This window comes from Hemitrygon akajei, chromosome 1, assembly GCF_048418815.1.
Source record: "Hemitrygon akajei chromosome 1, sHemAka1.3, whole genome shotgun sequence".
NCBI classification, from domain to species: Eukaryota; Metazoa; Chordata; class Chondrichthyes; order Myliobatiformes; family Dasyatidae; genus Hemitrygon; species Hemitrygon akajei.
In genome coordinates, this window is record NC_133124.1 from 158514952 (window position 1) to 158659130 (window position 144179).

At 44.4% G+C, this 144179-nt stretch overlaps 1 protein-coding gene and 1 long non-coding RNA gene across 11 annotated transcripts; one reads left to right on the forward strand and one right to left on the reverse strand.

The window, feature by feature from the left end:
- Window positions 1–24291: 24291 nt before the first annotated feature.
- Window positions 24292–73367, reverse strand: LOC140731760 (uncharacterized). Of its 10 annotated transcripts, XR_012099916.1 has the most exons (6): window positions 73282–73312; window positions 72484–72526; window positions 69841–69987; window positions 61986–62303; window positions 49664–49778; window positions 35661–37634 (listed from the first exon to the last, which is right to left on the reverse strand). XR_012099916.1 is itself a non-coding variant. In XM_073053561.1 (4 exons), the coding sequence occupies exons 1-4, from the start codon at window positions 62542–62544 to the stop codon at window positions 28651–28653; spliced, it is 555 nt and encodes a 184-aa protein (XP_072909662.1). In that variant the 5' UTR covers window positions 62545–63102; the 3' UTR covers window positions 24292–28650. The 10 variants fall into 10 exon arrangements, 5 of the variants coding, with proteins under 5 accessions (XP_072909662.1, XP_072909652.1, XP_072909637.1 ...); XR_012099917.1 differs by lacking the exon at window positions 72484–72526 and having other exon boundaries at window positions 73282–73353; XR_012099918.1 differs by lacking the exons at window positions 69841–69987; window positions 72484–72526 and adding an exon at window positions 70048–70158 and having other exon boundaries at window positions 73282–73340.
- Window positions 73368–81448, forward strand: LOC140731793 (uncharacterized). The gene is made up of 3 exons (XR_012099920.1): window positions 73368–73758; window positions 79492–79693; window positions 81266–81448. It is a non-coding gene; the product is annotated as an uncharacterized lncRNA (long non-coding RNA).
- Window positions 81449–144179: the final 62731 nt, after the last annotated feature.

Here is a 144179-nt window from a genome sequence, read left to right on the forward strand (position 1 = left end):
AGTCCATCTCGACAATGAAGCATCGAGCTGCAGATTTGCAGGCCCCGTCCCAGAAATAGATGGGATCCTTCCGGCAATAAAGCACCGGGTAATTAACAGAAGCACACACACACACACACACACACCAAAGCTACATGATAAGAGACCAACGGACTGAAGACAGTAAACGTAGAAAATGCCAAGAGAAACGAGAAACATTCTAACACCTTGCAGGATCCTGTCGTCGTTTAACACAATTGGGTTACTTACACCGGCACACATCAATCGAGTGGCAGACATCATTCACTAAAATTTTGCTCTAAAAAGCAAACACAGAAAACAAACCATACATACAACGGTCATTCAATTGTTGAGTCAGTCTCACAAATTCTATTACGATCGATCTGTTATTTCAAATGGGACAATTGATATTCACCGATCGAATATAATAACATATTATTATAATATTATAATGTCATAAATGGTTGTACGCCGGGAAAACACTGGGTTGGACAGAAAACTGCGATGTTCGCCTGCAGAGTTCGATAGTTTCTTATGATGAAACGGTGTCGCATTGCATTGCTTCCATTGTTGAAAAGCTTAATTGAAAATATTGTTTTGGCTGGTTTACGTGCTTAGAGGACAAAATCAGTTCAGCTGGAAGCGTCTGGACCACATCGGTAGGCATTAGAATGGAGGCTGACTTAGTTGAGTTACACACAATAAAACAAATATTGAGAGATAAGCACGACTTGGAAGAACAGTCGGGACAGCTTTAGCGAAACGAGAAACAGATGGAAAAGCAACGTAGAAAGGAAATTGAGCTGCTTACTTGGAAAGAAGAAATTGCAGCCTGAATGGACAAAGTTATAGTCTTAAGGGTTGTAACTGCCAGGGTTGCGGAACATGTTCCAGTAGAGCAGTTCTCTGGTAAGAGCTCCTCTATTGACGTATTTCCGTAACTTGCAGCCAATGAGGCTGCACCCTAATCCCATTAACCTACCCTTAATGCACTCACGGCTGCATGTCCAGTTTCTGCTCTACCTTCATTTATACATCAGTAAACTGGACTTCCTCGTTATGCAGTATCGCACTAAGGACCTGGATACAGGAAAGATACAGGATTGCAAGTGACGAAATTGGTCCAAATGATTTTCTGTGCGAGGAGGCAAGAGAGATGGCGGAGATCTTAAATATATATATTTTTTGCAGCTGTATTTAGTCGTGAGACGACTACAAGTTCTAAGAAGGGAGACAAAGCAGCAGCGAGGTCACGGTCCCTATGCAGATTTTAGAGAATGAGCTGTTTTGCAGTCTTCTGTCAAATAACGGTGGAAGAATTCCCAGGACCTGACAACGTGTTCCCTCGGACCCTGTGTGATGCAAATGGAGAAAATTGCCGCAGTTTTAGCAGTGATATTTTATTGATTCTTAGCGTCAATTGAGGAACTGGAGGGGAGCAAGTGTTTTTCCCTGGTTACGAAAGCCTCTAAGTATCATATTAGTCAATGAAATGGATGATAATGTGGTTCAGTGGATCAGCGAATTTGCGGATGACTCCAAGATTGTGAAGGATTGGATAGCGAGGAATATTGGCAAAGCTTGAAGCGCGAACTGAAAAATGGTCACAACGTAGCAGGTGGAATTTAATGCAGAAATCTCTGAGGTGTTGCAATTTGCGTTGACCACCAGGTTAGGACATACACAGTGAGCGTAAGAGCACTGAGAAGTATGAAAGAGCTAAATGTTCTGAGAATACTTCTCCATCGTTCATTGAAAACAGCTTCTAAGGTAGATGGCATCTTTTTGCGTACTGGCATTCATCAGCACTGAGTACAGGACTTTGGATGCTATGTTGAACTTGCAGAAGACTATGTTGTGATCTAACTTGTAGTGTTCTCTGAGGTGTTTAGTCGCCTACCTGCAGGGAAGATGTAAATAAGATTGAAAGGGTACAAGCAAAATTTACAGGGATGTTCCAGGCACTGGAGGACATGAGTTATAACACAATTTTCGATAGATTAGAATGTTGTTCCCTAGAAGACAGAAGATTTGAGGGCATTTGGCAAGATTGTATTTCATGAATCAAACCAAGCGCTATTGATTTCGAATTTCCTTGATGGGTCTTAAAACCGCTCTCTGGACTTCTTTATGGAGAGAGCTCAGGCAGGCATATTGGCGGAAACATCTCCAGATTATTCACGCTCAGCAGCGATATCCCCTACGGTTGCTGGCTCAGGCTTTGTTGTTTGCACTGCTGATGCATGAGTCTACTGCTGTAGCCCGCAGTTCGCTGTTTTAACCAACAGTCGACCTCATCAGTAACAAAGATAAGACGGCATGGAGAAAGGAGGCACTGTGTCTCTAGGACTAGTGTGAACACAACAAGCTTCAGTCTCAACGTGAACTAAGCAAAAAAAAGACGGTTGTTAAGTTCCAGGATGACCACTCCTTTCCCCAGATCAACGGCTTCTCCCTGCATAAAGTCAGGAACGCCGAGTTTCCTGCAGTGCACATCACAAATGATCTCACATGGTCCATCAATACCACGTGTTTAGTCACGAGGGCACAGAACAGCCTCCAGTTCTAGAGGAGATGGAGGCAGGAGAATCTCCTCCCCTCCACTCCAACCAGATTTTAGTGGAACGCTATGGACAGTGCCATCTCATATGGGAATTTGAAGGCATCTGGAAACAAAATTCTGCAGCGGATTGTGAGAACTGCTGAGAGAATCATACGGGGTTTTCTGTCCATATCCCAGAAGTGCTGCGTTCGCAGAAATCTCAACATTATGAAAGGCTACTCCCATTAGTCCTGCTGTTCCACAATGTCTCCTATCTCATACCGTCAGACAGAACGTACCACGGGTTAAGAACAAGGATTGTTCGGCTGGGTAACATCTTCCTCATCCTGTCAGACTTCTGAACACCCAGTTGGCATGCATTAAACATTATTTGTGGCAGACAAAATAAATCAGGGACGATAACAGTCCTTGAAGCCATCACCCGCAGAAAAGAACAGCGACCTAAGTCTGGAACTGGAGAAGTTGATTGGAAAGGGGCAGTAGGAAGGATGATGACAGATCCAACATGGCTGGTGTTTCTGGGAGAAATTGGAAAGGCACTGGATAGATGCATCCCAAATTAGAATAAATATTCGATAGAGAGGAAGAGACAGTCGTGGTTGATATTTGAAAGTAAAGACAGCATAAAGGCAAAAGAGGGCTTATAATATAGCAAGCATTAGTGGAAAGCTGGAGTTTTGGGACGTTTTTAAAAACAAAACAAGGCAACGAAAATTTATGAGAAGGAATGTGAAATGGCTAATAATAGAGAAGAAAGTATCAACTTTTCAGACATATGAAGAATAAAAGAAGGCGAAAGTGGATATTAAAAAGTTGGAAAATGACGTGCAAGACAGACGAACTGAATAAATATTTTGGGTCAGTCTGCGGTGTTAAATACAGCAGCGTAATGGCACCGGTAAGCGTGTGTCAGAGGGCATAACTAGACTCTGGAGAAGGTACCTGTGAAGGTGAAAGTTCTGAAGATAGATGTCATCTGGACCAGTTGGACTACACCCCAAGGTTCTGAAAGAGGTACATTAAGAGATGCTGAAGGCACTATAGTACTCTTTCACGTACTGACACCTTCTGGAATAGTTCCTGATGACTGGAAAATTACAATTGTGACTCCACTCTGAAAGAAAGAGAATTGTATGCCCGGTAGCCCGACTTCAAGGTATTCCAAAATTTAAAAGATTCAGAGCACTTTTAAAATCAAAGACAGTTGAGGGGAATGGGCGAAGCCTTGTCAAAAAGATTATCGTGCAGTGTAATGATGCACCTTGGAAGAGAGGATTAAAAATGTCTTTAAATTATGATAGTTTTTCAGAAATCAGATGTGCAAAGAGACCTCGTGCAGTATTCCCTAAATGTCTAATTCTATGCTTAGTCAGTGGTAAAGGAAGACAAATGCAATTTTAGCATTCAGTTCAATAGGAGTAGAATATAAAGCAACAACGGAATATTGACAGATATAAGATATTGGTTAGGAGACACTTGGAGGGTCCAGAGGAGGTTCACGAGATTGGTGCTGAGAACACATGGTTTAAATTGTTCAAACGAGGGGCGCTTGAAAGCTCCGTGCCTGTGCTCACTGCAGGGGTATCTCAATGAGATCTATCGAATGTTGAAATGCCTACTTAGAGTAGAAGTACGGAGGGTGTTTCCTATAGCTCGGCAGTCCAGGATTAGAGAGGAAAGCAATGATGGTTTAGAACAGGGATGAGGCGGATTATCTTTACCCGGAGGGTGGTGCATCTGAGGGAATAGTTGTAATAGTTGTCACAGGTGGCTATGGAAGCCAAGTCACTGGGTGTATAAGAAGCAGAAGTTGACAATTTCTTGATTGTTAAGGACGTTGATATCCATGCCCAGTAGAATGGGGTTGAGGGGGATTATAAATCAGCTCTGCTACAATGGAGGAACGGACTCGTTGAGGCAAATGGCCTGTTTGTGTTCCTTTGTCTTATGGACCTTTGACCTTATATTGTGGTTCTATATGTGTCACGTGATACAGCTGGCATAAAACAAAAAAGACGTATGTCCGTCATAACAAACCTGATTCTGATCCTAACCTTTAAACCCAACAGAGAAAATCTCCTTCATTTACTATACTGACGGCAATGTTATTCATCCACACGCTAGTTCTGACCTAATAGTAGAAAAGCAAATTCAAAAAATGTTCAATCATACAACTTGCATCAGAACGATGATACTCCATCTCCTTCACTGAAATCAAATCAAGCACAACCTTCACTTCAGGTGTTGTGCCAGGGTGTGAGATTAACGCAAATGGGGCTGCGATGGCCGAGTGGTTAAGGCGTTCGACTTTGAAATCCTATGGATATTCCCCACGTAGGTTCTAACCCTGATCGCAGCGCTCACTCTACAGTCACGCGAGACAGAAATCCAACTGCCTGCCAATAAAATGTAACACCCCTGCAGAATCCTCCTGTTGACAACTGCGAAGTGTGGCAAATTTTAAGAATTTTACAGTACAATGCACTTCTACTCATTAAGTTGAGTTCATTTCTATTCCGACTCTCATCAATCTCCTTCAGGCAGCTTAAAATTCCTTCAGTTTGGAGCTTTACCGTCTCGTAAAACTATATGAAATAAACACAGAAGGGATCCAGCTTGGCGAAGTGGACTCCATCCTTTCGCTCTACCATACACATGGTGACGTCTTTTCATCCTTTGTCAGACTGTAACCTCAATCAATTCCTGTGTTACTGCGGTTCTGGCAGAGTCCACCCAGGAGCATTAGCGTCTCCCTCAGCTGTAGCTGGAGTTTCCCCTGATAAAATCTCCGGTACGTCTCTGCACCTGGAGATGTTTCGGATTACGGGCAGCAAATGGTAGAAGCAGGCAATGTATGGCGAATGACCCACAGTATCATTGACTACAGATGCCCCAATCCCTGAGATTTAAACATAGTACAGTTCCCGACAGATACTATTCGTCAGACCGACGTTATCTAGTTAATAATCGGCTCCTGGCATTTTAAGTCGCCGTTCTGTACGCCCGTCAGCAAGGGACTCCAGTTCGCTTATTTCAGTGTCGCAGTTCGATAGAATAGTGAAAAGCCGTTTTTCCACAGCGCCATTTCTGATTCAGGGCAACAGGAAGGACCGTGAGTTAGGACATTATGATGCAGTTGTATAAGTCGTTGTCGAGTTTGCGGTTGGAAAGCGATGCACAATTTCAAACGCTCTATTATAGAACTACGCCGTTAAACTGGAAAGAGTTCATGAGGGTATACAATGACGTTGTCAGTGGTAGAAGAACCGGGTTATATAAAGAGTTTGTCCAGGCTTGGCATTTACTCATTACAAGATGAGAAGAATGGGATTTAAATTATGAAAGGCAGAGAGAGGTTAATGATAACAGTCTTTCCTGTGCAGGAGAAACCAAAACTAGGGAAATAGATTTAGAATGAGAGGGGAATATTTGAAAAGAACATGAGCAGCAACGTTTTCAAAAACAGATTCGTGAATATGTGGAATGCGCTGCTAGAAGAGGTAGATCTGACAGGTACACCTGTTTCCTGAAAGGACGGGGCTTAGATGAATATGGGCTGCACGCAGGAAATTGGGACTTACTGGTGGTCATAGTGGTCCGAATGGATTTTGGGTGTATCATTTTATAATTTCTTCCCGACTCATATCAGTGGGATGCGTCAGAATATCTTTTGTCAGGCACAATATGGAAGATAACGGTAAAGGAGAATGCTTGGCTACGAAGCAAACTGCTGCTCTGATTAGGAGATGGAGATACTGTCATATTGCTGAGCAATCATATTGTCTCTGACTCATTTTGTGCTTCTTATGAGCCAAGCAAAACAATGGAAATACGTGATGCTTTCACCACCGGGACGAATGTGTAAACAAGACTTTGATCAACTACCAATAGTCGGTATCAGAATGGACATTGGAATATTCACAGACTTTCTTTCAAATTAAACGTGTCCTGCTGGTGCACATGTAGACAGATTGCAAATGGATTACAGGAAGAAACTTTCACGGGCGCTAAATGGACACAGAATACAGGCATCAAGATGTTTTTGATCTCACCGGAGAAACATTCCAGCAGTTCCAGTGCAGGCACCAGGAACGGTCGAATCACTCCACTCAGCATACACAGATTCTTCAGAGCGAAAGCAGCAAGACATCCATGAGGATGTAGACAGACCACAGAAGGATTTAGATTCGGAAAATGGGCGGAGGTGGCAGATGGAATGCAGTGATGCAGTGCGGGGAAATGTGTGGTCATGCACTCTGATAGAAGAAATAAAAGAGTAGACTATTTACTAAATAGAGTTGAAATGCAAAAAAAAAAGGTTTAAAGGGCATTGGGAGTCCTTCTGCAGGATTCTCTAAAGGTTAACTTGCAAGTTGAATCTGTGGTGAAGAAGACAAATGCGGTGTCAGCATTCATTTCAAGAGGATTAGAATATGAAGGCAAGGATAAATTTCTCATACGTTATAATGCACTGGTGAGGCCTCACTTGGGGTATTGTGAGCAGATTTGTGTCCCTTATTTTAGACAGTATGTGCTGTAACTGGAGAGCTTTCAAGGGAGGTTTACGAACATGATTCCAGTATTGAATGGCCTGTCACATGCAGAGTGTTGGATGGCTCTGGGCCTGTATTCACTGGAATTCAAAGAGGCGACCTCACTGAAGCTTCATCGAATAGTGAAAGACCTTGACATAGTGGATGTGGATAAGATGTTTCCTGTTGTGGGAGAGTCTAAGACCAGAGGACGCAGCCTCAGAATAAAGGGGCATCCTTTTGGAACGGAGATGAGGAGAAACGTCTTTAAACAAAGTGGTGACTCTATGGAATTCTTTGCCACAGGCAGCTGCGGAAACCAAATCTATACATAAACTTAAGGAAGCTGCTGATAGATTCTTCATTGATCACGGCATAAGGGGATGCAGGGAGAATGGGATGAAATTAAAATGGATCATCCATCATGAAATGGCGAAGCAAACCTGATGGGACAAACGGCCTAATTCTACTACATATTTTGTTCTTATGATCCTCAATCAAGTGGGTGTAGGTGATACATAGACAGGAATGCTGTGTTGTGACAGTATGTTGATGAAAACGATAAGTTACAATAAGAACAATAAATTACAGTAAGAAAAAATAATTCCCAGACTGGGAATCGAACTCGGGGCCCGGCGGTGAATCCTCACCGCTAGATCTCCAGGGAAGTTATTAAAATGCTGCGCTTGACGATAGACAGCTAAAGTATATATATAATTATAATGAATAAATAAGTCAGCTGCAACGTCATTGAAAGTTTGTTAATGGCTTGGATGGTCTGGATGGTCGGGGCCTTAACTGATTGATGCTATTTCCTGCATCAGCGCTCCTGGTAGATGTACTGGTGATTGTGATGAAATAGGACTCATAAACTACTTTATGGACCCTTTTACGTTCAGAGGCGTTGGTGATTCTATATCTGACCATGACGCAACTGTAAAAACACTCTCCATAGCACATAGCTAGAAGGCTGTCAAACCATGCGATGAACTGCCTGAACTTCGTAGGCATCTGAGAAAGTAGAGGAGCTGCCGTGCCTTCTTTTCAATGACACTTACGTGCGAGACCCAGGACAGATCCTCTCATACTGTAACTCCTTGGAATTCAACGTTATTAAATACCTTCTCTACTTCTGATACCCTCCCTATTTCAGATACCCGAATGAGGAGTAGTTTATGGACTATTCCATAAAGTAGTTAAGGAGTAGTTCCCCCTCCCCCCACCACCACTCCTGTAGTCAGTAATCAGTTCTTTACTTTTGCTGACAGTGAATGTGAGGTTTCCCTCCTTGCATGATTCAAGCAGACTTCAAATTTCACTGTTATAGACCGATTCACGGTGCTCTTTCATACAAGAAACAACAGAGGTACCGTCGGCAAACTTACATGTGGTATTGGGGCTGCACTGAGCATCCGTCATATTTACAAAGCAAGTAGAGCATGGGCTAAGCATGCATCCTTTTGGTGCACCTGTGCTGATGGTGATGGTCGAGGAGATGTTACCACCAATCAGAACAGACTGACTTCTGCAAGTGAGGAAATCGTGGACTATTTGTGCAAGGAGTTATTGAAATATAAATCTTGGGGATGATTGATTAGTTTTGAGGGAATGATAGTGTTCAATCCAGAGTTTTAGTCAATGAAGTGCATCATGATGTATGGATCGTCATTGTCTAGATATACCCTGGATGAGTGTATGGTCAATAAAATGGCATCTGTCTTTGACTTACTTAGAACGCCGACAATTTGCAGCAGATCCATGTTGTTCCTCAGCGTGGAGCTGATACGTTTCGTTACAAGCCGCTCAAGACAGTTCATTGTGATTGAAGCCCTCTTGACGCTGGTAAGTACCTCAGACTGTGAGGCGAGCGGTTAAAGATATCGGTAAAACCTCCACCCAGATGACTCGCAGAGGTCTTTGGTATTAGGCCAGGTACACTGTCTCGGCTAGATGTTTTCTGTAGGAAAGCGCTTGTGTAAGGTTCAGCGGCCTGAAAAATGTTTCCACGTCGGCGTCACAGACAGAAATCGTGGGGACATTGGTGACTGTAGTAATTTAAGAAGATGCCAACATGGTCTGTCGGTCACAATGATCACAAAGTGCATTGAGCTCATCTGGCAGCGTAACCTGGTTGTCGGACTTGTCGCTTCATTTTTCTTGTAGGATGTGATAGCATTCAAGCCCTGACACAGCTTTCGGACATCTTTCAGTGATTCAAGCTTTATGCGGAATTGCCAATTCACGTGTGAGACAGTTTTCTGGAGATCTTCTCGGACCTCTCGAACTTTCCATGCTCGCCAGAGCTGAACTTTAGCGATCCATTGCTCAGAAGTTTTCAGATCTCTTGGTTAATTCAGTGTTTCTGGTTGGGGAAGACGAAATTCTGAATGAATCTGTGCTGCGCCCTCGCAGACGAGTGTCTTTAGAAAGACGATGATCACCGTTGAAACCATAAGACCATAAGACTATAAGATAGAGGAGCAGTAGTAGGTCATTCGGTCCATCGAGTCTGTTCCGTTGTGTATTCCTTCTGGATCTTAGATGGGTTCTTGAATGTTGTCCAATCTACTGCATCGATTTTCGCGACAACATCTTTGACGCCGTTGCATCTAGTGTCTTTCTCCTCATCCTCTGCTGGTATTGAGGTAGGGGAAATGCTGCCAGACGTTCAGAATTACCGATAAGTTATTTCGAAATGGAACTGTAGGCATTCTTGATTGTACTGTAACAGTGGTCGAATGTTCTGGGGCCCCTGGTATCGCTGAGTCGAGGTTTCTTTAAGTAGAAATCGCGGCAATGATTTCGAAGTCCTCAGGGTAGACTGCATGTTGTTTGCCAATCGCGGCACACTATATATTGATTGCTTGCTCAGTGGCTGTTTTGTTGGTATGTGAAGTGTGGTTAGGATGACAGAGGAGAACACTGTCGTTCAGTAACAGGGACGGTACCTAATTGCTGGTCCAGAGAACAAGACTATGTACGGAAAGCATGCACAGTTTATCATGAAATAGCACTCGCCCCTCCCCCACACCACCACAACCACTTTTTGCTTTCTCCTAACAATGGGTTGATAAGCCCTCCAGCTTGTGCACCGATGAGCCATGTCTCCGTAAGACAGAGAAGGCAACAACCCCTTATTTCCCTCCGAAACTGCAATCTCGCACGTGTCATCCTTATCATTCTCTAGTAATTCTACAGGTTGTTACAAATTGCTGGGTAAAAGATGCTTCGCACCCTGTCACTTCATTCCATTCTGATGTCCTACCAACCGACCTGACAATGGTAAAGGCTGACCTTTGTCGATAATTTTGAGAGTACAAAATTACGTTTCTGAAAGGGATATACAGGGTGCAGACTATAGCGATAAACATACAAAAAAAGTATATCTGCACGTGTTGCCAGCTGCTGGCAATACGTCGCGTGTATCGCCAGTGCCATGTTGGAGATTCGGATTTATACGCAAATCTCATGACTCCCTCAGTCATTATCCATAATGCAGTCATTCTGCTCAGCCTTGAGCCTAAAGACTGGATCAGTTGTCTTTAAACACTAGTCCTACCATGGAGGTCAGAGGTTACCAGATACCGGGATGCATTTGCCACATACAGCGTGGCTGCAAGAGCAGATCTGAAAATTAGTGCTGCTCTGCGTTTACTCTAATTTTATCACCATCTTCAGGGAGTCTTCGGACTGTGATGGAGTTGTCTTTATTTGCCTCTGAGTATTACTCCTGCCATGCTTGAAGCTCTGTATCATCCTGGATGAAGTGGTGCTAGACGGGCTGCACATTATGCAAGCAGTATGAATTTCATCCATCACCCACTCCACGGCTTGTACCGTCTACGGTAACTGAAGTTATTTGGATTCGGTAATGCTGATGGTATCCCCAAAACATGCTAATGTCCAAAGGACAAATTAGTTTTTCGTTTTTATATAGTTACTATTTAAAATGAAACTTCAGTAACTCCGCCGGATTTTCTGGTGATATTGGCCTGCACATCTTAACCTCAGTCACCTTGACATTTCTGTGAAAACCTGTCTATTTCCTCTTTATTCTTCAATCACTTTTTGGCTGTGAAGGAACCGGTTCGTTTCAGACGGAGAGAATCGCCTATGGCAACACGGCCCAAAATGAATTTGCTCCTGTGAATGTCCCCACCATTAATATTCTTTGCCGAGTTACCGCCTCCTCTTCACCTTTCTTACTCTGCGTCTGCATCTTAATGGCTCGACTGGACTCTGCACTCACTTGAACGTTCAGTGACGTCAGAGACTTCCCGGAGTCATGTGACTCAGCTGCCTGTCAACCCGGCGCTGCTCTTGCTTCACCAAGGATCAGTCCAGGAGATGGATCTCAGCCTAGCACAGCAGATAAACACCACTCAATATAATTATACTTACTGTCCCATGGTATTATCTGTAGAGAAAATCAGAGAGCACACTGTATATGATTAAATTATTTTAATGAATCTTAACGTATCGAAAAAGAGTTAGTCAAGAAAAGACAAAGAAAGAAAAAGAGAGCTTAAACAGTCAAATGTGTACACATTGCAGCTCAAATCTCCCGAAGTTCATAAATCTTCACCGATCTTCACTAGACTGCAGTACCTTTGTCGAACAAGTCACGGTTCCCCCACCGGGTCTATTCCTCCAACCGGCTCTCTGTCATGTCTTCTCTCTTCATCCGCTGCCGAACAAAGTTCCCCAGCTCGCACTGGCGTCAGGCGCACAATATAAAATCCCGCTCCCCTATTTGGATGACTCACATTCCAAAGCACTCGTCATCTCTAATTATAACCCAAACAGATTTTTTACAGAAAGACCATTACTTTAGCAGGGTAACCTTTCCCAGGGTGTTACGTGTATATAGGTGACATCCTTATCTATTCCCGCTGTCACCCGGAGTGTTCTCAGACGGCTCCCGGGAATAAACTGTACATTAATTATCATTTTTGGGCTGTATACTTACCACAGCCAATGTTCAAATGGATCTTGGTAAGGATCAGACAGTTACAGGTTGGCCCAAATCATCTACAGTCAAATAGGTACGGCGGTTCATCGGGTTTGCGAACTTTTATCGCCGCTACATAGGGAATTGCAGCTCTATCGCTGCTCCCATAAATACACTCACCAGGAAGACCTCATCAGGATTCCATTGGACACATGATGCCGACCAAGCGTCCTCGGAGCTAAAGCGACGTTTCACCACTTAGCCAGTGCTGCAACGCCCAGACACATCACAGCCATTCAAAGTCGAGGCAGTTGTATCCGATGTCGGCATTGGAGCTGCCCTCTTCAGCGCTCGTCTGCCGATAGCCGACAGCCTTTCCTTCCCTTCGCTTGACTACGGCAGAGGGGAATTACAATTTTGGGAATCGGGAACTTCTGGCTGTCACGGAGGGCCTGGAGGAATGGAGACACTAGCTGGAGGGAGCAGAGTAACCGTTCTTTGTTGGGCAGGTCATAAGAATCTCTCCTATATGCAGAATGCAATCAGACTCAACTCGCGTCAAGCCTGGTGGGCTGTCTTCTTCACATGGTCTAAATTCAACCTCACCTATCAGCCCGGTAGGAAGAATACAAAGGCTGGCGCTCTCTCCCGGCCAACCGACGAACCTGAGGACAATGCCAATCCACAGCCCATTCTTCCTCGCTCGTTTATCGCCGCTCCGATTATCTGTGGAATAGAAGCAGAGGTGAGGGCTGCCCAACAATCAGATCCAGGCCCGGATGGGGTTCATCCCAACCGGCTGTTTGTCCCTGCTGCGGTGCGTTCCAAAGAGTTGGAACTGTGTCCCTCCTCCTGTCTGGTTGGACATCCTGGAATTAACGGGAACCAGGAGTTTAAAAAGAGTCGGTTTTGATGGCCATCTTTTTCCCGTATGCCCAGGACCTTATATCTGCCTGTCCCACCTGTGCTCGGAACAGGACATTACGCCAGCGTACTGCAGTCTACTATGTCAACTGCACCTGGTCCCACCTCTCAGAAGATTTCATCACTGGGCTGCCCCTGTTTAATGGAAACTCCACCAATTTGGTTGCTGTCGATCGATTTTCCAAGGCTGCACACTTGATTGCCCTCTCCAAGCTCCTATTGGCTCGTCAGACTGCCACACTCATGATTCATCATGTGTTCAGGCTCCACGGGTTTTCTCAAGACAACGTGTCTGATGGTGGATCAATTCACTTCCCGCTTTTGAAAGGCTTTCTGCTCTACTGTGTTTCGCCTCTCGTCTGGTTAACACCCCCAATCCAATGGCCAGACTGAGAGAGTGAACCTGGAGTTGGAAGCAACCCTGCACTGACTTGCTTCTTCTAACCCCCCGTTCTGGAACTCCCAATTGATTCGAGCAGAGATAACAACCAGACCTCCTCGATGAGTATGTCACCCTTTAAATGCCAGAAGGAACTCCAGTCTCCGATTTTCTCTGATCAGGAGATTTACATAGGAGTTTCTGCAGCTGAACAGCTGATCCAACGCTGCAAGCGCAATTGGAGACGAAGGCGGATTTCTCTGCTACGCGCCCAGAATCAGAATTCTCTGCAGTCTGATCGGCTCCGGCGACGGGTAAGGCCATTCATGACAGCAGAGGACGTCTGGTTGGCATGTAGGGATATCCACTGAATGTTGGGAAAACAAATTGACACCGAATGTGTGGGACTGTTTGTAGTGGAAAAGGCTGTCGAGAAGCTGTCGTATAGATTGCGATTAACATCATCACTAAAGATTAATCACGCCATTTAATACATCTCCCCTATCCCCAGTCAGCCCACGTCCCCCTTCTCCCCGCTTGTTGGATCAGTCCCCTGTCTATACGTTGCGGCGCCTCCTGACATATCGGCGGGTAGGTGGGAAGGTCCAGTACCTTGTGGACTAAAAAGGCTATTGTCCAGAAGAACATGCTTGGATCCCAGCGTAGGACGTCGTGTACAGGTCGCTTATCTGGGGTTTCCATATACACAGGTCTGTAGCGCCTCTGGCGCTGTGCCGGAAGAGAGGGGCCCTATCACTACTTCCGATTCAGCAGCACACAGATACGACAATTGCGCTTGTATATGTACATGTGTCAGCTAATTAATTTTGCATTCTGATGTCATTTAAATACATTCTTTTCGTCGTAGTATTGTCGAGACATGAAATAAGCACAGCGACGTTCCGCTGCATGTTTGCATTAGGCCTTGTCTGAAAAATTAGACTGTCGATTCAACTGCCCTTGAAAATTAGCGGTATTCGTTTTACATTTAGTTGCTCTTTTCAGCCGCAGTGTAGGCTTCGTTTTTCATTTGAGAGTTTTAGTTAATGGCTTTGTGTGGTCTAGAGTTTATTGCTTATTTTCTTCCCTAAAGTCTGTTCGCATTAAGGTCAATGAAATATCGACCTGCTGCATGGTCTCTCGCTCCGGACTTGGGCCATATACGAACGTAGGGACAAACGCAGCTCCCGCATTCGGAACACCGAGACGAGTGTCCTGAAATACTTGCCGCAGCCGAAGTATCAGATTCGATGCCACCCAGATACTTCCCGAATGGTCAAAGACCCGGTGCATGTCAGTGATGGGATTCTCAGATTTATTGCACATGTTGGCTTTATTTTCCCAGTTACGGGAGGCCCACCTCCGAACTCGTCCAGGCAATAGATAGACCAAGGAGACGATCTTGGACGGGGTATAGAACACAAAGGAGTTGGAGCTCAAAGTGCAAGACGCGCTGAGACAGGAAGCTGCAGCATCGGGTTAGAGATCCATCGAGCGTCTGGGAACCAGAATCCGGGGTTCAGAGACAGGGCGATACCGAGAGCGGAGTTGCTGCACCGAGGCGGGGAGTTGGATCAGAGTGATCCGGCTTTTGGAAAACATGTCAGACTTGTGTATAATTGAATATTCAGTATGCTGGAGAAGGTATAAATGAATGACCGTGGAGATTTATCAGCTCAGAGTTTCTTCAGTGAGATTGCGGGCAGCTGCAAGACAGGCTGGATCTCAGACAACATGCTTGAAACATTTTAACGTGTGAGAAAGATATGGAACATGGTCATTGCCGTTATTGGTGTTCTGGTAAGAGCATCGGCGAACTAACATTTGCGGTTTTGTGTGCGTGATCTGTGACTCGTTCAGTTACCGATAGCGTTGTGATGCGGTGTGTCATTGAGTGCGGTACAAACATTGTGTCAAAACTCTGTGGTCGTTCAGAAGCTCCCTTGCAGTTTAATCTGTAGCCTCGGCTGAAAATATATCGGCAGCTGAAACAGTTGTAGAGTGGAAGATCGTGGATATGGATTCATTTTTGTGGATTGAGAATGGGCAGTTTTGATTTATAAATGTAAAGCCGCTGTCAAAGTAAACTCCTGTCATTCACTGCGCTTGGCACCTTTACAGGTCACTTGCTGTTATCAGCGTCAACAGCGCACAAGCTTTGAATTCAAATTTTAAAATATGTGTCTGTTATTAAGAAATTGCTGCAAGTTTGAAGGCTAATTTTGGGAAGCGAAACCCTGATGGTATTTAGAGGAAAGCAGTAGACATTGGGAGTCTCCAAAGTTCAATTAAGGATCTGTGTGGTTTCAGTGTACTAGGGCTTGTGTCCATGCCCTATTATCCGTGTAGTGAGCGGGAGTTAACAGCCAATTCTGCGGCATCCGTTACAAGTCAGACGGGGTCGCAGTTCATGCGACACTCCGCTCTGGAAGAAAAAAAGCTTCGAAGCATTTAGAATAACGCTGCAGTAGTTTGGAGCAAACCCTACAAGAGGCAGGTGCTTCAATATTGTTATTCCTTTGCATGGTTTAGCATTAACGTGCAATATATCTGAAAGTTCAGAAGGTCTGGCAACGTCCTTAAAAGCGAAAATGGAAACTTTCTGATAGGATCCATTGACACAGTCTGAAGGAAGTGTGTGGCTATAGGACATAAAGTAAGCGAGACTGAGGCATGCAAATGGAGAAAATAAATGTACTTTCCGCATCAGGCTTTGGACATGGAGAGAGACCGAGAAGGTGGGGGTCCACTGTATGGGGAGAGTGTCAGAACATGACTGACGGGAACGGGGCGGACCTCTCCAAACACTGCACCTGTTCCTCTACCGAGTACCGTAGCCGTTCGCCCAGCATGCATTCGTGTGGGCGACTCCGGAACCCGGTTTACACCTTTTAAACTTCCAGAAATGAGCAGCACGAAAAGTTTGATAGTTCTGTATTTCCAGATAATCTCTGCCATGAGACTCACGGAGCGGCGAGACAGAAATTCACTCATTCTTTTTGCTGTACCCTCAGTGAATTTAGTGGCGATTGCGATCCTGTCCCGGGGAAAGTGCAGACTCTCAACCTGCACCACTCGGTACCTGATGGCCATGGCAACGGTGGATCTACTAACCATCATCTTTGAGGTCATACTTTAGCGGATCAGTTATTATTACTTCCCCGGGACTTTCCTGGACATCATCCCCCGTATGCAGTGTTATCTCTGCACTGGGACTGTTCCGTCTGGTTCAGTGTCACTTTTACGTTTGATCGTTTTGTCGCCATCTGCTGCCAGAAGCTGAAAACAACATATTGCACCGGGGAAACGGCGGCTGTGGTTCTGACAATAGCCGGCGTTCTTCTCTGTGTTAAAAACGTGCCCGACTTCTTTAGATATCGTCCTGTGAAAGTGATTGACAATACACCCTGGGACTGTATTCTTAAATCCGGTTACCTTATGGATCCTGGTTGGCTGGCTATCTACCGTTCTGACGCCATTACTCTCGTTCGTGTTAATACTGCTATTCACCGTTCTGACAGTCAGACACATTTTGGTAACTAGTCACGTCCGTAAGGGGCTGAGGGGTCAGAGTAAGGCGGAGAACTGTAATGACCCAGAAATGGAGAGCGGAAGGAGGTCTGTGACCTTACTTCTCTCTATCTCCAGTAGCTTCATCATCCTGTGGTCGGTGGATGTTGCCCAATTCCATTATAACACCATTGTCGGACAGCATCCACATAATTACAACGATTCCGAATTCATACTTGAACAGTCCGGATACATGCTGTTGATATTAAGTTGCTCCACAAACAAGTTTATTTATGGGGTAACTCAGTCCAAGTTCAGAAAGCAATTCATCAGCGCGGCGAAATATCCGCACACGTTAATTATTGAACTAATTAGTAACAAAATATCTAACTTCTTCTAATAAAACTAGTTTAGATCCCAAGTGAGACGCAATACAGGAACTGACCATTCCGAATCTGCAGACTTCGACCTCCCGCTCCTCCAATATTTAATACCATGTAACCACACAACAATCACAACACGGAAACAGGCCATCTCGGCCCTTCTAGTCCGTGCCTAACGCTTACCCTCACCTAATCCCACTGACCTGCACTCAGCCCATAACCCTCCATTTCTTTCCTGTCCATATACCTATCCCATTGTTTTTAAATGACACAATCGAACCTGCCTCTACCACTTCTACTGGAAGTGTTTAAACTCATCTGACATTTCATTTTTACTCCCGCTTTCGTTACCGCCACACCCCCCTTTCGGCAGTGACAGAGCAAGTCAGGATCTGAGAACACAAGAACAAATCAGCATGCTTTTGCGTAAGAATGAAACAAAAAAGAAAGCGACAGTCCACACGAGCTTACAGTAAAACTTACACTTGTCATTCGCATTAGATACACCTGTCACCGAGAAATGCTCAACACTGCATTCGGTTCATAATGGAGCAAATTTCGATACAAAATCTCAATGTCTACTCTGCTTGACTGAAAGATTGTCATCTTACCGCCTGATTTCTAATAAATATCCATCCGAACAAACTGCATGTTGAATCCCCTCAACATTCACTCCACTACAATCGCATGTCTATTATTTTTTTTCTCAGCTAAAACTAGTGAAACACTAAGCATGGACATAGACGAGCACACTCGTTTCTCAGTTGTTAAGAATATTGGACGATTCTCATGGTGTTTAGTATTGTAGATGTCTAGAGATTTGCATACATATTTCCGTTTCCACCCAGTTGATAAAATATTATTCTGTGGTGACTTTGGGATGAAACCAGCTGTAGATATTACAATTTGGACAAAATATACCCTGTTCCTGTACCAGAGACGTTCAGCTTCTTCTATCAAGTCAGTATATCTCTGGTATTTTTCACTAAGTTAGAAACCTATAAAGATAGAAAGCCTACAGCACTATACCGGCCCTTCGGCCCACAAAGCTGTGCCAAACATGTCCTTATTTTAGAAATCACCTAGGGTTACCCATGCCGCTGTATTTTTTTCTAAAATCCATGTACCTATCCAGGATGCTCTTAAAATACCCTATCATATCCGCCTCCACCGGCGCTTCTGGCAGCCCATTCCATGCACTCACTACTCTCTGCGTAAAATTCTTACCCCTGACATCTCCTGTGTACCTATTTCCAAGCTCCTTACACCTATGCCCCCTCATGCTAGCCATTTCAACCCTGGGAAAAACCCTCTGACTGTCCACACGATCAATGCCTCTCATCATCTTATACACCTCTATCAGGTCATCTCTCATCCTCCGTCGCTCCAAGGAGAAAAGGCCAAGTTCACTCAACCTATTCTCATAAGGCATGCTCCCCAATTCAGGCAACATCCTTGTAAATCTCTTCTGCACCCTTGCTATGGTTTCCTCATCCTTCCTGTAGTGAGGCGACCAGACCTGAGCACAGTACCCCATGCGGGGTCTGACCAGTGTCTTATATAGCTGCAACAGTACCTCTGGCTCCTAAACTCCATCGCGTGCTTGGAGAAGGCCAATGCACCGCATGTCTTCCTAACCACAGTCAACCTGCGCAGCAGCTTTGAGTGTCCAGTTTTCTGCTTTTATCTTGAATGTGTTGGTCGTTTATTGTGTATTATTGTGCTATCCACCTGCCCCTGTGTTGCCACAAGGAACCGCTCGATTCCGGGCAAGTGGTCACCAAGTTGGAGCCTGGTGTTGGACGCTTTCTTTTCAACACCTACTCTGCTCAGATCGTCAGGATGCCTTCCTTGGAGGGTCATGTTCATCCATTGGTTAAAGTTTTCTTCTAAGATGATAATATCTTCGTATTTCTGGGCTGAGTTTCCACTTCAGTTCAGTGGTGTGTACGTCTTACTAGAATAACATATGTTCGCATGGAGTGTTGAATCCTGCTTTCGTTGATGAAAATATATCCTCAGAGGGTTTACTGTGAGTGGGACAGGGGGAACTGTCTGAGTGTGTACAGCTCCCTCCCGATTTTGTTCACCGTCCTCCCACAATGAGCTCACCTTCTCCCTCTCCCTTTCTCCACACCCCTCACCATTCTCTCACTCCTCACCATACCTTCCTCTCAGTCTGACTCTTCCATCTTCCTTTACCCTCCTCTCGCTATTCCTTTCTCCTACCACCCTAATGCGCCCCCTTCTTCTTCCTCACCTCCCTCTCTGACTCCTCTCACTTTCTCACACTCTCATTTCTTTTCTCCCACTTCTGTCTACATAGCCCCCACCCCCACCCTGCCCCTTCACAGAGCGACACAGATTCCTCACCGTGTTTATTCCAGGACAGCATCTCGTCCAGTTCACTATGCGATGGTGAAAGAGGTACAATTGTCAACAGGATGAATAGATCAGAACCTGCAGGCGTTCAGAGCTCGGTTATGAAGGAGGAGAGACGCCTGAGAAAAAAGACAGAGGCACAGAGGAAAAGAGAGAGAAACGTGCGCATACTGAAAGGCAGGCAGGGAGGTGTGTGGGTGTGGGTGTGTGTTACGCGGAGATTGAGCAAGACATTGGGAGCGAGAGACAGAATCGGCGGAAGTGTTTATGAGAGTAAGATGGAAAGCGGGAGAGAGAGATGAGGAGAGTAGGAGGGTAAGAGATACGGGAGCGAGAGACTGGGGAGAATAAATGGCAGAAGGAAAGAGAGCAACTGGGAAGAGAGAGGGAGAATCAGCTGAGAGAGACTGGGGAGAAATAGACTATGGGGAGAGAGATTGGGGAAGTGAAAGACTAAGGGGGAAAGACTGGAGGAGAGAGAGAGACTGGGCGACAGACAGACAGACAGACTGCGGGGATAGAAACCGCAGAGAGAGGGACAGAGAGACTGGTGAGGCAGAGACGAGTGAAAGGGACGAGAACAGAGACAGGGGAGAGAGAAACTGGGGGAAAGAGTCTCGTGGAGAGAGTGGTAAAGTGAGACTGGGTTAGTGACGCTGGAGGTGGAGGTGGAGAGAGAGACTGTGGCGAGACAGACTGGGGAAGAGAGGTTGTGGGTAATAGACTGACAGGAAATAGACTGCGTGGGGAGAGACCGGATGGGAGAGATAGGAGATAGAGACTGGGGAGTGAGATTGGGGGGAGAATGGGAAATAGAAGAGATGGGGAGTGAAAGATACTGGGTTGAGAGAAGGAGCGAGGGGTAGGGAGAGAGAGAGAGAGACAGCGGAATGAGATGGAATGGGGTAGCGGGGGACGGGGGAGATAGAGACTTGGGAGAGAGAGAGAGAGAGTGAGAGAGAGAGAGAGAGAGAGAGAGAGAGAGAGAGAGAGAGAGAGAGAGAGAGAGAGAGAGACACGAGGGGAAAGAGAAAGACAGGAAGGGACATGGGGGAGCCTGAATGGGGGCATGGAGATGGGTAGAGACAGTCGCTGACGAGACACTGCAGGGAGAAGAGTGTGATCAGAGAGAGAGGCTGAGAGAGTGTCTGGGTCATTGAGAGATGGAGGAATGAGAGAAAGGCAGAGAGATCTGGAGGAAGAACGAGACTGGCGAGAGCGGGAATCTGGGAAAAACTGAGGGAAGGAGGAAGAGAGATGGGGACAAGACCTTTGGGGAAGAGAGAGACCGAAGTAGAGAAAGACCAGTGGAAGGAAGGCCGGTGAATCTGTGAATCTGGAGTGGGCAGAGAAATTTGGGAACGGAAGAGAATCATAGTGAGGAAGGAGATTGGTAGAGCCCGAAAGGGGGAGCAACCGCGGAGAGGAGAGAGACCGGGACGGTTGAGAGACGGGGAGAGGGAGAGGGAGTAGGGAGAGGGAGAGGGAGAGGGAGAGGGAGAGGGAGAGGGAGAGGGAGAGGGAGAGAGAGAGAGAGAGAGAGAGAGAGAGAGAGAGAGAGAGAGAGAGAGAGAGAGAGAGAGAGAGCGAGAGAGAGATACTGGGGTCCCAGCGAGTGGCTGGAGGGAGAGAGACTGGTGGAGAGAGTCTAGAAGAAAGCGTGACTGGGGGTAAGGAGAAAGGGTCATGGGAGGGTGAGAAAACGGTGTTAGGGAATGCATGTGGCGTCAGTAACAGAATGGAGAGGATAGCGATACAGAGAGCCGGGAGATTAAAAAAAAGACTGGAGGAGGGAAATAGGTACTGGTGGTTGAGAGAAAGACTAGGATGAGATGGGGAATTGTTAGTAAGAAAAAAAGGTTGTACGTAAGTACAGTGAGGAGTTAGAGGGATTTCCTTTTCGCGGAACGTTCTGGGATTGCAGCGCCTCCATCTGAAAACCCTCAGAAACAATATAACTCTTCCCGTATCACAGACCCCTCACACCGCCCCCCCCCCACTTAACCCTATCCTTCCCACACCGTACATGCTGTCTCCCTTTCCTCAGCTGGTCTTCGCGATCATCACCCTCCCTTCAACTCTCCATGGTTCCTTCCTCCCTTCCCGTCTCTGTGGCCTCATCTACCACCTCCTGTTACGTATGTGCGTATAATGAAATTTTTTGTTACCTTGTCATGGGACACTCTGGGAAATTCACAGTGCGGGACACTACGGACCGAATCCACCGGCAAAATAGGGACACTCGAATACCCGCGCCGAGTGACCCGCCTCATGGTGAAAGAGGTTCAATCGATACACTCCGCGCTATCAACACAGCCGCATGCGCACCTGCCACATTGTCGCAATCGGTCTGAGGGATGCGTCCACATCCTTCTCCTGCGCTACTCCCCATCTTCACACCTTCCCGTTCCTCCGCCGACCTGACCCTGACTCCCTCTGTCCATGGGGATCACACTCCTTGCAGCCGAACCCTGCGCTTCTCGGACGGCGCGGTCTCCCTCCCTGTCCGTGGGCGGCGAAGGTTCCCCAGGAGAACGCAACCGGGGACAAGGCCAACCTCCCGTCCAGACTGTAGTTGCAGCCGGTGCTCGGGGAATGGAGCTCGGGGATAACCCGGGAGGGAGCATTGCCGGCAGCGTGGATCTGACCCCGGACCATGGTCACCTATACCCTGGAGGACCCACCCCCCCTTCCGCTTCCATCTACCCTTCTTCAACAGGGAGACCCGCCGGTGCTTAGTCACTTTCCCGGACCCAAAACACATTATCCTTCTCTGTGCCCTTTCGGAACAACCATGGTCTTCAGTCCCAGGCGCTGAGGGATAGGAGGGGGCAGAGGAGGGAACGTCACGGGACTGTGTAAAGAGGCGTCACTCTCTTTCGGGCTAATGAGGGGTAGGCGGCGAGTTTCGCACATTCCTCTTGCCTGCAGCTTCTGGGAGGTGGTAGAGGCTTTTACCAGAGTGTGTGCGACCCTCGAGACGGCTTTCTGGTTGTATGGTCCTGAGCTGATAGTATCGAACAGAGGGGATGGAAGTTTGGAGATTGTCTCTGACCTCTGTGGGACTGATCCATAGAGCCAGCGGTGGCAGGGGAAGTTTAGTGTGGGGAGGGGGAGTCCGGATTCCCGGCACGTGTAGGGTTTGCGGTGCTCCTGTGCTCGGGGATTCCGTGGTCCTGAATTGAAGGAAGTGCGGAGTGAGAGCGCGGTAATGCGGCGTTGGGCCGTGAGGGGGAGCTCCTCGATGGCGATGACTGAGTTCGTTGTATGTATTAAACTATTTATGGAATAAAAGAAACAGAAGACGTGTAAATACAATAATATTAATATTTTATTGTGATTTACTCTGTTCCAGCAGCTCACTCATAAACAGGGAACACACACTAATCCTCAGTCCTCAAAGTAATCCCACAGACTGGTGTCAGTCTCCAAAGTAACATTGCCCACACAGCCATATCAGTCCCCAAACTAATCATACTCTCCCACGCTCTCCCCACAGCCTGTATCAGTGCCTAGACTAATCCCACAGTCCGTTCTTTTCCACAGGAGTACGTCTGTCCCCAGACTAATTCCACTGCCCCTCTCTCCCTCTCCCCACTGCCCTGGTTAGTCTCCAAACGAATCACACTGTCCCACTATCTCCCTACAGTCCGTGTCAGTCCTCAAATCACATGGTCCCACTAGCTCTCCACAGCTGTGTTTTCAGATCCGAAAGTAATTAGTTGAGGGAAGTGGAATTACGATGCTACTGTGGCTGGAAACAGACCTTAAATCAGGAGCAGATGTGCTCAGGGAAGTGTACAACAGAAATGTGGACGTATTGTAGGGAGCTCTTGTATGGAGTTCAGAATAGGTTTGTCCCATTGAAGCAGGGAAAGGATGGTAGGGTGAAGGGACTATGGTTGATAATGAGATATGGAACATCTAGTCAAGAGAAAGAAAGAAGCTGATTTAAGGTTTTGGAAGAAAAGATCAGACAGGGTTCAGAAGTTACAAGTTAGCCAGAGACGAACTGCAGATGGAATTCAGAGAGCTAGAAAGGTCTTTGGAAGGACTTAGGAAGGAGGATTAAGGAAAGCCCCAAGGCATTCTATGAGGAGGAGGAGGAGGAGGAGGAGGAGGAGGAGGAGGAGGAGGAGGAGGAGGAGGAGGAGGAGGAGGAGGAGGAGGAGGAGGAGGAGGAGGAGGAGGAGGAGGAGGAGGATGGAGGAGGAGGAGGAGGAGGAGGAGGAGGAGGAGGAGGAGGAGGAGAAGGAGAAGGAGAAAGGAGAAGGAGAAGGAGAAGGAGAAGGAGAAGGAGAAGGAGAAGGAGAAGGAGAAGGAGAAGAAGAAGAAGAAGAAGAAGAAGAAGAAGAAGAAGAAGAAGAAGAAGAAGAAGAAGAAGAAGAAGAAGAAGAAGAAGAAGAAGAAGAAGAAGAAGAAGAAGAAGAAGAAGAAGAAGAAGAAGAAGAAGAAGAAGAAGAAGAGAAGAAGAAGAAGAAGAAGAAGAAGAAGAAGAAGAAGAAGAAGAAGAAGAAGAAGAAGAAGAAGAAGAAGAAGAAGAGAAGAAGAAGAGAAGAAGAAGAAGAAGAAGAAGAAGAAGAAGAAGAAGAAGAGAAGAAGAAGAAGAAGAAGAAGAAGAAGAAGAAGAAGAAGAAGAAGAAGAAGAAGAAGAAGAAGAAGATTAGAGTGAGCATAGGGACCGATCAGGGATAGAAGATGAAACATGCGCCTGGAATCAGGGTGGTGGACAGGTCCTTAATGAAAACTTTTACTTCACTCTTCACCAGTAAGAAGGATCTTGACGTTTGTGAGGGTGCTAGAAGGGCTGATGTGCTGGAACCTGCTGAGGTTGTGAGAGATAATGTGCTGGAAAACTTGAAAAACATTAGGCTAGATTTGTTCTCTTGTGTGGTGGGGATATACCCCAGGTCACTTGCGTGAAGTGAGGGAAGGGATTGCAGCTATCTTGGCGATGAACTTTGCATTGTCACTGGCCACAGAAGGAGTGTCAGAGTGTAGGAGCATGGAAAAATGTATTCCTTTGTTCAAGAAAGGGAGTGGAGATAGATTTGGAAATTATAGTCCAGTGTCAGACACTAATAGAGAAGGTTCTTCGAGACAGGATTTACAGCAATTTGGAAAAGCATATCCTGATTAGGAAAGTCTGCATGGCTTTGTGAGGGGCAGGTCATGCTTCACGAGCCAGATTGAATTCTGTGATGTGCCAAAGCAGATGATTACTAACAGAGAGGTTGATATGGTGTTTATGGTGATATTCAGTAAGATATTATTAATAAGTTTTCGCATGGTTTCCTCCTTCAGAAAGTCAGTATGCATGGCCTTCTGGGAATGATGGCTGCTGGGTCCAGAATTTGCTTTTGTCCATGGACGGCACAGGATAATTAGGCTCAGAGTGTTTTCTCCCTGGAGGGTGCTGGCCAGAGGTGTTCTGCAGAGATCTGTTCTGGGACACCATGTTATTTTGTGGTTTTTATAAATGATTTGAATGAGGAAGTCGAAGGGTGGAATTAGTAAACTGGCAGATGAGAAGAAGATTATAACAAGGAGAGAGTGGGACCACATAAGGACAGAATGGGAGGGCAAGGGGCCTAGCATTTGCTTGGGACAAAAGGATGTGTGTGAGGTCCATAAAGAGTACTTTACATCAATACTTACCAAGAGAAGGACATGGAGGGTGTGGAGATCATTGCCAGGAGTATTAATATGCTCAGGCATTTTGAAGTATAGGAGGAGTGCTGAGTAGTTCAAATAGCAATAAGTTGGATAAGTCCCTAGTGTCTGATGGATATGCCCCCAGTAACTGAGGGAAAGTGAAAGGATTGCTGGGGCCTTTACGAATACCTTTGTGTCCTCCATAGCCACAGCCGAGGTCCTGGAGGACTGGTGAAAAACTCACGTTGCTCCATTGTTCAAGAAGGAAACCAGCGATAATCCTGGAAACTATAGACTGGTAAATTTCACATCAGTGGCACGGAAGGTGCTGAAGAGAATTTGGACAGAAAGGATTTATGATTATTTGGAAAACCATAGTCTAATTAGGGAATGTCAGCATGGCTTTCTGTGGGGCAACTTGTGTCTTACTACCTTGATTGATTTTATTGATAATGTGACGAGGATGATTGATGAAGGTAGAGCTATGGTTGTCATTTCATGTTTAGGAAAGGCATTTCACAAGGTCCCACATGGGAGGCTTATCAGAGACCGCATTAAGACGCATGGGACCAATGGTGAATTGGTCGTTTGGATTCAGAACTGGCTTGCCCTTTGGAGACTGAGTGTGGTGGTTGAAGGGATCTATTCTACCTAGATGTATATGATCAGTGGTGTTGTGCAGGGATCTGTACTCCCACCTCTGCAGTTTGCGTTGTATATAACCGACCCTGGCTGAAAACCTACATGGGGGTAGATAGCACAGATGAATGGCAATGAACACAAAGGGACATACTGTAAATCAATTTGGGCAAATTTGTGTTGTTTTCTCTTGAGTGGTGGAGACGAGGAAAAAACTCTGATAATTTATAAGATTATGAGAGGTATAGAGTAGGCAGAATGTATCTCTTTTGGGGGGTTAAATGTCTAACACTAGAGGGAATGCATTTAATATGAGAGGGGTCAGTGCAAAGGAGAAGGGCACCTCTGTGTGAAAGGGAAGTTCTTTTACTCAGATTTGTTCCCGCCTGGCATGAGCACCTGGGTCTTGGTAGAGACAGGCGCATTACACACTTTTAAGAGACTCTCAAATAGGTACGTGAATGTAAGGAAAATAGAAGGATATGGATATTTTGAGTACAAAATGCATTAATATAGATGACCATTGGTTTATGAATTTACTTGACCACTTCCTTGGGACTATGAACATTGTGGGTCGAGGGGCCTGTTCCTGTGCTGTACTAATCTAACTCTGTGTCAGTGTTACATAGAAACATACAAAACCTACAGCACAATACAGGCCCTTCAGCCCACAAAGCTGTGCTGCACATGTACTTACCTTAGAATTTACCTAGGGTTATTTATAACCCTCGATATGTCTGAGCTCCAAGTACCTATCCAGAAGTCTCTTAAACAACCTTATCGTATCCGCATCACCACTGCCGCCAGCAGCCCATTCCATGCACTTATCATGCTCTACCTATCTCCAAGCACCTTAAAACTGTGCCCTCCTATGTTAGCCATTTCAGCCCTGGAAAAAGCCTCTGACTATCCACACGTTCAATGCACCTCTTGTACACCTCTATCAGGTCACCTCTCTTCCACCATTGCTCCAATGAGAAAAAGGCTGAGTTCACTCAAACCCATTCTCATAAGGCATGATACCCTATACAGGCACATCATTGTAAAACTCCTCTGCACTCTTTCTATGGCTTCCACATCCTTCCTGTAGTGAGGCGACCAGAACTGAGCACAGTACTCCAAATGGGGTCTGAAAAGGGTCTTATATAGCTGCAACATTACCTCTCGGCTCCTAAACTCAATCCACGACTGATGAAGGCCAATGCACTGTATGCTTTCTTAACCACACAGTCAACCTTCACAGCAGTTTTGAGTGTCCTATGGACTCGGACCCCAAGATCCTTCTGATCCTCCACACTGCCCAAGAGTCTTACCATTAATAGCATATTCTGCCATCATATTTAAGCTACCAAAATTAACCACCACACACTTATCTGGGTCGAACTCCATCTGCCCACTTCTCAGCCCAGTTCTGCATCCTATCAATGTCCCGCTGTAACCTCTGACAGCCCTCGACACTATCCACAACACCCCCAACCTTTGTGTCATCAGCAAATTTACTAACCCATCCCTCCACTTCCTCATCCAGGTCATTTATAAAAATCACAAAGAGTAGGGGTCCCAAAACAGATCCCTGAGGCACCCCACTGGTCACTGACCTCCATGCAGAATATGACCCATCTACAACCACTCTTTGCCTTCTGTGGGCAAGCCAGTTCTGGATCCACAAAGCAATGTCTCTTTGGATCCCATGCCTCCTTACTTTCTCAATGAGCCTTGCATGGGGTACCTGGTCAAATGCCTTCCTGAAATCTATATACACTACATCTACTGCTCTACCTTCAATAAGGAGCTGATGCAGAGTCCGTTTCTTCTACTCAAGGCAAATGCATATGAAGTATCCCAGGTTAGCAATTATTGTTACTTGTCTATATCAAAAATTATTTGGGAATGCATAGGGTATAGTTAGTAAGTTTGAATGTGGAACATAGAAATCTACAGCATATTACAGTCCATTTAGCCTGCAATGTCCTGCTCACCATGTAAACTACTCTAGAAACTATCTAGAATTACCCTACAACATAGCCCTCTATTTTTCTGAGCTCCATGTACTTATCTAAGTGTCTCTTATAAGACCCTATTGTATCCACCACCACCATCCCCAGCAATGCATTCCACACCTACCACTCTGTGTACAAAAACTTACCCCTGATATCCCCTCTCTACCTACTTCCAAGCATCTTAAAACTATGCCCACTTATGTCAGTTATTTCACCCAAGGATAAAGCCTCTGACTATCCACACAATCAATGCCTCTCATCATCTCGTACACCTCTCCTCCTCCATCACTCCAAGGAGAAAAGGCCAAGCAAATCTGTAGCAAGTTCAATTACTTTTTTTTTGAAAAATATTTTGCATAAACTCTCCCCTATGTTTACATCTCCCCACTCAGAAGTAACCAAAAGCTACTTCAGAAGAAGCAAAACTTAAAAATGAGCAAATACTGAGGGAATGTGAGTGACTTTAGAGAGATGGGATACTGACTACAATGTAGAGTGATTGTAACTGGGTCTGACAGAGGCATAACTGGTACTTTGGGCATATTCAGTCTCACCCTAACTATTTCCTACCTTACTTTGTACAGGTATGCAATGTCTGAAGGACTAGTGTTTGAGTAAACTTTCTCATGACTGAATCACTAGAATCTCCAAGTCAGAAGGGTTCTCTCCAGTTGGTGGTCTCAATCCTCGGGCAGGTTCACTTACTGCTGTTCCCTAATCTTCAGTTGTGGTTCACTTCCAGTTGTGGGCTTGTCTTCCAATAAATCTCTCACGGCAGGTCCAACTGTAACCAGAGAGACAATGAAACACTTAACAATACAAAGGAGGACATTTCGGGTTAATATTCCTAAAAACAAAACTCACTGAAATTCAAATTTTGAAGACAATTATAATGATCTCAGTGAACAAATGTCTAATTGTCCCTCACATGTCATAAAACGATTTGGGATAAAAAGGAGCCATCATGCAGTCATGGTAAGACATAAGACACAGGAACAGAAATCAGTGATTCGATTCATCTGGTCTGTCCCACTACTCAACCATGCCTGATTTTCATTCCAACACCATATTCCTGCCTTCCTCCTGTAACTCTGAAGCTACTTAGCAATCAAGAATATATTAATCTCTGCCATACATACAGCCAAATGGCAGCCTCCACCACCCGTTGCGGCAACAATTTCCACAGTTTAGCCACCCTTTGGCTGAAGAAATTTTTCTCATCTTAGTTTTAAAGGGACGCTTCTTTATTCTGAGACTGATCTCAGATCAGACTCTGTCTAATGTCATCATCTCCATGTCCTCTGTATCCAGGCTTCTTACAGTATTAAGACCGCTGGATCCAATTCTACAGCTGCAAACATTTAATGAACACCTCACCCTTTGAGGGATGGAATGAGATCTCATCCACTCCTCAGTCATTGCTGCCAAAGGAACTCCAGAAACAAACAACTGATCCCAGACCAGAAATACTCACTCAACACCTCATAAGCCTGAGCAGCTCGATCCCCGGGTCCATTTTACTTGGGTCAATATCTGTGATATCCCAGGACCCAACTTCAAGGAGCCACACAGCTGAACCTGTCACTTACTGACCCCAGAATCCTCTCATATTGTCGCTACATCTCACAGTGAGTGTGTGTGCAGGGAGTTCCCCAAAACCAATGTTCATCTGCCCCAGCGTTCTGATTCATTGTGGAAAGAGGAACACCCAGAGCCATCTGCAGAAGTACTGACCTGGTCCAAACCACAAATACTGACAGTTCCATGTGCCCGTAGTCTACGTTCCAGGGTAATAACCTGAGCACCAATTTTCCCAGGGAATCCTTTTTACCGGTAATATATTGCAGTGCCTTGGCCATTCAGAGTTCAAACACTAACACACCTGCATCAACCTGTAACAGAATGGGAACCTGATAATCCTCTGACTGGGCCAGAGATTAGACTGAAAACTCTGGGCGTAGGTCACCAGCAGGCAGGGTCACATTTCTTTGTCTCCAGCAACTAAAGTGAACACATTTTATCATTACCATATTGTTAAATGGGATTTTGCCCAATACAATTGGCTGTCACATTTCCTGCAGGCAAACAGGAATAAAATGTTTTTAATATAAAATTGAAATTAAAATGCTGGAAACTCAGTACATCAGCTTGGATGTGTGGAAATATGAACTGGAAGACCTAGAATCAGAACTGGGACTGACCAAGATGCTGCCCAATCTGCTGAACATTTCCAGCATTTTCTCTTTTTCTTTAAATGATGAACAATTGATTACAAAGTATTTGTGACAGCCTGAACAAAGTTGCACAAATGTAATGCCCACATTCATTAGTTTTCTCTTCATCCCAACACAGGGATAATACAGTCAATGCGCACAACATCCTCCCCACCCTACTATCAATCTGTTACATCTGCTCCAGAGCCACTAACTCTCACTGAGGGGCAGTGACCACGGAGCGAAAAAATGTGCACCACTCCCTGCAGATCCTGAGAGCTGTTCCTGGCAACAGAGAAATTGGCTCTCCAAAACTGACCAAAAAAGGAAATAACACACACAAATTTAAATGTTGTCAGTTTCCTTCTGACAAAGATGAACACTTTGCCATTTTGTAAAGTTGAAACTGAAATTTTAATAGCTGTCTTTTCCCTATCTTGTTCTGTATTCAATAAATCCTCCAGTAGCTCTAGGTAACAAACACCGATTTCAGAAGTAGTTCAGTGAGGCAAAATACATCACAATGACAAACAATTGTTGATATATAATCATTGTTGGGATACAGGCTGGACAGAGGTTGAACAAGATGGTTGATATATATGACTGAGGTAGTGGGATACAGGTTGGATAGAGTTTGAACAAGATGATTGATGCATATCATTGAGGTGGTGGGATACAGGCTGGACAGAGGTTGAACAAGATGTTTGATATGTATCATTGAGGTGGTGGGATACAGGCTGAACAGAGGTTGAACAAGATGGGCAGGGAATGAGCAGATAGAACCAGGTTGGAAAAGGGATCAAGAAAAATCACTGATGATCCTCCAGTGATACAGATACTGAATTAACAGTACACACTACTGTATGAAAGATTCTAAACTGACACATATAGAACAAACAGGAAATCTGGAAAATACTCTTTTCCCCTCACCAATTTTTGAATCAATAACACCATGGAAATGCAATGCAATCAATGCAGCATGGAAAGTATCTCATCCAGATACTTCACACGTACATATGGCTGCTGTTCTGCCCACAACTGCAAGGAACTGTAGAGAACTGAGGACAGAGCCGAGCGCATCATTGAAACAAGACTCCCCTCCATGGACTCTGCGATCACTTCCCACTGCATCAGTAATGCAGGCCGTGTACTCACAGATCCCCAGAACTGGGGACATTCTCAGTTCTCACACATTCCCCATTAGGCAGAAGGTACAAAATACCAGGCTCAAGGATGGTTTCCTTTCTGCTGATATTGGCAAATTGAGTGTTTCCCAGTGTGATAAGATGGACTTCTGACCTCACAGTGTAACTCGATGTCACCTTGCTCCATCTGTCTACCTGCACAGCATTTTCTCTGTGACCATAATGGTTTGTTATACTGTTACTGTTTTTACTGTATATATCACAATGCACAGTTCTAATGTATTGATCTGCAAGACAAAATTTTCACTGAACTTTGGTACATGACAATAACAAGCAGATTCCGAAAGACTATAAGACATAGGAGCAGAATTAGGCCATTTGGCCAATCAAATCCTCTCCCCCATTTAAACATGGCTGATTCTTATTTCCCTTACTCAGCCCCATTCATGACCTTCTCACCGTAACCATTCATGCCGTGTGCAATCTCTGCCTTAAATACATGCAGCAACCTGGCCTCCACAGCAGCTTGTGGTAACAAATTCCACAAATTCACCACCCTCGCATTATTGTACTCCTCACATTTTGAGGGCTGCACTCTCGCACCCTCGAAAGATCCTTTCCACATCCACTCTGTCTCGGGCTTTCAACATTTGTAAGGTTTCAGTGAGATCACCCCTCATTCTTCTATATTCCAGTGAATACAGATCTAGTGCAATCAAACTTGATTCATATAATTAACCCTTCATTCCGGAATCATCCTTGTGAACCTTCTCTAAACCCTCTCCATTGCCAGCACATCTTTACTTAGATAAGTAGCCAAAAAACCGTCCACAATACTCAAGGTGAGGCCTCACCAGTGCCTTCTGAAGCCTCAGCAAATCATCCTAAATTATGGACACAGTTTGGGAACAACTGGGCTCCTAGCACCAGTCCCTACAACATTGATTGGGACATCCTGCAGGCCCAGGAAAGGTCTGGATATATTTTCTCTTACAGACAACAGACACAGGGGCCGGCCATTCGGCCCCTCCAGTACATCATCACCATGTCACACACTAGGTGGTGTAGTCAGTAATTTCCATACAACCAGTATCCTGCCACCCGACCAGGGAACTCAGGTTTATTTGAGAAGGAGGAACATCGAGCCCCATCTGTAGCAGCACAAGCCTGGGATGAAGCACAAACAATGTCAGTTACATACTCCTGATGTCCCATCCCAGGAATATAGCCCAAGCATCAGCTCTTCCAGGACCCTCTCTTGTCGGTAATATACTGTAGTGTCTCGGCTGATCCCAGTTCTAAAACTAAACCTCCCCTCCATCCCACAACAGAACTGGGACATAATGATGCTTCGACTGGGCTGGTGACCCATGGGTCATCAACCGGTGGGAATATGTTTTAACTGGTCTCCAGCAGGTAAATTGAACACATTTGTTCATTATCTTATGTTGAGTGAGATCTGGAGCAGCACAATTGACCACGACATTTCATGTGGTGCAACAGGGACAAAATGCTATTAATATAAAATTGCAAATAAAGCACTGGACTCTCAGTACACAGTTTTTTTTTAAATTATGCAGAAATATTGACTGATTGTGAGATGTTTGTGACATCCTGAACAGATTTGCACAAATGCAATCGCTATATTCATTAGTTATCTCTTCATTCCTACACAGGCTTCATATTCTATATAGTAAATGTCATAAGCATCCTGGCCTCACCACCTCCCGAGGCCACCGTCTCTCCACTGAGGGGCGGTGACCAGAGAGCAATAGAAATGTTCAACGCTGCTCTGGTGGGCTGTCACCCTGGTGATGGAGGAAGTGGCTCAGCCAGAACTAACTGAAAATAGGAAAAAAGGAACAACCTCACACGCTCTGAGTTACATTATGACAAACATGAATAGCGAACTCTCAGCCATTTTGCAATAGGAAAGCTAAATTTCCAGTTGTTGTTTTAACCCAATCTCGAGAGGTGCATCCAGTAAATCTGTTTTTAGTCCATCTCCTCAGAGTTTTCATCAGTGCAGTTGTCTAAAATCAAAACACATTGTTGGATGCTACAAATGTCAACTATGGGATATTTACAAAAGACATCACTCAATGCATTTGTGTTGATAACCCTGAAATTTCCATCTTTGTTCAAATAAGTGATTAAAAGTCCATCATATTTTTGTGTCTGCAGATAATCTATAGCTATGTTCAAGCCCAGGCATTGATACAGGTGCAATTCAGACCCTGCTACGGGACAGAATGATGAAAGAGAAGGTCCCCAGATACAAATGAATGTATTGAGATTGTGACCCCAGATCCTAGACTCCCCATTAGCTATCAAAAAATATCTCCCAATGATGAACGTGCTCATCTAGTCATGGAGCCGAAAGAGGTGGCGGAAATTTTCAATGACATCTCTGTGTCCGTGTTTCCTTGGGAAACAGATAGGGACTACAGTAATGAGGAAAGCTAGTCAAGTCATAGAGTTTATACGGATTACACAACAGGAGCTTGCTATCTTGAGGTGAATTAGGATGGATAAATCCCCAGGGCTTGATAACTTGTCCCTCGAACCTTGTGGCCGGCTAGTGTAGAGATAAATGGAACCAGCAAATGTCATGAAATTTGTTATCTTTACAGGAACAGTACAGTGTATTAAATAATAATGAAGAAAAACAAATATAACAATAATGAACCGATTCCCCATTTTAATTGTGTGCGAATATTGCACAGACTGAGTTGCTGATTTGGAACTTCTGGAGAAAGGCTTAACTGAAGAGTACAGATTTTTTAGTAGCGCAGATAAATGGAACAGGCTTAAATCTCCCAAAAATACAGTCAAATATAAGGAAATATTGATAGAACCGAGCAGAATGGAGTCAATTAAAGGAAAATGCCATTTCACAGTGAAGGGACGAGACCCAACTGGATCACATTATCTTGTCTGTATGGATGAAAGATGAAAGTACACATACCCGTGGAGCAGCATCCCGCAGCTGCTGCAGATTTCCGGTAAATTTGGAGTGCACAACGGGATCACGTGACCGGTGGAGGACCACCAACCTGAACTGGTGACTCTGATCCTCGCTCCTCACACGCTGCCTGACCCATTTCCCGCTGGATTTCATATGTACAGCAGATACATTTTAAAATTTATGTTCTTGTCTTCGCCATCCCCCACCCCTGGGTCACATTCACAGGTTTGATTCCTATCCCAGTCGGACACAGAATTCACACCAAAACTGTGCATGTACAGGTTTCATTCAGATCTCCTTTATAAAAGGGTGTGGAGAAATTCACAAGCATGTTGCCTGGAGTAGACAACCAGAGTTAGAGGAACAAACTGAATTAGTTCGTACTGTATTCCTTGGAACTTAGATGTCTGAGAGGAGATTTGATGGAGATTCTTAAAATTATGCGAGGTATACATCAGGTAAGTGCAAGCAGGCTTTTTTAACTGACGTTGTGTGGAACAAAATCCATGGGTTAAGGTTGGAAGGTGAAAAGTTCAAGGGGACATGGGGGAAACCCGTTTCTGTCTATCCTACAAAAGTGGGTGATCTCACATTTCCCACATTGGACTCCAGCTGATCTGTCATTTCCACTCCTTGTTTTTTGCCTCTGTTACCCCGAAACCTTTTGACACAGAACATAGAACAGCACAGGAAAAGGCCATTCAGCCCACAATTCATTCCGAATGAATTAAATTAGTAGTCAAATGTCAAACTAAACTAATCCCTTCAGCTTACACAATGTCTATGGGCATCCATCAAAACGTCTCTGAAAAGGCCCCAGTGTAATTGCCTGTACACCACTCCAGTCAGCACATTTCAGCAACCCACCACTCTCTGTGTAAAATACACTTGTTCCTCACATCTCCTTCAACCCTGGGATAAATATATTGTCAGTCTCCTCCATCTTTGCTTCTCATAATGTTATAAACCTCCAAAGTCACATCCTAGCCCTTACCACTCCAAAGAAAACAGCCCAAGTTTGTCGATCCTCTCGTTACAGCTCATGCCCTCTAATCCAGGCAATATCCTGGTAAACCTCTTCTGCACCCTCTCCAAAGCCTTGACATCCTTCCTCGAATAGGGCGACCAGAACTGTATGAAATAATCCAGATTTGGTCGAACTAGGGTCTGATAAAGCTCAACGCAACTACCTGACTTTTGAACCCAATGCCTCAACTAATAAGGACCTCCATGCCAATTGACTTCTTAACCACCTTGTCTATCTATGTAGTCCTGTTCAGGGAGATATAAACTTGGACTCCAAGATGCCTCTGCTAATCGAAATTATTCAGGGTCCTGCATTTTACAGTGTACTATCACCCTATATTTGACCTACCGAGGTGCCAAGATGATCATCACTATTCAAATCTCACTGAGTTCTCTCAGGTACTGCTGAATTTATTGCCAAGTGCACAAGTACAGGAATGTAAAGGTACAGAGAAACACTGACTTGTAGCAGCATCGCAGGCAAGTACATTCAGATAACACACGGAACATAAATTATACAATTCTCTGTCATTATCAGTACACAAGTATACAATTTTGTGTCAATAATAGACTTGGAAATGTTGAATTTGGTCCTTCAGCCAAAATGTTGTCACATAGGAACAGGAGCAGTCCATTCAACCATTCCAGCCCGTTCTGCCATTCAAAAAGTCCCCGGTCAGTTCATCGACCCTCAAAACCACTCATATTCCCACGTTCCCTGGACCATTGGCCCTACTTGCAGGGCAAAGTCTGCCGGTGTTTGTTCCGCCAATGTAGTGAATCCCTCTGCTTGCCACCAACATGGGTCGAGACATTGCCACAGATGATTCCCTCCCCCCGTTCCGCATCAGGACAAATATCCTGTCTGCCCCCTCACATTGTCTTTATTCTTTCAATTAAATTCACCCCCCATCCCACCTTCCACTGTCAGGATCTCTCCTTGGGGAGCCGGCGTTAAGTTGATGGGCCATGCGTCCTCCTCCTACCTCTCAGCGATACATCAGATTCGGCCGCAGGAGACAGTTTCACAAACTGCTCCCTTCCCCCACTCCTCCAACCTCCCTGGGAGGGAAATGGAAATAAATCAAAGAGTGGGACATTTACATTGCAGTTTGTTCCGCTTCACCAGGGCATTTTGGGCAGAAGCAAGAGACAAGATCAGCTGGGGTAAAACCCTCACGGCTGCTTTGCCTCTGCTATTGGGTATAAATTGTAACTGACATCTCCACGCATCAATTGGAATAGCGCAGCCAGTAAATACTCTGTTGACAATTGGTGGGGGGCGGTTGGCGGGGAGGGAGCACGTGATAGTTGCTCAGCGGTTCAAAAGACCAAACCTGAGCTGAGTAGCGAGTGTGTAACATAAGGCAACGCGCAGATGATGGCAGATCCTGGTAACGACAGGCATGTGGGAACGTCAGTGTGATGTCACGAGTGGGACAGCACTCAGAAATAAAACACATAATGAATACATCTTGTGATTTCAGTGGGACAACAAAATTAAGAACGTTTCATCACTGAATCCAATGTTTTGTGATATAAATCCCCTGCTAAGGACCCGGCTGTGCCATGTTGTTGGAGAAGACAGCTTGGTGCTGTCCACCAAGATACACTCAACCATGCTCAAGCAGCAGCAAAGCAATGATACCCCCACCAACAGAAAATGCATCAGCCCCCTTTACCGAGCACACAAGTGTGCAGCAAAGCATCAATAGACACAGACTTGCAACACCCCAAAAAATACTCGTTCACCCAACAAACTTGACACACAACACTCTTCCTCTCTCTGATAAGGGAAAAAGAAGTGTTGTTCCCATTTCACAGTGAGAGGAGACATATTAGTCAACCAAAAGCTTCTAGATCCTGCTGTCTTTGTTTCCTGGTAAACACCCTGACAATATGGACCAGAGATACCTCTTCCTTTAAAGTCAGTGAACCATTCAGACAGCTGATCTCTGAAAGGAATTACGTTTTTTGGTCATTAAAGTTCGCCCAGAGTGGTTTAGATGTAGTTGATGTTGAGGTTGGTGGTGTCAAAGTGAAAGGGCAGAACCGCCGAACCCTCTCTGTTGACAAAAGAGTCCTTGCAGCTGAGGCAACAATTGACCTGCAAATCTTTTGGAGTCGTCTATTATGTCCGGTGCTCACGATGTGGCTTCTTTTACATTGCGTCACCAGCACTTCCGCATTTGTGCCAGGCAGGGTTTTTTGGTGGGTGGCGTGGTCAATGCTCGTCCCATTTCATGCAGGCAGAGGTGGGTTTTGCAGATCGATGATCTGGATGCCGTTCTTTTATGTACAGGGAGGGGAGTCTGATGTTTCTTTCTGAATGACTTTCAATTTCATTCTTTATTTCATAGCTGTCTGGAGAAGAAGAAAATAGAGCTGTATATGGATACGTTTTAATAATAAACGAACAATAAACCTTTAAATCATACGCTATAAGTGGGATTTACTGGTGCAAAACATTTTAATTCTAATTCCCATTACTATTCTGACATGTCAATCTATAGACCCCTCTTATGCCAAGATGAGGCCACCCCCAGGGCCCAGAACCACAAGCACCTTATATTCCCAAAATGCTGGTGGAACACAGCAGGCCAGGCAGCATCTATAGGGAGAAGCGCTGTCGATGTTTCCGGCTGAAGCGTCGACAGTTCTTCTCCCTATAGATGCTGCCTGGCCTGCTGTGTTCCACCAGCATTTTGTGTGTTATTGTTGTTTGAATTTCCAGCATCTGCAGATTTCCTCGTGTTTGCACCTTATATTCTGCCTGATTACCAACCTCCCCCCGCCCCCCCATCCTGATGGCATGAATATCGATTTCTCCTTCTGGTGAATAAATTTACCTCTCACCCCAACTTATGCTCTGACCTTTCACATTCTCTCACCTGCTTATGACCTCTCCTTGGGTCCACTCCTCCATCTCTTTCTCCTATTGTCCACGTTCTTCTCTTATTACATTCTTCCTTCTCCAGCTCCTGAGCTTTTCCCCCCTACTTGGGTTCAACTATCACCTTCCATCAAGCCTTTTCCTCACCTGCCTCGTATTTATTCAGATATTTTCCCCACTTCTCAGTCATGAAGATGGGTCTCAACCAGAAACATCGACTGTTCACACTTTCCAACAGCTGCTACCTGACCTACCGAGTTCCTTCTGCAAGTTGTGTGTGTTGCTTTGGATTTCCAGCATCTGCAGACTTTCTCTCATCAGCAGAGTTATCGTGTTGATGATTTACCTCTCTGTTGTCCCCCTGGCCTCTGGTCACTGGTGATGCTGTGGGGACCTCCGGCCACTGGTGGCGCTACAGAGACATCCGGGTACCGGTGATGCTGCAGCAATCTCCGACCACTGGGGGTGATGTGCAGACCTCCTGCCAAGGGCAGTGCTGCGCTGGCACAATGCCAAACCTATGGGTTGCCGATGGTTTCCTATTCTAGTGGGTTGATCTTGAGTTTCTGTAAATTGAGGCTGCCGGATGGCTCGAGGCTTTGGGCTCTCCATTCACATCTGGTACCCACTTCTACCACTGCATGTGGTTTCTTGTTCCACATATAACCATATGACAATTATAGCACAGAAACAGGCCATCTCGGCCCTTCTAGTCCATGCCGAAAGCTTACTCTCACCTAGTCCCACTGACCCGCACTCAGCCCATAACCCTCCATTCCTTTCCTGTCCATATACCTATCCAATTTTACTTTAAATGACAATATTGAACCTGCCTCTACCACTTCTACTGGAAGCTCGTTCCACACAGCTACCACTCTCTGAGTAAAGAAATTCCCCCTCGTGTTACCTCTAAACTTTAGCCCCCTAACTCTCAACTCATGTCCTCTTGTTTGAATCTCCCCTACTCTCAATGGAAAAACCCTATCAACATCAACTCTATCTATCCCACTCATAATTTTAAATACCTCTATCAAGTCCCCCCTCAACCTTCTATGCTCCAAAGAATAAAGATCTAACTTGTTCAACCTTTCCCTGTAACTTGGAGGTGCTGAAACCCAGGTAACATTCTAGTAAATCTTCTCTGTACTCTCTCTATTTTGTTGACCTCTTTCCTATAATTCAGTGACCAGAACTGTACATTCATCCACCACTCACATGAAAAATAAACTTGCTCCTAGTCTCCACTTAAATCTCTTCAGTTTCACTTGAAGCCTGTACTCTGGGAAAATGACTTGTGAACTGGGTTATCATAAATATGCTCCCATTGAGATAAGTGTGCGAAACTAACTTGGTCATTAAGCAGTGGCAAAGAGGAATACTTTCATGAGTTGCCTAACTTGGATGAAGATAGCAGAGTTAATGATGAGTCAAGGGCAGGTCGTGCCTTATCAGCCTGACTGAAATTTTTGAGGATGTGACTAAACACATTGATAAATGAAGAGCAGTAGATGTAGTGTATATGGATTTCAGCAAGGCATTTGATAAGGTACCCCATGGAAGGCTTATTGAGAAAGTAAGGAGGCAGGGGATCCAGGGGACATTGCTTTGTGGATCCAGAACTGGCTTGCCCACAGAAGGCAAAGAATGGTTGTAGACAAGTCATATTCTGCATGGAGGTCGGTGACCAGTCGGGTACCTCAGGGATTTGTTTTGGGACCCAAACTCTTTGCGATTTTTATAAATGACCTGGATGAGGAAGTGGAGGGTAGTAAATTAGTAAATTTGCTGATGACACAAAGGCTGGAGGTGTGGAGGGCTGACAGAGGTTACAGTGGGACTCTGATAGGATGCAAAACTGGGCTGAGTAGTGGCAGATGGGGTTCAACCCAGATAAGTGTGAGGTGGTTCATTTTGGTAGGTCAAATATGATGGCAGAATATAGCATTAATGGTAAGATTCTTGGCAGTGTGGAGGATCAGAGGGATTTTGGGGTCCGAGTCCATAGGATACTCAAAGCAGCTGCACAGGTTAACTTCATCAGGACTAACTGAAAGAAAAGATAGTAAGAGATTTGAAAGTAGGAGGGGGGAGGAGGGGGAAGTACAAAATGATAGGAGAAGACCTGAGGGGTGGGGTGACGCTGAGAGATGGAAAGGTGATTGGCAGAAGGGATATAGAGCTGGAGAAGGGAAAGGATCATGAGACGGAGGCCTAGGGAGAAAGAAAGGGGGAGGGGAGCACCAGAAGGAGATGGAGAACAGGCAGAGTGATGGGCAAAGAGAGGGAAAAAAAAGGTGGGGGGAAGGGGGAAAGTTAGTCAGGACTTTCAGTTAGTCCTGACGAAGGGTCTCGGCCCAAAACGTCGACAGCGCTTCTCCCTATAGATGCTGCCTGGCCTGCTGTGTTCCACCAGCATTTTTGTGTGTTGTTTGAATTTCCAGCATCTGCAGATTTCCTAGTGTTGTGTTCGCAGGTTGACTCTGGGGCTAAGAGGGCATATGGTGCATTGGCCTTCATCAATCGTGGAATTGAATTTAGAAGCCGAGAGGTAATGTTGCAGCTCTATAGGACCCTGGCCAGACCCCACTTGGAGTACTGTGCTCAGTTCTGGTCGCCTCACTACAGGAAGGATGTAGAAGCCATAGAAAGAGTGCAGAAGAGATTTACAAAGATTTACAAAATACTCATAAAGGGCTGTCAGTAAGTTGTAGACATAGTCAGAAAGTACGACTCGTACAAATTTAACATTTTATAGATTCAGCAATTCTAAAATAAATTTAAGAGAAAGTTGTAAACACTTAATTCTGTTGAAGAGGAAGTTGGTAAAGCTCCAAACCACTGAAGAGGTGTCACTGGGCTTGTCCAATTAACAATGCACAATGGCAACCAGCTCAGAATGACACATTTGTCACAATAATCTGGCCTGTTTCCAAATTGTGTCACTCTTTCACTATGACTCTGCTGCCCAGATCAGACAGATAGCATGGGATCACAAATAATGAGATTGTGATGAATAAAACAGATCTTATCTTGTTCAGAAACACAATCTCAAAGTACCAAAGGTCAGGACATTTTGTTTCTTCATGTCGATGCCAAATGGTGAGTAATGCTGACAGATGGGTAACAGTTAGGCTAAAAGATGAAACTCCACCCTGGTAAAATTTGATCGTAATGGTCAGTTGATTTAAAAAAAAGGAAGTTATGAACTGGATTGAGGGGAAGCATTTGGGATATGCTCCCCATCTCAAACAATGGGGGTGGAGCTGTTACGATTCCAGTCCCAAATCTAATGTGAGGCGGTCAAAGTGATATCAGGGATGAGCAAAGGGTGGCCTCCCTTACATTCTCTATTCACAGTTCATGGAAATGTGAGTGTGCTCACAGCCAGCGAAGATCACTGGAAGAAGCTACACAATTAGGAGCAGCAGCCACGGTCCCTGAGCTTCCTGCGATGGACGCCACTGTGGACAACCCAGCAAGCAATCTCCAACTGCTCTATCCAGGACCCTGAGAGACTACACATCTCAGTACCTCAGTGTCCAGCCTTTCCTTCATGGATTCTGTCTACAGCTTGTGATACATCAGTAGAGGTGCAGCATTATCAAGCAATCCACCCACAATAAACATTCTGTCCTGGCACCACTCTCATCCGGAAGAAGATCTCAGACTCTGAAAGAACGTAATACCAGTATCAAAGACAGCTTTTATCCTATTAGACTAGACAATCAAACATACCTCATTAGATAAAGATGAACTCTCCTAATCTACAGTACAATCATAGAACCACAGAACATTACAGCACAGAAACAGGCCCTTGGACCCTTCTTGGCTGTGCTGAAACATTTTTCTGCCTAGTCCCACTGACCTGCACCTGGCCCATATCCCTCCATACACCTCTCATCCTGCCCAAGTTTTACTTCAATGTTAAAAGTGAGCCTGCATTTACCACTTCAACTGGCAGCTCATTCCACACTCCCACCGCTCTCTGTGTGAAGAAGCCCCCCACAATGTTCCCTTTAAACCTTTCCCACTTCACCCTTAACTCATGTCCTCTTTTTTTTTCGCTCCCCTAACCTCAGTGGAAAAAGCCTACTTTCATTCACTCTATCTATACCCATCATAATTTTATATACCTGTATCAAATCTCCCCTCATTTTTCTATGCTCCAGGGAATAAAGTCCTAACCTATTCAAACTTTCTCTGTAAGTCAGTTTCTCAAGTCCCGGCAACATCCTCGTAAATCTTCTCTGCACTCTTTCAACCTTATTAATATCCTTGTGTTACCCTTAAGGCATTTGTTTACCTTTATTACATTTTCACTTTAGTAATTCATTTGTAATTATTTTCTAGTTAAAGTTAAGGTTGTTGAAAGTAAATTCGCTGTCTGTGATGTAACGCGGCATGTGATCACATCACACCCGGTTTCGCCGTGTCTTGTGGAAAAATATCAGTTTGGAGAAACGGGAAGGAGGGGGCTTGTGTGAGCAGGATCAACGCGAGAAAAGTTTTCATTTCTACGCACTAAGAAACATCATAGAGGCAACGCCATAAGTTCATAAGACAATCAATATGTTGAAGTAAAAAACATTAACGCTGATTTTGTTTAATGATGGTTGATAAAGTTTATTTTCTTGTGCTATTGGAAGTGGTACTGGATAGTTTGTGTTGAAATGTATTTAAAGCCAGTTGATGGCATAGGTATCATAGGTATGATTGTATGTTGTACTTTAATGTAATATAGTTTGGTGTAGTTTTACTTTGACAAGTATTTATGATGCAAATATGATGCCAAGTAGTAAACAACGACTGTATATATTTTGTATTGTTTTATCAACAGTTTTCACCATATGTTAATGTGAAAGAGTGAACAGTAAACAGTTAATCTTACTGCAATCATGCCCTCATTGACTACGGTTTACCTCGGTGTTTAGTTCAGAGTTCTTACACCTGTACGAAAACACTACAATCCTTCCTGTAATATGGTGACCAAAAGTTCTGTGCTGAAAGGCTTAGGCACATTTAAATACATTCTGAAAAGTGAAGATGACTTCAAAAATAATGAATTGGAGAGATTCTAAATATCAAGTAAAAGTATAAAGAGTAGTAGACGGTAAAATAAAGGACTAAGTTACTTCAATATTTGCTGTGACCACCTTCCATTTAAAAAATCATCAATTATCTTAGGTATGGTCTCATGCAGTTTTAAAAGTAAATCAGCTGGTAAGTTTTTCCAAGCATCTTGGAGAACATGCCACTGTTCTGCAGACTTTAGTTGTCTTGCTTGCTTCTGAATCTTCCGATAATCGGAGACAGCCTCAATGTTTAGATCAGGGCTCTGGGGAGACTACACCAACTGTTGCAATGCTCCTTGCTCTTCCTTTCATGGAAGATAGTTATTTATGACCTTAGCCATGTTTCCAAGATCATTTCTTTGCTGATGGTATTGTGAGATGGATGAGAATCTGCTTTTACTCTATCAGTTCTGACCAGATCTCCAACTCCAAATGTACAGGGAACCTGTACCGTGCTTCACTCCTGGCTGCAGACACTCATCAATGTTGCTCTCCACAGCTCATTTGTAGACAAGCTGTCTCCTGCTTGAGGCAAAAATTTCAAATTTTGACTCGTCAGTTCCAATCACTTGCTGCCTTTGTTCAGCAGCCCAGTACTTCTGTTTCTTTTTCCATAGGTGAATCTCTTGGCTTTGTTTCCACTTTGGAGAAATGGCATTCTGCAACAATACTTCCATAAAGCCCACTTCAGACAAGACTTCTTTGGACTCTAGATGGGTGCACGGTTTCCAGTGGTTTCTGAAGGTCCAGAGCTGATAGCAGACCTGGATTCCTCCTGATTTAGAAGGGTGTCCATTTCATGTATCTTTCATCTGCCGCATGCAGTTTTCATGGCTGACCACTGATTTCTGATGCTCAACCTTTTCTGTTTCTTCAGACGAGACTGGACAACACTTCCTGAAACTCTAGTCTGCTGCGAAATTTCTGCTTGGGAGAGACCTTGCTGATTCAGGATGACGAACTTTGGCTCGTTGCTATGCTCAACTCTTGCCATGATATAAGTATTAATGAGTTGAAGGTTAAAGAAGAGTGGGAGGCAGCAGAAAGGAAACTATAGACCTTTTAACCTGAAATCAGTGGTTGGGAAGTTGTTGGAATCGATTGTTAAGGATAAGATTATGTAGTACCTGGAGGCACATGACAAGATAGGCCAAAGCCAGTATGCTTTCCTGAAAGGAAAATCCTCCCTGACTAACCAACTGAAATTCTTTGAGGAAATTACAAGCAGGGTAGACAAAGAAGATGCAGTAGACGTGGTATACTTGGATTTTAAGAAGCCCTTTGACAAGGTGCCGCACATGAGGCTGCACAGCCTTTCCATGCAGGAAAGTTACTAGCATGGGTGGAGCATTGCCAGTCAGCAAAAAACAGAGAGTGGGAGTAAAGGGATCCTATTCTGGCTGGCCGCCGGTTAACAGTGGAGTTCCACTGGAGTCGGTGTTAAGACCGCTGCTTTTTACGATGCATGTCAATGATTTGGACTAAAGTATTAATGTTTTTGTGGCTAAATCTGCCAATGATACAAAGATAAGCGGAGGAGTGGGTAGTGTTGAGGAAACAGAGACTGCAGACAGACTTAGATAGTTTAGGGGAATGGGCAAAGAAGTGAAAAATGAAATATTGTAAAGTGCATGGTCATGCACTTTGGTGGAAGAAATAAACAGGCAGACTGTTATTTACATGGTAAGAAAACTCAAAATGCAGAGATGCAAATGGTTTTGTGAGTGCTTGTGCAGGAAGCCCTAAATGTTACCCTGCAAGTTGAGTCATTGTGATGGTGGCAAATGCAAAGTTGGTATTCATTTCCAGATGAACAGAGCAGGGATGTGATTTTGAGGCTCTATAAGGCACTCGTGAGACCACACGTAGTATTGTGTGCAGTTTTGGGCTCCTTTTTTAAGAAAGGATATACTGACATTGGAGAGGGTTCAGAGTAGATTCACGAGAATGATTCCAGGAATGAAAGGGTTACCATATGAGGAAGGTCTGGCAGCTCTTGGGCTGTATTCCCTAGAGTTCAGGACTATGAGGGGTGATCTCAGAAATATTCTGAATGTTAAAAGGCCTGAATAGATTAGATATGGCAAAGTTATTTCCCATGGTAGAGTATTCTAGGAAAAGCGAGCATGATTTCAGGATTGAAGGACGTCCTTTTAGAACTGAAATGAGGAGAAATTATTTTAGTCAGAGGGTGGTAAATGTCTGGAATTTGTTGCCATGAGCGGCTATGGAGTCCAAGTCATTGGGTGTATTTAAGGCAGAGATAGATAGGTTCTTGATTAACCAGGGCATCAAAGGGTATGGGGTGAAAGCATGGGGATGACAGGAAAAATTGGATCAGCCTATCGTTGAATGGTGGTGCAAGATCGATGGGCCGAATGGTGCACTTCTGCTCCTATATCTTATGGTCTAAACTGTCACATCTCCCACACTGCTTTATTTTGAGTGTACAGTTTGATCCATTCTGCAGAATTTTCTGTTTCAGTTAATCAGTTTAGTCATTCAAAACATAAAGTCACTGATTATTAGCATTCTGTTTAATTATGCATTCAGCTCCATACCTGCAGAGTAATCAAGATTTATTTAAAAAGCAGTCTATTACCTAAAATGTTATTTTTAAATGAAATACAATACATTTTCAGGCTTTTTCCTTGATTTGCAAAATGAATGTTTGGAAAACTAAAATTTCTCTTTCTAATGAAACACTAATGTTGAAGACTAAAAATAAACATCTAAAAATAGTTAATAAATAAACCTAAGATGCCTAAGAGTTTTGCACAGTCTTGCATCACCCACGCTTTATTCGTCGACCTGTACCGCAGTTTCACTGCGATTGAATCATTGTGCTCTGTCTCTTAAAATCTAGCATCACAATCTATTTTGGATGGCGAAAAGCAACAGTGTTCATGATTACTATTCCTAGATACTTGTGGCAATAATAAACCAATGTCAAATGCTTATCCCAGAAAGACATAAACAAGGTCACCCAATTCATTTACTGAAGGGGTATTTCCCACAGCCACATCCTTACACTTATTCCTGTGTACCGCATTCTCTACCACAATCCAATGCAACGTCTCCTGTCTGTACACTGGGGCATTTGCCCTTTGGCAAACGTAATGCTGGAGTAACACTCAGTAGCCTAGAAGACACACACACACACGCACAGATGCTGAGTCTCTCTCACACAATTGCACACATTCGCACACACACACACATTCTAATACACAGACACTCATGTACACTCACTCTCTCAGACTCACATACCCACCCAAACCGACACTCACTTACCTACAGACTCTTTCATACACTCTGACACACACACACAAAGTCACACATTCTCACAGACATCGATACCCACAGAAACAGAACAATGTTGCCCAGTATTGAACCCAGCCATTCATTCCATTACTTCTCCCACAAATCATTAGCACTTGCGGGATATGGCAGTCCAATTGTCAAATCATTATCCAATCAAATGGAAAGTGACAGTCTGACAGACAAACTCAAGTTGCATTTGCACAGCAGGTGGGGGACACTGAGGAACTCTGGACAATTCCCTTACCCTAACATATGCTGCTCAGCTCAACCCATCCGAGTCCCTCCTGCAGAGTATATATATTGGCCTAGCTTCCAGCATCTACAGACTCTGGAGAGCCAGGACTCTTGACTGTGTTCACTTCGACATCAACTGCTGCCTGTGCCTGTCTGTAGGTGTGTCCGTAACCTCACATCTTGAAACATCATCAGGATGAATGGCTAGTCATGTACAGAGCGTGTGATGGCTCCAGGTCTCTATTCACTAGAATTAAGTAGAATGACGGGTGACTTAATTGAAATGGTAAAAGGATTTGATCAAATTGATGCAGAGAGAATTTTCCTATGGTGAAAGTCACAGACTAGAGGTCACAGACTCACAATAGGGGAGCGTCCACTTAGAATGGAGATGAGGAGGAAATTCTTTAGCCAGAGAGTGGAGAATCTTTTGAATTTGTTGCCACAGGCATCTGTGGAGGCCAAATCTTTATATACATTTAAGGCAGAGGTTGATAGATTCTTGATTGGTCAGGGCATGAGGGATAGAGGGAGAAGGAAGGAGATGGGGCATAGAGGAAATATGGATCAAATAGCAGAGCAGACTCGATGGGCCAAATGGCCTAATTCTACTCTGGTATCTTAACTCCGTACACTTGTTTAGATAACTTTCCATTAAAACTCTTGGCTGAGGAGTGAATGGGGAAGGACCAAATATGAAGTCACCAAAAATTTAGGGTGGGTTACCTCATGGGGCATTTTAATGGTCTCCAGCAGGAAATTTCACGTTGTAGTAATGTAATCGAAATAACAGGAGACTAAGATGTCGTGACACGGGTTGCTCCGAGTATCAGGAGTACAATTGTGGCAAAACTCCCTGGAGCTCCAACTAATAGCGCCAGGTATTTATTGTTCATGACGTGTCGGCAAACACTGTTGAAAAGCCTCATTATTAAGTGTTGGGGATGGCAGCAATTATAGTTTTCTATTCACTGCTAGTCAATCTTTGTCAAGCATCCCGCTGGTTGACGAGCTCCTTCAGATGAATATTTACAGTGGCTGAGACTGCTGCAAGCGGAGGTGGCCATGCCTTGGCCATAATGGCCAATCCCTGGAGAGCACTGAATGAGCTTTTGGGGTGAGGACCTGTGTGTGTGTGTGTGTGTGTGTGTGGAGGGGGGTATTGGGTAGCCGGCCACAAAAGAAGCGTGGCAGAAATCACCTTCCCCAAAGCGGGCAGAAATAAGCCATTTGACCGCACGACTGTGCCAATCACTAAGCACCCATTGGTACTAATCATAGTAATTGACAGCAGGTTGGCGTTTAGGAAGAGGGAGATATGGATATGTGGGGAAAGCCACACCAGGACTAACGGGCATGGATTTGTTTAAGGAGAGACAGGAACTGGAGGCAGTCGAAAGGAGATTCACTGCTCGATACTTGGAGTGACAGATCATAAGAGGCTTCGATAGAGATCGAGTATCATTTTTCTTGCATTGAAATGTCTAAAACCAGAGGACATGCACTTAAATTGAGAGGGAATACATTTGAATGAGATATTGGGACTTTAAATTAATTAGTTTAGTTAGTTAGTTAGTTATTTTGCACAAAAAGTGGTGGATGCCTGGGATGTGCTGCTTGGGGTGGTGGTGGAGGGATATACCATGGTGTTGTTCAAGGGACTCCTGGCTAGGGACATCAATGAGCAGGAAACTGGAAATCTGTACGGTGTAGGCAGAATGGATTCATTTAGTTGGATTTGATTATCGATATAATTATTTTAGCACAATATTGTGGACCAGCTGGCCTGTTCCTGTGCTACATTGTTCTAACTTCTAATTTGTGTATAAGTTGCTGGGGCTGATAGAGGAATGAGGGTAACCTTACTGAAGCATGGCAGACCGCGAGGGCACAGGACAGGACCGATGTGGTGATATTTTACCCCTTGGGAGAGTCTTGATCGAGGGCTCAGTATTACCGGATTGGTGAGTGGGCAGTGGACAGGAGCAGCGGTCATTTAACACTGGATCTCTGGATTTCTCGGTCCTGATGTGAGGTGAGGACAGGCCATTGGTGTGGGGAGGTGCATGGATGATTAAAGGCAAGCAGAATGGGAGCTGAGGACTGATAGAATTGAATTGTGGGACACGTTAGAGAGGCCGATTAAACAACTCCTGCCTCTAATTCTTGGTATTCACGTTAATCCCAACATCTCAATGACTCCACCTGATAACTGATTAATAGTGACAAAACCAGCTTGTATCTTGCTGGGATGTGGGGGTAATCTCACGCTGTAAAACAGAGAGCAAACTCAACAGGCAGATGGGCCTTGAGGTCAAGTTCAAACCAACGTCTCTGGCACTGCGGGCTGGCGGCTCCACCCACTGTCCACATGGTGATTTATAGTCCCTCAGGGATTTCCAAGGGGAAATGACTGCAGTGGTCCACTGAGGTGATGCCTTGCTATTGGACCATGACATCTGCATGAAAGTCATATATTTTAGAGGAATGAGATCACTGTAAGAGTTGCCATGTGTCCAACGGCACAAATTTGACACTGAATCTCTTCCAGGGGCCTGATAAAAACTGCACATGAAGCGGAAAACAGAAAACAAAGTCATTCGTAACAAAGCAGTGAAAGTCACTACCAGCCCAGCCTGACCCCTTCACAGAATTCATCAGATTCCTGTCTAATTCACAGGAACAGAGCTTCTAGGCCGCACCGGTAATGGCAATGAATGCTGACTGCCAGATAGACAAAAGGCGAGTGAGGTTAAAGTTGACATGACACACAGAATGACGTGTGAAATACAGCAATCTCTGGTTACACTGGGACGTCAGGCACTGGACAGTATTGTCAACATGCAGGAATTTTTTGAACAAAATGTATTTACCTGCTTGCATTTCCCCTTTTGTGCCAGAAAACGAATCCACTCGCCAACACCACTCCAGCAACGACTCCAATCACAATCCCGGCTATCACTCCACCTGACAGACCATTCAGATGCTCTGCAAAATGAAGATGAGGAGATAATGAGATAAGATCAAAACTTTTGAGTACTTGAAGGGCCGAGGTAGAGCGGGTGTGGAGAGGATGCTTCCTATAGTGAACAGAGAGGAGGAGGGGTTTCAACCAGAAATTTGTGAACCTGTGTTGTTTATTGCCACGGACCGATGTGGGGCCAAGTCATTAAGTATATTTAAAGCAGAGGTTGGCAGTTTCTTGATTAGTCAGAGCATTAATGATTGTGGGCAGAAGGCAGAAGGCAGGTGGATAGGGTTGAAGGGACAATAAACCAACCAGGATGGAATTGCAGTGCTCAATTCTGCTCTGATGTGGTTGGGTCTTCCGCACTAATGGTAACCCAATGGAACAAGACACAGTAAATTTCCATTCTACTTTGATTAACTTTGCTAACTAGGGGTTTTGGTTTATTACAATTACAGTTTAAAATGCAGAATCAAAAATCTTAGTTGGACACAGAGGTATTTTGCTATATAGCCTGGAAACATTGTCCTTACTCCAACTGGCCGACACCGACTAAGAGTCCAATTCAACATAGTCCCAGTTGCCCACGTTTCGCTCATATCACGTTGAAGCTTGATCTTTCTTCTCCACATACATTATAAACATTGTTACAGCACTTGTCTCAGCCTTTTCCCGTGGCAACTTGTCCCATATACTGATCACCTTCTTGGTGATAATGTTGCCCTTGAGGTTCCTATTACATTTCTTCTCTCTCAACTTAAGCCTGTGCTTTGCAATTACTAATGCCACAACTCTGGTGGAAAAAGCTGTGACCAATTTTTATTTACGTGCTCACATGATTTTACACCATATCCAGTTGATTTAATAATTAAATTAACCCACAGAATTTATGGATGAGACAGTAAACTCATTGGATTGCCTTTTGCCTCGGTTTTCAGAAGCTCAGGTGTTCATCCCAAAGCACTTGTGTGGTGCAGAGACAACTTTGTACACTATGTTAGTGGAAAACATTGCTCAGTAGGGAGAATTGTTTTGCTGGTGTGGAGATTGTTCACAATGGAAAGAGTTAAAAACATTAACAGAAAATGTGTCAATGAGATTGTGAGTCTGAACTGCTCCCTAACTGGGAATGAAACACAGAACATGTAGCAGTATATCATACAAACAAGCCCTTAGGCCCTTGATACATCTGCCGACCACGGTGCCACTTTAAAACACACCTCTGCCTACACAGCATCTATATCATCCATTCACGTCAGCTCCTGTGTGTGTTTGAGTGCCTCCTAAACATCTCCACCTCGTCTCCCTCCACCAACTCCATGGCAGCCTTTCCAGATATTCAAAATAAAACTTGTCCTGCACATCTTGGTTAAATTTCCTGCTTCTGTTCATAAAATGATGGTCTCCAGAGCTGACATTTCTGCAGAGGCTAAATGACTATCCAATTTACCATAACTTTATAAAACCTTTACCAGGTCTCCTCTCCGCCACCAATGCTCCATAGAAAACAGTCCAGCTTTGTCCAGCCTCTCCGCCCACCAGCATTCAGTTGAATATTCTCAGCCCCCTCACAAAAACCGCTGCATACTTCCCAGTGATGGGGTGAGCAGGCTGCACAGAGCACTCCCAATGTGACCTGACCAAAGCTCTATACACTGCATCAGTTCTTCCCAAACTTTAAACTCAACACCCTGACCAATAAAGGCAAGGATGACATGAGCCCTCTCTATTTGCATTGCCAATTAATTGTCTCCTCATTCACATGTCGGGCCCTACTAAAGTCAATATTTCTCACATAATGACCTCTCACCCCACCCCATTCAAAAGATCTGACTATAGAAATTTGCCTTCTTTTACCCGGAGTGCTGCAGTGTATGTTGTCAGCCTCTAGGACGTTCACTTCCAGTATGGTTTTCTGCAATGTGGATTACATACAAACACAGGTAACAGGGGTAAGGATACGTCATTGGAGCCACCAAAGTGCCCCATCCTTTCACAGGATATTGGCCAACTCCATACAATAGGAGAGGAGCTGCTGTATTTTTAACCATTTGTCAGATGATCACCCAAGCACATTGGGCCATGTACACTTCTTGTCACCCTCTTCTATGTAAGACGGAGTTAAACTGGAGAGAGTACAGTGAAAATAAATACGAGGACGTTGGCAGGACAGGAGGACCCGCGTTAGAATGAGTGGTGGTGAAGTTTATGAACATCACTGACATTGTGCATGATAAAGTCTGTTATCCAGTATCTGGCAGTCCAAAACATGGATACAAGTTTAGGGTAAGAACAGAATGATGTAAGAGAACAGGAGACATAGGGTAGTGAGTATATAGAACGAGTTGCCAGAAATGGCTGAGGAAGGTACAATCATATCGTTTAAGGAACACCTGGATAAGGATGGGGTTTGGAGGAACTTGGGCTGAACACAGGAAATGGGAACTCGCTGGATGGGTGCTGCGGATGAAGGGACTGTGCGTGTGCTGTATTGCTCCCTAATACTGTGACTCCAATCAATCAATAGCAACGTTAAACCATCACATACATTTACAAGCCTACCTCAACTTTGAATGACTACATTCCTGCCTTTGTTATAACACGTTGCCATTTGATCCTTAAATGGCTACTTAAGAAATTGATATTGTTTGTGGTTTGGTTCAGTTGAAAAATACTAGCAGAAAAGTACAGGGCTTATTTGATTTGTAATGTCAAAAGACACCCATTTCAAGAAAGGTTATTTCAAACAAAATTCGGCTGAAATTTTGGAAAATATCAGAACTTAAGTTATAGCTTTTGAGCACTATCCACTTCAACCTTAAGTCTGATAGGCAAGATGGGAGCTGACGTCTGTCACATAATCTTGCTGCAAATCAGTGTTGGGAGACATAACGGAAGCACCCTGCTTGGCAATTGATGAGGAGAGACCACTGCACAGGATCAGAAAAAGCTGTTGACAGTTGTAAACTCAGCCAGTTCTATCATGGCCACTTTGATCCCCTGCATCGAGGACACCTTTAAAATGTGATGTTTTGAGGGAGCACCCATCGTTAGGATCCCCCAACACCAAGGCCAAGTCATCTTCCCATCATGGAGGAGGTACAGAAGGCTGAAGGCACACGCTCAGGACCAGCTTCCTCATGAGATTTCTGATTGGACAATGAACACCTACTCACTACTTCCCTCTCTGTTTGTACTACTTAGTTATTTTTTCCATATTGTAATTTATAGTCTTATTTTCTTAGTTTGTACTGCAATGTACTGCTACAAAACAGCAAACTGCATGACATATAACACTGATATTAAACCTAATTCTGATACTGATTCTGTAGCATTCAGTTTTCATATACAGAAAATGCTTCAGTCACAATACAATGCAACATTAAAATCACTCTTCCAATTCTTACATGTAGCAAAGTAAAACAACAATAGTAAAACACTCCTGGGCACAATCATTTGGAGGTCCTTGAAATTCCAAGCCATGTCATACCTACACAAGTGGGCCACTCAGCCCTCTGAGTCAATGCTATCTTCCAGCAGTACTAACACATCCATCCCACTGCCACAGACCAGGCATGCTTTCAGTGTGTCCTGTACTGCAGAGTGGTACATGATTTATTATAGTCACATGTACCAAGGTACATGTCTTCTCGTCCATACTGTTTACAGAGATCAATCATTACACAGTACATTGGGCTAGAATAAGGGAAAACAATAATAATGAAGAATAAATTGTGACAGCTACCAAAAAAGCACAGCACAGGCAAGCGCTGAGGTAGATTGTAAAGGCAAGATTCCATCTTATCAGACAGGAAATCCAATAACAATGAGATGGAAGCTGTCCTTATGCCTACTGATATGTGCTTTCAGGCCTTTGTGTTGTCTTTCCAAGGGAGAGGGATGGGGAAGAGAGAAGAGAGAATGTCCATTGTGGGTGGGGTTTTGATTATGCTGACAGCTTTATTGCTGGGTGAATATCACTGGTCCTCTGTCCACCAGGAAGGGTTAACTGAAAAGTTAGTTTCTTTCACCTGTTGATTTGGATTTAACATCATCTTAGGAAAAAGAGAATAGAAATGTTGAAGATGTGGGAAATATTAAGTGATAAAAAAGGAGGAAATCCCAGTAAATACTCAAGAGGCCAGGTAACGTTAGTGTAGCAAGAAATGATTCAAGTTGAAAGTCCTCTGTCAGAATTAGCTGAGGAATTCTATCCCTCTCAGATGATGGTTCATTTCACATTTGAGGGTCATGGTGTTGTTCTTTGCCTCCCTGTCCAACATTGGGATGTTAACCGCTGCTTCTCCTTTCAGACAGGCTGCCTGGCCTGCTGAGTGTTGCCAGCACTTACTGGCTATACTCTGTACACTGTGTTCCTTGAAACTCTGTAAACGCTCCAAGACTGGTTCATTTGGTTTGTCCAGTGGCTGTATTTTATTCCCACGGGGTGGTTTCTTTCAATCTGTGGTTACAGTCATGCTACTCTGGATTCTGTGTTCTGAGAAACCTTTCTACATCGCAGAACTTCAGAAGCTTCACTCCACAATAGTCCGTGACGTCAAATGAAGCTGCCACTGTGAAGATTGGCTTTGAACGATCCTGTTTACAAGCTTGGGCACAGCATGCCCCTCGGTTACTGGGGCAGATGAGCAGACATGGCTCTACATTATTTTAACTGACAAGTTCTACCTGTTCCTCATTCACCAAAGCACTGGCAAACATGACACGGAGCATTATTCGCTGCAGACTTAAATTAATAATTATGACAAATTGGCAACTAATTAATCCCTTCACACTATTCATTACTTCTGCTGCTCGACCCCAGATTCACTGTCCCTGATGACCACAGTAGAGAGAATGGCATAGCATAAAAATCGAAAAATAAAATTGCTTAGGAGTCTAAGACGTCGATTGAAGTGGAATATGGTACTAGAAATTTAGTAGTAGTAATAAATGAGTGGACTAGTTTCTAAACGAGGAGAAAATCCAGTAATCTGAGATGCTGAGGGACGAGAGTCCTTGTGCAGAACACCCTGCAGCTGAGTCGGTGGTGATAAAGGCAAATGTCGTGTTAGCATTCATTTCAAGGGGGCTAGAATACAAGAGCAAGGATGTGATGCTGAGGCTTTATAAGGCACTGGTGAGGCCTCAGCTTGGTATTGTGAACAGTTTTGGACCCCTCATCTTAGAAAAGATGTGCTTGCATTAGAGAGAGTCCAGGGGGCAGGGGTTCACAAGAATGATTCCAGGAATTAAAGGGATATCATACAAAGAACTTTTGATGGCTCTGAGTCTGTACTCACTGGAATTCAGAAGGATGAGGGGAATCTCATCGAAACCTTTTGAATGTTGAAAGGCCTAGACAGTAGATGTGGAAAGGGTGTTTCCCATGGTGGGAGAGTCCAGGACAAGGGTGCACAGCCTCAGGATAGAGGGGCACCCTTTCAAAACAGAGATGCAGAGAAATTTCTTTGGCCAAAGGGTGGGAAATTTGTGGAATTTCTTGCCACGTGCAGCTGTGGAGGCTAGGTCATTGGGTGTATTTAAGGCAGAGGTTGGTAGGTTCTTTATTGGACATGGCATCAAAGATTACGGGGCCAGACAGGGCCCAGACAGTAACTGTAATGCAAGGCCTGAACATTAATCCTAATGCAGAGCTCAAACACTAACCCTCATGTAGGACCTGAACACTAATTCCTTAATGCAAGGCATGAACACTAAGCCTAATCCCTGGGGTGGTGATATTAGTGGATGCCATATTGGTGTCTTAAAGAGACAAGGACACACAGGAGGTGCAGGGATATGGATGGTGTGTAGGCAGATGGGTAGATTGTAATTTGACATCATGGCCACTGCAGATACAAAGTTCCATAGCACCTGTTCCCGTACTGTCCTGCTCTGTGTGTGATTCTATATTACTTCTACAAGTGGGAGAGTCATGAAAACAGCAACATAATTACTAAGGAAAATATCAGGTCATTGAGAAGGTGGGTATGTGGAAATGCCTTCGCTCAGAGAGAGATGAATCCTTGGAATTCTCTGCCTGTTGGAGGCTGGATCATTGGGTGTAGGTAGCATGGAAATTGATAAATATTCGAAAGGTCCAGGGTGATGGAGAATGGGAAGAGAAGAGGTGAAGCCGGTATTGTTGATCATTTGAATGGTGGCAGAGGCCGGAACAGCTGAGTGGCCTGAAACTTCGATTTTATGATGGTCTTGAGTTAGCTTTATAATGTTGCATTTCAGTTTGGTCTCACATCCAGACAGACAGCACAGTAATCCGGCCATTGCCAAGGTATTTCCCCGTTTGGAGGAACTGTACCATGGAGGGTGACGCAGGGGTTCAGAAATAAGATGTCATCAGCTTCTGATGACAAAACGTTTGTGACTTTGCATCCATAGATAACTGTGGAAACAAGTCACGGTCTGCTCAAGACCGATATAGGCAATCTCATTCCCCACTCCTGAAACGCTGTGGCATCTGCGGAAGTCACAGTCCATACGTGCCAGAAAGCGCAAACAAAATTCTTTTCAGAGCTTCCTGAGTGCTGTGGCTTTCAGAGCTTAGAGCTGGCGGCATTTAACAAAGGATGATCATTAAAGTCTTAGCATGCCTATAGCTCCAATGATGTCTGCACAGTTGCTAAAAAGCATAAATCCGTCACTGCACGATGGCAACAGAGACTGGGTGAGTTATTTCCCGCTGTTTCAGTACGTGACTTTGGTCTGCACTTGTTTGGGGCCGTGGAAGTCCAGAACACGCTCATCAGTGGGAACCGCATCTGAAATCTCCTTCAAAATGGTGAAACTCTGTCACACCCACCGTCAGTCAAGCTGTGAGCTTGCTTCGTGTAGGTTTTGATACCGGATCTTTCTGAAGCTTCGCCGGCACTGCGCGATGCACACTGTACTGGCTGTTGGACTTTGCGCATTTAAGTATTGCAAAATAGCCTGAAATATTTAACAGATGCTGAAATGAGTGTCTAAGGTAACTCACACAGTGAATCAAGAGGGCCAAGTGGGCTATGCAATATCCTTTTCTGAGCAGATTTAAGGAAAGTCCTGAATAATTTTAGACATATACCGATAAAAATGCGGCTTGCTGATTAAAGGGTCAAACCTGTGAAGCACAAAGGAGACAATCATGCCATGAGACAGTAAGTGGGTGAGAACTAAACAAGGAACATGGATTGCGAATCCATTCCTTTACATTTCCCACCTATCATTTCCCAGCTTCTTATTTCATACTCTATCCCCCTCCCCATCAACCAGGATTCACCTGTCACATTCGACCTTGTACTCTCTTCCCTCCCCACAACTTTTTCTTTATTATTATGGCATTTCATCCTTTCCATATCTGATGAAAATTCCCAGGCCAAAACACTGACTAATTTCAGCAGATGCTGCCTGATTTTATTGTTCCTACAGATGTGTGTGTGTGTGTGTGTGTGTGTCTGTGTCTGTGTGGCATGTGGCGTGTGTGTGTGTGTGTGTGTGTGTGTGTGTGAGTGTGTGTGTGTGAGTGTGTGTGTGTGTGTGTGTGTGTGTGTCTGTGTGTGTGTGTGTGTCTGTGTGGCATGTGGCGTGTGTGTGTGTGTGTGTGTGTCTGTGTGGCATGTGGCGTGTGTGTGTGTGTGTGTGTGTGAGTGTGTGTGTGTGAGTGTGTGTGTGTGTGTGTGTGTGTGTGTGTGTGTGTGTGTCTGTGTGGCATGTGTGTGTGTGTGTGTCTGTGTCTGTGTGGCATGTGGCGTGTGTGTGTGAGTGTGAGTGTGAGTGTGAGTGTGTGTGTGTGAGTGTGTGTGTGTGTGTGTGTGTGTGTGTGTGTGTGTGTGTGGCATGTGGCGTGTGTGTGTGTGTGTGTGTCTGTGTCTGTGTGGCATGTGGCGTGTGTGTGTGTGTGTGTCTGTGTCTGTGTGGCATGTGGCGTGTGTGTGTGTGTGTGTGTGTGTGTGTGTGTGTGTGTGTGTGTGTGAGTGTGTGTGTGTGTGTGTGTGTGTGTCTGTGTGTGTGTGTGTGTGTGTGTGTGTGTCTGTGTGGCATGTGTGTGTGTGTGTGTGTGTGAGTGTGTGTGTATGAGTGTGTGTGTGTGTGTGTGTGTGTGTGTGTGTGAGTGTGTGTGTGTGTGTGGCATGTGGCGTGTGTGTGTGTGTGTGTGTGAGTGTGTGTGTGTGAGTGTGTGTGTGTGTGTCTGTGTGTGTGTGTGTGTGTGTGTGAGTGTGTGTGTGTGTGTGTGTGTGTGTGTGTGTGTGTGAGTGTGTGAGTGTGTGTGTGTCTCTGTGGCGTGTGTTGGTGATGGACAGGGGTAGGTTGTTTTCTAGCGTATCTCGTAAGTTGGAAGCCTTCAACAGTGAAAGTTTGAGATGGCAGAGTTTGCATAATCCTGTTAGGATAAAATAACACGGCTAATACATTTAATGAAAGTTTGCATTGAAGCGACATTGAGATTCTGGTCAGGAGGAGGTGCATTGCAGGTATTGGCATTAAGGACCAAATGAGGTCTTTCAGGACTATAGGAAATGCCAAATAATTCTAAATAAGGTATTCATGAGGGCTAAAACAAGGCATAAGTTAGCTTCTGAAGCCAATGTGAAGGAAAATCCCAATGGATTCCACAAAGAAGTTAAGTGAAAAGGGATAGCAATGGATAAAACTAGTCCAATGGAAGATCAGCACATTCATGCATGGAGACAAAATAGTTGGGGTTAATTTTAAATTGAATACTTGCATTTATATTTACTGAGGAGATGAACATAGATGATATAGACATGATGCAAAATCGCAGTACTTGGAAGCACATGGCAAAATAGATGTAGTCAGCATGGCTTCCTCAAGGGCAAATCTTGTCTGACAAATCTGTTGAAATAACAAGCCAGATGGATAGTGAAGAATCGGTTGATGTTGTGTACCTGGATCATCAGAAGGCCTCTGACCTCGTGCCAAACATGATGCTGCTTAACAAGCTACAAGCCTATGGTATCACAGAAAAGACTATTGTATGGATGAAGCAGTGGCTGATTGCAGGAAGCGAAGCGTGTGAATAAAGTGAGACATTTCTAGTTTGCTGCCAGTGACTAGTCGTGTTCCATATGTGTGTGTCGGACCGATTCTTTTTCTGTTATATGTCAATGATTTGGGTGATGGAATTGATGGGTTTGTTGCAAATTTTGTAGACAATATGAAGGTAGGTGGAGGGGTAGATGTTTTGAGGAAGTAGACAGGCTACAGGAGGACATAGAGTGATTAGAAGGATAGAAAAAAGAAATGGCAGATGGAATACAGTGTCAGGAAGTGTATAGTCATGAACCTTGGTAGAAGGAATGATAGAGCTGACTATTTTATAAATGGAGAAAAAGGCACACTAAACAGTGAATCGCAGAGGTACTTGGAAGTCCTGGTGTAGGATTCCCGAATGGTGAATTTGCAGGTTGAGTCTGCTCTCCGGACTTTAGTGGATGAAAAAAAAATCGATACCATTATTAAGGATGAGATTTTGGGTACTTGGAGGGGCATGATTAAATAGGCCAAGGTTAGCATTGTTCCCTTAAGGCATATATGTCAAACTCAAGGCCCGCGGGCCAAATACGGCCCGCGGTGGAATTATCTTTGGCCCGCGAGATAATATCTAATTACTATTAAAGCTGGCCCCAGTAATCGAAGCGCCTATGGCGTATGATATGGCTAATGCTGAGATTATTCAGGTGCCAGGTTTTCAGGGTTTTTAGTGTTTATTCGGCAGTCTTGCTCAGCAGTCTTCTTCATAAGAAACGGAATTTGTAAAGTGAAACACTTTGTAGTTATAGCAGAGACTGAGACACATGAGAGCAGGCTGAAAAAACGGAGGCAACGAATGCTGCGTTCACATGCATCTGACTGATCCGGCCCGCATGAAGCTGCATTTTGCTCAATCCGGCCCGTGACCTAAAATGAGTTTGACACCCCTGCCTTAAGGGGACTTCTTACCTGACAAATCTGGAATTCTTTCAGAAAACAACAGGTAAGATAGATAAAAGATGGTCAGTGGATGTTACTTACATCGATTTTCATAAGGTCTTTGACAAAGTGCTGCACATGAGACTGCCTAATATGATAAACTCCCAAGGTATTGCACCAAGTAACAATGATAGTTGACTGGCAGGCACAAGGCGTGCGTATCGATGCGACCTATTCTTGTTGGCTTGACTTGGTGTTCTACAAGGGTTGGTGTTGGATCTACTACTTTTCACATTACATCTCAATGATTTGGAAGATGGAACTAATTGCTTTGCAGGTATAACAAAAATAGGAGGTGGGCCAGGTATTATTGAGGAAGCAGGGAGTATGCAAAAATACTTAGACAGATTGGAAGAATAGCCAAAAAGCCAGATGGAAAGTCACACAAGGGACTGTCTCATCGTGCAGTTTGCTAGAACTAATAAAGGTGCAGACTATTTTACAAACTGAGAGAAAATTCAATAATCACAGGTGCAATAGCACCTAGGGGTTCTTGCGCAGGATTCCCTAAAGATCATCAGACCATGAGAGGTAGGAGCACAATTAGACATTTTAGACATTTGGCCCATCGAGTTTGCTCGGCCATTTCAAATGATCCATTTCCCTTACAGCCTCATTCACCTGATGTATCCCTGTATTCCTTATGCCTTCACTATTCAAGAATCTGCCAACACATGCCTTAAATATACCTAAAAACACCTTGCACAGCCACTGTGGCAAAGAATTCCACTACTCTCAACTTCACCACTCTCTGTCTAAAGCAATTCCTCTTCATTTGTTTTCAAAATCGACTCATCTGTATTCTGAGGCAGTGTCCTCTGGTCTTAGTCTCCCCACCATAGGAAACTTCCACTGCACATCTACTCTGTTGGGACATTTCAACATTCAATCATTTTAAATGTTTCCTCCCTCATTCTTTTGATTTCCTGTAAGTACAGCCCCAGAGCTATCAGTCCCTTCCCATATGGTACATATTTCAAACCTGCTATCATTTTTGATAGTGTCCTTTGAACCATCTCTAATGTCAGCACATCCTCTCTTAGATAGGGGGACCAGAACCATTGATAATATTGCAAATCAGGCATCACCAGCATTGAATAAAGCCTTAACATTACAGCATTGCTTTTACATTCCTCTTGAAATGAAGACCAACATCATATTTGTCTTCCTCACCACCGATTCAAACTCCAAATTAACCTTTAGGGAATACTGCATAGGGGTACCCAAGTCTCTTTGCACCTCAGACTTGTGATTTCTATACCAATTTAGAAAATTGTCTATGTATTTAGCTCTTCTACTATATTTGTATGCTCATGCACCTCCTAACACTCCATTCCATTAGTCACTTTTTGTGCATTATCCTAACCTGTTTTAAGTTATTCTGTAGCCTCGCTGTTTCCTGAACACTACCTGTCTCTTCACCTATCGTTGTATCATCTGCACACTTGGACCCAAAGCTACCAATTCTTTCATTCAAATCTTTGACAGAAAATGAAAAGAACAAGTGGTCCCAACATAGACCCCTGTGGAATATTGCTGGTCATAAAGTCAGCCAGCCAGAAAAGGCTCCCTTTATTCCTACTTTTTTTACCTCCTGCCAATCATCCAACTCTCTATCCATGACTCTTACATGGATAAGCCAGGGAATGACTGTTATGAGGCAAAATGTAAGAACAAAGGGAGCCTTTTCTGGTTGACTGCCGGTGAGGTAGTGGTGCTCCACAAGTGTCTGTGTAGGGTCCGAATCTTTTCACGCTGTTTATTAATTTTTGGATGATGGAATTGATGGCTTTGTTGTGAAGTTTCCAGACGATATGAAGTCATGTAGATCAGAGAACAGAGAACGACAGAGAGTTTAGGAGAGTGGGTAAAGGAATGGCAGTTGGAATGGGAGTGTCTGGAAGTGTATGATTATCCACTTTGGTAGAAGAAATGAAACCAATGATTATTTTCTAAATGGCGAGAAAGGATTGAGCCGGGGCAACACGGCCTCGGTTCTACACCCACAAGCACCCTCGATCCTATTTTGCCCAGACAGCTGACGCCTTTCCGGCAAGATCCCACAGCAAATAAAGGACAGGGTCGTCTTATGAATTGGCTAACATTTCCCGATCAACAAAAAATAAACCTTCAAGACGTTAGTGACTTACACTGTACCAAATTAAATTGGATAAAACACTGGATTAAAAGGGGAAAAAAATAGAAGCCCTATGTAAATGAGGGAACGTCTCACTTACCGGTCACTTGGAGAGTGACGGTCGCAGAGGTTTGTGAGCCGCTGGTTGGCACCATGTTCACGATGTATTCCCCACTGTCTGACTTCTCCACCAGCTTCAGCAGCAGCGACCCGTTGGAGGTGAATAGCTGAGCTCTCGATTTATAGGAATTATCCATAGACACGAGTTGACCGATCCACTGACAGACCGTTTTCCCATTGAAACTCCAGCTTCCACTGGAGATGCTCCTCGACGGCTGCACTTCAAACAACGCATTTCCACCGACGGCTGCACTTATTTGACTGTGTTCTACTTCGATGGTAAAATCCAGAGACTCACCTGAAGAGGAGAAAATGGTATGAGGGTAAAGCGACAAAAGTGGACAGACGGGAGAAATGTGCTTAGCTCAGTCAGTACAGATACTCGACTCAGTAAGATCGTATTTTGTAAATTAATCTTTCCTACATCCATCCACCCACCCACCGCTCTGTTGATTCTCTGACCACTAACCGTCCGGGAGGCCCTCACCATCAGTTACGAAGAAACAAGGAAGAAGCGCTAGGAACGGCAGCAGCAACATATCGAGAGAGCAGCATCCGCCTTACGGAGGCAGAAACACACTTCCGGGTCTCCAGGCCATATTTTTGATTCCGTCATCAGAAGCGACAGAGCTCATTGGACCAAATTTCCATGGAACAAATTAGCTTGCGCAGTCACACCCACCCACAAATCACGCACGCGCACTTCCCTCCCCCTCCCCCAGCCAGCCACACACACGTACATACACTGCTGTCATGTGAGACCCTTGTTTTCTTGGAGGAGTTTTTACCCGGGTCTGCTTACAAGTCGTTCTACCCTGTTATCTGCGCCTCTGGTGTTTGAGTACCTTACCTTCTCAGAATCAGAATCAGGTCTATTGTCACGAGGCACCTGTCGTGAAATCTGCTACTCAATTGCCGTTGCTTAGGATTTATTCGTTTCATGTAAGATCCTGAATGTTGTACTAGTTGGGACCGGGGAGGGTCTACGGTCTGATATTCAGTATTTTCAGCCGAGAGAGACTGAAGAGTGTTTGGACTTCTTGGAATTAATGCCGAATGTTGTGCGTATAGACAACAGACAATAGGTGCAGAAGTAGACCATTCGGCCCTTCGAGCCTGCACCGCCATTCTGAGATCACGGCTGATCATCTACTATCAATACCCGGTTCCTGCCTTGTCCCCATATCCCTTGATTCCCCTATCCATAAGATACCTATCTAGCTCCTTCTTGAAAGCATCCAGAGAATTGGCCTCCACTGCCTTCTGAGGCAGTGCATTCCAGACCCCCACAACTCTCTGGGAGAAGAAGTTTTTTCTTAACTCTGTCCTAAATAACCTACCCCTTATTCTCAAACCATGCCCTCTGGTACTGGACTCTCCCAGCATCTGGAACTTATTTCCTGCCTCTATCTTGTCCAATCCCTTAATAATCTTACATGTTGCAATCAGATCCCCTCTCAATCTCCTTAATTCCAGCGTGTACAAGCCCAGTCTCTCTAACCTCTGTGTGTAAGACAGTCCGGACATCCCAGAAATTAACCTTGTGAATCTACGCTGCACTTCCTCTACAGCCAGGATGACCTTCCTTAACCCTGGAGACCAAAACTGTACACAATACTCCAGGTGTGGTCTCACCAGGGCCCTGTACAAATGCAAAAGGATTTCCTTGCTCTTGTACTCAATTCCCTTTGTAATAAAGGCCAACATTCCATTAGCCTTCTTCACTGCCTGCTGCGCTTGCTCATCCACCTTCAGTGACTGATGAACAAGGACTCCTAGATCTCTTTGTATTTCTCCCTAACTGAACCGTTAGATAATACTAAGGTAGGTGGTGTTGTGGATAATGAAAGCAGATGATACTAAGGTAGGTGGGGTAGTGGATAAGTTGGAGCATGGACGTGAAACTGGGGTCAGGTTGGCCTTGATTATGTCACCAGGAGGAGAGCAACCGGGAGCCACACGTTCTGTCGCACGCTCTCATGTTTATGAATCTGAGTAACGACCGGGTTTCGAACTTGGAAAAGAGGCAGTGGAAGTCAAAACTTTCACAATCTACCTTGTCAATCTCTCTCAGCATTATTATACATGATCACTGAATATCCATGGGTGCGAGATCTCATCACTTGTCTGCTCTAATCTTGACGTAATGTACGCTGGATTTCATTGTAATTTCGCCCAAGCCCTGTGCAGTTTAAATAATATTTCGGACCTTGATATTCCAAAATTGTTGTTATAATGTCACCATGATATATGTCTTCTGAACATGTTGTAGTTTCATGTCAAATTAACGGTATTCCCTATATTTATTCACCTAAATCCCCCTATCAGCATTAACAAAACAAATACTTCTTCAGCATTAATTCTGCAAAATAGATTTTGCTTAGTGTATTCATGGAAACTGCGGCTGTTGCTGCATAACATCCTTTTGAAGATCTGCATGAATAAACAACTGTATTTTTAATTTCGTGGAGCATATAACAATTAATGTATTCATCATTTAGCTGCTGAGACCATGGCACATTTTGGTCCAACATAAATGATCGTTTTCTCCCAGCACCTCTCTGTTCTGGAAATGAAGGCAAAAGTGTTGTGAAAGTTCAGATATTTCTGATGTTATCTCCTTTTGTAATTGGTTTATTCACCACTGACCAAACGCAAAGATGCGCATTTTCTCCACCAGCTTTCCATGTAGATGATGTTGCATATAGTCTCCGTTCTGCAAAGAGAAATACCTGCTGCCAGTTTTCAGAATAAATTATGAAAGGAAATTATACGATGATGCTGAATGGTTCCCATCTATGAGAAGGGTATTCCTGTACTCAGCAGCTTCATTTCCAAGACTTTCGTAGATGGGCATAGAGGGAGCCCAGTGATTGAAACATGACTTCTTTAGGGAGCCATGCCTCACAAAGGCGTCGTGCATCATTGAAGACCCGCATCACATGGGTCTGGCCCGCTTCTCATTGCTGCAGTCAGGAAGGAGGTAGAGAAGCCTGATAGCGCAAACTCAACGATTCAGGAACAGCTTCTTCTCCTCTGCCACTCGATTTCTGAATGGGTATTGAACCCATGGACAATGGACCCAGTAATACATGGACCCAGTATTTTTTGACGACAAATGCCAGTGATACTGCACCTGATTCTGACAAAATGAGGTTCACAACTGCACACTGATGAATGCCATCAGTGTCAATACAATAACTGTTATGGTCCGGTCTGGAACCCGCATTCCGAGTCTTGATCCAGTCCGCGGACTCCGGACTCCGGGTCTTGTAGCCGTCCCTCCTTTCACCCTTAAGCCCAAATAGGATTATCTTGGTTTAAGGAGGTGCACCTGTTGGTCGGTCGGTCAGTCTTCTACCTGTTGTGTTGTCTGGTTTGCCTTGTTCGCCTGGCTATCCTGTTTAAACCCTGCCTTGGAGTACCTACCATTAATCATCTGGATCTGTAAATCTGTTCTTGTAGTCACCCTGGACTGAGCACCCTTTCGATCCCTTGCCTCTGTTGGGTAAGTATGCTGGACTGCTGTTACCCAGTGGTGGGACTCTGACACTTTCCTACCCGTCTCTTCTGAGGGGTTGTGCCCTGCATCCTGCCCAGGTGCCCTGTGACCTGCCCAGGCCCCTGTGTTCCTGCCTGGGAGGCCGGGCCCTGCCCAGGAGTTATGCGGCCTGCCCAGGGGGCTATCCTCCCAGCAGTCCTTGTACCATAGACCCATCCTTTAGCCTAGCCAGGGTCCTGCCTTTGTCCTGAGCTCTCTGAACCCCAGGGTAGAGGAAGTGCAGCGTAGATTCACGAGGTTAATTCCTGGGATGTCTGGACTGTCTTACGCAGAGAGATTAGAGAGACTGGGCTTGTACACACTGGAATTAAGGAGATTGAGAGGAGATCTGATTGAAACATATAAGATTATTAAGGGATTGGACAAGATAGAGGCAGGAAATACGTTCCAGATGCTGGGAGAGTCCAGTACCGGAGGGCATGGTTTGAGAATAAGGGTTAGGTCATTTAGGAAAGAGTTAAGGAAAAACTTCTTCTCCCAGAGAGTTGTGGGGGTCTGGAATGCACTGCCTCGGAAGGTAGTGGAGGCCAATTCTCTGGATGCTTTCAAGAAGGAGCTAGATAGGTATCTTATGGATAGGGGAATCACGGGATATGGGGACAAGGCAGGAACCGGGTATTGATAGTAGTTGATCAGCCATGATCTCAAAATGGCGGTGCAGGCTCGAAGGGCCGAATGGTCTACTTCTGCACCTATTGTCTATTGTCTATTGTCTATTGAACACTTTTGCATGCCACGGTCTCCCCATCTTGTTCTATCCTTTAGTTGTTCTTGTCCTGCCCCCAGTACTTCAGTGCCCGTGTCCTGTATTTGAGTCTAGTCTCCACATCCCCTTTGTGACAATAACCACTGTACTGTTAGGGTCTCAGTTGAAAGAGCAACATCACTTAACTCAGGTAAGAGCATGGTGCTACAGGAGGACAGTGTACAATCTGCAGGATGGGGTCATTATGGAAAAAATGGTAACTTGCATCATCAAGCCATCTCCACTTTGCAGATAGAAATGGTCTAATCTTGACTGCACTGTCTGAAGAATCTTTACTTGTGACTTAATAATGGGTAATGCAATCACTGCTCCGTAGCATCCTCCTGGGTAGTGTACATTCACTAGAGTACAAGTCATCGGAGTGAGGGGTAAGAATGCTCTACTGGAGGGAAACAAGTGATTAAAAACACAAAATGCTGGCAGAACTCAGCATGCCAGACAGCATCTATGGGAGGAGGTAGTGACGACGTTTCGGTCCGAAACCCTTCATCAGGAATGAAGTAACATGAGATGGTCGAGGGTGGGATAAGAAGTGGGGGGAGGGATGAATTGGAGACCTGGGAAGTGATAGGCTGAAGGGAAATGGGCTAGGGGAAGTTGGAGAATTATGGGAAGTAAAGGAGAAAGAAAGGTAGGACTGGGGGGAGATTATAGTGAGGGGGGAAAAGAGAGCGAGAACGAGACTAAAATTATAGATAGGGATGGGATAAGGGGGGGCAGGGGTATCAATGGAGGTCAGTGAGTTGGATGTACATGCTGGCAGGTAGGAGGCTACCTAGGCGGGAGATAAGGTATTGCTCCATCGACATGTGTGTGGCCTCATCTTGATGGTAGAGGAGGCCATGGACAGACATGTCAGAGTGGGATTGGTCTGTGGAATTGAAGTGTGTGGCCACAGGGAGATCCCACCACTGCTGGAGGACTGAGCGCCGGTGTTTGGTGAAACGGTCTCCCAGTCTGCGGCGGCTCTCCCCAATGTATAAATGGCCACATTGGGAGCACCGGATACAGTACATCACCCCAGTTGACTCGCAGGTGAATGTGCCTCACCTGAAAGGACTGTCTAGGGCCTAGGATGGTGGTGAGGGAAGAAGTGTGGGGGCAGGGGTAGCACTTCTTCCGTTTGCAGGGATAAGTGTGCCTGGAGAGAGGTCAGTTGGGAGGGATGGGGGGATGAATGGACAAGGGAGTCGCGTAGGGACCGATCCCTGTGGAAAGCTGAGAGTGGGGGGGGGGGCAGAGGGGAAGATGTGGCTGGTGGTGGGATCCCGTAGGAGATGGCAGAAGTTATAGAGAATTATACGTTGGATCTGTAGGCTGGTAGGATGATGGGTGAGGACCGGGGGACTCTATGCCTGGTGTGCTGGTAGGGGGGATGGGGTGAGGGCAGAGGTGCGTGAAATATGGGAGATGCGATGGAGGGCAGAGTTGATAGTGGACGAAAGGAAGCCCCTTTCTTTTAAAAAAGGAAGACATCTCAATGGTCGATGGAGCAATACCTTATCTCTCGCCTAAGTAGCCTCCTACCTGCCGGCATGAACATTCAACTCACAGACTTCTGTTGACACCCCTGTCCCCCCTCCCTTACCCCATCCCTATCGATAATTTTAGTCTGGTTCTCTTTCTCTCTCCCCCTCACTATAATTTCCCCCCCAGCCCTACCATTCTCTCTTTTATCTCCCATAATTCTCCACCTTCCCCCAGCCCATTTCCCTCCAGCCTATCACTTCCCAGCTCTCTACTTCATCTCTCCTGCCTTCTTATCCCCCCTCGACCATCCCATGTTACTTCACCCCTGATGAAGAGTTTCAGCCTCAAACGACATCACTACCTCCTTCCATAGATGCTGTCTGGCCTGCTGAAATCTGCCAGCATTTTGTTTTTATTTATCTCCAGCATCTGCAGATTCACTCGTGTTGCCTTTGGAAGCAAGTGATTGTTGTGTTTTCTGTTTCACTGAGATACTGCTCACCTCTCAGACTCAGGCTACGTCCACACTAGACTGGATAGTTTTGAAAACACAGGTTTTGCGTAAAAACGACAGGCATCCACAGTAGGCAAGCACTGGGTGTATTTAATGTCATTATAATGAAACACTCAATGACATACCCTGCCTGCTTTCATATCGTAGCCGGACACAATTAATCAGGCTGGCATGCGTAAGACTCTGCCCAACTACGGCAGCACATCTCCTGCAGCACCTTACACAGCAGACTCAACGATTGCTGCACTACTATCAAAAACACTTATTGTTTCACCCGAGACAACAGCAACTCTAACAATCTGCCTGTCCTCCTCCTACTTGCACACAGGCAGAGAATAAGCAGCCAGGGTGATTGATAAACTTTGAGCTATGGATGTCGTCTGCATGGATTTTAGTGAGGTGATTTGCAAAGATCCCACATACGCGGCTGATCCAAAAGATTAAGGTGGATGGGACCCAGGGTGAATTGGCCATTTGGAGTCAGAACCTGCTTGCCCACGACAACAGGTGTTAATCAAGGGGACTGATTCTGGCTGGAGGTCTAAGATTAGTGGAGTTCCGCAGAGATCTGTGTTGGGTCCTCTGCAATTTGTGATTTATATAAATGTCCTGGATGAAAATGTTAATGGATGGGTTAGTAAGTATGCAGATGAGACAAAGCTTGGTGGTGTGGATAGTGTGGAAGACTGGCAAGATAAACTGTAGATCAATTGCAGATATGGGTGGAGAAATGGCAGATGGAACTTATCCTGGTCCAATGTGAGGTGCTGCACCTTGGTAGGTCAAACATAAAGACACAATGTTGATGACCAGAAAGATGTTGTGATCCTCCCTGAAAGAGGCTATACAGGATGATAGGGGGGTTACGAAGGAAATGACTTCTGTGCCTTTACTAGTCGAGGCATTGAGTCCCAAAGTCAGGAAGTTATGTTGCACCTATACAAGACATCAGGGGTATTGCATACAGTTCTAGTTGCCCCACTCTAGGAAGGATTTCAAAGTTGAAGAGGGTGCAAAAGAGGTTTACAAGGATGTTGCCTGGATTAGCAAGCATGTGGTTGGACAAATTGGGTTGTTTTCTCTGGAGCGGTGGGGATCGAGGGGAAATCTGATAGTTTAAGGCTATAAGAGGCATAGATAGAGTACACTGACAGTATCTTTCCCAAGTTTGAAATATCTAATATCACAGGGTATACATTTAACGTGACAGGCACGTCTTTACACAGAGACTGTTCCTGGGATGTGCACTTGGGTTGGTGGGAGAGACAGATACATCAGAGACTTCTGAGAAATGCTTAGAGGGACACATGAATGTTAAAAAATGGAGGGATATGGACAATGTGTAGCCAGAAGGGATTCATTTAGTTGGTCATTTGCTTACTAATTTATTTAATTCAGCACAATATTTTGGGCCGAAGGGCCTGTTCCTGTACTGTACTGATCTATGTTCTAGGTCTATGTTCTGTAACATTGTTCAGTCAGCAATGTGTCAATGTGATTTTCAGCTCAGTGTGTTGTTTTACCGTACGGAGCTCCAGAACTTCTTTCAGCATTTTGTCCAACTTTGCCAACCCATTCTTCATTTCCACAAAGAATTCCCACATCACTCCCTGGGACTCGTCACCAGGCTGAGGAAGAGCGGTTCCCTCCTCTGTGAGTTCAGTGATTTCCTGTAGACAATGAACTTGTTGAGTGACAGACTGAGTGAAAGAGAATGGAGAAGACAATACCTGCTCAGTGATGGGACGTCCCAGTAACACTGACCACTGGAACAGTCACTAGGCAGCCTCTTCACCCACTCTGTAAATTTCTGGGACCAGTCATTAACAGCAAAACACTGACTGTGGAAATTACAAATCAGAATATTATTAGAGTCACAGAGACCAGCAGCACAGAAACAGGCCCTTTGGTCCTTCTAGTCAATGCTGACCAGTTTTTGAATTTTCGAACATAGAATAGTACAGCACAGTACAGGGCCTTTGGCCCACAATGTTGTGCAGACCATTAAATTCTGTGTCCTATATATCCCCCCACCTTAAATTCCTCCATATACCTGTCAAGTAGTCTCTTAAATTTCACTAGTGTATCTGTCTCCACCACTGACTCAGGCAGTGTGTTCCACGCACCAACAACTCTCTGAGTAAAAAACCTTCCTTTAATATCCCCCTTGAACTTCCCCCCCTTTACCTTAAAGCCATGTCCTCTTGTACTAAGCAGTGGTGCCCTGGGAAAGAGGCGCTGGCTCTCCACTCTTTCTGTTCCTCTTAATATCTTGTATACCTTTATCATGTCTCCTCTCATCCTCCTTCTCTCCAAAGAGTAAAGCCCTATCTCCCTTAATCTCTGATCATAATGCATACTCTATAAACCAGGCGGCATCCTGGTAAGTCTCCTCTGTACCCTTTCCAATGCTTCCACATTCTTCCTACAGTGAGGCGACCAGAACTGGACACAGCACTCCAAGTGTGGCCTAACTAGAGTTTTATAGGCCTGCATCATTACCTCGTAACTCTTAAACTCTATGCCACAACATATGAAAGCTAACACCCCATAAGCTTTCTTAACTACCTTATCTACCTATGAGGAAACTTTCAGTGTTCTGTGAACATGTACCCCCAGATCTCTCTGCTCCTCCACACTTCCAAGTATCCTGCCATTTACTTTGTACTCTGCCTTGGAGTTTGTCCTTCCAAAGTGTACCACATCACACTTCTCCGGGTTGAACTCCATCTGACACTTCTCAGCCTACTTCTTCAACTTATCAATGTCTCTGCAATTTTTGACAATCCTCTACACTATCCACAACACCACCAACCTTTGTGTCATCTGCTAACTTGCCAACCCACCCTTTGACCCCCAACATCCAGGTCGTTAATAAAAATCACAAGAAGTAGAGGTCCCAGAACCGATCCTTTACACCACATGTCACAACCCTCCAATCTGAATGTACTCCCTCCACTACGAACCTCTGCTTTCTGTAGGCAAGCCAATTCTGAATGCACCTGGCCAAACTTTCCTGGATCTCATGCCGTCTGAATTTCTGAATAAGCCTACCATGTGGAACTTTGTCAAATACCTTACTAAAATCCATGTAGACCACATCCACTGCACTATCCTCAACTATATGCTTGGTCACCTCCTCAAAGAACTCTATCAGGCTTGTTAGACATGATCTGCCCTTTACAAAGCCATGCTGACTGTCCCTGATCAGACCATGATTCTCTAAATGCGCATAGATCCTATCTCTATGAATCTTTTCAAACACAGTCGTAAGGCTCACTGGTCTATAATTACCCAGACTATCCTTACTACCATTTTGAACAAGGGGACAACATTCGCCTCCCTCCAATCCTCCGGTTCCATTCTCGTAGACAATGAGGACATAAAGATCCTAGCCAGACGTTCAGCAATCTCTTCCCTCGCCTCGTGGAGCAGCCTGGGGAATATTCCGTCACGCCCAGTTCCAACTACCTGCACCATAGGCTCCATACAGCTCCCATCCATGTCCTCACCGAAATTTCTCATTGGTGTCTATATTGAACCTACATCCTCCACATCTGCTGGCAGCTCATTCCACTCTCAGCAACCTCTGAGTGAAGATTTCCCTTCAGATTCCCCTAAAATGTTCACCTTTCACCCTGCTATCCAAATGTGGGGGTGAAATGGAGGACAGGGTGGAAAGGAAAGGCAGTAATGAGGGGGCGAGGCTGATTGTGGACAAGGAAACAGAGGAGAGTGTTTACACTTACTATTTTTCAAAAACGTAATTGTTTGAACTTACTTGCTACAAACTTACTATCCATACCCTGTACATTCTCAAACAAATTACTGATTGCATATGAGAAGTAAGTCAAAGACCAGTGAGTCTCACATCTCTGGTGATGAAATATTGAGGGTTTGGTCATGGTGAGAATGAACTCTTGCCTTAGCAAGGACCTGGACCCACTGCAATTTGCCCATCACCACAATAGGTCTACGGCAGATGAGATCGTAATGGCTGTTCGCATGGTCTTAGATCACCTGGACAATACAAACACCAAAAGAGTTTTGCTAAACAACTGACAATTACACCTTCACCAACTGCTCACTTGAGACGACTGTCTATACCCATGACATAGGAAATCACATCACTGTCACTCTCCTGATACCGTGTCTGACCTGCTCACCTCCGGGTATCCTCCCTCACCAAGCCTCTTCCTCAGTCACCATCTGTGAGATTATATAAATCAAAAACAATTAAAATGATCTATCAGACAGCTCCTGCACTCCTCTACTCCTGACCATGCTTCGCTGGTTAAATCTCTCCCTTCTCAGCCCCTTCCCTTTTCCCTTTCCCGTTGTCACTGCAGATATGCCAACAGATCCGAATCCGCTGTACAAACCCGTGTCCTTCTTTGACGCAGAGGTCACAGACCACCCCCCACTCTCCACCCGCTACCTAATCTGTACTCGCAGCCAATGACGGTGATAACTGTTCCCAACTCTGCAGCTTTGTAACAAACAACGTTAACAGCAAGATGAGTCAGTAATTAGTATAAAGAGAACTGTTGCTTCCAGAAAGGACGTGCAAGCAGCTGATACAATGGACCAGATCCTCCCTTGTCTCCTACTTCAGTTGACCCGGGTCACGGAACGTCCGATCATCCCATTTTCTCACATCACCACCCTCCCTTCCCCTCCCCCCAATCGCCTACCAGCCCACACCTTTCTGATCACTCACCCCGCACCCACACGTCCACCTCTCCCCTCACACACAAACAGAGCCCCAAACTCCAAACCCCTTCCCCGCTTTGGGAGCCACAACTAATTGATCCCACAGTCAGGGCTCGAGAGCAAAGCTGAAACCACGGCCACGATACCGGAGAGGGCGAAACCTCCAGTCATTCGACAGCGCTCGGTCCCGACCATTTCCCACCGCAACCGGCCCCCGATTTACACGAAACCGAAATCAGCCCCTTTCTCACCGGAGAACCACGGCACACCCGGGGTCGGCACTGCGCCTGCGTGCAGCAGGAAGCTCGGCGGAAGCTCGAAGGCAAAACGCTACGAGCAGCTGGAGGTCTGCACATCGTCACCGGCTGCCAAACGTCTCCGCAGCGCCTCGGATGGCCGGAGGTCTGCACTTCGCCACCGGCTGGCAAATGTCTCTGCCGGAGGTCTGCACATCGCCACTGGTTGTCAAAGGTCTCCGCAGAGCCCCCGATAACCGGAGTGACGACGGAGAATAAATCGCAAACCCGAAGAAGTCTGCGGATGCTGGAAAACCAAAGCAACACTCACAAAATGCTGAAGTAACCCAGCAGATCAGATAGCATCTATCGAAAAAAGTCGACGTTTCCGGTTGAGGACCTTCTTCCGGACTGAGAAGGAAGGGGGAAATATCTGAATAAAAGCGCGGCGGGTGTGGAAAGGGCTCGCTCAAATATGATAGTTGAATCCAGGTAGGTGGGAAATAACAAGAGCAGGAGGGAAAAAAAATCTTATAGGAGAGGAGATTAGACAACAGGAGAAAGGGATAGAGGAGTGGACCCAGGGAGAAGTGAAAAGCAGGTGAGAGGAATGAAATATCAGAGGAAGTAAATTGTGAATTGCTGCCTCAGCTGGAAAGACTGTTTGGACAACGAAGAGAGTTCAGTCTTGCCGCCCTTTCACTGTGACACCCCCGAACTCCGCATCAAATCCATCCAAACGAATCTGGGTGAACCTTAATGACCAGCAAATAGAAACCCCATTTCCGGAAAAGTTGGGATATTTTCCAAAATGCAATAAAAAAAAAATCTGTGATATGTTAATTCACGTGAATCTTTATTTAACTGACAAAAGTACAAAGAAAAGATTTTCAGTAGTTTTACTGACCAACTTAATTGTATTTTGTAAATATACACAAATTTAGAATTTGATGGCTGCAACACACTCAACAAAAGTTGGGACAGAGTTAAAATAAGATTGAAAAGTGCACAGAATATTCAAAGTAACACCGGTTGGAAGACTCCACATTAAGCAGGCTAATTGGTAGCAGGTGAGGTATCATGACTGGGTATAAAAGTAGCGTCCATCAAAGGCTCAGTCTTTGCAAACAAGGATGGGTCGTGGCCCACCCATTTGTGCCAAAATTCGTGAGAGAATTGTTAATCAGTTCAAAAGGAACATTTCTCAACGTAAGATTGCAGAGAATTTAGGTCTTTCAACATCTACAGTACATAATATTGTGAAAAGATTCAGAGAATTCAGAGACATCTCAGTGCGTAAAGGGCAAGGTCGGAAACTACTGTTGAATGCGTGTGATCTTCGAACCCTCAGGCGGCACTGCCTAAGAAACCGTCATGTTTCTGTGACAATTATAGCCACCTGGGCTCGGGAATACTTCGGAAAACCATTGTCACTTGACACAGTCCGTCGCTGCATCCAGAAATGCAACTTGAAGTTATATTACCAGGGAGGAAACCATACATCAACTCTATGCAGGGCCAGAGCTCATTTCAGATAGACCGGAAGACTGTGGAACCGTGTGCTGTGGTCAGATGAGTCCACATTTCAGCGAGTTTTCGGAAAAAACGGGCATCGAGTTCTCCGTGCCAAAGATGAAAACGACCATCCCGATTGTTATCAGCGAAAGGTGCAAAAGCCAGCATCTGTGATGGTATGGGGCTGCATCAGTGCCCACGGCATGGGTGAGTTGCATGTATGTGAAGGTACCATTGACTCTGAGTTGTATATTAGGATTTTAGAGAGACATATGTTGCCATCTAAGCAACGACTCTTCCTGGGACGTCCATGCTTATTTCAGCACGACAATGCCAGACCACATTCTACACGGGCTACAACAGCGTGGCTTTGTAGACACAGAGTACGTGTGCTTGACTGGCCCCCTGCCAGTCCAGATCTATCTCCTATTGAAAATGTATGGCGCATCATGAAGAGGAGAATCAGACAACGGAGACCACGGACTGTTGAGCAGCTGAAGGCTTATATCAAGCAAGAATGGACAAAATTTCCAATTGCAAATCTACTACAATTAGTATCCTCAGTTCCAAAATGATCAAAAAGTATTATTAAAAGGAAAGGCGATGTAACACAATGATAAACATGTCTCTATCCCAACTTTTGTTCAGTGTGTTGTAGCCATCAAATTCTAAATTTGTGTATATTTACAAAATACAATTAAGTTGGTCAATAAAACTATTGAAAATATTTTGTTTGTACTTTTGTCAGTTAAATGAAGGTTCACGTGAATTAACATATCACAGATTGTTGTTTTTATTGCATTTTGGAAAATACCCCAACTTTTCTGGACATGGGGTTTGTATAATACCGCTCAGTAATCAGCTGTCTGAATGAATAACTGACCTTACAGAGGAAGGGATACCTATGGTCCACATTGTCAGGGTGTTGAGTTTACCAGGAGACAAAGACTGCAGGTTCGAGAGGTTTTCTGTTGACTAATACACAGTGTGTGGACCACGCTGGCAATTCTGGTGTTGTGACCCGAATCGAGACAAACACCACACTGCCACTCCACCAACAACACGGCACAGCCGGACACATAACAGGGGACTTTACATCTCACAACACTGGATTCAGTGATGAAACCCGTGATTAATGTTGTTGTCCCATTGAAATCATAAGAAACGTCCATTAAGGTGTATTTACAAAGTAAATACAAGCGCACCCCACGCGCCTGTCGCACATGGTTTCCTTTCGGCATACCTGCCGTCACACACGCGCTGGTATGCTCGCGCTGAGACAATTTAACGGCTGAGCTACCGACCATGAGACCCTGCAACCCCCCTACCTCCGCTGCGCTATAGTCATTGGCCCTAAGCGATGTCAATCACTGTTTACGCCCAATAGCGGAGGCCCAACCGAGAGGACGTTACCCCCGCTGACATCTCCCACTGCCGCGCTTATCTTCCCGTCAAAGAAGAACATATTAGGAAGTAAATGTCCACTTTCTGATTTACTTCCATTTCCCTCCGAGGGAAGTTGGGGGCGTTTATGAAACGTCTCCTGCGGCCAGAGTCTGATGTTTCGCTGAGAGGTAAGAGGAGACCACTCGGCTCATCGATTTGATGACGGTTCCCCGGGAAGAGGGAGAGAGGGGGAATTTTTTTTGAAAGGATGAAGATGGTATGAGAGGGGGCGGACAGGATGTTTGTCCCGGTGGGGACAGGAGGGGGTCATCTGTGGAAATGTCTGAGCTCCCGGTGGTGGCGAGCAAAGGGATTCACCAAATTGGCGGGCAAATACTGGCAGACTGTTGCCCTGCAAGCAGGTCCAATGTTCTATGCAAAGTCAAGATAGGAGTGGTGTTGGGGGCCCAGGTCTTATTGAATGAAAGGATGTGCTAGAGGGGCCGAGTGGCCTGTTACTGTTGTCTGTGTGTTTAAAAACAAGGAATAACCAGACCCTTCCTGGGCCTGCGGGATGTCCCAGTCGGTGTTGTAAGGACCGGTGCTCGGAGCCCAGTTGTTCCCAAACTGTGTAAACAATTTGGCCAAGGGACCAAATCAGCATTCCCAAGACTGTTATCAACAAAAAAAAGCGTACATTTATATCCTGAAAATGACACCAACTGTGTGTTAGATCCCGAGAGTTTCGGGAGGTTGGAAAAATTAAGTAAGGGTCTGTGTGCGTTTTTTGTTTCCCGAGGTTTGTTTCCACGCCCTGATATCGATGGAGTGAAGAGGGAGTTCAGACCCGACACAGCGGGGTCCGATACAGGTCAGATGGGGTAAGTTACAGGCGACATTCAGCTCTGGATCAATAAACACCGGAGCATTTAGAATAATGCCGCCGTAATCTGGAGCAGGTCAGGGAGAATATTAAATTAAACGAACATAACATAAACGAATTAAACGAAAGGGAACTTTCTGATCCGATCCCTTGACAGAGCTTGAAGGAGCCGCGCCGAAGAGTTGTTGCGGAGTTTAAAATAAGCGAGCCGAGCCAGGCCCGTGTTGCCGGAAGCCGAGGATGAGATCAATGCCTGCGAACGCGGGAAGTAAATCTGCAACGAGCTTTGGAAACTGCCCATGGACAAAGTTGGAGACAGCGGTGCTTAGCGGTACCAAACAGTGTGAACATGTGTGACAGGATCGCGGGATTCACTATCGCCGAGAAAGTTACCGAGCCCCACCTCGGAGTCTTTCCGGAATGGTATTGCCCACCTTGTAACAACTCTCATCGACCGCAGGTCAGGGGTCAAGTGGGTGAAGTCAGACACTTTAGTAATGATGTCAGCAGAGGCAACTCTTGACCTCTGTGGAGCCCCTGAACATTATTACAGTGAAATTTGATTCTCTAAACCTGACCGATAACTTACATAACTAACCCTCACCCAAATGTCCTGGCACATTATTGCTTGACAGATCGGCCTCGATCCGTGACGCAACTGCCACGACCTTTGCCCTATGACACATACCCTCTCTCCAGAACCATTGACCTCTAACGCACAATCAAGGTCATGGGGAGGTGTCTGAACCTTGAGCCTTTGACCCTCGTGACCTCAGCGAGCTGATTGGGGTGGGGGGTGGATGTGGCCGAACCCCCAGGAGTACGTGATGGGACAATGTCGAGTGAGCTTTACTCTGTCTAACCACGGGGTTCTGAGATGGGAGAGTGTGGAGGGAGCTTCACTATATATCTAATTGGGAGTGTGTGATGGTACTTTGTAGAGGCAGCTTCACTGTGTCTGACACCGGTATTGTGTGATGGGACCTGTAGAAAGAGCTTCACTGTGTCTGACCACGGGAGTGTGTGATGGCACAGCGTGCAGGGAACCTTACTCCATGTCTAATCCCTAAGAGTGTGTGATTGGACGTTGCGGATGGAGCTTCATTGTGTGTCTGATTTCGGGCGTGTGTGATGGGACCGTTTAGAAGCAGGAGCTCCTAACCTGGGTCCAGGGACCCATCAGTTAATGTGAGAGGTCCATGGCAGAGAAAAGCTGGGAACCCCTGGTAAAGGGAGCTTCACCGTCTGATTGCGGGAGTGTGATCACTTAACTGTCACTCATGTGGAGCCCAGCAGAGAGAGGGAAGACCCACAAGGGGAGACGGAGGGGGGGGGGGGGGGTGGGAGCTGAGCATCAACATCATTTTCCTTATTTTTTGTGTGTGTAGCTTTTTCTAAGATCTGACATGTAAACTTTATTCACAAAATATATCCAGGAACTATACCACAGTTCATTGCATTATTTGTGTTTATAATGTTGTCCAAACAATACGCTCGTAGTTTCTTGTTTTCCACTCTCTCAGTGACCAATTTATTAGGTATACCTGTACGTCAGTTCATTAATGCAAATATCTACTCAGCAAAAAATGTGGCAGCAACTCAATGCAGACATGGTTCATAGGTTCACTTGTTCAGACCAAACATCAGAATGGGGAAGAAAGTGATTGAAGTGACTTTGACCATGCAATAATTGATGGTGCCAAATAGGATGCTTTAAGTCTATCGGAAACTGCTCAGGCCCTGTGATTTTCATGCACAACAGTCATTTGAGTTTAGAGAGAATGGTTTGAAAATAAAATTCGAAGTACATTTAATATCAAATATGTATGTGTTTTACATCATTGAGATTTGTTTTCTTACAAGCAGACCTGAAACAAAGAACCTATAAAAAATGATCATTGAACACTCAATATTCAAAAGAAATACCACAAACCATATAAACAATAAATGCAAGCAAATAGAGTTCTGTCCTGACATTTACAAAGAGTCTGTTCATAGACCCTCAGTTCAGCACAGAGCCGAGTCAGTGTTGTGGAGCAGCAAACTGAACAGGTCTGTTCCTCACCTCAAGCCTCTGATGTTTTCAATCTGGCCTGGTGTTTTCTCTTGTTGGTGGTGTTAGTGTAATTAGTTCTCTGTACAAAACACTAATGCCACTCAAGCGCAAAGCAGTATAGCACAGGAACAGTCCATTTGGCCCACAGTATCTGCAATTACCATGTTGCCAGTCTGATCTACTCCCACCTTCCTCTACAAAGTCCATATCTGACACTGTGCCAGTGCGGAAAGATCTCTCAGTCTGTCCATTACAATCCTATGTACAGTGTGAGAGCATGGACAGATGCACAGTTTGGGGCTGGATTTATTCTGAGGAGGTAATTGATCATAGATTAATTTAAAGGTCTCGACCCAAAACATTGACTCTTCATTTCCCTCTGCAGATGCTGCCTGACCTACTGAATGCCTCCACGATCTTGTATGATGTTCCATATTCCAGACATCTCTGGTGCCACATACTGATGTTCAGTTGGTGAAAGGAAACTGACAGAGAGTGAATGATGGACTCTCTGTGTCAGACACAAAGACACTATCAGGTGAAAAACCACAGGACAACATTGAGCAACAGTTGGAAACAAGGCCGAGGTGAGAGATGGAGCTGGGAAACAATCAGGTTTATTATCACTGATATATGCTGTGAAAATTGTTTTATACTGACAGTAAAGTGCAAAACATAAACATTACTGTAATTTACAAAATAAATAAATAATGCCAGAGTGAGGTAGTGGTCTTGAAAATGGGAGAAGGTTTCATTTCCTCTGATCTACTGAGTTATTTTTGTTATCTCATTCCCCCCGCTCTATTCTAAATTGAAATTGTCCCCCACTGTCCACCATACCCTCTGCTCAAGAATGACTTCCCGAGACCCCTCCACCTCTGCACACCAATAAAAATCAAAGCAGAAAAGAGGAAATATGAAAGTTAATTTCCTGATAATATAAAAGAGGACTCCAGAAGTTTTTTTCAGATATACAAGGTAAAAGAGAGGCAAGATTGGAAAATGACACTGCAGAGGTGGTAATGGGGGACAAAAAAGACAGAGAAACTCAATAAGTATTTTGCATCAGTCTTCATTATGAAAGACACCATCAGTAGGCCAGACACTGGTGTGCTGGGGCAGAAGTCAGTGTAGCTGCTATTTCTAAGGAGAAGGTGCTTGGGTAGCTGAAAGTAGATAAGTCACATGGACCAGTGGACGACACCTCAGAGTTCTAAAACAGGTAGCTGAAAAGTTTGTAGCGACATTGGTAGTGATCTTTCAACAATCACTAGAATCTCGAATGGTTTCAGGGGGATAGAAAATTACAAATACACTCCACTCTTTAAGAAGGGAGGTGGGCAAACAACAGTAAATTATAAGCTAGTTAACCTGACGTCAATGGCTGGTAAGATATCCAGTATTAAAAATAAAGTTTGGGTACAGGTGGCCCCCATTTTTCAAATGTTCACTTTATGATACCTCACTGTAATGAAAGACCTACGTTGGTTACCTGTTTTAACTAACAGAAGGTGTTTTCACTGTTACGAAAAAAGGCAGTGCATGCCCTGAACAGCCATGCTTCTCCCCCGGAACTGCATTCCAGCCACCATTGCTTAAACGTGTGCCTGTGAGCATCTGTGCTCTGTGCATCTGTCGATTTATTTTGTGCATCCATTAGCAAGATGAGTTCAAAGGTATCAGAAAAGCCTAAAAGAGCTTGTAAGGGTGTTACACTTAGCGTAAAACTAGACATAAATAAGTGTTTCGATTGTGGTGAACGAAGTAAGGACATAATGAGCTTGGCTTCGGAGGCTGGGTTTGTGGAAGCTGACGAAGATGATGTTGAATACGTTTTGGCATCCCATGGCCAAGAATTGACAGAAGAAGAGCTGATGCAATTGCAAGAGGAAAGGATAACAATTGAAACTGAATGCAGTTGAGAATGGCCTGAAAGTGAAGTGGTCTAGGAACTGAATGTGAAGCACTTGCATGAGATTTTCGCTGCGATTGACAATGCTGCAATGATTGTAGAAACGTATGACTTTAATTTTGAAAGGGTATGTAGGTTTAGGCATATTTGCAGGATGGTTTCAGTGCTTACTAGGAACTGTATGATAGAAAAATGCATGAGGCTAAGCAATCAAGCGTACTGTTATTTTTCAAGTATTCTGCATCAGCCACAGCAGGCGATGAACCTCAACCTTCGACATCGAGGCAGGCAGACATAGAAGAAGGTGACCTGCCTGCCCTGATGAAAACAGACAACGATGAGATGACACCCCAGTCTCCTCTGCCTCCCACCACCCCCACCTCCAACGACTCGGCCTAACACACCATCATCTGTGTGCTCGCTGTCTTCCCGATTTCAGTAAGTGAAACTACACTGTACATGCATTATTTCTACTTTATATAGGTTGTGTATTTTTATGTGTTATTTGTTATCATTTGGCAGCTTCTTAGCTTAAAGGTTACGAGAGCAGATAGAATACAGAGTAGGGAAGTGTATGATCATGTACTTTGGTAAAAGGATTAAAGGTGTAGAATATTTTCTAAATGGGGAGAAAATTCAGAAATCAGACATTCAAAGGGATTTAGGAGTCCTCATACAGGATTCCCAAATTTTAACCTGCAGGCTGAGTTGGTGATAAGGAAGGCAAATGCGATGTTAGAATTCATTTTGAGAGGAGTAGAATATAAAAGCAAGGATGGAATGCTGAGGCTTTATAAGGCAGTTGTCAGACTGCCTTTGGAGTATTGAGTAGTTTTGGGTCCCTTTTCGAAGAATGGGTGTGCTGGCGTTGGAGACTATCCAGAGGAATTTCACAGGAATGATCCTGTGAATGAAAGGGTTAATGTATGCAGAGCATTTGATGGTTCTGTGTAGGTATTCGCTGGTGTATACCAGAATGAGGAGGATTTAATTGAAACCTATCAGATACTGAAAGCCCTGGATAGAGTGGACATTGAGAGAGCGTGTCCCATTGTGGAGAAGTCTAGGACTGAGGGTCATAGCCTCAAAATAGATGGATGTCCATTTAGAATAGAGATGACAAGGAATTTCTTTAGCTTGAGAGTGGTCATTGGAATTCATTGCCACAGATGGTTGTGGAGGCAAAGTCTGGTATATTTAAAGAGGAACTTCTTTTTCCAAGTAACCTGTTTTTACAGATTCCTCCTAAATAATTTAATGTGACTCGGCAGTTACCGTATTTCAAACAATACTGCATGTTTTAATACTGTCTCTTTCTGACACCACATTCGCAACAGGAAGCACACAGATTGAGAACAAAGGGCTATTCATTTCACTATGCAGGTATCATATGTTGAAAGCCACAGGTGGAAATTCACCCACAGAGAGAGGTGACAGAGTTTCCTGGAAAATAGGGTGGTGATGTGGTACAGAGAGAGAAAGGGTCAGAGAGATGCCATGCAGTTTCTAGGGCTGAATATTCTATTTCCCTGCAAAACTTTACAAATTATTCACTCTTGCTGCTGTGGCCAATCCTGATCTAATAGGAATATCCCTCTGGTTAATTCTGCCCTGTTCTGTTCTCCTGTTTGCCACTGGATGCAAACAGACTGAGAACAGATGGATTTCACATCATAGACATAGGTAACATTTGATGAAAGGTCACAGGGTGAGCTTTTTTTTCGCTATAGAGCCCAAAACCAGGGAGAATTACAAAGCATGAAAAACTAAAAAATTAGAAGTTCAATAGTATTCATTCCCATTTGTCCATTATTTAGTTGAATCTCTCAAAGCTGTTGTAGAGACTAGTGTTTTTGGATGTCACTATTAGATTTGACCAATGTGATGGAGCAAGATTTGCTCATTCCTCCTTGCAAAATTGCTCAAGCTGTGCCAGATTAGTGGGGAGCACTGGGTGGACAACCATCATGAGGTCTTGCCAGAGATATTTGATCGGTTGAGGTCAGGAATCTGACTGGGAAAAGGACATTAATTTTCTTCATTTGAAGCCACTTCATGATTGCTCTGGCAGTGTGCTTTGAGTTGCTGTCTTGATCGACAATAGACAATAGACAATAGCTGCAGAAGTAGACCATTCGGCCCTTCGAGCCTGCACAGCCATTTTGACATCATGGCTGATCAATTCCTTATCAATACCCGGTTCCTGCCTTGTCCCCATATCCCTTGATTCCCCTATCCATAAGATACCATCTATGTAGCTCCTTCTTGAAAGCATCCAGAGAATTGGCCTCCACTACCTTCCCAGGCAGTGCATTCCAGACCCCCACAACTCACTGGGAGAAGAAGTTTTTCCTTAACTCTGTCCTAAATGACCTACCCCTTATTCTCAAACCATGCCCTCTGGTACTGGACTCTCCCAGCATCTGGAACATATTTCCTGCCTCTATCTTGTCCAATCCCTTAATAATCTTGTATGTTGCAATCAGATCCCCTCTCAATCTCCTTAATTCCAGCGTGTACAAGCCCAGTCTCTCTAACCTCTCTGCGTAAGACAGTCCAGACATCCCAGGAATTAACCTCGTGAATCTACGCTGCACTTCCTCTACAGCCAGGATGTCCTTCCTTAACCCTGGAGACCAAAACTGTACACAGTACTCCAGGTGTGGTCTCACCAGGGCCCTGTACAAATGCAAAAGGATTTCCTTGCTCTTGTACTCAATTCCCTTTGTAATAAAGGCCAACATTCCATTAGCCTTCTTCACTGCCTGCTGCACTTGCTCATTCACCTTCAGTGACTGATGAACAAGGACTCCGAGATCTCTTTGTATTACTCCCTTACCCAACTCTACACCGTTCAGATAATAATCTGCCTTCCTGTTCTTACTCCCAAAGTGGATAACCTCACACTTATTCACATTAAACGCCATCTGCCAAGTATCTGCCCACTCACCCAGCCTATCCAAGTCACCCTGAATTCTCCTAACATCCTCATCACATGTCACACTGCCACCCAGCTTAGCATCATCAGCAAATTTGCTGATGTTATTTTCTAGGCCTTCATCCAAATTGTTAACGTAAATGGTAAACAGCTGTGGTCCCAATACCGAGCCCTGTGGCACCCCACTAGTCACCACCTGCCATTCCGAGAAACACCCATTTACCGCTACCCTTTGCTTTCTATCTGATAACCAGTTTTCTATCCATGTCAATGCCTTCCCCCCGATGCCCTGAGCTTTGATTTTACCCACCAATCTTCTATGTGGGACCTTATCAAATGCCTTCTGAAAATCGAGGTACACCACATCCACTGGATCTCCCCCGTCCAACTTCCTGGTTACATCCTCGAAAAACTCCAACAGATTAGTCAAGCATGATTTACCCTTGGTAAATCCATGCTGGCTCGGCCCAATCCCTTCACTGCTATCTAGATATGCCACTATTTCATCCTTAGTAATGGACTCTAGCATCTTTCCCACCACCGATGTCAGGCTGACAGGTCGATAGTTCTCTGTTTTCTCCCTCCCTCCTTTCTTAAAAAGTGGGATAACATTAGCCATTCTCCAATCCTCAGGAACTGATCCTGAATCTAATGAACATTGGAAAATGATTACCAATGCATTTGCAATTTCCAGAGCCACCTCCTTTAGTACCCTAGGGTGCAGACCATCTGGACCTGGGGATTTGTCAGCCTTCAGTCCCATCAGTCTTCTCATCACCGTTTCCTTCCGAATGTCAATCTGTTTCATTTCCTCTGTTACCCTATGTCCTTGGCCCATCCGTACATCTGGGAGATTGCTTGTGTCTTCCTTAGTGAAAACAGATCTAAAGTACTCATTAAATTCTTCTGTCATTTCTCTGTTTCCCATAACAATTTCACCCAATTCATTCTTCAAGGGCCCAACATTGTTCTTAACTATCTTCTTTCTCTTCACATACCTAAAAAAGCTTTTGCTATCTTCCTTTATATTCCTGGCTAGCTTGCGTTCATACCTCATTTTTAGTTAAGTTCTGTTGTTCCTTAAAAACTTCCCAATCATCTGTCCTCCCACTCACATTAGCTCTGTCATATTTCCTTTTTTTTAATGCTATGCAGTCTCTGACTTCCTTTGTCAACCACTGAGGCCCCTTTCCCCCCTTTGAACCCTTCCTTCTCTGGGGGATGAACTGATTTTGCACCTTGTGCATTATTCCCAAGAATACCTGCCATTGCTGTTCCACTGTCTTTTCTGCTAGGCTATCCGTCCAGTCAACTTTGGCCAGCTCCTCCCTCATGGCTCCATAGTTTCCCCTGTTCATCTGCAACACTGACACCTCCGACCCACCTTTATCCTTCTCAAAATGCAGATAAAAGCTTATCATATTGTGATCACTACCTCCTAATGGCTCCTTTACTGCGAGATCGCTTATCAAATCCTGTTCATTACATAACACTAAATCCAGAATAGTCTTGTCCCTGGTCGGCTCTCGTACAAGCTGTTCCAAGAATGCATCCCGTAGGCACTCTACAAACTCCCTTTCCTGTGGTCCAGCACCAACCTGATTCTCCCAGTTCACCTGCATGTTGAAATCCCCCATAACTACTACGACATTACCTTTGCCACATGCCAATGTTAACTCCCTATTCAACTTTTCAAATCTTTTTATTAATTTTAAGAAAAACATAAGTAAAATATGAGTACAAAACATTTGAGAGTACACAATTAATAGTTTAAATAAACAATCAGATATGTAATAATCAATATATAAGGCCTCCCAAACTCATACTATTAATGTAAAGGAATTAAGAAAAACAGAAAAAAGAAAAAAAAAACCAAAAAAAACTAAAAGAGAACTTAAAAAAAACTAATAAAAAAAAACTAACCAACATGGGCAATTGCATAATGTTAGATACATACAGTAGTGCCGATAACTCTGAACCTCCATCCACACAATTAAGGATAGTAACAATAAGGTTCAGGATCAGACCATTTAATTCATATGAAAATGTTGAATAAATGGTCTCCAAGTTTCCTCAAATTTAACTGAAGAATCAAAAACCACACTTCTAATTTTTTCTAAACTCAAACAGGAAATAGTTTGAGAAAACCACTGAAATACAGTTGGAGGGTTAATTTCTTTCCAATTCAGTAAAATAGATCTTCTAGCCATTAATGTAACAAATGCAATCATTCGTTGGGATGAAGCGGATAAACGCTTATTATCTATCATTGGTAAACCGAATATTGCGGTAAAAGGATGCGGTTGGAAATTAATATTTAAAACTCTTGAAATAATATTAAAAATATCTTTCCAATAGTTTTGTAAACAAGGACAAGACCAAAACATATGAGTCAATGACGCAACATCAGAATGACATCTATCACAGGTTGAATTAACATAAGAATAAAATTGAGCAAGTTTATCTTTAGACATGTGAGCTCTATGTACAACCTTAAATTGTATTAGAGCATGTTTAGCACAAATAGAGGATGAGTTTACCAATGATAAAATTTTTTCCCATTGCTCAGTAGATATAGGACAATGCAATTCTTCCTGCCATTCCTTCTTAATTTTTTCTGATACATCTGGGTGTACATTCATAATCATATTGTAAATGATAGCTACTAAACCCTTTTGACAAGGATTGAGAGCTAAAATTCTTTCTGTAATGTCCAAGTGACATTCTTTCGAAAAAGACTTTAATTCATTATACAAAAAATTTCTAACTTGCAAATATCTAAAAAAATGGGTTTTAGATAAATTATATTTATTAGATAACTGTTCAAAGGACATAATGTTATCATCCAAAAACAGATCACGAAAACATGTTATACCTTTTGTTTTCCATAAAAGAAAAGCTTGATCTATAGATGATGGTCGGAAGAAGTAGTTAGATATTATAAGACTTGACAGCATAAACTTAATCAAGCCAAAAAATTTACGAAATTGAAACCAGATTCGTAATGTATACTTGACTATGGGATTAGTTATCTGTTTATTCATTTTGAGTAACGAAAAAGGAAGTGAAGATCCTAAGATTGAGATCAATGAGAAATCTTGCACAGATTTACATTCCAAATTTACCCATTGTGGGCCAGCAACTGTAGTCGATTCTTGTGTCCAAAATATCAAATACCGTATATTAACTGCCCAATAGTAAAATCTTAAGTTTGGTAGAGCCAAGCTGCCCTCCTTCTTAGGCTTCTGTAAATATTTTTTGCCTAGTCTAGGATTTTTGTTCTGCCACAAATACGAAGATATTTTAGAATCAACCATATCAAAAAAAGATTTAGGAATAAAAATTGGTAATGCTTGAAATAAGTATAAAAATTTAGGTAGTATCATCATCTTAATGGCGTTAACTCTGCCTACCAAAGACAAAGATAGTGGAGACCACCTATTAGCAAGTTGCTTAATTTGATCTATTAAAGGTAGAAAATTAGTTTTAAATAAATCTTTATGTTTTTAGTAATTTTAATACCTAAATAAATAAAATAATCTGTAACAATTCTATATGGTACATGATTATAAATTGAAACATGCATATTTAATGGAAATAGTTCACTCTTATTAAAATTCAATTTATAACCAGAAAAATTACTAAATTGAGCAAGCAAAGAAGAAATAGCAGGAATAGATCTTTCAGGGTCAGATATATATAATAACAAGTCATCCGCATATATCCGCATATAGACGACCTTATACGTCGTCTCCCCACAGATAATACCTAAAATATTGGGTGATTCACGAATAGCTATAGCCAAGGGTTCTAAAGCAATGTCAAATAATAAAGGGCTTAGAGGACAACCTTGCCTTGTACCCCAAAATAATTGAAAAAAAGGGGATCTTTGATTGTTGGTAAAGACCGAAGCTAAAGGTTTATGATATATTAATTTAATCCATGATATAAATGTTGAACTAAAATTAAAATGTTGCAATGTATTAAATAAATATGTCCATTCGACTCTGTCAAATGCTTTTTCGGCATCTAAAGAGATGACACATTCTGGTGTTTTAAATGAAGAGGTATAAATAATATTAATTAATTTTCTAATGTTAAAAGATGAATAGCAATTTTTAATAAATCCAGTCTGATCCTCAGAAATAATCCGAGGCAATATATTTTCTAATCTAATAGCCAAAATTTTACTAAAAATCTTAAAATCCGTATTCAACAAAGATATAGGCCGATAGGATGCACATTCAGTAGGGTCTTTATCTTTTTTAAGAATTAAAGAAATAGAAGCTTCATAAAAAGATTGTGGTAGTTTGCCTATACTTAATGCATCTTTAAAAATTTTACAAAGCCAAGGAGAAAGTATGGAAGAAAAGGATTTTAAAAATTCTGCAGAAAAACCATCTGGACCCGAAGCTTTACCCGAATTCTTTGAAAAAATAGCCTTTTCTATTTCAGACTCCGTAATAGGTGTATCCAAAAATACACTATCCTCAACAGTTACTTTTGGAATATTCAATTTCCTTAAAAATTCATTCATTATAGAAGAGTCCTTAGTACATTCTGATTGATATAAGGAATTATAAAAATCTTGAAAGGCTTTATTTATCTCTTTATGATCAATCGTCAGAGTACCATCTTGCTTACAAATCCTAGTAATCTGTCGCTTATCTGAAGCAATTTTCAATTGGTTAGCTAGTAATTTACCAGACTTATCTCCATATGTATAGAATTGAGCTTTCGATTTAATTAACTGACTTTCAATCGAAGAGGATAATAGTAAACTATGCTCCATTTGAAGTTCCACTCTTTCTTTATTAAGTTCTTTGCTAGGGGTCAATGAATAGATCTTGTCAATTGCCTTAATTTTATCAACTAATGTTAATATTTTAGAATTAGTTCGTTTCCTAACTCCAGCAGAATATGAAATAATCTGTCCGCAAATGTATGCCTTAAAAGTATCCCACAAAATTCCACTAGAGATCTCTGCTGTAGAATTTGTTGAGAAAAACAAATCAATTTGCTGTTTAATAAAGTTGACAAAGTCAGAGTCCTGCAATAAAACAGGATTAAACCTCCAACCTTTAGTATTAATATATGAATCCATCATCTTAATGGATAACTTCAAAGGTGCATGATCAGATATAGTAATAGAGTCATATTTACAATCCATAACATCTGTGAGTAAATGCTGATCAATGAAAAAGTAATCAATTCTTGAGTAATTATGATACACATGGGAAAAGTATGAAAACTCTTTGTCATTAGGGTGTAAAAAACGCCAAATTTCACAAATAGCTGAATCAATCATAAAAGAATTAAAAAGAGAAGCTGATTTATTCGGAAGAGTTTGGGTGAGCTTGGATCTATCCATCAAAGGGTTTAGACAACAATTAAAATCCCCACCCATTATCAATCTATATTGATTCATATTGGGAAAGGATGTAAATAAGCTTTTAAAAAATTCAGGACAATCTGTATTTGGAGCATAAACATTAACTAAAACAACTTTTTGATTAAAAAGTAAACCAGTAATAAGCAAAAATCTACCTTGCGGATCTGAAATTGTTTCATGATGTATAAAAGAAGTTGATGAGTCTATAAAAATAGAAACACCTGTCACTTTGGCTTGCGAATTTGAGTGATACTGTTGGCCCTTCCAAAACCTAAACAACCGCTGACTATCCACCTTCCTTACATGAGTCTCTTGTACAAAAATAACATTAGCATTCATTCTATGGAATACTTTGAATGTTTTTTTCCGTTTGATCGGATGATTTAAACCATTAGTATTCCAATAAACAAAGTTAATAGTCTTACCCATATTGACAATATATATGACAGTTAACACATAAGTTTGAAAGAAAAGTGAACTCATGAACCCGGAAGAAGGAAGTAAGTTCAAGGGGAAACCAGAAGTCACAGCACTGCAGCCATTTTTGTAGTTTCATATAAGCCCATGAAATAAAACTAAGCAAAAAGCAAGCGAAAAAAAAGAAAAAAGAAAAATCCCCCTCCCACCACCCTCAAAACCCCAGAAAAAAAGCCAAAAAGAGGCAAGCAAGCAATCTAATACTAAAATTACCCCCTTGTCTCAAGACGGCAACTCAAACGTAACAAAGTTAAAAAAAATACAAACAACCCACATTATAAAAAAGGGTTGATATAATAAAAGTTAAAATATAAAATTAGTCTTATAAATGTATATAAACAAAAGGGTTAAAAAAGAATTAAAACAATAAATGAAAGTTTAAAACTTTCAAACACATCAAAACAGTTATGACGCTCCAAACACTAAAGTCTGTCGGGAAGAAGAAACGCCATTTTATTTTCTTTCAAATCTTAATATTTAAATGTTAAAAGTATAAAAGAGAGCGTATATCGATTTAAAAAAGAAAAACAAAAAGGGAAAAGGGACCCTTCCCTATTCAACTTGCACCCAATATCCATGCTACTGTTTGGTGGCCTGTAGACAACACCCATTTGGGTCCTTTTGCCCTTACTGTTCCTCAGTTCTATCCACACAGACTCTACTTCTCCTGACCCTATGTCCCCCCTTGCAAAGTACTGAATCTCATTCCTCACCAACACAAAATCTCTGTGTTTAGCAGCATTCATCTTCCCATCAATACTGACCAGATTTCCAGTCTGTGCTCTTGAAAAGCACTCCAACGGCATGATGTTACCTCCAGTAGTTTGTCTTTTGCATACTGGTTGTGAGTCGATCTGTAGTTTTGCATTGCTTCTATTGTATTTCTTTGTAACACAGAGTGTCTGCATAGAAATGAATCTCAGGGTAGTGTATGATGACATACAGTATACTGTACGTACATTGGTTATGAAATTACTTTGAACTTTGAAACCAATCCAGTCAGAGAACTTGCAGCTCATACAGGCCTTTTGGCCCTTCCAGACCATGCTGACCATCAAGTACCTGTCTATACTAATCCCAAATGAACACACTTCGTTCATCGCCTCCTACGCCTTGTTGATTCAAGTGCTCATCGAGATATTACACTCTCAGCAACTGCATTCCAAACTCCGAGGAATCTCTGGGTAAAAACCGAATCCTGATCCCTGTAGTGAACCTCTGACTACTGACCGTCAAACTGCACCCTCTGTTAAAAACTATCTGGTCTGAGAATGGCCACTGACAACATTTGAGCATTGTGAAAGGTGAGGCAGATCATCCAGAGATTATTATTTAGCTTGGTCTCAGTTTCAGAGGAATGAGATGTTGCAGTGTCTGCTCCGGGAGTTGGATTGTTGGTTAAAGAGCTGGATTTCCAACTTTATAATCTCTCTGTCACGTGCTCTGAGTTTACAAATATGAGGATTGGTCAATGATTGCATGGCTAAAGTGATATTTCAGAGGAGCAGACTTTCAATTCAAGGTACTTTTGGAAAAAGATAAGGATTTAGATTTTAAATTTGGAGGGGAGGGGTATTGTATGATAATAAGACAGGACCTGGCAAATCATAAACACAAGATTCTCAGATGCTGGAAAACCAAAGAAATGCATGTAAAATGCTAGAGGAACTCAACAGGTCTGGCAGCATCTATGGAAAGGAATAAACAGTTGACATTTCAGGCCTGAACCTGAGGGGGGACCAGTATCATTCTGGGCAGGTTTGCTAGAGCTTTTGTGGAGGTTTGAACAACTTTGGTAGGGAAATGGAAACTCGAGTGATAGGGCTGAAGATGGGAAGTTGGTATATAAGTGGATACAGTGTGTGGCTGAAACTGTGAGGAAGTATAGTCAAATCATGCTTATTGTCATTAAAATACGTACATGTATACAGTCAATGGAGACAAGATTTCTCTGGACCAGGGGTAAAGCACAGATGTACACATAACACAGATATGAGTCACAATAACTTAGGAAAGTAGGAATAAAATCTGCAAATGAACCACACATAAATACAGAAAGTAAAGTGCATAAATGAAATATTGTCGGGTACAGAACCAATGAACTGGTGGCATTACGAATGTGATGTGGCAGTGAGTTCAGAAAGCTAATGGCCCAAGGGAAGAAACTGTTTCCCATCCTGTCTCTACTTGTCTTAATTCATCGGAGTATCCTGCCGGGCCGTAGAAAGTGAACAAAGATGTTGGATGGATGGGTGGGATCCAAACAGCCCGGTTTACACAGCACTCCTGATAAATGTCCCTGATGGATGGTAAGGGAACCTCTATGATAATCTCCGCGATATTCACAGTCCTTTGTAGAGATCTTGGGAGCGATGCCCTACTGCTCCCATACCAGATGGCAATGCAGCTTGTCAGGGCTCCTGTAAAATTTCGCTGATGGAAGGTGCTCACGCACCTGAATATCCTTACGAAGTGGAGGTGCTGCTTTGCAGCGTCGTTCAGGGAGGTGATGTTGACGGACCAGGTGAGGTCATCCAAGATATGAACTCCCAGAAACTTGGTGCACTTAACTCTCCACAGAGGAATCATGTTGCACAGAGGGGTATAGTTCATCTGCACCTTCCTAATATCCACAGCCATTTCCTTTGTCTTATCCAAACTTAGGTTGCTGTTCTCATACTTCCACTCCACTTCCTCTCTGTTCTCTGACTCATCATTACCATAAGCACTTTAGAGTTATCTGCAAACTGTATGACACGGTTTGAGCTGAATCCTGTGATACACTTGTGCATCTGCAGTGCACTGAACACACAGCCCTGGGGTACACCAGTGTTCAGTGTAATGGAACTAGAGATGCTACTGCCCACATGGACTGACTGTGACCTTACCGTTAAGAAGTCCAGGATCCAGTTACAGATGGAGTTGCTCAGACCCAGCGAGGACAGTTTCCCACCAGTTCCTGAGGTATAATGGTGTTAAATGAGTGGATTGATTCAAGTGATCAGCAAACTGGAAAGTTCACTGAAGCTGCTTCAGTATTCACAAGTGAAAAGGCTCTTGATCAGGATGAGGTAGAAGTAGAGTAGGTCTGTGTGCTGGACAGAGTGGAGATTAAGGAAGAAGAAGTGCTGGATCTTCGTAAAACATTAAGATTGATAAATCCCCAGGGCCGGATATGATACACCCCAGGTTGTTGTGGGAATTGAGAGAAGAGATCGCAGAAGCATTAGCAATGATCTTTGAATCCTCTTTGGCTGTAGGGGAAGTGCCGGAGGACTGGAGAATGGCAAATGTAGTTCCCTTGTTTAAAAAAGGTAATAGGGAGAAACCTCGGAGCTATAGACCAGTGAATCTTACGCCAGTGTTATGCAAACTACTGGAAAGGATTCTTAAGGATAGGATCTATGAGCATTTGGAGAAGTACAGTCTACTCATGGATAGTCAACAGGGTTTTGTGAAGGGAAGATCGTGTCTCACGAGCCTGATTTGAGTTTTTTGAAAAGGTAACAAAAGAAATTGATGAGGGTAGGGCAGTGGATGTGGTCTACATGGACTTTAGCAAAGCATTTGACAAGGTCCCTCATGACAGACTCATCCAGAAAGTCATGAGGCATGGGATAAGTGGAACCTAGGCTGTGTGGATAAAAAAAAATGGCTTAAAGGAAGAAAGCAGAGGGTAGTTGCGGAAGGAAAGTATTCTGACTGGAGGTCGGTGACTAGTGGAGTGCCACAGGGATCTGCCCTGGGACCCCCGTTATTTGGGATTTTTATTAATGACCTGAATGTAGAGGTGGAAGGATGGGTGATTAAGTTCGCGGATGACACAAAGATTGGAGGAGTTGTGGATGGAGCTGTAGGTTGTCGAAGGTTACAAGAGGATTTAGACAGGCTGCAGAGTTGGGCAGAAAAAATGGCAGATGGAGTTCAATCTGGACAAGTGTGAGGTGATGCATTTTGGAAGGACAAACCAGAAGACTGAGTACAGGATTAATGGTCAGTTACTTAAGAGTGTGGATGAACAAAGGGACCTTGGGGTTTAAATCCATACATCCCTCAAGGTCGTTGCACAGGTTGATAGGGTAGTTAAGAAGGCTTATGGGATGCTAGGCCTCATTAACAGGGTAACTGAGTTCAAGAGTAGAGAGGTCATGTTGCAACTCTACAAATCTCTGGTGAGACCGCACTTAGAGTATTGTGTTCAATTCTGGTCACCTCATTATAGGAAGCATGTGGAAGCTATGCAGAGGGTGCAGAGGAGATTTACCAGGATGTTGCCTGGATTGGAGAACAAGTCATATGAAACAAGGTTAGCAGATCTGGGACTTTTCTTTTTGGAGCGTAGAAGAATGAGAGGTGACTTGATAGAGGTCTACAAGATTATGAGAGGCATAGATAGAGTGGATAGTCAGTACCTGTTTCCCAGTGCACCAATAGTGAACATCAGAGGGCATATATACAAAGTTAAGGGAGGGAAGTTTAGGGGAGACATCAGGGTTAAGTGTTTTACACTGAGGGTTGTGAGTGCCTGGAATGACTTGCCAGGGATGGTGGTGGAGGCTAAAACATTAGGGGTATTTAAGAGCCTCTTGGACTGGCACATGGATGAAAGAAAAATGGAAGGTTATGGGGTAGTGTGGGTTTAGTACTTGTTTTTTAAGGATTATATGGGTCGGCACAACATGCAGGGCTGAAGGACCTGTACTGTGCCGTAGTGGTCTATGGTTCTATGGTTCTATGGTCCAATGTAGCCAGAAAAAGGCTTTAATGCACTCTATGACCAGCTACTCAAATCATTTAATAATAGTAGATGGTAATGCCACCTCACAACACTCATTTAGATGGGTTACTCTCACTTTCTTAGGCACTGGGATGACATTGCCATCTTGAAAACCAATGGTAAAATGGACTGTTCCAGAGAGGTGTTGAATATATCCTTCTGCACCTCAGTTAGCTGGGCTGCCTAGTCTTTCAGAACCCCAACTGGTATATTATCAGGCTCTGCAGATCTGGATGGGTTGACTCTGGGCAGGATCTTTTGCACCTCAGCTTCAGCCAGACAGAGTATCAGCTCCCCTGATGCCTTTCTCGCCAGAGCTCTGTTCTGTGCATCAAACTGGGAAAAAAGGCATTCTGCCTGTCAGTGAGGGAAGCCTCCTTGTCATTGACGTGCTAGGCAGATTTGTCTGTAATCCTCAGAATTCCCTGCCACATGTGCCTTGCTTCTCTGGTATCACAGAAGTGGTTCTCCATTCTCTGAGAATGCTCCTGTTTCACCTTTGTAATAGAGTGGGAAATCACAGTTCATATTTCCATGAAGTGTCACGTCTCCTGATCTAAAGGCAGAATCACAATCCCTCATCCATGCACAGATCTCTGCAGTTAGCCATGGCTTCTGATATGTCCTTGCATGGATGTGTTTTATGATGGTAAAATTCTCAGTACACGTATCTGTGTTTGCTGGTCACAGAATCCATATATTCCTCGATGTGAATGTGGTTGGCATGGGTAGCAGCCTTTCTGAGCATACTCCAGTTCGTGTTTTCAGAGCCGTCCTGCAATGCTGAAATCACTCCTTCAGAACTGGTTTGACCAGTTTGATCAGTGGTTTGTATGCAGCAATTAGCATAACAGATAAGTGATCTGGGAGCCCAATCTGGGGCAGAGGAACTGCTTTATTTGCACTTGGTATGTTAGTATAAACCAGGTTCAGTGTATTTTCACCACTGGTAGCAAAACCAACATAGTGCTGGAATTTAGACAGGTGATAGGTTAGAATTGAAGTCAGTGGGATTGGATGAAGTTTGTCTTTGACTGAATTATTAGGCTTAACATTTCAACATTTAGGATGAGTGAGGATAAAGTAAAAAGTAAGGCGAGTGCAGGAGACATTACAAAAGTCTCCTAAATACATAAAAAGACAAAAAGCTTTGAAAGGGATATAAATTGAACTGAAGCACAGTTAGAAATTAACAGCTATGAATGACATGGAACATACACAAAATGCTGGAGGAGCTCAGCAGCCAGGCAGCATCTATGGAAAAAAGTGCAGCCAGTGCTTTGAGCAGAAACCCTGTACCTTCAGCTGATGGTGGCAGTGAGAAAAGAGCTTGGCCTTAGTGATGAGGAACTTTGATGATTGAAGTATTTCTCTACAGCCATGATTCATGTAGATGTGCTCAATAGTTGTGTGGGTTTTACCCATGATGTACTGGGCTCTTGTTGGATTTTCTGTTCAAAGTCATTGGTGTTCCCAGACCGGACCGTAACTCAGCCAGTCGGCATACTTTGCACCACACAGCTACAGAACATTACCAAGGTTTTTGATGACATGCCAAATCTCCGCAGGCTCCTGAGGAAGTACAGGTGCTGTCATGCTTTCTTCACAATTATCTTTCTATAATGGGTACAGGACAGGTCCTCTGAGAGAGACACCCAGAAATTTAAATTTACTGACATGCTCCCCCTCTGATCCTCCAGTGATTACTGGCTTATGGACCTCTGGTTTCCCTCTCCTGGTCTACTATAAGTTCTTTGGTCTTATTGACATGCGTGATAGGTTGTTGTTAGGACATGACTCAGTCAAAAGTTCTGCCTCCCTCCTATATGCTGATTCATCACCAACTTTGATACAGCTCCAACAGTGGTGCCATCAGCAAACTTGTATATGGTGTTCGAGCTGTAGTTTGCTATACAGTCATAGAATTCTGAGAGAGAGTTGGCATTGGAGTTCATAATGGATCACTGGGAAATGACGCTGGTGAGGTAGTAATGGTGGACAAAGAAATGGCAAATGAACTTAAAGAACTTGCATCAGTCTTCTCTGTGGGGGGGGGGGGGGTGGGAAACAAGCTCTGTGCCAGTGGTTCATGAATTTTAGGAGACAGGATTGAGTGCCATTGCTATTACAAAGAGAAAAGAGCATGGCAAACTCAAAAGATCTGTAAAGTTACAGAGAATAGTCTCGTGAAGTGCACGATCGCGCACTTTAGTAGAAGGAATTAAATCACAGACTATTTTCTAATCCGGAGCACAAAGGGATTTGGGAGTGACCACGCCTTTCAAGCTCGGAAGTAGGAGAGAGGAAAGGGAATGGCGGGATGGCAGGCATCCCAATGCTGTCAGCCTTCCCAAATCAACACAGCTGGTGGAGTGGACAGGAAGAATGAATGGTGTTGGGATCTCCCAGTTGAGCTTTTGAACTGTCTTCGATCGAAGGCAATTCACCTCTTGGGTCAACCCGGGGCTTGGAGGGGTTCAGAGTCATTGGATCAAAGGTAATTCAGCTCTTGGGGCAACCCGGGGCTTGGAGGAGTTCAGAGTCACTGGATCAAACCCCAATTACTGAGACAATAGCAAGGAGGGGACATGCCAGATAGGACCATGACAGCTCATAGTCCGTACGAGTCTAAGGTCGTCCAGCTGCAGCTTTAGTTCCCTAATACGGTTTATAAGGATCAGGTCTCCAGAAGTGAATCTGGCTCTGTGGCTCAGAAACCAAATGGTGGAGACAATGAGAGCAGTGGAGATAGAGATGTGTGGATGTGAAAAAGACACCCTGACTGTATATTGCTTCCATGATGCCAAGGTCAGGGATGTCTCAGATCGTTTGCACTGTGTTCTAAAACGGGATGGTGAGCAACCAGAAGTCGTGGTACATTTTGCCGCCAAATATAAGGGAAGAAAAAGCGACTGAGATCCTGAATTCCTGAATTGAAAATATAAGGAGCAATGCGGCAACCTGAAAATCAGGACCACAGGGCGAGTAATCACTGGATGGCTGCCTGTGCCACGTTCCATTGAGAGAAAGAATAGGATAATTTTTCAGATGAATGTGTGGCTACCAAATTGGTGCAAGGGGAATGGTTTCACATTTCTGGATCATTTGATTATCTCTGGGAAAACGAATTACTTGTACAAAAAGGATGGGTTACAACTAAACTCGACGGAGTCAAATATCTTTGCATGCAGGTTTGGCGAGAGTTCAAAATAATTTGGCAGCAGAATGGGGAGCGTTGTGTTAGGGCAGAGGATAAGACAGTTTGTATACTAGTGTAGTGAGTGGTATAAAAGTGTCGTGTAGTGAGAGTGTGAGGCAAGATAGGGAGTTGATATATTATAATTAAAGTCATAGGTTCATACAAGAACAAAACACAGAAAAGAGCCCTTCGGCCTATCGAGTCCATGCTGAAACATTTATTTACCTATTTATCGACCTGCACCAGCAGCAGAAGTCAAAAACTCACTGCTTTTTAAATCTGCTTTCATTGGCGCAAATTATTAATACACCACACACATACGCAACGGATCCTATTTTAAAACTGTTTGATCTATGCACAGTGTAGATCCTGACAGCCACAGAAGAGCACAAGACTGACGTTAATTAGAAACTGTCAGTATCCGTTCCCTGTCGCAATTATGCGGAATTAAGCAGCATCGTGTTCCAAATAGACAAAAGAATTCCCAGTTATGTTCTTGATTCGTTTTTGTTCATTAGGAGTTGTCCCAAACAAGCAGTTACCCTGATTAACCTCTGGCTCATTTAAATGTAATCCACTGTGCTTACAGTATATATCCATTTCCTCAGAATATGATCCAATAATTTATCCACTACTGATGTCAATATCACCGGTCGATAATCTACCGTTTATTTTCAGAGAATTTCTTAAATAACAGAATAACGTTATCTATCCTCCAATCGTTTGGCTCCTCACCTGGTGCCAAGGGCTTCTACAGATGTGCAGTGGAGAGTATATTGACGCCTTCTTTATCTCCCTAATTGCACCTGCACACTCCTCAGTCCACTATGGCACAGCTTTTCTGCTGTTAATGTCCTTTTTCATCAGTATCACTTCCAACGCAGTTTGATGAATAAGGTGTCATACCCTTTCATGAGAAAAAAAATCCACATCATCGCCAACATTCAGCGCTGACAGACGTTTACCACATACAACCTTAAACTCCACCCGATTTACTTTACCAAATATTTCACCACCTGTCTCCTGTCCCCGGTTCAGAACTATTATGAACAGTAAATCTCGTGGTAACAACCAGGATTCCTGAATACTTCTCATAGCGGGAGGGTTAGGAAAATCAGAAATAAACTTCTTAAAGTCTTGTCCGTTAAAAATCAGGTTTCTCGCATTCCACTGCAATATTTTGAATCCCATTATGTACCTTCACAAGTAAAATCGGATACAGATACCCCACTCATCAGAGCTTCATTTAAAGCTACCCGCATAACACCAGTTGTACAAGGTGCCCTTTTGCAGCTTACACAATTGTTTTAATTTCTTCAGCACGACGTGATGACTGAGAGGTTCAATTCACCACATCCTTTATAAACATCACAAGCTTCCTTTTATTCATCAGTAAATTTGTTTCAGTGAGAGAACTATGATGACGATATATATCCACTGACGCAACAGTCTCTTCTCTAACTGGCAACACATTATCAACATTCGAATTAACTTTTTGAACGGCTCACTGACGTTCATATTAACTAATCAGCGTATGCGTTCTCATTTGACAGACAGACATCTCAGCCAATAACAACAGGGAACGGAGCTGGGTTTGAGCCATCATAGGCCGATGGAAATATGTCTTATGCTCCGCCACTCCACTTCTGCTGTCAGAAATCCATAGCCGTGGTGGAGTTCAGCGAAATTTTATTGTGAAGACTCCAGATTTATCAACATTCAGAGTCCGACAAAGTACAGTTATCCTTCTTTCATTAGACATCAATGACTGACTGTCCAATGTTTCATGAACATTATGAAGGAGTGGATCTTCCCAAACAAAATATTTATCAGGATTCTGGAATAATCCAACATGATTTATTGGAGACATAATGAAGGTATCGAACTATACACACACAGGGACAGTGCGAGTAAAAATTATTGTCGTTTCAGGCCGCTTTATTTTGGTGGTGATCATGCATTTATCTTAAATACGAAGTGTCTTAAATCTAGTCGGGAAAATTTGGCAAGTAGCATCCTGTGGATAAACATCCCTCTGGCATGCTTTCGGACTTAATAAAAATTCTAACTGTTTTTGAGTCTTGTAAAACCTGCAAACAAAAACAAAAGAAAATATAAAGGAGAATAAAGGTAAACTGAAAGCACTCGAAGAAGAGAACACAATACAACGTCGGCAAATTACCGAGCTTACCGAAGCTGGGAAACAGAGGGATTACAGAATGAACTCTTTTCAAAAGGAATTAAATTTGACTACTCGCACACTGGAGCAGTATAAAGCTAAGGTAATCGATTTGGAGAGTCGCAGTCGCAGACAGAATTTGTGAATAATAGGTCTCAATGAAGACATCGAGAGCGCGACCTTACTGAATTTTTCTCTAAATTCTTAATGGAAGTTTTCGGATCGGCGGTTTTTAACTCACACCCGATACTCGATCGAGCGCACAGATCGTTAAAATGTAAACTGCCGAAAGAGTTAAAACCACGTCAGGATATTCCTCGGTTTCACTATGTGAGTATGAAGGAGGGCTTAATTCGAATTGTTCGTCGTAAAGGAATTATTGAATATCAGAATCTCACGTTTCGTTTGGTTCAAGATTATTGTCCCGAGGTAATGCAAGAAAGAGTGTGTTTTATGGAAGTCATGTCGCAATTATATCAAAGGAATCTTCGACCGGCTCTGCTGCACCCTGCCTGCTTAAGAGTCGTCTTAACCGATAAATCGTTTAAATGGTTCAAATCAGTGGAAGGTGCAAAACAATTTCTCGAAGAGAACTCGGATGTTTAATCAATTTTCCGTTTCTACATGTCTGTATGTATCGGGTTTATTAGTTAATAATTAGCTTATAGAGTCGGACATTTTAAGTTCGTGAAATCGTGTCCTTGGGCTGATGTTTTGGATAATTTGTTTTGGCTTATGTCTGTTTTATATTGAAGATTTCTTCCTTTTCCTTCATTATTTTACATTTTTTATTTTTAATTGTTCGTTTTAGAAAATTATTAAGACTCCTACTTGGTGATTAGTTACTATAGAGAATGTACTCTGTTTTATTTTTAAGACCTTCGTTTTGAAAATGGTCTACAAAGCTTTATTTTTCACTTAGTCTGTCTTTGGCATTCTTTTTTGTAATATTTTGGCTATGGGGCGTTTTCTTTCTCTTAAAATTTGGAGACTTGCTGTGCTGCCTTTATGGCAGTTATTTAGTTTATAATATTTTCGCGTAGTAATTTGTTAGCATTTCTTTTAGTTAAAGTTAGGATTGTTTAAATCAATTGATTTGTCTGTAATACATCGCGGCTGCGATGACGTCACATCCGGGTTCGCCGCGTCTTGTGGGGAATTACCGGTTTGAGATTCACGCAAGGGTGGGGGTCGCTCACATGTGCCACCATAACGCTGACTAGGGTCTCTCTATGCACCAAAGACACAGTGAAAGCAACGCTGTAAGTCATTAGATAATCGGTATTTTGAGTTAAAATGTTAACGCCGATTCTGCTAAAAGTAACGACGGTCGGTAAGGTTTACCTTTTCGTCAGTTAAAGAGTCGGGATAGTTTGTATTGAAGTGTATCTAAAGCAGCCAATGGAGCAGCTAGATTCTGACTGTATGCTGCACTTTAATGTAATGTAGTTATCGTAGTTTTACCTTTGCAAGTATTCACAATGTAAATGTGATATGTAGAAGGAAACAAACACTGTACCAATCCTGTATTGTTTTTCAACAGTTTTCACCATGCGTTAATGTGAAGAGTGAACAGTAAATGGTTAATCTTACTGCGGTCTCGTTTGCATTGATTCTGGTTTATCTCGACGTTTACCTCGGCGTTACTTCACACCCGAGCAAGAACGTTACAGTGAAAAAGCGGCATTATCAGGTGTTTAAAGTGCAGCCATGTCAACCCGATCCAGCATCAAGTCATTGTCAAAGTCGTCGTCATCCTGCGACAGGGGCAGTAGGGCATCAAGTAAGGCCACCCAAGCAAGAGCTAAAGCAGAAGCCGCCAAGGTGCGAGCGCGCTTTGCCAAAGAAGAATTAGAAGTAAAGATGAAAGCGGCTGCCAGAGAAGCCGAAAACCAGAAGGAAAAGGCTGCCAGAGAAGCCGAAAACCAGAAGGAAGCGGCTGCCAGAGAAGCCGAGAACCAGAAGGAAGCGGCTGCCAGAGAAGCCGAAAACGAATTGGAAAGGAAAAGGGTAGAGGCACGGTTAGAAGCGCTGAAGCTAGAACGAGAAGCAGCAGCTGCCGAGGTGGAAGCAGAGTTAATAGAAGACGCCGAAGAAATGCATGATCCGAAGGACGGAAAATCTACCTCAGAAAAGATCGGATTGGAACGTACAAGGGACTATGTCCAATCTCAAATGGAATGGAAGACTCTTTCTTCCTCTCCTTACTTATTCGATAACGTCCCACTTCATGAGGAGTCTTGGAGAGGCCCGACGGCATCACGTCCATCCGAGGAAGATAATTTACCCTCGCAACTCCACGATGAACCCAGGAATGCAAGGGCTCACGACAAGTACTTCTCGACACCGAACTTACCGGATTTGGGGAGAAGAGAGGCAAAGACTGAGTCCAGACCAGCAAATCCCATAACAGATGTACGCCCTCAGTCGTGTACCTGTGGACATGTTCCCTCAGCCCGCACGCCACTTGCAGACGAATCCGTAGCACGGTATTTCGCACAACGGGATCTCGTCACTTCAGGACTATACCAGTTCGACGATAAACCTGAAAATTACCGTGCATGGCACTCCACTTTCACCAATGCTATCGACGGAGTCCAGCTCAGAGCAACCCAGGAGTTGGATCTTATGGCAAAATGGCTGGGAAAAGAATCATGCGAACAGGTGAGACGCATGCGTTCAGTGTACATCAACAAACCCGAGCTAGCATTGAAGAAAGCATGGGAGAGACTTCAGGAGGGCTACGGAGCCCCCGAAATTATTGAGGCGGCGCTATGCCAACGTTTGGGAAATTTTCCTAAGGTGTCAGCCAAGGAACACAACAAGCTAAGAGAATTCGGAGATTTACTCATGGAGATTCAAGGCGCCAAAGAAGATGGCCACTCAGCTGGTCTAGTATACCTAGACACTCCAACCGGGATTAGACAACTCGTGGACAAACTTCCATTTGGGCTGCAGGACAGGTGGTTGTCCGTTGCCTCGGATTACAAGGAAGAACACGAAGGTCGATTCCCTCCCTTCGAGTATTTCACCAGGTTCGTGTGCAAGGAGGCGAAGAAGAGAAACGATCCTAGCCTCATAGGTCCAGGAAGCAGTACAATTTACACCAAGCCAGATAAATCCACTTCGAATAATTCCAACATTACTAAACCAGTCTCAGCGCTTAAGACTGAAGTCCTTACAACTAACAACGACTCTAGCAAGAATTGCCCATTGCATAACAAACCCCACCCCCTCAAAAGATGCAGAACGTTTAGGGAAAAACCCCTTGAAGAGAAAAAGGCCCTCCTCGAGGAGAAAGGAATATGCTTTAGATGCTGTTCCTCGACCTCTCACTGTGCGAGAGAGTGTACGATCGCCGTGAAGTGCCTGGAATGTGATAGCACTAATCACGACTGGGCCATGCATCCTGGCCCGTCACCGCAAACCGACAACCGCTCCTTCACCCCCACAACAGGACGGCGCGGAGGGAGAAGCTCACTCCAGGACAACTGTTGTCAGCTCGAGCTGTACGGAAGTTTGCGGTCAAGCTCAGGCAAACCGTTCTTGTTCAAAGATCTGTCTCACTAAGGTGTACCCTAAGGGAGCCAAAGACAAGGCCATCAAAGCCTATGTAATTCTGGACGATCAGAGCAACTGCTCGCTAGTCAGTCCAGAGTTCTTTAACTTGTTCAACATTGAGAGTGAGCAGTTCCCATACTACCTTAGAACTTGCTCAGGCAACATGAAAACTTATGGAAGGAGGGCCGAAGGCTTCCAGATCGAGTCCCTGGATGGTAAAGTCCTCATCTGTCTCCCCCCACTCGTAGAGTGCGAGAAAATCTTGAATAACCGCACTGAGATCCTGACGCGAAGTGCGGTGCTACACCAACCACATCTCCACCACATTGCCAAACACATCCCAGAGCTGGATCCAGAAGCAGAAATACTCCTGCTATTAGGGAGGGATGTTCTCCGGGTACACAAGGTTAGGCAGCAGGTCAATGGACCACACGACGCCCCCTTTGCCCAACGCCTGGATCTGGGCTGGGTGGTGATAGGAGAGGTGTGCCCTGGCAACGAACACAAATCAACGGTTAACACACTCAAGACCAATGTGCTAGAGAGTAGCCGCCATATGATTCTTCAACCCCGCACAAGTTCCATGTGCGTCCAGGAAGCACCACAAGGCTTTAACGAGCGCAAAGTAACTGACGAGACGCTGGGTCAGTCTGTCTTTGCTCATAAGGAGCACGATAATAAACTTGCTCCATCGGCTCAAGACGCCATCATCTTAAAAACGGAGGACACCAAGGTCTTCAGAGACAAAGCAAATAGTGGGGTCGCCCCACTACCTTTCAGAGAACCACGCCAGTGCTTGCCAAACAACAAAGAGCAGGCAGTCAAGCGGTTCACGCCCTTGCAAAAAACCACGGAAAGGAGACCTGAGATGCAGCAAAGCATCCGATCGACCCACGAGGTACTGGGCACACCAATGGCAGAGGTCACAGCCATTATGAATGCACGACCACTCCTACCCGTGTCTTCTGACCCGGAAAACCCCTTCATACTGTCGCCATCAATGCTCCTTACGCAGAAGGCAGGAGCTGCCCCTCCACCAGGGGACTTCTCCGATAAGGACCTGTACACAAAGCAATGGAGAAGGAACCTTCAAGTTGGAGATTTAGTCCTGCTCAGGGACAAGCAAATCGCCGGCAACTGCTGGCCAATGGCCAGAATCACTGCCACATTCCCTAGTAGGGATGGACATGTCAAGAAAGTCGAGTTGAAAACTACCGACCAAGGCGATGGGAAAATTTACCAAAGGCCTGTTACAGAAGTCATTCTACTTCTACCTAATGACTGATTTAGAGACTGAAGTTTGTATTATGTTCATTGTGACCTTACGAAGGTCAAGCGGGGAGTGTGCTGCCTTTATGGCAGTTATTTAGTTTATAATATTTTCGCGTAGTAATTTGTTAGCATTTTTTTTAGTTAAAGTTAGGATTGTTTAAATCAATTGATTTGTCTGTAATACATCGCGGCTGCGATGATGTCACATCCGGGTTTGCCGCGTCTTGTGGGGAATTACCGGTTTGAGATTCACGCAAGGGTGGGGGTCGCTCACATGTGCCACCATAACGCTGACTAGGGTCTCTCTATGCACCAAAGACACAGTGAAAGCAATGCTGTAAGTCATTAGATAATCGGTATTTTGAGTTAAAATGTTAACGCCGATTCTGTTAAAAGTAACGACGGTCGGTAAGGTTTACCTTTTCGTCAGTTAAAGAGTCGGGATAGTTTGTATTGAAGTGTATCTAAAGCAGCCAATGGAGCAGCTAGATTCTGACTGTATGCTGCACTTTAATGTAATGTAGTTATCGTAGTTTTACCTTTGCAAGTATTCACAATGTAAATGTGATATTTAGAAGGAAACAAACACTGTACCAATCCTGTATTGTTTTTCAACAGTTTTCACCATGCGTTAATGTGAAGAGTGAACAGTAAATGGTTAATCTTACTGCGGTCTCGTTTGCATTGAGTCTGGTTTATCTCGACATTTACCTCGGCGTTACTTCACACCCGAGCGAGAACGTTACACTTGCTATCAAGAGAGATGGAGGTTGGACGGGTCTTAGATAGCTTCCTGGCTGTCTATCTGCCCGGGTTCCTGGCTTTGGGGGAGGGGGCGGGGTCTTTTGTTCGTCTAGTATTTTTCATGTGGGCTGCACTGAAACTACAAAAATGACCACATTGTCATAATTCCGGTTCCTCTTTAAACGTTTTTCCTCTTCTGGTTCATGAGTTTCTTATGCAACTTGGTTAACCCTTTACATACCATATGGTTTATTTAAGGAAGATGGATAATAGTATTAACTTTGTTTCATGGAAAAAGAATGGTTTGAATCATTAAATTAAACGGGAGAAGATTTTCAAGGTTTTTCATAGATTAAATGCTCAGATTATATTTGCGCTGGACACTCATGTGAGGAATGAAGATAATCAGCGTTTTTTAGGTTTTGGAAAGTCAAAAGTTTCACTCTAATTCTTCGACCAAAGTGAAAGGTGTTTCCATTTTTATGAACCCTTCGATCTCATTCGTTCATTATGACATAATTTCAGAACCATATGGTAGATTTCTATTAAATGCTGGTTTACTTTATAAACAAAAAGTATTTTTGGCTAAAGTTTATGCACCTAATACAGCCTATCCTGAATTCTTTATGTAGCTATTTATGTCTCTTCCCAATTTTAAGGAATATAGGTTAATAATGGGCGGAAATTTTAATTGTTGTTTGAATCCTATGTTAGATAGGACTGCGCCCTATCAGGTACTTCCAAATAAATCTGCTAGTTTTATTAATTCCCTCTTAGTTGAAACGGGAATTTTAGAAATGTGGAGGTTTTTATTTCCCAATGATAAAGAGTTCTCTTTTTTCTCCCATGTTTATCATAATTACTCCGGAATTGATTACTTCTTTATTGATTCTCGTTTAGTTTCATCTGTCACCACGAGTGAGTATGATGTAATCGCCATTTCTGACAATGTGCTTCTGAAGTTATCAATTAAATTTAGTGATGTAACTTTTAGTACTAGACGTGGTGGTTCAACTCTATTTTGCTTCAGGATTTAAATTTTGTTAATTTCATTAAAGAACAGATTGCATTTTTCTTTTCATTTAATTCAATGGAAGAAATTTCCATTGGGATATTATGGGATACCTTTAAAGCATATATCCACGGGCAAATTATTTCATATTCTGCGGGACTGAAAAAAAATGAATTAATAGCGAGATACTTTCATTGGCTGATAAGATTAAAGATAAAAAATATTCTATTGTTCCCGATTTGGAACTTTATAAAGAGAGAGCTGAACTTCAGATGCAACATAGTTTGTTAATAACATCTCTGATTGAAAACCAGTTACTTAAATCTAAGTGTTAATTCTATATACATTGTGACAAATCGGAGGTATTTTTGGCTAGTCAATTGAAAGCTGCCTTGGCGAAACGTCAGATTAATAGAGTTCGTAGACGGGATGATGTTTTGACAGTTAACCATGATGAAATTACCAAATCTTTTAAAGAATGTTAAACTAATTTATATCAATCAGAATTTCCTGATGGCACGAATAAAGCACGAATTTTTAAGGAAGCTATTTTTTCCGGAATTACCAGTTGATGAACGTTTAGTATCAGACGCATCTATTACTGAAGAGGAAATAAAGAAAACAATTTTTTCGATAAACTCAGGTAAAGCACCCTGTCCAGATGGTTAGAAAGCTAAATTTAAAAAAAAACTTTTTCAGATTTACACTCTCTCTGGTTATGTATTTTTTTTAAATACTTTATTAGTAAGTAAATTACCACAATGCTTTTATAAAGCATCTATTTCCTTAATTCCTAAAAAAGATAAAGATCCCACCGAATGTAAGTCATATAGGCCTACATCTTTGCTGAATGTGGATTCTTAAATCTTTTCCAAAATATTACCAATTAGATTAGAGAAGGTATTGCCTCAAATTATTTCTGAGGATCAGAGAGGATTTATTAGAAATCGTTGTTCACATTTTAACGTTAGGAGTTTAATGAACATCGTATACACTACTTGTTGCACGGAACGACTGAGGCGAAACCAAGTGCAGGACACAGGCACTGAGATTGAGTTGGGGATGCAGGCACAGACGCGAACGTTGAATAGCAAACCGGAGGAATCTTGACACGTAGCTCTGATATGGCGTCTTGACACGCAGACGGGGTTCTTATGGAATATCTTGAAACTGGAGCTGAACTTAGGACAAACGGTTTTAAGCAATAGAGAAATGAAGTTATCACATGGGAATGGACCACCAAGCTGGCAACCTGTGATAGTGTCGCCATCGTATTTATTTCCCAGTCTCTGATGAAAATTAGGTGTTCTGTAATAGACAAACACGGGGAAATCTGCAGATGCTGAAAATTCAAGCAACACATACAAAATGCTGGTGGAACACAGCAGGCCAGGCAGCATCTATAGGAAGAAGCACTGTGCTTCTTCCTGTAGATGCTGCCTGGCCTGCTGCGTTCCACCAGCATTTCGTGTGTCGTACTGTAACTGAGTAAACTAGCAGGAAATGGAGATCTAATGACTGAAATTAGTGCATAATCAGGGAGAAAGAAGCGTTAAACAGGAACAGCCACCCAGAACCATGGCAGTAAACCTCCCTAAACGGGAGCCACCAGGCGACACCCCCCCCCCCCCACCCCGCCAGGCTTGTCTGGATGGTCCCGATGGAAATCCCGGATGAGAGAAGGGTCCAGAATGAAGGAGCGGGGAATCCAGGAACGTTCTTCCGGGTCGTACCCCTCCCAGTCGACCAGGTACAGGAGACCCCTGCCCCGACGGCGGCAATCCAATAACCACCGGACGGTGTACGCCAGATGTTCGTCGATGATCCGGAGGGCGGGGTGGAGGGGGTTCGGTCGGAGGCCACAAGGGGCTGACTGAAACCGGTTTTAAATGGGAGACGTGGAATGTAGGGTGGGTCTGCATAGTCTTAGGTAGTTTGATCTGGACTGCCGTGGGATTGATAATGCTCTCAAGAGTCTCAGGAAGCGGGCACGAGCTTCTTGGGCTTGTTCTTGAGAGGAATGTCTCCAGACGACAGCCACACCATCTACCAAGGTCGATAATCAGGAGCAGGGGTACGATGGCGGTCGGCAATTTTTGGTTACGGTTGGCTGAGGAAAGCAGGGCGGTACGTGTGTCTTTCCAGATTTTTCGGCACCTGTGTATATCTGCCTGGACTGACGGCACCGCAGTCTCTTCTTCCTGGTTGGGAAACAGCGGGGATTGATACCCAGGAGAGCATTCAAACTCTCCGTTGTGAATGTGGTAGCGGCGCTGACCAGACAGCTGTGGGCGTGTTCTACCCATGCGAGATGGTTGCTCCAGGTCGACGAGTTGTTAGCTGTTATACAACGTAACGCTGCCTCCAGCTCCTGGTTGACCCGCTCCGTTTCCTTGTTCGTCTGTGGGTGAAACCCGGATGACAGGAGCCAAGGGCTCGACAAATCGATCTCCAAATCTTCGAAATGAATTGCGGGCCCCGGTCGGAGATAGTATCCGAAGGGATTCTGCGAAATCGGAAAAAGTGGGTGACGATAAGGTCTGCGATCTCCTGCGCGGAAGGTTGTTTAGGGAGGGCTACAAAATATACCGACTTGGAGAAACGATCCATCCACCACAGTGAGTACGGCAGTGATTCCATGGGAAGGAGGTAGACTGGTGATGAAATCTAGAGAGATGTGTGACCAGGGCCTACCAGGGACTGGTAGGGGACGGAGTAATCCTGCGGGTGGCCGATGGGAGACTTTTCCACGGACGCAGACAGAACATGCAGAGATAGAAGAACGGGTGTCAGCGTCCATGGTGGGCCACCAGAAATGCTTTTTCAAGAGGGTCAGAGTCCGATCGATTCCGAGATGACAGTTGAAACGAGAAGTGTTCCCCCACTGGAGAACCCGCGATCGAAAAGAATAGGGTACAAAGAGGCGATTGGGAGGTCCTGTGCCTTGTCTCGGGTTGCGCCCTTTGGGCCTCTTTAACTTCAGACTCGATCTCCCAGGTGAGGGCAGACACTACACAGGATGGTGGAAGGATGGTCTCGGGGTTGGGAAGATCCAACTCGGAAACGTATTGACAGGAGAAGGCATCGGGCTTCCCGTGCCTGGACTCCGGACGATAGGTAAGGGTGAACCTGAACTGGCCAATAAATAATGCCTGACGGGCCTGGCGGAAATTCAGGCGTTTGGCGGTCTGGATATATTCAAGGTTCTTAATGTCTGAAAGGGTGTACCGCCCCCTCCAATCAGTGCCTCCATTCTTCCAACGCCAGTTTGACCGCTAGTAGCTCCCGGTTCCCCACGTCGTAGTTTCGTTCAGCGGGAGACAGTCAGCGAGAGAAAAAGGCACAGGGATGCAGTTTCTGATCCGGGTCCGAACGTTGGGACAGTACCGCTCCCACCCCGGAGTCGGAGGTGTCAACTTCCACAATGAACTGACGGGAGGGGTCCGGTTGAATCAGAACGGGAGCAGAAGTGAAACGCCTCTTCTGTTCCGCGAATGCTGAGTCCTCCTCGGATTTCCAAAGGAAAGGTGTGGCAGGTGAGGCAAGTCGGGAAAGAGGAGCCGCCACCTGGCTGTAGTTTCAGATGGACCGGCGATAGAAGTTCGCAAACACAAGGAACCGTTGGAGTTGCTTGCGGTCCGTGGGTTTGGGCCACTCCGACATAGTCCGAATCTTCTCGGGATCAGCTCTCACCTGTCCGCTCTCGATGATATAACATAGGAAGCTGACCGAGGGAATGTGGAATTCGCATTTCTCCGCCTCTGCATGTAACTTATTCTCCCCCGGCCTCTGCAGGACCTGACGGACATGACGAACGTGTAGCTGGGGACTACTGGAAAAGATTAGGATGTCATCCAGGTAGACAAACAAAAAGCAGCTGATGAAATCTCTTAGTACATCGTTAATCAACGCTTGAAAAACCTCACTATCAAACCCGCAGACAAATGTGATGCCGTAGTAGTCTGGCGGACGGACCTTCACCTTACTGAGGCCAAACGGCAGCCCTCTGACACCTTCTCTTACATACCCCTTGAACAGAACCCATCAAAAAATATCAAACCATTGTCACCTGTACCATCACCGCCCTTATAAACTCCGGAGACCTTCCATCCTCAGCCAAAAAACTCATAATTCTCAGACTGCACACTGCTCGGTTTTACTTCCTCCGCACGATCCACAAGCCTGCCTGTCCTGTTGACCCATAGTTTCGGCCTGGTCCTGCCCCACCGAACTCGTATCTGCCCACCAGGACTGGTTTTTGTCACCCATAGTTCAGTCCCTCTGCACCTGCATCCGGGATACATCCCATGCCCGCCACCTTTTCGATAACTTCTAGTTACCCGGTCCCGAACGCTTCATTTTCACTATGTATGTCCAATCCTTATACTCTTCAATTCCTGATCCAGAAGGCCTAAAAGCCCTCCGCTATGTTCTTGACAATAGACCTCACCAGTTCCCCAACACCACCACACTCCTCAGGTTGGCGGAACTGGTATTCACACTTAATAACTTCTCTTTCGGCTCTTCCCACATTCTTAAGTCCAAGGGTGCAGCTATTGGCACTCGCATGGGCCCAAGCTATGCCTGCCTCTTCGTGGGTTATGTGGAACAGCCTATGCTCCAAATCTATACTGGTACCGGTCCCTAACTTTTCCTTCGATGCATTGACGACTACAGTGGTGCTGCTTCCTACATCCATGCTGAGCTCGTCAATTTCATCGACTTTGCCTTTAACTTTCACCCAGCCTTCAAACTCACTTGGTCCATCTCAGACACTTCTCTCCCCTTTCTCGATCTCTCGGACTGCATCTCTGGAGACAGACTGTCCACTGACATCTTCTATAAACCCACTGACTCTCGTAACTTCCTCAACTATACCTCTTACCAGCCTGCCAAATGCAAAAATTCTATTCCCTTTTCCTAGTTCCACCGTCTCCGCGGCATCTGCTCCCAGGATGAGGCTTTCCATTCCAGGACATCTCAAATGTCCTCTTTCTTTAAGGATCGTGGTTTCCCTTCTGCTGTCATCAATGATGCCCTCACCCGCATCTCCTCCATTTCCCGCACTTCGGCCCTTACCACATCCTCCCGTCACCACAACAAGGTCCGACTGCCCCTTCTCCTCACCTACCACCCCACCAGCCTGCGGACCCAGCATATTATCCTCCACTACTTCCGCCACCTTCCACAGGACCCCACCACCAAGCACATATTTCTCTCTCTACTTCTTTCCGCTTTCCGCAGGGATCGTTCCCTCCGCGACTCCCTAGTCCACACGACCCACCCCCCACGGATCTTCCACATGGCACTTATCCCTGCAAGTGTAATTACTGCACCTGTCCCCACAACTCCTCTCTTACCACCATTCAGGGCTCCAAACAGTCCTTCTAGGTGAGGCAACACTTCACTTGTGAGACTGTTCAGGTCATCTATTGCATCCGGTGCTCCCGGTGCGGCCTTCTCTACATCGGCGAGACCCGACGCGGATTGGGGGACCGCTTCGTCTCGCACCTCCGCTCCGTCCACCAAAACAGACAGGATCTCCCGGTTGCCACCCACTTCAACTCTGCTTCACATTCGAATTCGGATATGTCCACACATGGCCTCCTCTACTGCCATGATGAGGCCAATCTCAGTTTGGAGTAGCAACACCTCATATACCGTCTAGGTAGTCTGCTGTCCCTTGGCATGATCATTGAATTCGCCAACATCCGGTAATTCCCTCCCTCTCCCTTCCCCATCCCAGTTTCTCTCTGCCTCCTTCTCCAGCTAGCTATCAGCTCTCTCATGATTCTGCCTTCTTCTACTACACAGTGCTTTCAGCTTACATTCCTTCTTCACCTTTCCTGCCTAACCCCTCCCAGCTTCCTCTCCCCCACCCCTTGATCTTTCCTCCTTCCCATCTTCGCCCCACCTTCTTTTTAGGGCCCTTGCCCCCTCCCTCTTCAGTCCTAATGAAAGGTTTCGGCCCGAAACGTTGACTGCTCGTTTCCACGGATGCTGCCCCACCTGCTGAGTTCTTCCAGCGTGTTGTACGTTTTGATTTGACCACGGCATCTGCAGTGAACTTTGTGCTTACTAAGGAATAGCCCTCGGCTTCTCGACTCCATTATGCTCATGAGAATATTCTTAAAATCCCAATCTGATCACTGTGTATCAGTCTGAAGACGTCGTAATAAATGAAATACCTCTCTCATAGAACTTTGGCCACTGTGGACGTCCTGTGATTCATGGGAGGGTAAGCCTACGCAGATCTGGTCCGTGATGACTAAGACATTCGCCCCGTTGCTGCATCGGCTTGTATTAACAGGAAATCCATACACACCAGGTCCAGAAGCCCCGCCTTCTGCAAGTTGGACAAGCGACCTGCTCGCATCGACAGCCTCTTCCGCCGTATGCATCGAATGCACGATTTGCAGTATTGTTCGACCTCCAGCTTCATTTGGGACCAGCAGAACCAACTTCTGAGCAATCCATAGGCCTTTCCAACCCCCAAATATCCAGAATCATCGTGAAGTGGCTTCAACACAGTCCGCCGATACTTCTCAGGCTGCATCAGCTGAAAACGCAGAGGCTGGTCCCAAGGCGACGTGACCCGCTATAAACACCGCAGCAGATGTACAAGAGACTCATGCCTTCAGCTAACCTGCTCTACTGGTCTATAAATGATTTAAGAATGATTCTAGAAACGTTCATTCCAAACGGTTTCGTTTATTTTCACTCACACCGTTACAGCAGATGGTAGACGGTAGAACGGATCCATAAGACCCGAGGGACGGTAGGGGCATCCTGAAATAATACCTGGGCTAGTGCGGTCAGGTGTCCCACACCTTGCCCAGGTAATACCGCTGGTGTGCAGGAGGGCATTATTCTTTTATATTCATCTGAGCATGTGGACGCTGATCTCTGGGTTTAACTGAGGCATTTGTTGTGGAGTAGAACTGTCGCATGTTAGAACGCTGTTTAAAAAGTTCAATTTCTGCACCTGAAATAATTATTATGATCTGGTCACGTAATCCACTCCCACCCCCCGCCCAGAACAACAGTCCTTCTCAGCCAGGCGGAGGTAGGTTTAAACCCTTAGTCTGCCTTTGCTGGAGAGGTTTAGAGGTTGGATTTGACGGTTGGTGAATAGTTGTAAGGGACAGTTAAGTGACTAAGTTTTTATTGTGGTGAAAGCCACTGTATATTTGCTATTTTATTCTGCGTAAGTATATGTTTTCATTTGTTTCCTTTCTTTGACACCACTTTAGGGCAGCTTTTATACTTTTTCCACCTGGCACTAAATAAAACCCTTACACTGTCGTGCTGGTGCGGACTGCCATCGGTTTGATTTTCAACTGGTGACCCTTGTCGTGTACACTTCCCTACACCTGATAGCAAGGTGTGACACCCCCGAATGCGCATTATATTGTGGCAGAGCAAAGATCATTTCAAACAGTGGAACATCATCAACATCAGTGGAGTTCAACAGGTTCGGTAGCGTTATTCCTGTTGTTTGTGGTGAATAATTTTCGGGTACCTGTGATTTTGGTTTTGTAGCAGCTGCACTGCATTTGCTATTAATGTGTATTTACATGCCAAGGAGATTATACCAATGTATTGCTTGCATTGCTTTGTGAGCGACTATCTGTGTTAGGTGTAACAATCAAACTATCGATTGAATGTTACACTTTGGCAATTGAGAAGAACTCCATGTTGTAGTATGGAACGAGGATTTTGATAGACATGTGCGCTATGACTAAATGTGAAGTAGTTAATGCACAACACAATGGAGATTCTATTGAGCCAATTAACACAGCATAATAATCAATACCGTGAAATACATTCCATTTTATGGACAGCTAACATCCTTACAGAGTTCCATACGTGACAGGGAAGGCACCACCCGGCAATGAATTTAAAGTGGAAATTACCCAGATTTGACTTACCGATGTTTTGGACATTCGCACGAAATCCGTATTCAGATCATATTGATTTTAAATAACTATGTACAATTCTTCCCTGTCTCCAGCAGTTCTGCGCCTTCACGCGACCCTTGCACTGCTAAATGCAACAATAAAGTGGAAATATCACATAATCCCTTCAAACTGCTGCATTAGCTTCCGCTCAGTATTCTCGCATTTTTTGGTTTCCTGTCTCTCTTCTAGCGAACTTGGTGGCGGTTGTGATCCTGTCCCGGGGAAAGTGCGGTTCTCTCCAAATGTATCACCCGCTATCTGGTGGGAATGGCAGCGGCCGATCTCCTGACCGTTATATCGGATCCGCTACTCCGGTGCACTTCTTTGTTTTATTCCCGCCGATCATTCCTGTTCATCACTCCCGCATGCAGCTTTTGTGATTGGTTGCTTTTTGCGAGCACTGAGACCTCACTCTGACTGACTGTCGCCTTTACCGTCGACAGATTTGTGGCTATTTGCTGTGAGAAGCTGAAAACAAAATATTGCACCGACAGAACAGCGGCTGTTTTTATCGGGACAGTCACTGCTCTGGCCTGTTTGGAGAGTATCCCTCCCATGGAGCCTTGAATTCAAGCTTTGGTAATAATTGATGGTGTTCCCTGTATTGTGCTTATACACCAAGCTACAAAAGCTCTCCCTTTTGAGCGGCATTTACGATGTTTCACCACATTCTAACCCCTTGTATCCCATTCTTTCTGATTTTGATGTTCAATATTCTGACTGTCCGGCGGATTCTTGGGACCAGTCGAACCCACAGGAGGCTCCGGTGACATAAAAGTGGAGAGAAAGACCGGGAGATGGAGAACCGAAGCAGACCCATCGTTTTGTTTTTCAGCTTCACAGTCAGTTTCATATTGATGTGGATAACATAGATGATACTTTATATCTATCAACGTGTTACAATGAGTTTTTTTTTGTTCTGTCATGGATCCCCGTTACGTCGTAAAATCCACATCTGCAATGCTGCAGCTTCTCAGTTCCTGAACCAAAACATGTATTTACGCCCTGACACAGAGCAAATTCAGAGAGGAACTTCAGAATGCGGTGAAATACCCACTGAATTGGATTCTGAAAGGTATTAAATGTTAGAAATAAATGCAGTAAATTATTATAATTCAGTTACCTTTATGCTCCGTGTTGTGTACCCCCACTTCTGGGTAAATGGAAAACAATGTGATGAACAGAGATACAAAACGAACATTGAAAATCTGCAAATGCTCGAAATACAAAGCAAAACGCACAGAATCAGATCCTGATGAAGGGTTTTTGCACAAGACGTCGACTATTCTCTCTCTCCCATTGCTTTTGTCTGATCTGCTGAGTTCCTCCAGCACTTTGTGAGTGTTGCCCTGGAGCTACAAAAGAGCTGTTCACAGCGGATGCTGACGGCATCGCAGACCTCAGCATCTCAGAGAAATCCCCTTTGTACCTTACCTCCCACCCTGATTAAACTGAAGCTGATGCGATCCTGTTACCCCTGTTTCTCTGGTCTCACAACCCGGCCTGATTTTGGAGTATATTTTCGCTTGTCCGAACCATTCCTGCTCGCTCCCATAATACCCGTCCTTTCATGCCCCTTATTTAACTCCTCCTTCTCTAGCTGTCGTTTCTTTTTCTCTCCCTGAACTATCTTCCAGAAACTCAATTTAAACTGTTTTAGAACGCGAGGGAGTCCAAGACATAGAGAGAGAGAGAGAGAGAGAGAGAGAGAGAGAGAGAGAGAGAGAGAGAGAGAGAGAGGAGAGAGAGAGAGAGAGTGAGAGAGAGAGAGAGAGAGAGAGAGAGAGAGAGAGAGAGGAGAGAGAGAGAGAGAGAGAGAGAGAGAGAGAGAGAGAGAGAGAGAGAGAGAGAGAGAGAGAGGAGAGAGAGAGAGGAGGAGAGAGAGAGAGAGAGAGAGAGAGAGAGAGAGAGAGAGAGAGAGAGAGAGAGAGCGCTTGAGGGAGAGCGAGGAAGAGACTGAAAGAGAAGATATCAGGAAATGGTATGGTGATATTCTCAAACGTGTTGCAGCTAAGGAGGAATTAGTGCTGGGTCAAAGAACATTTAAGTGGTTAAACCCTTGGAAGACTTATGTCCACCGGTGGCACAGACCACATACAGTCAAAATTGTCATCATAGTGAGCACACACACATTGCGTTGAGGAGACTGTCCCTGTACCGTGCTTTCACTGTTTATTGGCGAATGATTTGAGACCCATTGGACCAATGCTCCAAGGGACAAGTAACAAAATTCTTATTTCCACTTTTATCTGAGATGCAATGCCTGGTGGAACAAGCAACCAGAGTGTTAAATGAGGACAGGACAGTGGGAATGCTGTCCAGCGACTGTTTGCTTAATAAGGGCACACTTCTATATATACATTTTAAAAAAAAATCTGCTACTGTATTCCAAACACATTGAGCTGCAAAAGCAAATGTTTGCACAGACTAGTACAAAGCTCTAATACAAGTACAAAGATTTACCAGAACTTATCACTGATCAGACAGCATTGGACAATCCCAGTTTTACATTGTAGCTCTGACATTTAAAAGTTATCAGCACTGGATTGTACTGAAACAGGTGTCCAAGAATATAGGGGGCATAATTGAAATGAACAGCCAGGTAATGTTTCCCAGGGTGGAAGTGCTTAATAAGAACAGGCATCATTTACAGGTTAATGGTCATCCCCAACGACGGTCACACTGTTGGGAGAATTAGCAAAACTCAGGGCAAGTTAATGATCAACTTTCACCTTGTGCTTCTTCATTAACTCCTTCCTCGTTCTTACTCAATCTTCTCGTCTTTATTTCCAGTCCCAATGAAAGGGCTCGCTCCATATAGTGGACTATTGACTCTTTTCCATCGATGTTGCGTGGTCTGCTGAGTTCGTCCAGAATTGTGTGTGTGTGTGTGTGTGTGTGTGTGTGTGTGTGTGTGTGTGTGTGTGTGTGTGTGTGTGTGTGTGTGTGTGTGTGTGTGTGTGTGTGTGTGTGTGTGTGTGTGTGTGTGTGTGTGTGTGTGTGTGTGTGTGTTTCAGCCTAATTAGAATTACGTTAGGCAGGAACTTGGAAGAGAAGAAACGGTGAGCAGCAGTCATTGGGAAAACACTCACCTGTAGTAAGGGAGTTATTTGAAGGCAAATAGTTCAGAATTAAAACTGTTTCTGTCAGGGAAGAAGACAAGGACGAAAGGTTGAGAACAAAAGGGTGATCAGAGATGTTGCAAATGCAGCAAAAATAACAATAAGGAAAGTTTGTTGTTGTTCTGTGCCGTCCACTTGTCCTCAACTCATGACAACTCTATGGATAGTACAGATGTCAATGGGTTTTCGTAGAAGAAACGGAAGTGGATTGCCAGACCTTCGTCCGGGAATATAATGCTGTTGCCCAAGTTTGACCCTGCCGGATTTGAACTCAGGACCATCGGCCTGGAAGTTCAGTTCAGATATCAGCACATCTCCGGCTGGAATTAGGAAGGTTTGAAAAGCTGAAATTGGACAAGGGCTTTGATAATTATGCAAAGTATGCAAATTAACAGAGAATTAGAGGTGCGAAAGTGTGATGTTTGTGGTGAGAAGTTTTTTGCAGAGCGAGACTGGAGAGAATATCAAGGCACTATATTATGAACAAAAGGGGCATCGTTGAGCATCTTTAAGGTAGGACAACTCAAGAACAATGAAGGGAAATATGCCTGGTGACAGAGGAACTGGGCAAAGCACCAGATGAATATTTCACGGCAGTGTTCAGCAAAGAGAAAGACATGGAGTATAGAAATATCTGGAAATGTATGTTAATATTCCATGGCAGTTTAATTTCAAACTGGTGCGAGAGTCAGGACTTTCAAAGAACACGATGCTGGATGAATTATCAGGACTAGCTGGGGCAGATCCGAGGTTGAATGAGCGTAGCAAAACAGCAGCTTGGTGGGCCTTCACAAGGATCTTTGTGGTTTCGTTTTAATTACATATGCTGTTGCCGGGGACTGGGGATGAGAAAATACTGTCCTCAAGGGTAATAGAAGGTAAATCAAGGGTAATAGAGGAAAACCGGGAAACTACCATGCTCACACAGAAATATCGTGCAGTTATGAATAGTGAGGAAGGGTGCCAAAGGATTCAACAGAACATAGACCAACTGTAAATATGAGCAGAGAAATGGCAGAGGAACTGTTGTGCTCTGGGAATTCAAATTTCAGAATTCCGCTCTCTATTGGAGTAGCTGGAATGGCAGTTATGGCAGTGAAATGCTCTGCCTCAGGATATGGGATGTCAGGAATTCGGTCAGTGTCGCTAATAACGTCATTGAAAGAAGTGCACCAGCTGCAGTTCCTGACTGACTCAGTGAAGAAACTGTTGGTGGAGGACGACAGATAAAGGATCGTCTAGGGTGTTGAACCCAGATCATTAGTAAGATGGCCACACCTAAGTTTCACGATGGTAATAGGTTTGGAGACAACCTCCAGAGTCAAGGGAAGTGTCAGTCCCCTTGCGAGCAGAGATCCCAGTTGTGCTCTACGCACAGCTATTACACTATTTGAGCACTAATGGGGGAATGACCTATAAGGGCACAACAGCAGCAGCCAGCATGCTGGCACAGAATGTGTCTCTGATGCTCAGCAGGAGAGGAGGAGATTGGGCGGGACTGTATTGGCCAGAAAATCCGAGATGCTGCGGCTGCAGAGGAGATTCCAGGTTGGCGTGTTGCATCCTGAGTACCAGGGTCACAGAAGTGTCGGAGAGACTGGAGAACATTCTAAAGGGCTCGTGGTGCATGTTGGCAGCAATAATGTGGTAAAACACGTTTTGGGCAAGGACACAGTTAATACAGAGAGTTAGGAGAGGACATAAAAAGCACGATCTCAAAAGCAATAGCTCGAGATTACTCTAGATTCATGCCATGTATTGATCAGACAGATATATAACGATGACTCAGACGAACATGTGGCCGAGAAACTGGTGCAAGGACAAGAGTGAAGTTCTTAGATCACTACAATTTCTTCCGTAGCTGGGGGAACTCTACAAAAGAGATGTGTTGCTCTTGAACTGGAAAGGGACCAGAACCCTGGAGATATAGTCGTGATGCGGGGAAGGGAGCAAACGGAGGTGCTGGTAATGTGACATAGAACAGAGGAAATTCTGTGGTCAGTAAGAACTAATTTAGAGAACAGAATGGACAGGAGGACAGACAAAGGATAGGAAAGACAATTGGTATTGATTTCAGTACAAGAGTCTTGACTAACTCAGGTGTGTCTGACTGAGGACAGCTAAATCCCTTCTTTTCATGTCATAGGTTAATTACTCGGATGATAAAATTGATGTATGGTCAAGTTTTCAGGCAAATCAAAGATAGGTGGTGGGACAGGTAGCGTTGTGGAAGCAAGTGTCTGCAAAAGAACGCAGACAGAATTGGAAAACTGGCAAAGAAATGACAGATGGAATATGGTTCAGGAAAGTATATGGTCATGGCTTTGTTATAAGAAGTAATGATATAGGTTAATGTCTAAGCATGGTGAAAAAATAGATCAAAGGCGTATCTGATTGAAACCTATAGAATATTGAAATGTTGGGGTAGTGTGGATGGGGAGAGAATGTTCCCTGTAGTGAAGAAGTCCAGACAAGAATGCATACATAGAACATAGGAAGATCCAATTAGATCTGTGTATGACTTTGTGGGAATCACTAAGTGTGGCTGAAAGAAGCTCATAGTTGTGAGCTTAATATCAAAGAATATACTTGTTTTCATCGAAAGGACAGACTGAAATACACAGTTGGGGGTATGGCTCTGTTGGTAACAGATGGTATTGCGTCTTCAGAAAGAGGTGACATTTCGTCAGTGAATGTTGAGTATTTGTATGTGGAGTTAAGACATTGCAAGGGTTAAAATCCATTATAGGAATCATATATAGACTTCAAAATAATAGCCAAGATGTGGGGTTGGGATTTCGAAAGGAGTTGGATAGAGCGTGTAATAAGGGCAGTAGCCCAATTGAAATGGGGGACTTCAATATGCAAGGGGATTGGCGAGATAAGGCTGTTGTCGAATCGCAAGAGAGGGAACTTGTCGAATGCCCATGAGATGGCTTTTATCGAGCAGCTTGCGCTTTAGCCTACTCGAGTAAAGGCTGTCTCAGATTGGCTGTTATGCACTAACACCGGATTTTAATAATCAGTTTTAAGTAAAGGAACAGTTAGGAGGCAGTGATCATAATATGATTGAATTCATACCGCAGATTAAGAGTGAGAAACATAACTCGCATGCATCAGTGTCGCAAAATAATAAAGGGACTTGCAGAGGTATGTGTGAGGAGCTTGCCCAGTTGAATTGGAGGAGGATACTGGCAGGGATGATGGCAGGGCAGAGATGGTTGAGGATTCTGGGGTTAGTACACATAACACAGGGAAGATATTTCCCACTGAGTAAGACTTTCTCAAATGGCACGGATAGGCAACCATGACTGACGAAGGAAGTTAACATCTGCTTAAAAGCCAAGGAAAGTGTATTTCATATAATTAGGAAGGTGGATGTTTGGGAAGCGTTTAAAATCCAACAGAAGCTACAGTAGGGAAGAGAAGAAATATGAGGACAGACTTGCCAATAATACAAAAAAAAACGACAACCAGGTTTTTTTTTCCAGTTATACAATGAGTGAAAGGTGTTCGGGGTTGACATTAGATCACTGGAAAATGATGGTGGTGAGCTAGTAATGGGAGGCAAGGAAATTGCAGATGAACTTGAATGACATGTTGCATCTTCCTTCACTCTTAAAGGCACTAGCAATGGATCCGAAGAAGGTAAGTGTCAGGGAGCAGTAGTGAGTCCCATTGCTATTAAAACAAAACTGTGCTTGGCAAACTCAGACATCTTAATGTGGATATGTCACCTAGGCCATTTGGACTACACCCTGAGAGAGGCTGCTGAAGAGATAATGGAAGCTTTGGTCATGACCTTTCATGAGCCACTTGATTAACATAGAAAACCGAAAACACAATACAGCCCCTTCGGCCCACAGAGTTGTGCCGGACATGTCCCTATCTTAGAAATTATTAGGCTTACCTACAGCCCTCTGTTTTAGTAAGCTCCATGTGCCTATCTAAAAGCCTCTTAAAAGACCCCATCGTATCCGCCTCCAACACCGTTGCCGGCAGCCCATTCCAGGCACTCGCCATTCTCTGAGAAATAAATGTAACCCTGACATCTGCCCTGTACCTACTCCCCGGCACCTTAAACCTGGGTACTCTCGTTGCAACCATTTCAGCCCTTTGAAAAAGCCTCTCATCATCTTCTATCAGGTCACCTCTCATCCTCCTTCGCTCCAAGGACAAAAGGTCGAGTTCACTGAAATTATTTTCATAATGCATGCTCCCCAATCCAGAAAGCATCCTTGTAAATCTCCTCTGTACCCTTTCTATGGCGTCCACATCCTTCCTGTAGTGAGACGACCAGAACTAAGCACAATACTCTAAATGGGGTCTGACCAGGGTTCTATATAGTTGCAACATTACCTCGCGGTTACTAAATTCAATTCTACGATTAATGAAGGCCAATACACCCTACGCCTCCTAACCACACATGGACTCGGACCCCAAGATCCCGCTGATCCTTCACAGTGCTAAGAGTCTTACCATTAGTACCATAAACTGCCATCATATTGGACCTACCAACCTGAACCACTTCACACTTATCTGTGTTGAACTCCATCTGCCAATACTAATCCCAGTTTTTCAACCTATCAATGTCCCGTTGTAACCTCTGACAGCCCTCCACCCTATCCACAACACCCCAACCTTTGTGTCAACAGCAAACGTACTGATCCATCCCTCCACTTCCTCACCAATGACATTTATAAAAATCACGAAGGGTAAGGTCATGGCAGCGAAGGACTTCAAGTTTGAAAATGTTACTCAACTCTTTAAGAAGGAAGGAAGGCAAAATAAAGGAAATTATATTCAGTTAGCCAAACCTCAGTGGCTGGGAAATAGTTGGATTCTATTAGTAAGGATGAGGTTTCAATGTACTCTGATACTAATGATAAAGTAAGTCAAAATCCGCTAGGTTTACGTGAAAGGAAATCTTACCTAACGAAGCTGTTAGAGTTCATGGAGGAAGTAACAAGCAGGGTGTAGAAAGGAGAGGGTGTGGATGTCATTTAGTTGGATTTTCGAAACGTGTTTGGTAAGCAGCCACATACGGAGCTGCTTGACAAGATGAACACAGATGGCGTTACAGGGAAGTTATTGGCACGGGTAGGGGAGTACCTGGCATGCAGGAGACTGCAAGTAAGAATAGAATGGGCCTTTTCTGGTTGACTCGGTGACTAGTGGTGTTCCTCTGTGGTCATTTTTGGGACCACTATTTATCACATTATTTACTCTGTACTAAGCTCTTTACTTTCTCCGCCTTCTCATCACCTCACAGATAAAGTGCAGTAATCAGCCGTGCGTTGCCTGCCTGTCTCCTGAATGTCTGTACAGGTGGAACAGAATGTGCCCTTCCATCTGCGAATTGTAGAGTAAACAAGGACAAACACCGTCCTCAGTAACATATCTCAACCAACGCCCTGAGCCTCAGACCGTGTCTTTGATGACGTGTACACGGTAACCTACCAAATAAATGCACCTGTCTTTTCGGGTGAGCTTACAGTCACTCCTGTGTGAAGAGTTGTCCTTGAGCTATCTCAATCCCAGGGCAATATTCCCGATGACGCCTTCCATGAGAGTCTTCATCTTTCTCTCTGTCTTACTGGTGCTTGCTTGCTGTGTGACTTCGGGCGGTAAGTATTGGCCTCAAATTTAGCTTCTCGTGTGTTGGGATTCCCATTTTTGGCAGTGAGGAAAGGTAGTGATGGAGAAGGACTGGGCGCCTGGAAGCAGTGTTGAGGGAGTGAAAAATAATTAGACAGTAGGACTTATAAGTACATCAAAATAAAATGAATCTAAAGGAGGTGGGCGATGAGATCGTAGGGGTATCAGTAATGATCTATCAAATATCACTGGATTCTGGAATGGTTCTGGAAGACTGGAGAATCGTAAGTGTCACTGCGCTCTTCATGAATCGAGAGAGCAGAAGAAAGGAAACTGTAGGCCAGTTAGTCTGACCTCAGTGGTTGGAAGATGTCTAGTTGATTATTAAGGATGAGGCCTCATGGTACTTGGTTGCATATGGTCATATAGGCCGTAGTCAGCATGGTTTCCTCAAGGCAAAACCTTGCCTGACAAATCTGTGGAGTTCTTTGAAGAAATAGCAAGCAAGATAGACAAGGGAGAATAGGGTGATGTTGTGCACTTGGATTTTTAGCAGGCCTTTGCAGGTGATAACATGAGCCTGCTTACGTGACAGATTGTAGGATGGATAAAGCAGTGGCTGGTAGGTAGGCGGAAAAGAGTGGGAATAAAGGCTGGCCGTCCGTTACGAGTGGGTGTACCAAGGGGTCTGTGTTGGACCGACTCTTCTTACGTTTTATGTCAATGATTTGTTGAGTCAATGGCTTTGTTACAAAGTTTGCAGACTTAAGACCATGGATGCAGACCATAAGCCAATATGACATAGGAGCAGAAGTAGGCCATTACATCATCGCTGATACCGGATACCATTCAACTCCATGCATCGGCCTACTTCCCATATCCTTTGATGCCCTGCCGTTCAGTAAACGATCGACTTCCACCTTTAATATACAAAGGACTTGGCCTCCACTGCTGTCTGTGGCGGAGCATTCCATCGAGTCACTGCTCTCTGGCTAAAAAAAAAAATCTTTCTCACTCTGTTCTAAAGAGTGCCCCCTCAATTTTTAGGATCTGCCCTCCCAGTTCCGGACACCTACCCAGAAGAATCACAATCACCACATCCAACTTGTCTAGTCCTATCAATATTCTGGAGGTTTCAATAACACTGTCCCGCATTCTTCTAAGTTCCACTGAGTACAGGCCCATAGTTTATAAATGCTCCTGATGTACTAAACTTTTAATTTCGGGGAATGATTCTCTGGAACTTCTTCTGAACTCTCGCCAATGGCAACAAATCCTTGCAGAATTATGGCGCCTATGACTGTTGACAATACTCCAAGTGAACCCTGACTAGTTACTTATAAAATGTGAACATTATTTTCATATTTTATGTTCTATTCCCTTGTAATAAATGCCAAAATTGCATTGGCCTTCTTCGTCAGAAACTCAACCTGAACGAGCTCTCTAAAATCGCTTTGCACCATTTATGTTTGCACTTCCCCCGCATTCAGATAATAGACTTCACTTTTGTTCATTTTACTAAAATGCATCATCATGCATTTCCCGACAGTCTATTACAGCTACTACTATTTTGAACATCCTGCTGCAATCGTATGCTTCCTCAGCACTACGTCCTCTCCACCTAACTTCCTATCATCCGCAAACCTTGTCACAAAACCATCAATTCCATTATCCAAATCATTGACAAGTAATGCCAAAAGTAACAGTCCCAATACTGACACCTGACGAACACCACTAGCCGCTGGCAGCCCAACTATTCCCATCGCTGCCAGCTATCCCCTGTCAGCCGTTCCACTCTTCACACCACTATCTTTCCTGTAATGACACTGGATTTTATCTGGTGAAGCTGCCTCATGTGTGCCCCTTATTAAATCTATTCTTACCATCGAAGAAAATGATCTCCCCGCCCTCTCCCTTAGTCCCACCTTGCTTGTAACTTCCTCAAAGAGTTCATAACAGATTTTTCAGGCAAGATTACCCATAACAGAACCATGCTGATTTTGACTACTATATCATTATCCTTCAATTACCCTGAAATTTCATCTACAACAATGGACTCCAACGGTTTCCTCACCACTGAGTTTAGGTTAGCTGGCCAAAAATTACCTTCCCTTTGCCTTCTTCGCTTCTTAAATAGTGGAGTGACATTTGACATTTGCCAGTCCTCTCTTTCCATATCTCTTTTCAAATCGTTTCTTGAAGGAAATATACCCAATGTACCTGCAATCTCTTCAGCAACCCCTTTCAGAACTCTGGGATATAGTCCATCTGGCCCAGGTGACTTATCCAGATTAAGACTTCTGACTTTTCATTTTATAGTAACAATAACTCTGTCTCCTGCTCCCTGACACTCACAGACCTCTGGCACACTGCTAATATCCTCCACAGTGAAGACAGATGCAAAAATACTTATTAAGTACTCCCTGCCGTTTCTTTGCCGCCCATTACTACCTCGCCAGCACCATTTTCCAGTTGTCCAATATCAATTCTCCCCCAGCTGTTTTACTACTGATATAAATAAAAACTTTATAGTGTCCTGCTTTATATTATGGCTAGTCTACCGTCATATGTCATCTTTTCCCTTCAAATAGTTTTTTTTTTAGTTGTCTTTTGTTGGAATTTAGACATATCTCAACCATCCAACTTTCTGTTCACCTTGGTTACATTATATGTACTTTCCTTGGCTTTTATACAGTCCTTAACTTCATTTGTCAACCACGGTTGCCTACCTCTTATTGTCTGGACATTTCTATGCAACGCCTTGTGAGCTATTGGCAGATGATCCCACTCCCTCTGTTCTGCCATCATCCACGCAAGCATTGTCCTCCAATGCACTACAGCAAGCTCCTCTCTCATACTTCTGTAATATATTTGTTCCAATGCGATACCAGTGCGTCTCATTTATGCTTCTCCTCCCAAACTTCATATAAATTTAATCATATTATGATCACTGCCTCCTTAAAGTTTATCGTAAGTTCCCTAATGAAAATATGGGTTGTTACGCAACAGCTTTCCCCAAATAAAATCTGCTGTAAAATCCACATCGTCTGCATTCAAGAGACGGAGCGGCAGATCATTTTGAGGAAGTTGAGAGGGCCTGCAGAAACAGATTAGGAGAGCATGCAAAGTAATGCAGATGAAATACAGTGTCGGGAAATGCATGGGCATGCACTTTGTGGCGGAAATGCAAGGAATGACTGTTTTTAAAATGGAGAGGAAATACAAATCAACGAGGGTGCAAACTGACTTGAGAAAATTTCTGCAGCGTCCCCGTAAAGGTTAATTTGCAGGTTGAGTCGGTGTCGGGAAAGACAATGTCACGTTTAGCATTCACTTCGAGAGGAATCATTTGTAACATCAGTGATGCATTGTTGAGGCTTTATAAATAACTGGCGTTGACTCACTTGGTTGTCAGCAGTTCTGGGGCCGCTACTCTAAGCAAGGATGAGCTGATATTTTACAAAAGGCTCAAAGGAGGATCACACGATTCCTGGAATTGAAGCTTTATCGTTGGGAACATGATTTGATGTCTTTTGGCATTTACTCGCAAGAATTTAGTATGATGAGGGAAGATCACATTTGGCATTTACCGCATATAGAATGCTTTAGATAGAGTGTATTTGCAGAAATTTCGTTTTGTGAGATGCCCGGGACCAAAGGGCGCAGCCTCAGAATAGAGGGATGTCCATTTAAAAGGGAGATAAAGATGAAGTTCTGTAGTCAGAGAACGGTGAATCTGTGGAATTCCTTGCCAAAGACGTATGTGGTGGCAGTGAAGTTGGCCTGTACAAAGCGGAAGATGATTACTTCCTTTATCTGTCTGGGCATGAAAGATTACAGTAGGCAGTAATGAGTTTGCCTACAAAATTATGAGGGTACAGATAGGGTGATAGCAAGCAGGAGCTGAAGATTCTTCACTCAGAGGGTGGTACTATTATGGGAACAGACCACTAGTGCAAGTGGGGCATGCGAGCTCGATTACAACATTTAAGAGAAATTTGAATAGGTACATGGATGGTACTGGTATGAAAAGCAATGGTCCCAGTGCAGATCGATTGAATAGTCATTTTAAGTCAGGTCAAGTCAAATTTATTTATAAGGCACATTTAAAAACAACCCATGTTGACCAAACTGCTGTATAAACCAAATCAGGTAGCTAAAATCCCAAATATAAAAAGCACAGATATAAACAACACATGAGTCTAGGCCACATCAGGGATATTCCAAAGCTAGTGAATAAGGTAAGTTTTGAGCCTGGACGTGAAAGAGTTAATAGACAATAGGTGCAGAAGTAGACCATTCGGCCCTTCGAGCCTGCACGGCCATTTTGAGATCATGGCTGATCATCTACTATCAATACCCGGTTCCTGCCTTGTCCCCATATCCCTTGATTCCCCTATCCATAAGATACCTATCTAGCTCCTTCTTGTAAGCATCCAGAGAATTGGCCTCCACTACCTTCCGAGGCAGTGCATTCCAGACCCCCACAACTCTCTGGGAGAAGAAGATTTTCCTTAACTCTGTCCTAAATGCCCTACCCCTTATTCTCAAACCATGCCCTCTGGTACTGGACACTCCCAGCATCTGGAATATATTTCCTGCCTCTATCTTGTCCAATCACTTAATAATCTTATGTTTCAATCAGATCCCCTCTCAATCTCTTTAATTCCAGCGTGTACAAGCCAAGTCTCTCTAACCTCTCTGCGTAAGACAGTCCAGACATCCCAGAAATTAACCTCGTGAATCTACGCTGCACTTCCTCTACAGCCAGGATGTCCTTCCTTAACCCTGGAGACCAAAACTGTACACAATACTGCATGTGTGGTCTCACCAGGGCCCTTTACAAATGCAAGAGGATTTCCTTGCTCTTGTACTCAATTCACTTTGTAATAAAGGCCAACATTCCGTTAGCCTTCTTCACTGCCTGCTGCATTTGCTCACTCACCTTCAGTGACTGATGACCAAGTACTCCTAGATCCCTTTGTATTTCTCCCTTACCTAACTCTACACCGTTCAGATAATATCCTGTTCTTACTCCCAAAGTGGATAACCTCACTCTTATTCACATGAAACGTCATCTGCCATGTATCTGCCCACTCACCCAGACTATCCAAGTCACCCTGAATTCTCCTAACATCCTCATCACATGTCACACTGCCACCTAGCTTAGTATCATCAGCAAATTTGCTGATGTTATTCTCAATGCCTTCATCTAAATCGTTGACGTGAATTGTAAACAGCTGTGGTCCCAATACCGAGCCCTCTGGCACCTCACTAGTCACCACCTGCTATTCCGAGAAACACCCATTCACCGTTACCCTTTGCTTTCTATCTGCCAACCAGTTTTCTATCCATGTCAGTGTCTTCCTCCCGATGCCCTGAGCTTTGATTTTACCCACCAATCTCCTATGTTGGACTTTATCAAATGCCTTCTGAAAATCAAGGTACACTACATCCACTGGATCTCCCCCGTCCAACTTCCTGGTTACATCCTCGAAAAACTCCACAGATTAGTCAAGCATGATTTACCCTTGGTAAATCCATGCTGGCTCGGCCCAATCCTATCACTGCTATCTAGATATGCCACTATTTCATCCTTAATAATGGACTCTAGCATCTTCCCCAGCACCGATGTCAGGCTGACAGGTCGCTAGTTCTCTGTTTTCTCCCTCCCTCCTTTCTTAAAACGTGGGATAACATTAGCCATTCTCCGATCCTTAGGAACTGATCCGGAATCTAAGGAACATTGGAAAATGATTACCGATGCATCCGCAATTTCCAGGGCCACCTCCTTAGTACCCTAGAATGCAGAATATGTGGAGCTGGGGATTTGTCAGCCTTCAGGCCCATCAGTCTTCTCATCACCGTCTCTTTCCTAATGTCAATCTGTTTCATTTCCTCTGTTACCCTATGTCCTTGGCCCATCCATACATCTGGGAGATTGCTTGTGTCTTCCTTAGTGAAAACAGATCTACAGTACTCATTAAATTCTTCTGCCATTTCTCTGTTTCCCATAACAATTTCACTCAATTCATTCTACAAGGGCCCAAAATTGTTCTTAACTATCTTCTTTCTCTTCACATACCTAAAAAGGCTTTTGCTATCTTCCTCTATATTCCTGGCTAGCTTGCGTTTGTATCTCATTTTTTCTCCCCGTATTGCCTTTTTAGTTAAGTTCTGTTGTTCCTTAAAAGCTTCCCAATCATCTGTCCTCCCACTCACCTTAGCTCTGTCATACTTCCTTTTTTTAATGCTATGCAATCTCTGACTTCCTTTGTCAACCACCGTGGCCCCTTTTCCCCCTTTGAATCCTTCTTTCTCTGGGGGATGAACTGATTTTGCACGTGCATTATTCCCAAGAATACCTGCCATTGCTGTTCCACTGTCTTTTCTGCTAGGCTATCCGTCGAGTCAACTTTAGCCAGCTCCTCCCTCATGGCTCCGCAGTTTCCCCTGTTCAACTGCAACACTGACACCTCCGAGCTGACCTTATCCTTCTCAAAGTGCAGATAAAAACATCATATTATGATCACTACCTCCTAATTGCTTCTTTACTGCAAGATCGCTTATCAAATACTGTTCATTACATAACACTAAATCCAGAATAGTCTTGTCCCTGGTCGGCTCTCGTACAAGCTGTTCCAAGAATCCATCCCGTAGGCACTCTACAAACTCCCTATCCTGTGGTCCAGCACCAACCTGATTCTCCCAGTTCACCTGCATGTTGAAATCCCCCATAACTACTGCGACATTACCTTTGCCACATGCCAATGTTAACTCCCTATTCAACTTGCACCCAATATCCACGCTACTGTTTGATGGCCTGTAGACAACACCCATTTGGGTTATTTTGCCGTTACTGTTCCTCAGTTCTATCCACACAGACGCTACTTCTCCTGATCCTATGTCCCCCCTTGCAAAGGACTGAATCTCGTTCCTCACCAACAGGGCCACCCCACCTCCTCTGCCCACATTTCTGTCCCTACGATAACACGTATACCCTTGTACATTCATTTCCCAGGTCTGATCTCCCTGCAGCCATGTCTCCGTTATCCCAACAACATCATAGTTACCCATTCGCACCTGGTCTTCAAGCTCATCCGCCTTATTTTTGACACCGTGCATTCAGATATAGAATTTTTAGCCCATTTCTCCTCTTTCTGTTTGAATCGCTGCCTATTGTGCTTAACCCAGCTCCCCGATCTCCCATCGGCTATATGCCCCTAGAATTTTGTTGTCCTTCCTAAATTTACTTATTCTTTCAACACATTTAACTCCATGTTCCGTCAGACCATCCCACTGTACATGTGTCCTCCTTATCACTTGTTCCGCCTCACCTTTCTCTACTACATACTTAATATTCCGGAACCGTGTAGTCCCCACCAGGCCTTTATTCTTCCTCTCGCTATCCTCTCTCACATTCTGGATCCCCGCCCCTTGCAAATTTAGTTTAAACCTCCCCCCCCCCAAGAAGCACTAGCAAACTACCCAGCAAGAATGTTAGTACCGCTCCAGTTCAGGTGTAAACCGTCCCTTCGGAACAGATCCCACCTTCCCTGGAACAAAGCCCAATTATCTACATTTCTGAAGATCAAATAGGAGAGGGGAATGTTGTTCCACAGTCTAGGGGCTGCAACAGCAACGGTCCGGTCACTCCTGAACTTAAATTTAGATCGCGGGACAGGCAGGAGACCCAAGTCGACCGACTTGAGGGACCTGGAAACATAATAAAGCGATAGAAGGTCTGCAATACACGAGGGCGCCAGCCCATTTAGGGCTTTATAAACAAACAAGAGAACCTTAAAATCAATTCTAAGCCGTACTGATAGCCAGTGGAGGAGAGGCCAAGACAGAAGAAATATGGTCCCTATTTCGGGCAGCTGTCAGGAGCCTGGCTGCTTTGTTCTGGACCAGTTGCCGGTGGGACAGAGACGACTGAACAATCCCAGTATATAGGGAGTTGGAGTAGTCCAAACGGGAGAATGTAAGGCGTGGATAACTTTCTCGAGATCTTTGAAAGAGAGAAACGGCTTGATTTTGGTAATAGTACGAAGCAGGAAAAAACTGGCTTTTTCTACTGCATTAACTTGCTTGTCAAAGTTAAAGGTAGAATCAAATAAATGTTTTGACATGAAGTGTATGGACTTAAAGGACGGTCTTCTGCTGTAATTTTCTGTGACTGTGACTCACCCACCTGCTATTCTTCCTTTCGAATCTTACCACCACACTCTCTCTTTCTTGCATACTTTCAGCACACTTTCTCCATTGTTATCTCACTTTTATCTCTCTCCCCTCACTTTCCTCGTCCCTTTCGCTCCCCACACCGCCACTCCCCCACACTTCCCCTCATTCCCTCTATCTGACTCCTTATTTTCCACTCTCTCTTTCTATGCCAATCTCTCTTCCTCATTCTTCACCCTCAATCCCAATCTCTTTCTTTTTGCCAAGCACTCTCTCTCTACTACTCACTCATTCTCTCCTTCTCTCCTAGTGGCCAGCAACATGCGCTGTAAATTAATGGGAGGATTCTGTTCTAGAAAGCGATGTCCTGGGGATTCGATCATCGCTTCCTGTGGCGGACCCGGATTCTTCTGCTGCTTTTAGTCCCCGGATATGTTCCTGATACCCTATTCTCTACTACGGGCGTGGAAATCCCGTTCCCCCGAAAATAATGTGAAATAAAACTGTCCTAATGTCGACTGTGTATTTCATTGCATAGATTCTGCCTGATCTGCTGAGTTCCTACAGCATATTTAGTGTTTTACTCTGGATTTGAGGCATCTACTGATCTCTCTTCCACCCTTTCACCCCAGCCTCCTTCATTTGCTGAATCCTCTAGAGTGGGTACAAAACACCGTGTGGGTGGGATCTCACCTTCAGACAGAGAAGAGTGGCGGGTGGTAATAATAGTGTGGGGAATTAGAGGAGCGTGCGCATTAGACAAAGGTGAGTTCAGTTAATGGGAGGGCGAAATCGGGACAACGGGGAATCGGCGGGAGTTGGCTAGCTCGCCGGCAGAGGAAGCGGGAGGGAGCAGACGACGAGAACTGAGTGGAAAGTCGAGGAATTAGACGAGCAGGGGATGGAGGGCAACATAATGAGAAGTGAAATAGTGAGATAGGAATTGTGGGGGGGGGGGGGGGGCGGAATGTGTAAAAGAACGGTGAGAGTATGCCGAAGGATTATTGGCTCTTTGGTTGAACTACACAAAAAGACAAGCAGAGGTCACCCATATTCCAGCAGCCCAAGGATACAGTGTTGGATTGGTCAGTTATGATTTACAAACTTTCCTCTCCTGCTTTCTGCAATATCTCCCTCTCCGCTCGCTTACTCCCTCTATCCTTAAAACTATCCTTCTCTACTTACTCCCCTCTTCAGCTTCAGCCCTCTCTACGCATCCTCTCTGCCTTTATCTTTCTCCTTCATTCTCGCTCACATCTGTCTCCCCTCTCCTTCTTCAACCTACCCCAATCCCTCTCTCTTTCTATCTTTCTAATCCATCCCCACACTCTTCATCCCCATTCACGCCATTTTATCCCCTTATTCCTTCTTTCTCCGTTTATCCTCTGCTTGCTTCATCCCTACTATATCTCCTCTGTCTCCACATCTCTCTCATCCTGCAAAGCGACCTTCCGCCTCACCCTCTCTCCTACATCCCTCTCTCTTCATCTCTGTCCTCCATTCCCTTTCCTTTCTGTTATATTTCGTGACCTTGCTAACACTCTGTCTTACTTTAACACGTGTCCCTACATCCACTCTTCCTTCATCCGCACGCTCTACCATTTCTTTTTTTTAATCCATTTACACCCTCCGTACTTTCTCCCGGTATCACTGCTCTCCCCCTTTTCACAGCTTTCTCCCCTTCATTATATATTTCTATATTATGCACCTCGCACCACAATTCAGCTCTCTTCCGTTCATGACTCAGCTTTTGTATTTTATTTATATTGAAGTTCATCTTCAAACATTTCCATAAGATGTATTTCAGACATTGTACATATATCATATAATCATATATATATCGCAAATCTCCACAAAGTATTTATCTGAGGTATACACTTATAGAAAAGAGCTGAGAAAAAAAAACAAACAAATGGAAAAAAAAAACTGTGTACAAGTAGGGAGTGACATATCACAGCTCTCAACTGTGCTGCAAAATAATAATCGCTAAATGAAGGTAGGCCCCTTCCCAACACCCCCCCCCTTTTCCTTTGCTAATTGCAAAGTTTTGAGACGACCTCTAGGGATTTTAGCCTGCCAAATATACCTTGATATCATCTTGTTCCATTCATTGAATTGATTTTGATTAACCTCTGTTGGTAGGGTCTGAAAGAGATATAACAGTCTGGGCAGTATATTCATTTTAATAGACTCAATCCTTGAACTGGGACTGAAAAAGGGAATCAGGTTCCATCTTACCATATCTTCCTTATTTTTATATATAAAGGCTGATAATGTCAGGAACGCGGCCGGATGGACCCAAACGCAGGACGCAGACACTGAAGTACTAGGGGGAGGACAGGATGGGGATGTCATGGCATTTAAGGGTAGAGCTGGGGTTCAGGTAGATAGAGTGTCAGGCAGGCAGAGCGGAGCGGGCACCCGCAGTTCAGGCAGGCAGAGCGGAGCGGGCTTCCGGGGTTCAGGCAGGCAGAGCGGAACGGGCTCCCGGAGTTCGAGTTCAAGGAGACAGGCTCCCGGGGTTCAGGCAGGCAGGCAGACAGGTCCCCGGGGTTCAGGCAGGCAGGCAGACGGGTCCCCGGGGTTCAGGCAGGTAGACGGGTCCCCGGGGTAAAAGCAGGCAGGCAGACGGGACCCCGGGGGTTCAGACAGGCAGGTAGACAGGTCCCCGGGGTGCAGGCAGACAGGTCCCCGGGTTCAGGCAGGCATGTTCCCGGGGTTCAGGCAGGCAGACAGACAGGTCCCCGGGGTTCAGGCAGGCAGGCAGGCAGGTCTAGGTGGCTAGATAGGCTGGCGGAGAGCCCTCCCTGGGCGGGCCGCATATATCCCGGGAAGGGCCGCCTTTCAGGCGGAAACACCGTAGGCCTGGGCACGACGCGGACCCCGATGCGGGTGCGGGGCACAATCCCAGGGTTCGGGCGGAAGAGGAGGACGGGGCAGAAGGCCCCGCCGGGCAGCGGCAGGTCGGCCGCATCTGCCCGACGGAGACAAGGGGTACGAAGGGGCATCGATCCAGGGTGACCAACACAACAGCCTGATAGCGGGAAAATCGGGAACGGCCGGCAGACCTCGCGACCTCGCGAACAAAACAAACGAGCGGAGAAGCGGGACCAGCGCATGGGAAGAACGGTGAGGGAGCGGACCAATCTGGCAGTACTGGTACGGGGCAGAGAAGCATGATGAGGCGTAGATCTGAGGCCGGGCAGGATAACAGAATGCAGAAAAGTGTTCGGAGCCGGCGGACAAAGAGGAAACAGAACAAAACGACCACCCGCGTGGTTCCAGTCCCAAGGCCCCTTATAAACACTTGCAGCTCAATGAGTTACAGGTGTGCCTCCTTGAGCCAGGAGGGTCCTAACTAGATCACGGGTGACGGGAGGGATAAATGCCGGATCGAGACCCGGAACGCGGATTCCGAACCAGACTGGACCCTGACAGATAATTAAATTCTAATAATTTTGCCTAATCTTTTGGCATAATGATGCCAAAATATTTGAAAGACTGTGTGCCATGCCCAGGGATATCTACTTTTAATTTCTCTTGGTGGGCTATAGTAATATTTAAGGAATTGTGTTTTATCTATGTTGATCTTGTATCCTGATAATTGACCATATTGTTCAAAGGATTGCATCAATTTAGGCAAAGAGTATGTTGGTTGCCCTAGATAGATCAAAATGTCATCCGCATATCAAGCCCGTTTATGCTCTGTCCCTTTAATAGTAATTCCCTTGATATCTTTATTTTGTCTGATGTATTGAGCTAATGGTTCCAGAAATAATGCGAAGAGTAGTGGTGACCATGTACAACCCTGTCCTCGTACCCCTTTCTAGGGTAAGACTATTTGATAAATATCCATTGATTTTAATCCTAGCAGTAGGGTTGTCATATAGTGTCTGTATAGTTTTAATATTTGTGTCTTGGAAATGAAATCTATGTAAAACTCTGTAAAAAAAATCCAATTAACGTAATCAAATGCCTTTTCAGCGTCCACGCTTATCACTGTTGCTTCGATTTTTTTTTTGTACATAATCCATTATTGTCTTGTGTTTGGCATTGTCGTATAAAACCTGTTTGATCGTTCGTATCAGCATGGGTAGAAACTCCTCTAATCGTTTGGCAATGATGTAAGTAAATAATCTATAATCTACATTAAGAACAGGTATTGATCTAAATGACCCGCATTACATTTTATCCTTGCCTTCTTTCGGTATAGCTGAGATTTTCGCTTCCTTCCATCAGGGTGGGATTTGTGCCTTTTTTAGAGCCTAATTCAGTGTGGGGAGTAAAACAGGAACTAAATCATTTTTAAATTCTTTGTACCACTGTGCCATATACCCATCTGATCCTGGTGACGTGCTTAATTTAAGCCCACTAATTGCAGCTTTTAATTCAACTTCAGTTATATTAGCAGTCATCGTTCTATTTTGTTCTTCACTTCAAGTGGGTAACTCTAGAGAATTCAAGAAGGTGTCAGTTTAGGTTATACTTCCCCCTGGAGCCTTGGAATACAGAGTTTTGTAAAACACTTCAAAAGCTTCTTGAATTTCACTTAGCTTTTTTAAAAAAATAATTTTCGTTCTTGGGTCCCGAATTTAATTAATTTTATTTTTTGCTATTTTTTTTTCAGTTTCCACACCAGAACTTTCATAGAATTTGATCGACTTTCATAATGTCGCTGTTACAGAAACATTTTTTTCCTGATTTCTTGCGTAGCCAAACTACATTAATTTCTTTCCTAATTATTTTATTTTCCCCTAACGTATCCTGTGCCAAATTCAATTTGTGTTTTTTCTCTAGTTTCTTCAGCCTATTTTGTAATTTTCTTATGTTTTATTCCTTATTATTTTCTTATATGAAAATATCGCTATAAATTTCCCTCTTAAGACAGCCTTCAGAGTATCCCATAAAATGGGAGGTGAAACCTCTCCATTATCATTAAATTCTAAGTAGAGACCAATTTCTTTTTTTAAATTTGTTCCTTGAAGTAGGGATCATGGAGTAGACTTGAATTTTGTTTCCAAATAGTATTCTTTGGTTGCAGGTCAAAATCAACAGATAAATGTAAAGGTGCATGGTCACTTACATCTATTGTCCCAATTCCACAGGTGTTTATTTGGTCTTTGTTTTTTTCCAAATATTATGAAATAGTCTATTCTTTTATCTACAAAATGGAGAGCAGAATAATGATTGTAATCTCTTCTGTCGGGGTAAAGATCCCACCATATATCAATTAAAACAACATCCTCAAAATGTGTATTAACTTTCTTATGTAAGGATTTTGTTTCATAGGTTTGCTTTTGGAAGAATCTAAGTTTGGTTGTAATTATAAATTTAAGTCTCTACCACATATCAGGAGACCTGTTGGTTTCCGCTACCATAATATCAGTAAATTTCTGAAAGAAATCAATATCATTTTCCAGGGCTGCATATATATTCAAATAGAGTAACTGAATTTCCGTCTATATTCCCCCTTACCTGAATATATCTGCCCTCTTTATCTCCCATTTCGAATACATTTTCAAAACTTAACTTACTTGAGATAAGAATAGCATCTCCTCTCCTATGTCCCGATTTCTATGAGGAGAAAAACAAATTGGTGAAGCCCATTCTCTTTAGTTTTCTATGATCATTATCACTTAAATGAGTTTCCTGTAAATATACCACGTGGACTTGTTCTTTTTTCTCCATTTTGGATAAAATTCTATTACGTTTGATTGGATTTAATAGCCCATTGACATTAAAAAAAATGAATTTTACTTTGTCCTTAGCCATCTGTATTTATCTGTCAATGTACCATCGAAATCAGCAGAATAAAACTTAATCGATCTATTTCCTGAACAAATAAGAACCAAGAAACGCAAATAATAACAAAAATGGCAACGAACGTGGGACTCCAAGGCTGAGGTCTCTAGTAGATGACCCTGCGTTGAGCTAGAAGAAATGTCTAGCTGTGGGTGTTAACCCTTCCTACTTGAGAGTTGAGGCCCCCCATTGCAGTACTCATAAAAGTCACTTTACAAATGCATTACACGGATCCCGGTCTCTTCCTGATATATTTCTCTTGGCTTCCTCCCATCTCCTGCCTTCTCGATTCTCGCACTATTTCCTAAGAGGAGCGGGATAATTCCTCTGCCAGGCTTTCCCTCGGTTTGATCACGCTGACGGGCAACCTTCTGGCCTTCATGTCTGTGGTCGCCTCTTCCACTGTCTTCCACCGCGTCCCGTCTTCGTAAAACACTCAAAGTTTAGCAGGGGACGGAGTTTGAAATCTAATCGTTTCTTGCTTTAGTACTCGCTTTACTTCAGAGTATTCTTTACGATTCTGCAGGACCGCGGGCGGGAGGGGGCGGGGGCAGAGATCTTGGTCGAAATATATTGATTTATCGGCTAAAAACACCCTCTTCTTACCGCAGGTCCTTCATAGAATCTCCGCCTTGGTACTGTACCGAAGGAATTTAATTATTATTGAGGGTGGCTTATCTGCTCAATCTCGGGTAGGCTTCGGGATGGTCGCGCGATGCGCTTTCGCTTTCCAGCTCCGTAGTCGAGGGAAGCTCCAGCGTGTCCCGCAGCAACTTTCCGACAAACTCCGTCATAGTCAAGCCCTCCGCTCCTTCGGGTACGTTGTATATTCTGATATTTTTCGACCATGATCTTCCCTCCAGGTCAAGCAGTTTACCTTCTTGGTGATTTAATATTCTTATCATTTTACTCAGTATCCGTTCCACGTTTTGAATGCGATCTTCCACCTTTTCAGTTCGAGTCCCTGCCACCCCTAATTTTTGATTGACGTTGGCGAGCTCTGACTGAATATCATGTAGCTGCCGCTTTATATCTTTCTGGAACTCCCTTATCTCTTCAGAATTTCGATCATATTCCCCGCTTCGCCTGACTGACGCCCAGCGTCCGCCTCGCTAGCACACGATCGGGTAGGAGAGCCGTTCGCTACACTCCTCTCGGCCGCAGGCTCCGCAGTGTCGCTTTTTTAAATTTCCATTCTTTTTCCCCATTCTTGCCCCTCTTTTCAATTCAAATATTTTTTGAAACATACTATATTTGATGCGTTAAAGGGGCTTAATACGTGTTTTCCCGGAGGAGCTAGTAATTCAAGCTGCCATTCTCGACGATGACTTCACCGGCTTCCCTTCATGATTCTATCGCTTTCTCTCTCCATATGCCCAATAATGAAGTTTACGCATCCAGTCACCTCTGTCCACTTCCTAACACACAAAGCACAAACTGCCGATACCGGGGTCAAAGCAATACGCACAACACGCTGGAGGAACTCAGCAGGTCGGGCAACATCCGTGGGAACGAGTAGTCAACGTTTCGGGCCGAGAAACCTTCGTCAGGACTGAAGAGGGAGGGGACAGGGTCCCTATAAAGAAGTTGGGGGGAGTGAGGGAAGGAGAAGTCTAGTAGTTGCCAGGTGAAAATAAACAATTGGGAGGAAAGATTAAAGGGTGGGGGAGTGGAAACAGGGAGGTAATAGGCAGGACAGGTGAAGAAGGAATATAAGGGGAAAACACTATGGGTAGTGGAAGAAGGCAGAATCATGAGAGTGGTGATAGGCAGTTGGAGGATGAGGCAGAGTGAAACTGGGATTGGGGAAGTGAGAGGGAGGGAATTACCGGAATTTGGAGAATTCAATGTTCATGCCAAGAGACTGGCGTCTTCCCAACGGCATATAAGTTGTTGCTTCCCCAACCTGAGTTTGCCCTCATCAGGGCAGTAGAGAAGGCCATGTATGGACATATCCGATTGGGAATGTGAAGCAGAGTTGAAGTGGGTGGCAACCGGGAGATCCTGTCTGTTGTGGCGGACGGAGCGGAGGTGCTCGACGAAGCAGTCCTCCAATCTGCGTCGGGTCTCACCGATGCAGAGATGGCCGCACCGGGAGCACCGAATGAAAATAGATGACCCCAAAAGACTCACAAGTGAGTTGTGAGTCACATAGAAGGACTGTTTGGGGCCCTGAATGCTTCTAAGGGAGGAGGTGTGGGGGCAAGTGTAGCACTTACGCTTGCAGGGATAAGTACCATGTGGGCGATCCGTGGGGAGGGACGTGTGGACGAGGGAGTCGCGGAGGGAACGAACCCTGCGGAAAGCGGAGTGGGATAGATAGGGAAAGATGTGTTTAGTGGTGGGGTCCTGTTGAAGGTGGCGGAAGTTTCAACAGGAAGTGCCAGGTGGGAGATCTTTACCTTCCCAAACCCAGTTTTACTCTGCCTCCTCCAGCTGCCTATCACCTCTCTCATGATTCTGCCTTCTTCTACAACACATAGTGATTTCCTCTTACATTCCTTCTTCAACCCCCCTCCGTCTATCCCCTCCCTGCTTCCACTCCTCCAACCCTTGATCTTTCCTCTTACTGGTTTTCCACCTGGCAACTACCCAACCTCCCCCCACCTTCTTTATGGGGCCCCTGCCCCCTCCCTCTTCAGTCCTGATGAAGGGGCTCGGCTCGAAACGTTGAGTGCTCGTTTCCACGGATGCTGCACGACCTGCTGAATTCCTCGTGCTGTATGTGCTCCTCTGACCACTTCCTGGCTCTCTCTCTCTCTCTCTCTCTCTCTCTCTCTCTCTCTCTCTCTCTCTCTCTCTCTCTCTCTCTCTCTCTCTCTCTCTCTCTCTCTCTCTCTCTCTCTCTCTCTCTCTCTCTCTCTCTCTCTCTCTTCCGAGCATCTCCCTTCTTTCACACGCTCATGTCTCCAACTCTCTCTCTATTTCCATTCCCCCCCACCTCTCATTGCCCCTGCCTCTCACGCTCTCCATCTGTCCCCTCCATCAGCGCTCGTTATGACAACACTCTCTCGAATCCAGCAAACTCCCTTTCGCTCTCGATGCCTTCCATAGCAGCCCCTTTCCCGTCGTCCACAAATTCTCACCATCTCTTCCCTATAACCACTCTCCCTGCCTCTCCACCCTCTCCGCGTTATTCATCTCTCCGTTCGTCTCTCCACTCCATGATCGATCTCATCCGCCATTCCCTCGCCTCTGCACGTACACCATGTCTATTCTCCCAGCATGACTTCTCGTTTCTTCTTCAACCACTCCCCTTCAAAGCTCTCTGTCTCTTTCCAACTCTGCCTTCTGACCCTCTCCCTTACTCCACAATGTATCCCTTTCAACTCTTCCTTTTGTTCTGGATCTATTACTCTCTTCCATGCGCTTCGCTTTGCACCATCGCTCTCTCCATCTTTACCTCTCGCTCACATTCATCCCTTTTAATTTCTCTCAATTTTTCCTTCAGCATCTGTCCCTTCCTTCCCAAACCGTCCGATTCTTCTCTCTTTACTTCTGCTCAGTTCATTACCACGCACTTCCTCCGTATTTTATCCATTCAATCTTCTATTGTCTCCCATTTCTCCCGCTAACCACATTTCACTTCCCTCCTTCCTCCCCCTTACGTTCATCAGACTCTCTCTCGGCATCTGACCAATGAATCTCTTTTTTATTGCTTTCCCGAACATGTCCGGCAATTAGCTTTAAAAAGCAGAACGTCTGTCAAAGGGAATATTTGAATGGATTACTGCGCAGACACAGTAGAATGGCTCCAGTGCAAGGTTGGGGAAGGCCTTTAAAAGTCTTGTCTCCTTAAATGATATGTGACACTTAAGGTTTTCTCTCAACTGAGCCTCGCTAGAACAGGCGGTAAGTAGGTACGTTCATTCGTTATGTCGTATTTAACTCTTAAGATAATAGCGTGTGTGTCTTCAGAGTCAGTTTTCTGTTCTGGATGTCAGATCTGGGATTTCCAGGGATCTTCCAGCCTCCCCGATGGTCACATCTGCACCAGGGGCATCGAGATGCAGCTCCTTAGAGACTGTCTTAGAAACTGGTGCTCTAGCTCGATGAGCTTTGGCTTCTTCGGGGAACTGATGCAGTGATAGACAATAACTACATGGGAGTAGTTACCCCAAGGCTGCAGGATACAGATAAATAGTTAACCCCTATAGAGCACCCCGTGGCCAGTAGTCCTCCATTTTGAATACGGCTGGGGCTGTTCTTCCTGGGGGAGGCAACAACGGCCGTACAGCTGCCACTGAATCTACCCCTGTGGCTCAGAAGGGTGGGGGACTGAGGAGGATGGCAGCATCGTTGGAGGAGCATATAGGTGATTCTGTGAATGCAAAAAAACCCCCAGAAACACCGATGGTAATTTGCCTCCCAGGGCCACGGTTCTTAATGCAGGCACATTCCGTCAGCATCTCACTTAATCCCTTAGCCTTCCACTCCACCGTCACACTCTCTATTTCAGTTCCTGCATTGATATCAAATTCTGTCTCACAGGATCACAAGATCCTTCAGTGCTCAACTGTAGTACATACACAGTGAATGATGAGATGAACTGAGGGATCGTGGAAGAGTTGGACAGATAGAATGAACGCTTCCCAGTGCCTAAACACAGAGCGACCTCCTTGTTCATGAGAAGGACACAAACCGTGAATGGGAGTGGGGAGACGCTGAGTCAGAGTACCTCATTGCACATGGGGAGGACACAAACATTTGAATGGTGGGCGTGTGGTGAGAGAGAGTTATTTCGGTGTATAATCGCAAGGAATACTCTTTGAACAATGGTGGAACATGCACCATGAATTGTGGTTAGTGCTGAGCGACAGATGGGCCTCAGTGAACATGCAATGAATGGGGGAGGTTGTCTCGTACACAGGAAGCTCACACATACACACACACACACACACACACACACACACACACACACACACACACACACACACACGCACACACGCACACACGCACACACACACACACACACACACACACACACACACATACACACACACACACACACACACACTTCTCTATTCGGTTGTCCATCAGGGTGCGATGACGACGTCCACTCCTTTAACGGTGAGATCTCTGATGACTATACAATTCTATCCTGGACCCACAAGTTCTATTGCAGGTTAGACATGTATATGTAGTAGTGGTGGTGGTAGTGTTGGTAGTGATGGCAACAATGGCTGCATTTCTCTTGGCTCTCTTCTGCTGTCTTCAGGTTGTACTTTCCATCTCCAGAATACGAACCCCGTCCCTACACAGCTGTCGCCAAGTGTTACGGTCAGCAGCAACATCCTCCAGGTCCTCAGGTCTGATCTTGCACTTCCATAAAGCATTCTTCATCTGATCCTTATAGCGCTTCTTCGGCCCTCCAGCTGAGCGTCAACCATGATGCAGCTGGCCGTATAACACTCTGCGGGGTAGCTGGCATGGGGGCATCCTCATTACGTGCCCCAGCCACTGCAACTGACGCTGGGCGATCATGGCCTCAATAATTCTGCAGTTGGTCTTTACAAGTATTTCAGTGTGAGGCACCCGCTCACGCCAGGTAATTCCCAGGATGCGCTGAAGGCAACTTATGTGGAAGCGCTCCAAGGACTTGATGTAACGGCTGTAGGTTATCCTAGCTTCACAGCCATAGAGGAGGGTGGTGACACAGATCCTCTGGTATACAGCGACCTTTGTGGAGGGACGAAGGCTCCTGTTCTGAAAGACTCTACGCGCCTGTTTAATGCGGCTCTGAATGTCGTTGTTAATGCTGGTATCCTCAGAGAGAATGCTCCCCAGAAAATTCAAAGATGGCACTACTGACAGCATTTCATCACCAACAGTGAAGGCAGGTAGGGTGGATGGGACACTAGCACTCCACTGGGAAAATACTTCTGTCTTGGTGATATTGACGGTCAGCCCCAGCCTGCTGTACGCTCTCATCGCCGCAGCAAGGACAGTCCGAAGATCCTCCGGAGTGTGGGCCACAAGAGCACAGGCATCTGCATACTGCAGCTCCAGGACCGGTTCTCTATGTAGTTTGGTGGTTTCGTGGAGCCTCCTGATGTTAAAGAGGTTGCCATCTAATCTGACGTCCACTGCCACACCGCTGCTGTCCTCAATCTCCTTGTGCAGAAGCTTGGTAACACACAGTAGGAAGATGTTAAAGAGCACTGGCGCTAGCACACAGGCCTGCCTCACGCCTGTGCGTACAAGGAAGGGCTCGGACTCTTGTCCTCCTATGGTCACCCGAAGAGTCATCCCATCATGAAAATGGCGGAAGATGTTTACAAATTTATTGGGACAGCCCAAACGTGAGGAGGACATCCCATAAGAGTTCTCGTTGCACAGTGTCGAATTCTTTGGAGAGGTCGTCAAAGGCCATAAACAGGTCCTGATGTTGCTCCCGGCACTTTTGCTGAAGCTGCCGCGCTGTGAAGATCACTTCGATCATGATCCTGTTCTTCTAAAATCCACACTGCGTTCCAGGCAGCATTGACTCGGTGATGTTGCTGATGAGCCTCTGAAGCATCACCTTAGCCAGGAACAGAAAGGAGTGATATGCCGCTACTATTGCCGCAGATGGCCTTGTCACCCTTGTTCTTATAAATTACAATGATGTTTGCATTTCTCCATTGCTGTTGGATGTTCTCGTTAATCCAGACCTTGGTGATGTACTGGTAGAGGGTGCGCATACACATGTACCCTCTGTTCATCAGTAACTCGGCAGGAATATTGTCAGTGCCAGGGGACTTATTGTTCTTAGGGGAATGGACAACTCCTCCTGGAAGGTTGGTGTTAAACTGAGGTCGTGGATAGGAGGAAGTTCAGGCAGTTCGCCCAGGATGGTGTGGTCTGCGTCACAATCCTGATTAAGTAGAGTGTTAAAATTCTCACCCCACCTCAGCACAATGGTATTCTGATTCTTCAGAAATGTTTGTCCATCTGCTGTTTTCAG

What these genes read in the sequence shown, in the direction of transcription:
- LOC140731760 (XM_073053536.1), bottom strand. Translation starts at nt 62,544, where the DNA reads ATGTTGCTGCTGCCGTTCCTAGCGCTTCTTCCTTGTTTCTTCGTAACT. An exon ending in TGGTGAGGGCCTCCCGGACG is followed by an intron (nt 62,304 to 62,474) that starts GTTAGTGGTCAG and finishes TCTCCTCTTCAG; the next exon opens with GTGAGTCTCTGGATTTTACC. An exon ending in CGTCACTCTCCAAGTGACCG is followed by an intron (nt 49,779 to 61,985) that starts GTAAGTGAGACG and finishes TTCATTTTGCAG; the next exon opens with AGCATCTGAATGGTCTGTCA.